The 144,179-nt window shown below is 31.4% G+C and overlaps 13 protein-coding genes and 1 non-coding gene across 18 annotated transcripts in view; 3 read left to right on the plus strand and 11 right to left on the minus strand.

Moving 5' to 3' along the window:
- Window positions 1-8,700: 8,700 nt before the first annotated feature.
- LOC121121935 (uncharacterized) lies at window positions 8,701-10,537 on the minus strand. The gene is made up of 3 exons (XM_040716927.2): window positions 10,136-10,537; window positions 9,834-10,074; window positions 8,701-9,764 (listed from the first exon to the last, which is right to left on the minus strand). Exons 1-3 carry the CDS (start codon window positions 10,304-10,306, stop codon window positions 9,430-9,432), a joined length of 747 nt encoding a protein of 248 aa, XP_040572861.1. The 5' UTR covers window positions 10,307-10,537; the 3' UTR covers window positions 8,701-9,429.
- A 3,664-nt stretch (window positions 10,538-14,201) lies between these two features.
- LOC121121604 (RUS family member 1) lies at window positions 14,202-16,623 on the minus strand. Its single transcript, XM_040716567.2, has 3 exons — window positions 16,208-16,623; window positions 15,111-15,320; window positions 14,202-15,037 (listed from the first exon to the last, which is right to left on the minus strand). The coding sequence occupies exons 1-3, from the start codon at window positions 16,476-16,478 to the stop codon at window positions 14,295-14,297; spliced, it is 1,224 nt and encodes a 407-aa protein (XP_040572501.1). The 5' UTR covers window positions 16,479-16,623; the 3' UTR covers window positions 14,202-14,294.
- A 5,772-nt stretch (window positions 16,624-22,395) lies between these two features.
- Window positions 22,396-30,998, minus strand: LOC121121662 (protocadherin-like wing polarity protein stan). Its single transcript, XM_071889987.1, is given in 3 exon segments — window positions 22,396-24,862; window positions 24,864-25,733; window positions 25,735-30,998. Coding segments are annotated over 3 exon segments (7,707 nt in total). The 5' UTR covers window positions 30,505-30,998; the 3' UTR covers window positions 22,396-22,795.
- Window positions 30,999-31,227: 229 nt separating this feature from the next.
- LOC121121230 (uncharacterized) lies at window positions 31,228-33,502 on the minus strand. 4 transcript variants are annotated; one of them, XM_040716112.2, is made up of 4 exons: window positions 33,484-33,502; window positions 33,294-33,432; window positions 32,814-32,971; window positions 31,228-32,532 (listed from the first exon to the last, which is right to left on the minus strand). In XM_040716112.2, exons 2-4 carry the CDS (start codon window positions 33,367-33,369, stop codon window positions 31,660-31,662), a joined length of 1,107 nt encoding a protein of 368 aa, XP_040572046.1. In that variant the 5' UTR covers window positions 33,370-33,432; window positions 33,484-33,502; the 3' UTR covers window positions 31,228-31,659. The 4 variants fall into 4 exon arrangements, with proteins under 4 accessions (XP_040572046.1, XP_040572047.1, XP_040572048.1 ...); XM_040716113.2 differs by lacking the exon at window positions 33,484-33,502 and having other exon boundaries at window positions 33,294-33,451; XM_040716114.2 differs by lacking the exon at window positions 33,484-33,502 and having other exon boundaries at window positions 32,814-33,200; window positions 33,294-33,409.
- Window positions 33,503-37,194: 3,692 nt separating this feature from the next.
- LOC121121226 (serine hydroxymethyltransferase, mitochondrial) lies at window positions 37,195-39,574 on the plus strand. Its single transcript, XM_040716109.2, has 2 exons — window positions 37,195-38,063; window positions 38,136-39,574. Exons 1-2 carry the CDS (start codon window positions 37,834-37,836, stop codon window positions 39,361-39,363), a joined length of 1,458 nt encoding a protein of 485 aa, XP_040572043.1. The 5' UTR covers window positions 37,195-37,833; the 3' UTR covers window positions 39,364-39,574.
- A 208-nt stretch (window positions 39,575-39,782) lies between these two features.
- Window positions 39,783-40,685, minus strand: LOC121121231 (peroxiredoxin). The gene is made up of 3 exons (XM_040716117.2): window positions 40,395-40,685; window positions 40,124-40,315; window positions 39,783-40,065 (listed from the first exon to the last, which is right to left on the minus strand). Exons 1-3 carry the CDS (start codon window positions 40,683-40,685, stop codon window positions 39,871-39,873), a joined length of 678 nt encoding a protein of 225 aa, XP_040572051.1. The 3' UTR covers window positions 39,783-39,870.
- Window positions 40,686-40,748: 63 nt separating this feature from the next.
- Window positions 40,749-42,361, plus strand: SmD1 (small ribonucleoprotein particle protein SmD1). The gene is made up of 3 exons (XM_040716118.2): window positions 40,749-41,560; window positions 41,643-41,825; window positions 41,900-42,361. Exons 1-3 carry the CDS (start codon window positions 41,547-41,549, stop codon window positions 42,105-42,107), a joined length of 405 nt encoding a protein of 134 aa, XP_040572052.1. The 5' UTR covers window positions 40,749-41,546; the 3' UTR covers window positions 42,108-42,361.
- A 1-nt stretch (window position 42,362) lies between these two features.
- LOC121121228 (innexin inx2) lies at window positions 42,363-46,698 on the minus strand. The gene is made up of 2 exons (XM_040716111.2): window positions 43,505-46,698; window positions 42,363-43,419 (listed from the first exon to the last, which is right to left on the minus strand). Exons 1-2 carry the CDS (start codon window positions 43,776-43,778, stop codon window positions 42,524-42,526), a joined length of 1,170 nt encoding a protein of 389 aa, XP_040572045.1. The 5' UTR covers window positions 43,779-46,698; the 3' UTR covers window positions 42,363-42,523.
- Window positions 46,699-46,959: 261 nt separating this feature from the next.
- On the minus strand, window positions 46,960-49,161 carry LOC121121227 (innexin inx2). Its single transcript, XM_040716110.2, has 2 exons — window positions 48,311-49,161; window positions 46,960-48,245 (listed from the first exon to the last, which is right to left on the minus strand). The coding sequence occupies exons 1-2, from the start codon at window positions 48,582-48,584 to the stop codon at window positions 47,317-47,319; spliced, it is 1,203 nt and encodes a 400-aa protein (XP_040572044.1). The 5' UTR covers window positions 48,585-49,161; the 3' UTR covers window positions 46,960-47,316.
- Window positions 49,162-58,785: 9,624 nt separating this feature from the next.
- TRNAW-CCA (transfer RNA tryptophan (anticodon CCA)) lies at window positions 58,786-58,857 on the minus strand. The gene has a single exon. It is a non-coding gene; the product is annotated as a tRNA-Trp (tRNA).
- Window positions 58,858-64,514: 5,657 nt separating this feature from the next.
- Window positions 64,515-64,946, minus strand: LOC139906016 (uncharacterized). Its single transcript, XM_071890105.1, has one exon. It carries the CDS (start codon window positions 64,944-64,946, stop codon window positions 64,515-64,517), a length of 432 nt encoding a protein of 143 aa, XP_071746206.1.
- A 3,054-nt stretch (window positions 64,947-68,000) lies between these two features.
- Window positions 68,001-74,843, minus strand: LOC121122143 (uncharacterized). The gene is made up of 6 exons (XM_040717150.2): window positions 74,353-74,843; window positions 73,756-73,871; window positions 73,581-73,688; window positions 69,808-70,009; window positions 69,636-69,732; window positions 68,001-69,358 (listed from the first exon to the last, which is right to left on the minus strand). The coding sequence occupies exons 1-6, from the start codon at window positions 74,528-74,530 to the stop codon at window positions 69,067-69,069; spliced, it is 993 nt and encodes a 330-aa protein (XP_040573084.1). The 5' UTR covers window positions 74,531-74,843; the 3' UTR covers window positions 68,001-69,066.
- Window positions 74,844-120,959: 46,116 nt separating this feature from the next.
- CCT3 (chaperonin containing TCP1 subunit 3) lies at window positions 120,960-122,823 on the plus strand. Its single transcript, XM_040716053.2, has one exon. The coding sequence runs from the start codon at window positions 120,960-120,962 to the stop codon at window positions 122,628-122,630; it is 1,671 nt and encodes a 556-aa protein (XP_040571987.1). The 3' UTR covers window positions 122,631-122,823.
- LOC121121187 (uncharacterized) overlaps window positions 122,709-144,179 on the minus strand; it is a 21,474-nt gene continuing 3 nt past the window's right edge. The window contains exons 1-9 of one of the 2 annotated variants that reach the window (XM_040716054.2): window positions 144,060-144,179; window positions 143,921-143,998; window positions 143,766-143,834; window positions 141,028-141,090; window positions 131,021-131,065; window positions 124,096-124,167; window positions 123,717-123,799; window positions 123,333-123,648; window positions 122,709-123,275 (exon numbers count right to left, since the gene is read on the minus strand). The exon at window positions 144,060-144,179 is cut by the window's right edge and continues 3 nt beyond it. In XM_040716054.2, the coding sequence (XP_040571988.2) occupies window positions 122,817-123,275; window positions 123,333-123,648; window positions 123,717-123,799; window positions 124,096-124,167; window positions 131,021-131,065; window positions 141,028-141,090; window positions 143,766-143,834; window positions 143,921-143,998; window positions 144,060-144,104 (1,230 nt within the window). In that variant the 5' untranslated portion in view covers window positions 144,105-144,179 and the 3' untranslated portion in view covers window positions 122,709-122,816. The remainder of the gene's footprint in view (window positions 123,276-123,332; window positions 123,649-123,716; window positions 123,800-124,095; window positions 124,168-131,020; window positions 131,066-141,027; window positions 141,091-143,765; window positions 143,835-143,920; window positions 143,999-144,059) is intronic. The other variant, XM_040716055.2, reaches the window with a different exon arrangement.

The raw sequence follows: 144,179 nt of genomic DNA on the forward strand, positions 1-144,179 counted from the left end.
CCTATGAAAATAAAGCTGCAAAAAAAAAAGACACGAAATCAACTGATATTTCACCTATTCTTCCCAACTATGGAATTATTATTCTATAGGTAGAAATTGTTCAGAGCTTAAAAATAGCTCATTCGAATGCAATCAATCAACATTCAAAACACTGATTAGGAGAAAAGTATTCGAAATATCGACAGCAGAAAACAAAATACACAGTATATTTTTGTGATAGCAAAGTAACGACATGTACATTGTACAAAATATTCAAAGATTATCATCCATAAGCAACTATCTATATAATTTTTAGAAAGCTTAATCAGGGAAATTTCTAAGACGATGTTTTAATAGGTAAAAGTTCCTTCCATTTAACATACTTATTTATTTTCATAGTTTTAGATCCATTTGCAATTATCTATAGGGTTTTTAAAAAGACAAAAAAATGGACTACAAAAATATTCGTAGAAGTGTGTTATTTGCTGAGAGATAGGCTTAAGAAACCTTTGCTTAATTAAATATCCTCTAGATATTGGCATATCCATGATTAGAAAATTATTCATATTATGATGTCTCATTTTCCAAGAAATTGTCTTTGATCCTGACTCCAAGAAAATATAGGGATCCCGTTAGCGAATAATAAATACAGCAAAATTAAAGTATTTCTTTTGATATTTTAAGAATAAGGAATAAGTTTTAAGCTAGGCATCGAGTGAGTGGAATGAAAAAGCAGGAGCGAGACATATGGTACTATTGATTAAAGTTACGGTTTCGGAGGATATAATATCCCGTGATGTGTGTATAAAAGTAAAAATCTTCTATATTTCAAATTACACTAGAAGAGTTATTATAAAAAGTAGTTCAAATTTTCAAATTCAGGAATACCCGATTTACTTCGTGAAAATCATGAAAAAAAGTCCAAATTTCTATATTATAGTTTTATTAAAGAATATTAATAAAAGTCGCTAATACGATATGTCATACAATGAGTAGTCAAAACCTTATTTTAAAATGTATTTATTTATTTCGACCAGCGACGATAATCAAAGCCTATAAAGGTCGACTTATTTTCAAAGCATAAAAATTAACATTTTTAATGAAAGTGAATCATTTAAAATACAAATATTAAATTTTTTTAAATAACGTGACAGTGCAATGAAAAAACAAACATAATAAAGTAAACCAAAAATGTAAAGAATATATATATATATATTATTTTTGTCACACAAAAAAAAAAGAATGAACTAAAATCACTTGAGGTCAGCCTCACTTCCCCGGTGAAAGCAAAAAGGTATTATATAGGGTGTCCACGATAAATTGGAACTATCATAAATTCAACCTGCTTGATAAAAATGGAATTTGGAGTGTATTTGTTAATATGAAAAAGTTAGACATGATATTAAACAATAAATTTATTCAACATGCCCTCCCTCAGCAGCCACCATCTTTTCCATCCTGCCCCTAAAGGATTTGCACTTTGCGCTGAGTCTTCTTGGAATATGAACTTCCTCCCAGCGGCCGTATCCTTCATACAGGGGATGACGAACTCCTCCATGACTTCGCAGTACCTCATTGCGTTAACTCATTCCTTGGGATTGAAGAAGAAAGGAGGCATCACCTCACCAGTGCTGCATATTACACCCAGGGTCATCACGGAGGCCGGGAACTTTGTGATGACCCCAGGGACCTCTTCTCTCTCCTTGGTAAGCCACATGTCATTCTGGACGTTGTAGCTTCTGCCGACAGTCCAGTTCTTCTCGTCGGAGAACAAGATGATTCTTCCTCCATGGTTCTTCAGGTCATTGAGGAGACGATTACCGTTGATGAGCCTGGTGGCCTTCATAATTGCCGTGAGGATGTGTTGTTTGGCCATTCGATATGACCTGTATCCGAGGTCCTCATTCACAGCCTTGGAGACCAGCTGCTTGCTCACTCCATGGTTCTTGGCTAACCTGGACAAGTAAGTCCCCGGCGAAGCCTTGATGGACTTCCGGAGGCCTTCAAGGAAGCGGGGAGTGCGGATTCGGTCACTTCTCATGTTGTGGGCCTTGCAGCAGACCTTCCCTTCAACCTCCCAGGCATTGAAGACCCGTTACACCGTGGTCTTGGGGTAGTTAAGAAGCTTGTAGATAGCAGAGGGTTTGTGTCCCGTGCGAGCCAAATCGATGATGGCGTCTCTCCTTGCTTTTCCATGATGACTATTGCTTGTTGTCAAAACAATTGTGGTGGAAGTTAGAGTGTATTGTTCACGCAACCTTTTATATTAGTATGATTTAACCCTGAATATCCACATTATGGATCTGGATGAAGTTTAAAGTAGTTCCAATTTATTGTGGACACCTTGTATTCCAAAGACTATTCGATCTGTAATAGGAGCTATGCTTAAAGATGTCAATCTTTGATTTTTGTAGGAAAATGGTATTATGAGGGGAGAGTCTCGTTTCGTAGAAGAAATAGCCTTTATTTAGTATCCAGGGTGGGGGATATAGGTTTACCTTTTTGTTTAAAATTCGATGTAGCTTCATTATATCTTTAATGGCACGTCTATGAGACAAAGTGATTAGGCCAAGTCTTTTGATTTTGCATTCATAGTTCTTTTTATCTCCTAATAAAGGAAAAAAAAACACAAACCGTGCCTGCACCTTTTCTAAGGATTTCATCAAGTAGATTCTTGAAAGATTCCAGATATCGATCCGTTCATTAAAATCGAGAGGACATAAAATTTATAAAGTTTTACCATAAACGAATGGTCACGAGTTTTGAAGCTTTTTTTTAATAATTCCCAAGTTTCGATTAGCATTCCTTATAATGTAGTGTATATACCTCTTAAATCTCAGATCACGAGATATAAATTCCAAGTCTAAGTAATTACCTACCACCTTAAGACTTGGGTGGATGAACTCTTTTTTGGAGAAAGAAAGCAGGGCACAAATACTAACATTTATAGGGATTCTCAAAATAACACTCCAGTTAATAAATTTGGCATAGACATTACTGACAGAGTTTAAATCAGAACAGATGATTTTCGTATCATCCGCGTATAAAAATGTATCTTCTGAAAAATTATCCACTAAGTCGTTAATGTAAATGTCAAAGAGCGTGGTTCCATGTACACTACTTTGCAGAATAGATGAAGTAACTTCACAAGGCTCAGAAACAGTGGAATTGATCACTACACTCTGTATCCTATTTCTCAGCCAGGAACTATCCCACTGTAACAACCGGGAATCTTTATACCGATGTTAGAAAATTTAAAGATTTATGATCATCACTTTAGCCGTAGAAGTAGATTACTAGTAAATTTATAAATCAAAGTATTATAGCGTATATTTGTGATATTAATTTAAAAAAGTATGGGTAAAATAAAAAACACAAATAAAAAACGATTAATTATAACGAAAAATATTAATTAGAAATTTTAATAGTAGCTATACCCAGAGAGTAAAACAAATTAATAATAACAAAAGACACTAAATGTTACAAATAGATTCAACAAATTATCGGGGACAAATGATTCAAAATTGAAGTTATGAATATAAAATATTACAAATGGATTCTACAAATAATTAGGGGCAAATATAATTATATTTGTATATAGAAAATATAATGAGACATTTTGATGGAGAAATAAATATACTAATTATGAGTAGAAATAAAATACTTTTTTTTCTATCATACTTCAAATTCCATATATATTCCTCATTTAAGTCATTTGTATGTAAAGCTAAGAAAGAAAAGTAAATTAATGTGTTCAGTATTTAAAACGACTTTTACTTATGTTAAATAAATTGCACTTTACAATTGTTCGAATCCATGGAGCATATCCAAGTCTTAACCCGAAGAAATTGATGTTAGAAAAACTACTTCCACCCTATTTGAAGCTAAAGCACCTTTGAGACTATTCAGGATGTTGGATAGATGAAATTTATTCTAAAAGAAGTTGTTTGATAAATAAGTACTCTTACAAATCTAATATTTCAATATTCCATTTTATAGTTAGTATGTTGCTGACACTATTTACTGATCAACACCAAGGCGACTATATATAAGCTGTGTCGATAAGAGATGTCTTTACTTTTTGTTTACAGTTGTACTGGTGACGTCTCAGAGGAGCCAATTTAAGAGGAAAATCGATAAAATATAGTATTTTATTTCATTATCAGGCAATACTATTATTGTAAATTTTTACCCTGTGCCGACTATAGTACTAAAAATTTTTTTTTCTAATAATTAAAAAGTTGTTTTTAATAAAAAATAAGTCAGAACAGAAATTTTCAAATAAATATACAAAAATAGTGGAGATCTGACGGATTTGTACAGGTTAACTCAGCACAAATACGCCTAATACCTCTAGAAGAAGACATAATTCTTGGAATAATATGAGTTAACACTGAACACTAAAATTGGTTCCGTTGTGACGTCATCAAAAAAGTTGTCTACTAAAGTCAACCAGACTGCATTGCAAGTATTTTATCGACACAGTTTATGTATAATCAATTGGATAAAAATGACCTTATTTTGGTATGAATGGCTCTCAACATGATGAAAATCCTCTCAGTCACAATTTACAATAGGTGTGTTTCTGTAAATTGTCTCCTCAGAATTTGCTAGGTTTTGCAAATCGTTGTGCGTTGGATTTTCATCTAAGAATGTATTTAATTTGATTTTGAATAGCTCCAACTTGATATCGACGATTAATATTCAGCAATAGTCAAGCTTATAAGTAAAGAAAGTCTTCCTTTTAAAACAATAATGACCTCGGTATTTAAGTTGAGATTATTATTAATCATTGACAATTCTTCATAAATAAACTCATCATTTATAATCTCCTTAGCTTTAACGACCGTTTGTGTTTTTTCATTAAGGTTGTTTAAATATTCCCGGATTACTTCTAAGAGTAATCAACTGTTTTCAACCAAGTTCCCTAGCGTGTGACGATAGGTGCTGGAGGTAAGGCAATTTGGTAAGAAGCAGTAAAGTTCTGGGTTTTTTTAGCCCGGCATTCAAAAATATTTCTTTTTTCTGAAACGAGCTCGTTTGTGTTTTGGGAATTATTTACGTGCAAGTTCAGCCACGTTACGGAGTCCATGAGCTACACAAATGATATATTTAAATTGGGGGTAGCTTCTTTTGAGGTCTTCCACCGCTTTTTTATAGTATGACGCTCCATCCCGATGAAAACTTTTAACTTATCTTCATCAAAGTCCAAACCAAGAGTTATTTGAATACTCTGAACGACAAAATTTGCAACATTAAAGGCATTACCAACTTTTATGTCTATCATGTTGATTAGATGAGGACGACCCAAGAAACGACAGTCTAAAGGACCCATCTAAATAGCTGTCATTGATCGTTCCCGGTTGTATTTAGGCTCATCAACAGCTATGAAAACATCCTTATCTCATTTAATTTTGGAGATTACTACCTTCCTGACAACCTTCATTAATCTAAGGAGACTAGGGATGGCCAGAGTTGGGAAAGTTAATGCAACTTAACTTAACTTAGATAAGTTAATTATTTAAACAGCGTTATTTTAACTTTAACTTAACTAGTTAATTTCTTTCTTTTTTTCCAAACTAACTTTGAACTTAACTAGTTAATTTTTTTATTTATCAAAATTAACTTTTAAATTAATTTTTTTAAATTACTTAAAAACTCAAAAATCTAAAATTTTAGCCTTGTGTGACCTCCATTTAAATTAGTTAATTTCTCTTGCATTGCTTTTTGCTTCGAAACAGCAATTGTTGGGAGTTTGAATCTGTACTTTTTTTGTCGTTCAATTGGAAGTAGAGAATTTCCCAGCCATAGAGACCGACAGATTAATCTTTATTATAAAGCCCTGATAAATTTCTCAATGAACTAACTTAAATAGTTATTTTTTAATATCGAAATTCATTTTAACTTAACCAAGGTTGGGTTAGTTAATTTAACTTAAACTACTATAAAGTTAATAATCTTAAACTTAACTAATTAAAAAAATTAAACTCCAAAATAACTTTAACTGAACTAGTTAATTTTCATTGAAATTGAAATTAACTGTAACTCAACTAGTTATTAAAAAATAAAATAATAATTAACTTTAACTTAACTAGTTAAAAAGATAAGTTAACCTGCCCATCACTAGGGATGGCTCATTCGGTATATTTTTCCATAAATTTCGAGAAATAGAGGTTCTCCGTGGTGAATAAAGGTATATTCCATGAAAGAAGCATCTTGAAGAGGTCAATGTTAAAGTTAGAGTTGTCAGTCATCATGAGTGAAATGTTGTTCGTTTGCGTTTATATTCTTGATGAGGTACGAGGACATTAATTGTCGTTTGACTTTGGATGAAGGGCTGTAAGAGTACTTACATCTATATATTCGACAAAAAAAAATTGTCATCCAGTAGGTACCTCCAAATTTCAAGGCCTCCATTAATTTCCATCCAGATATAAGGGTATTTTTTAGGCATTCCTTTTCACTAATTTTACTGTACAAAGGTACGCGGCAGACTATAGATTCTTTATAAGAGAAAATGTGAGCACAACATTTATTCGAGAAAGAATTAATAAATTAGAAAAAAGAGAAAATGCAACAACCGTTTTTACATTTCGAATCTCAAAACGGTAATTTATTTAGACCAAACATCTCCAGCCCTAGAAATACAAAGTTTTACCATAACGTGTGTACGACTGATGTTTGAACTCTGCCACGCTTATTAATATTGACGTCATAGTGTATGAGTGGTTACGTGTTTTGTCAAAATCTGTCTTTCTTGCCCAGCAGTAGGTACGATATATCAAATTGAAAATTCTAGGAATAGTGACACCATAGACTATGATTGTTTCCGTGTTTTATCTAATAAAATATGTCTGTCTTTCCCAGCAGTCAGTACGATACATCAAATTGAAAATTCTAGCAAGCCTGATTACATGATGGGATAATGTTGTATTTCTATTAATCTTGGACAAATGGAATTTTATGGTTGTCATTTTTTTCCACCAGAGTTATAGATTTTTATTTTATTATATATTTTATACACTTTAACACCAAAAAAATATGTTACAAGAACGTTTATTGGAGTCTTAAGAGCCTACATGAAAAATTTCACCAAAATGCATTCATTGGTTTGGGCGTGATTGCCAGACATACATTTGCATTATATGTAAATATTGAATAAAAACTGATTTTGAGGGATAAAAGTAATTTTTTATCGGAGTATTTTTCAATATAATCAATGTTTTTTGTTTTTGCAGTAGTAATCGAATCATTCGAATCATTGTTTATTTTTCTAACAATTGACATATTCTTATTAAAATTCAGAATTCATTCATAAAGGAGAAATTGAAAGGCTCAGTTACAACAATTGCTGAAATTTTCATCATATTCTCGGTTTGTTCTACATAAATCATATCAAAGTATACTGTGTGTGTTATTTTATATAAAACCCAAGTATTACTGTATAAAAAATGTATCTTTCTATATAGATTCCATGTGATAGGAAATTAAGGCCTTACATAACTTCTCTTTGGAGATAAATGTAATTTAATACAAAAAAAACAATGTGTTATTCTTGATCTACATATATTGTATATATAATACGTATAAGTAACTACTAAATATTACACCTCAGGTCTATAATCATTAATCACTCTATAATACACTGATATGTTATAGTTGATTTTTTTAAATTTCTTCTTTGACATGAAAGAACAATGCTCATTTGTATTTGCAGAATTTTAAAAAATTAGTCAGCATAAAACTTGATTCTTTGTTCATGTAATATTATTTAATTATGCCTAATTATGAACTTTATACATTTATTCCGTAGTGCTGAGTAATTAATAATATATTTACTCATCATATTTTTTTGACATTATTAATTTTTTTTTTATCTGGATAAAATGCGTAATTGTATTTTTAAAATGTATGTAAGAGTAGTGTTTCGTCAGTCCTGGTTCTAGGTAATTTCACCACCTAAATTTTTGCTCCTGTTAATTTTGCCTCGAGGAGATTTTACAACATCACATAAAATCCGCCATTGATAAATGACGGATTTTATAGTCAGTCCTAATCTTCTTTGATTTTTAATAATATGCATTCAATAATATTCATCATTTTTTGGGATTTCAAATACCATCCCAAAATGGAAGAGTTGATTATAATACCACGTGATGTTGATATAACAACTACGACAAATATTATAGCTTTATAATTGGTCAAAGTTCATATGAGTTGTCCAGCAGAAATTTCACATCAGAAAGGATGTTTTTCCCCCATCAACAGGTTTCATCATTGGAGCTTGTGCTCTTCCAGATAGTATTATAATTTATAACTCATTGAAATTCCTTTTTTTTATTATTATTTATTAATTGTTTCAAAATTCCGTCTATATTCTAGGTATCAAGAGTTCCATAGCCGATACAGTATAATGTGTTTTTCATTATTAATATATTTCAATAATACGATCTAATATAGTTTTAATTTATTAATACACATAGTTGATCAATAATATTGAAAGATTGAGAGTAAAATATTTGAATAAAAGTTCGACAGCCGTTGTACGTAAATATAACCTTTTTAATCATGACAAGTGATTGATAAATTTTTCTCTCTATAGAAACTCACTTTATCAAGATATTATGTAATATACCAAAAGCAAGAACTATTGATAATTTAGGCTCCTTATGTTTAACGAAAAGGAAAGACAAAATGAAATAACATGAAGATACACAGACATAATTAACAAAATATCCTTTTATTGGAATTAATTTAACAATATTTGATTAGCTTTTAAGTAATTATTAGAGTACTTATCATATTAAAATCAAAATATACAACAATAAAGACAAGAATCAATTTAAACCTAATGTAATTTGCTCAATAAAATATAAATGGAGAAAACTTGATGCAGGAAAAACTAAATAAGAGCCCTTTGAATGTTACAAAAAATGTTTTAAGGTACAATCAGGGAGATAAAATTAAAGAAAATAATCTTGAAAAATCATAAAAGAATATGTAAGAAAGGATCCATAGAATACAATGGGAATGAATAAAATTAAGTGCCAGATTAATTTGGCAGCTAGAAAAATTATTTTATTTAATATAAGACTCAAAGTAGAAGATTCCAAAAAAAATCAGATTTATATTTCATTTAAAAAAATATAAAGAACAATACAACTGATAACTAACAATTGAAGAGGGGAAAATTTAAAAAAAATATATAGTTAAAATCCGAAAGAAAAACCAAATTATGGTTATTCATTAATTATAACGACTTTGTTTCTCCTTAAATGTGTAAAAGACATGCGAATTGTATCAATTGAATAGCTTGATACGCAGGGAAAATATTTAGAGTATAATAAATTAGGTATCCTTTGAAAAGAATTGCAATGGTATAAATTAATAGTGTTAATGAAATAGCCTTAGGCTACGTAAAATGTGTAAAAATATTATTCTTCCCTTTTTTTAGAGATAAAAGGGATTAAAAGAACTCATTCTCGATTCATAGATTTTCGATTCAACTTTAGTAAAGTGATGATAGTCCATAATGATTCTTATACACATCAAACTCTCGTCAATGAGTTTGAGTATATCCTTATTCTCATATACAGACTCCACCAGCTTCCAATGACATTGTAGTGCGCTGATGTGACTTCTCAAAATCCCAAAAAAATCAATCAGTTCATCCACAAGTTCCAATCGACTCTCAGGAAGGTCAGAGTGTACTCTTCTTCCACCATTTAACAAAACATAGTCTCTACATACAGTCAAGTATTCGACACTTTTATAGAGCCTTTTACCTGTTATAAAAAAGATGAACAATCTATTAAATCTTATATTTTTAATATAAATAAAATTCAAATAATTACAGATCCATTGTTTATATCTTGTTATAAGCAAAGAGATATTGGATGCACCAAGTGTCTTTGCTAATTCGTGTGCGTTAACTCGTGTTTCGCAAAGACTTGCTTCCACATCCAAATTGGCCCCTGCACAAAGAAGTAATTTTACCATGGGTGCATCGTTACATAATATAGCCTCGTGTAACGCTGTGACGTGTCCTTTACTACCTGCATCCATATTAACATGATCAACATGTACCGCTCTCGACTGATTAATATAAATTAATCTCTATTAGGCTCATACAATCAACAAAGTAAACTTAACTCACCGCTAAAAAAGCTCTGACTGATCGAAGTTGTCCTCCTTGAACAGCAGAGTGAAAGTAAAATTGAAGTCTTGATTTCGGTAGAATGTTAGACCTGAGGATTCTATTCAGGATGGACACGTCTTCCGTCGTTACAGCTTGTTTTAAATGGCCTTCTAAACGATAATCGTACATATTTGTAGATTTGGTCTTTAAAAGACTTGAAACTAAATTAAAACGAAATAAAACACAAGAAATTTAAGCTCAGAGCTTATCTTCCAAGTTGATTGGTTATAATTATCCTTTTTAAGGGCAGGGGTACCCTTCCTTCCTATAGAGTGTGACTCGTTGGAATGATGAGGAATATACAAATTTCTTGAACATAGTATTTTGTACTTAGTACTTACATTAGTTTAACTTGAAGACACTCTCTTTGTCCTCTCATATCCATGGACTATGGTATGAAAAGAGGGATATTAGTATATTACTTTATGTATAAACTAATTATAATGAGCTATTGATACCATTGTCATAAATCATATGATAAAATTATATTTTAAGATTAGATAATTACTCAGGTTTTTTTTTTTTTTTTTTTTAATTAAATAGTATTCCACCTATCTACTCAAAATACAAGGTTTTGTACTTTCTATTAATCTTTATTAAGGATAATAGAATAACTTGTAAAATAGCACTGCTCATTACTTTTTTAAGTGAAGTTCACAATTAAGACTGATCATTGATGAATAAATTAAGCACTTGAGACATAATCAATTCAGCTTCTACTTTCTACTCGTAAAATCTGAACCAAAATTCTTCATTAAGATATGTTGGAGGAACATTTTTCTGTCGGTGGTTATTATTATAAAAATAGGATCAAGATGATATTGTTTAAATCTTATAAAACCAGATTATGTCTATATCTAGTCATGTAAATCATGTGTATTATTTTTTATTTTTTTTTGGAATTGGCAATCTGGAGAATGAATTTTCTTTTCCAAAGAAAAGTCCTAACTCCTGAGTAGTGAACTTCCTTTCCTACTACATTCAATTATATTCACAACCTGATTGAACATTCGTTTGTCCTCATAAAAGACGGAGAGTAACCTCAGGATTTGTTGCAGAGCTATAATTATAAGTCATTGTTGGACTCCAAGGAGAATTGGGGATCGACATCGGAGTAACTCTTGCCAATGTCCTTGTTTATTTCATTTTCCCCCTTCTCCCTTGTCAATTGTCACAGCATGTTCTAATGAAACTTCATGAGAGCTAAGCTGCTTTCCTCCAAAAATTCTTCTAATAGTGAAGGTTACCATATTAATTTTCGGTTTCTTTTTTTTAACATGCCCAAATTTTCCTCAATAACAATAATTTACAATCTATAAAAAAATCCTTCTACTTATTAACGTCTTCTCTTTAGTATTGTAGATCAGAGGTACGATTTGCGGATGGACGTCAAAATTTTGGAAGCAAATATTTACGTATTTATCAAGTCGGCATAAAACCCACTTATCTTTATATTTTATTGACTTTCAACTATATAGCTTCACAATATTTATGATGAACCTATTTTTTTCAGATTTGAAATTAGCAAAGTTAATAGAAATAAATGTATTTCTATTAACTTGGAAATTAGTACCTTTCTTTTAAGTGTATCATACTATGAAAGTTAAGAAATATTTTACGCTGCCACATAATAATGCGCAGAATCTCTAATTTTAGAAGCATCAAAAAATGACTAAATTTGTCTCTGATATATTCATGATAAAGACATACATTTGGGTTAGCAATTTGTCCATTAAAATTTGAAAAAAATATAACTTCTTAATTAACAAGAGCATTTCAAGGAGGGTCTGAGCGCTCTTAATCATCTCTTATTGTAGTCGCCCTAGCTGACACGATGATTTCCAGGTGTACATATCAGTTAGAAATAAAATCAGTGAACCTCAGCTAAGTTACTTCGTATTTATTTATATCAAATATGAAATTTTTTAGAAAAAAAAATCAAAAATCACCAGCTATTCACAAAAAATTAAATTTAAAAAAAAAAAATTATTATTATTATATAAAAAGTATTAATTTTTTTGGAATGAAATTTCAAGAATCCACAGTCTTTAACAATAAAATTAAATTTTTTGGGAAAAAATTTCAATTATAAAAAGTTTTTTGGAAAAAAAATTATAAAATACACAGTTCTTCCTATAAATTAAATTTTTTGAATTATTTTTCTTAGATATTACATTTTTTAGTAAAAAGCAAAAATCCTTAATTTGGGGGGCTACAGACCCTCCAGCCCACCCCCTGTGGACGCCTCTGACGATTCATTTTTTAAGAAATAAAATAGATAAAACATTCAATGTTACTGGTAATAAGTATGGTTGTGTTTTTTTAAGAATGATCATCTTTCCCCACAGCGGTAATCAACTTACTTTTGTCATCGGGCAAGTTGAGCATTTTTATATCAGTACGGAGATAGTGGAAGTATGTTTATGGTGATATTGATTTTAAAAGGCTAGACATATTTGGCAATTAATTTTTTAATGAATTAGGGAAAAAAATTATATATAATATGTATATATATATTAAGAACACTGTGAATATGCTTGCAAAACCCTGTTCAACATACCCAAGTATCCCCTACCTCCTAAAATATATTATAATTTAATAATAAAATATTTCATTATGACTTTTAAACTTTTTCTTGTTGTGATACATTTCTATTTTTCTGATAATAACTATAAATAATTTGTGCTTTTATGACAAATATACCTATCTATTTCCATTTCGTATCCAAATTTTGGTGAACAAATTAATTATTCTCTAGGAGCGACATACTTTCGACTCGTAATTTAATGTTTAAGAATTATGCCACTAAAAATGGACGTCACTGTTGATCATAAGGATTACAAAGGCTTATTACCTGCATTGAATACTACTATATGTCTATGATAAACAGTAATATTTTAATTATATCAATGTGATATCTACAAAAAAAAAAAAAACCCTAAAATTGGCTTGATTTGCACTTTTTTTTTTTTTTTTTTGAACGATTAGGGACGAGAAAAGTAGTAAAATTACATTAAAATATATTTGTATTCTCATTATAATAGTTATCCTCTTATCTACAAAATGGAAATAAGATTGTATAACGATTTAATACCACATTTTCAATACATTTTAAAAATAAAACAAGACAATTTAGCGATAAGTTTTTTATAGGCAGTGAGGTTTTGTTGGTTCCGTTTTGACATCCAATAGTTTACTATTTTGCTTAACATTAATGAAAAAGGGAATTATATTGACATTGTCTGATTATGATATTTATATTAATTATTATTATTTCTTTAGAGTATGACGTTATTATCGTTACATTGAAATGGTAAACATTACTAGAAATTTGCTTGTACACCTCCATAAAAACAGGATCACTGAAGAAAAACAAAATGGACCAAAAATCATTGGATTTGCATATTTTTTAATAGGTTTTTTTTAATAGCTAAAACATCGAATATTTTCCTATAATATATGCTATGATATTCCTTGTCACTATGAAAAATGAATAAGTAATAGTTGTCTAAATAAGAGTGTTGTTTTTCATCCGTTTTCGGTCAAAAACGGAAATATATCGAGTTCAGAACAAGATACAAAAACAATAAAAGCCTTTTTTAAAATCATGAAAAACTCTTTTACATCAATTTTATTCATCGTACTTTAATTTGGTGATTTCCTTAATGATGAAAAATGTCTCTGAACAATAATAGTCCCGAATAACTATAATCTCAAATATTTCTAAAACCTGACGATTCAGAAAAAAACTGAGATCAGTTTTGGATTTTGTGCTCAAAGATGACTTATATTATTATTTTTATTTCATTGGTAGAAATTTTGAGCCTCTAATTGTTCCCCTTAATAACAAACCTTTTTTCAGCTTTTTTTTTCTTTTGTAACATAGATAATTTGAAACTTATCTCACAACATTTAATTCGAGTCTAAAATTTTTATAAATGGATCATTTTGCACATCTGACACTATTTAACCAGTCAACTATAAGTATTTATTTTCACACAAATCTTCCCACGAGGGGTTGAAGTAAAATTCATAAAATTGTATTATCAAAAACCAACAATAAAGAAATGTCACACAAATAACAATAACTTGAAAGTTTAAATATAGTTGATATAAATTAATCTTTCTTCTCTTTATCAAACTCTATTCTATAAGGATATGTAAAAATCTGGGCTTTATCAAGAGACCACCCTGATGAAGTAGCATCCTCACAAAATTGTTCATATGTAATCCCATTGAACTTTTCATTACAAACAAGAATAAAAACTTCGAAGTAAACACGGATTAAGTCTGGATGATCATTGGATAAAATGACGTCAATTCTCTTGTTTGTACTATCTTGTATGATGATAAACCCATCCTCTTTTATCTTTCCTTGTTTTGATATGATGGTATCGGTATGATTTTGAGCAGAGCTTCCTAGGCAAATGGAATAGCCAAAACAATGTTTATATTCATGAGATGATAACACAGGCTCTTGTCTATTACAGATTTTCGGAGACAAAATAATTTGCCCCTCTAAATAGTGTTTTAATACATTCGAAAGTCTTTCTCTATTAAATGTATCGAAAATCAGGGACTTGACCCCATAAAAATTTGAGATTAAATGCAAGCAAGTTAAAATAATAAATAAAGTTATAACAATCAGAGGATTGTCTGGTATAATAGGCAGAATAGAGAGATTTAGAATGAGTCCGATAAGATTGACCAAAGTTTCTTGAGATCCATCTTTAGCTGCAACGTCAGATATATTATTAGACCGGGCTTGGTGCTGCGTAATGGAAGTCCGAGTTGCTCCACCTGCAACACCAACTAGACTACGGAATACATTCGCAATACAAGCCATAATGGAAAACGTAACTAAAAAAGAAATGATTTTGATATAATGCTTATTATTATCTGAAGCTAAGTTGAAAGCTAAGGAAGTCATTACGGGAAGGCAAATATGATGCAACGATTTCAATAGCCATAGCAGAGTCATTCAGAATATCTGCAATAATCCTCCATTTCTTAGGATCGCTATCTAATTCTTGACCTTTGAAATATACAAAAACGATTTGACCGAGCATACCGGCTCCACTCCGTGATAACCAAGTTAGTGTAGCAGCCAGAGGAGTAGCATTGTCATCACCAACACCCACACCTACAATAAAGTCGCGAAAGAAAAATAAGTGAAATTTGCCAAGTATTTCGCAGAGATGGGGACTCAAGACTTGAGATTAAAGACTCAAGCTACAGGTCTTTAAAATACCTCTAAACTCAATTCGAGTAATTAGCAAAACATTAACGATGAATAATACTTTCGATTTACTATAATTTATAACTAATATGTAATAAGTAATTTTAATAATACACTCAAGAAAAGACAAATAAATACTGTCAAATCCGGATATAATAAAAATACGTTTATAGTCAACGTTTTCTTTGATACCAATTTTTTACTACATAAAATATTTCGCATAGAAGAAACATGAATTAAAAAATCTGTATAGTTAACTTTTTCTTCCCTTATTGGATATCAACTAAGTTCAAAATTCAAAGTAATTCATGAGAATGCAGAATTCCTTTTTATAGGTAAAAATCGTAAGCTGGTGCAAACATTTTTGTTCTATGTGTTTCTTTTTAAATCCATTTCATTTGCTTTTTATCAATACGGACACATATCATGAATGTTCCGAGAAACACTTTCACTGAAAGATAAGCTAAAAATCCTGGATGATCTCTCAAGAAGAAAATCTAATCAAACACAGGTTTCCTCGAAATGGGGAGCTTCAAAATTACTTATTTACATAAGTATCGTAAAATTGTGGCTTTTTATATACTTTGGATATTTAAAAAAATCCAGAAATAATCAACTTTTCATCTGCAAAATAGCAATTTCCTTTAGCCGGATTTGACCGTAATTATAAACTTTAAATGAGTGAGAAAGAAATCTGATGACCCAAACTGGAGCTCGACTAGGAATATAGGAATTTTTCGCTAACCTCTAGTGTTTAGTAATAATAATGTATTATATGACACAATCAATACCTTTAAGAACGGCTCTAGTTGCAAGAGATCCACTCAAGCTCGAACAAAATGCTTGCAATGTATCCCAGGCTTGATATTCCGTATAGTCTGCACTTACCGAATCTGGGTATCCAGTAGGTAAGAATACAGACCGGAAAAATTGATTAAGGCCTTCTCCTCTTCTTCTTAGTGGATGTGAGGATCCATCCTCATAATAATGTCGACTTTCCTTCTTACCTCCACTAAATTCTCGAAATAAAGGTTTTTTATAGTGATGGGAAGTCAATTCCATTCTTTAAAGATGTCGGTTAATATAATATAATTATTATTGTCTATTGAAGTTTGAGTGATGATAATGAGGTGACGCCTGGGTCTCAGCTCAGCATTAGATTCATTTAATTTCATAGTTATACACCAATTTGACAGTTGTCATAAATGACAATAATGACGTCTGATATGACGTCACAAATTCATTCGTCTTCTGATACCAAGATGATTATTATTTATTATACTCTCTTCAATGTCATGGTCTGTTCAAGGGATCTCGGCTCTTAAAACATGATCCCTTGAAAAAGTGCTTCACTCAGTCAGTGGATCTTGTACCCTTTAATGGAAGGATCGTTAATCGTACAAGTACCTCTTTGTGTCAAGATCTGTGATAGTTACTTCTGATCTCGTTAATCATTGTCCTTATACATAAATTCCTCCAGATCTTCTACGGAATCATCGTATACTTCTACATGCAAAAACTAAGGAGTTCCATAAAACGATAGAAAGATCCGGTGAGGAACAGAGAGAGAGTTATCATCCTCCATCCACGGCTGCTTCTTAGAAATTCTTGAAAGTCAACTCTGCTTCGTCTTCTACTTTAAGAAAACTATTTCATTAATAAGAGTTGTTCAGTCCCAATTATGTATTCAGTATTGTATGTATATAATGCAGAAATCACTCAGCGCCATCAGATTTCTATCAATTCCATTTATTGGTTGGGCTTTGTGATACACGGTCTATACGGATAATTATACAACCTGGACACTTCAGTCTCGCACCTGATTTCTTTATTACTACTGAGTCTCTTTGGTCATTGGAAAGCAAGTGCAAGAGGATTCTAGACTCGTAAAGATAATGTGCTTCTCTTTTCTTGATATTTTGGTATACAAAGAATTTTCTATTGAATTACTCAGTGAGGAACAAAGAGTTATCATTTCTCATTCACAACTCCTTCGTTGAAACTCTTGAAAACTGTTCCTTCTAAAGTCGACTTTGTTCGTCTCTTAATCTGAGAAAAATATTTCATTGTTAAGAATCCTTCAGCCTTTTTTCTCAATACTTGTCTACAAAACATTATATTTTGTTTTTATCTGCATAAATAGATTTTGTGAACTGTTGAGTGCTAAGTGATTATGTGATAACAAATTATAAATGACTTCTTAACTTCTGTAGACTTACATTAGAAAACCTTAATATAATTGCAATTTCAAAACTTAGTTAGGATTAATCATGTTCTAAAAAGCTTAATTGTTTATCAACATATTTGAATATTACCTCCATGAAGATTTAGAATCTCCACACTAATAAAGGTTATTAATAAATGTTTCCCATAACAGTTCTTATATTTAATTATTAGTCATTTTAAAAATACTCATTAATGATATAGATACAGACGTTCATAATTAAAAGGTAACTATTCATATTTTATCCTGCTTCTCTTTGATTTATACCTATATATATATATATTATGAAAATGTATTATTATTTTTAAATTTGAATAAAACAGGTTTTTTATTAGAAAAATTATTTTTGTTTTTTACACTTCAACCCAATAGAAAAATAGGAATAAATTGACAAATAGCTTTGTAAAGCATCGTCTTGGATTTGTCGAGGCTAATAAATTTTTTCGAGCTTTGGTAGCTGATAATATCATATTGAAAAGCTGACTAGCATGTAAAATAGTTAAATATAATAAATCTGAAGCCCTTTTAAAACTACCCCTATTAACACTAGCTTGAAAAGTTTCGATGAGATCTCGATCTTCGCAAGAAAAATCAACACCAAAAAAGTTCGTGTATTTGCAATTTTTAAATTTGAAAAGCTTAATGATGGAAGAGGCTCATATCCGTATATATATAGCAATAGATTGGTCTGAGATTGTTCCATAGTAAAATTAGAAAAACTGAAGATAAATATTTGTATTTTATGAATTATTTTGTAAATTATATGATGTTTTGATTTACACATTCATGCTTATTACTTCATTTTCGTTTAATATTCCTAAGTTTCTAGTATAAATTCATTTCTTTATTTATTAAAAATATATACGTAGTATTAACATAATGATATGTTTTCTTAATTAAAACAAATGTATTGAAAAATGTTCATAAATGACTTAATATATCCCTTAAAATGCTTCGATATAACTACATAATACTATTGATACATCTTTCATCTTCTTCTTTTTCTCCTATACCTAATAACTTATTACTAATAAGGTAATAAGGTATGGTATGATAATAAAATATAAGTCCCCCTTTATATATATAGTCTCAGGTAATATCTATTAGTTCTATTAATAGATAGAAACAATGCTCAGTTACTAACCTCATAGGGAGAAGTGTATTTCTTAGGATTAAAATCCAAATATGCAATTTGTGAGTTTGTATTATTATCATTCTCTTGTCAATTCATCAACCAAATGCAGATATTATACGTTAAGTCATGAATCCCTTTTCCAAGTGAAAAATATTTTTCAAATTGCATGCAATTTTTTTGAATAAAATAACTTACTTAAAGGAAATATTTGGATTGGAAGTTTTAAACATTCCATTCAGCATTTTTCTATAATTCCATTACAAAAAGTTAGTAAAAGTAGAATTTGTACTCAAAATTTTCCAGCCAAAAGTTAGGGGTAATATTTTTGATAATATTACTCATAAGTCATAACTCTAGTCATTAGTCACTGGTAATATCTATCAGTCATGGAGAACTCAATGACAGTGCTATCAGTTATTACCAGACTATAACTAGTGTGGTGTCAGTCCTTATTTGTTCAGTCCAGTCCTAGAACTGGTCATATTAGTTCTTGGGTCCGGCCCTTGGAACTGCCAGTACTAGAACTGATTTTAAAAAAGAAAATAAATAAATTTTAGTCACGTCATGACATCCCGAACTTTACAAGTTTCTAGAACTGAACTGGACCAGACCGAGACTGAATTGCAGTTTTCAGTCCTAAATTAGGAACGAAACAACACTAGCTATCAGTTATCACCATTCATATCCGATATTAATTATTATTATTATATATGTATATACTAACAAGTAAAGATTGCTCAATTATTTGCCGGGTCTTTTCAAGTATTAGTTCAGTAACAACAAGCAATAGATCTTGAATAAGAGCAGAGATAATCATATTTTTTGAATTTGGATTTTGCTCATATTGATATTACTTAAGTTATCAGAACTGGAGGTGGATTTAAAATTTTATTTTTTAATCTAAGGTGTTATGTATTGTCTTTTATTTACTTTTAGATAATGACGTAGGGATTTGTTTTAAATAGATAGTAATGTAACTTGTGTTTTACGAGTTGGTATATTAAAATAGTTATATAGTATGTACATCCTTTTAAATGTAATCCCTTATTGAATATATGTTTTAGTGTATGATTTTACCCCCAATCCAAAGGTGTTCTTATTGACTTTACTCCGGTCCGTTGCTTCCGTCTGTTGGTGGTGTTCATAGAACATTACAAGTGGCGACGAAGATGGTGAAACTACTACCAAGGCTCACGCTTGTTCTTATCTTCTTGTATTTACTTTTATGTATTAAAGTACTGCATTTTACATAGTATAAATAGTCGTGTATTTTGTAAATAAATTAGAGTATGGTTTTGTATTATAAATAATACACATGATCTTATAATAAGTGTAGTCTTATTCCTCCACGCCATTTCTTCTTTTCATTTGTCTCTCGGTCATCCTGGATCTCTCCACCTATAAATAAGTTTGTGTCTCTCCCTCGTCAAGACACAACATAAGTTCATATTTAATTATATTGATAGAGATGTTGGCGGTTCCACATAATTAAATTTTATGTGGATTTACTATTTAGTCCGTAAAAATCAGTAGTTTTTATCAATGTAGTTGCATACTAATAAAAGATTTTTCTTTCAACATCAAATTCCTAATGATGGAAGCATTTCTCTTGGATGAACTGAATGGTGTTTTTTTTTTTGGCAGTCAGGAGAGAAAGGCCAGGTACAGAAATGATTTATAAAATATTTTACAACTTGAACTTTCCATCTAAACTAACTTATAGATAAATCGATGATAATTGATAGTTCTAAAAGTTACTCTTATCCCCAGAAAAAGTATTATTACATGGTTCGATATTTTATTGTGGGTTTATTTATTAGTATTTATGTATCTAAAACAGTGATTCTCGACCTTTTAGTACTCGAAATCCCTTTCCTTAAAGTTCGTAACCTACTTATTTTCAGAAATTTCATTTTCTGTAAAAGAAAATTATGTAATTATTTGAATTTAGAGTTGCAAAGGGGTGAAACGTTACCCCAAATTTCTTTTGAAACTTTGCGCTTTCGGAATTTTCAAATGAGTAGGTTACGTTATTTTGAAATGTTCTGTATACATTAGGGTGATACTTATTATTATTTTTTTAAATTTTGTGTTTTGAAGATCTCAGAATGTTTATTTTGGTCAAAAATTAAGAAATTGAAATTTTGAGGTAGTTTAAGTAAATTTGAGGTACCTCAACGAACTTAAAGTTTTTTAAATTTACTCTTTTTCAAAAAAAAAATTTGTTTTTGTTTGAATATTGTTTGAATCTATGTACTACACATTACAGCTGGTTTGGTCAAAATAACAAATGTATGTAAAACTAGGTTTGCAAAATTACTTTCGATGTCTTGTGAGGCCACGGGCAATGAAGGACTAAATAAAATAGGAGTAATTCATTTATGATGTCCGGGAAATAGTACAATTTTTGATATCCCCCTCCCTGTGTTTGTCCAAAACTTGATACCTCCCTGGATTGAACATCTTAAATTTTTAGCCCCCTACCTCCCCCCCATGCCTCCTAAAAACAATTTTACGAAATACATACTGAATATGTACGAGTATAACTATAAAAAATGTAACTTAAATCTATCTAAAATATAAGCAAATATTTGCAAAAAGTACTACATTTCAATACTATTCAATTCTAAAAATTTCTTGATTATTGATATCCAAAAATAAAACGAATTTGTTACCAAACGTACACATAAGTCATAACATACTTAAAACTATTGGTTAGAGATAATAAATGTAGAATTTTTCAAAATATAGTTAATATATTCAATACAGGACATTTTTATCTTGTTCTGATATAATTATATTTATCATAATCAGAGGATATGATGTTTAAGATATTTAAAGTAAAAAAATATAGCCGAGGGCTTCCATATTTTTTTATAACATAACATAAAAGAAGTTAATCAAGAATTGAGTTGCTTAGCTGATTATCTATCCAATAATGTGTTAAGTTAGTTAAGTGGTTTAAAAACTACAATCCCCTATGAAAATAACTTAAATTCGATTTGATCGATCAAATTCATTATAAAAATGACCTTCGTACTCAGAGGTGGATTGAGTTACAGATCCGAAATATCATTTTTAAGATTTCCCATAGTAGGTGATTTGAAATACCAAATTTTATTAAAATCAGACGAAAAAAAAAAAATTGGAGTTTAAATTTTCATGGAATGATTCATACTTAAATGTATATGCTCAAACAAATCCTTTTTTTATATATTCCTTTAATTGTTCAGATGGAGTTGCTCTGATTAAATATATGTAAACTCCATTTGTATTAGGAATTGTCTTTGAAGTCAATTTACATTAAGTAGAATGGCCGAGTATTAAATCTATGCACAGTCCTTCTTCCTCTCCAACCATTTCAGACTTGCTGACGGTGTGGACAGTGGTCCTGAAAGCACCCAAGTGCTTGGAGTGCGCGAATGGAAATATGTTGATCACGTTCATGTCTCATTTTCTCGACTTTTACATAATATTCACTAAACTCAACTACTGAATTAGTAAGTCTTCAGATTTCAATGGACCAACCAATATCAATAAGAGCTGTTAGATGAATACATAGTATTTGGATTAATGCAATTTGTTAAAATCCACAAATGAAAAGGAAGATACAATTTCAAAAACAGTATTAGGTATATTTAAAATAATGGAATAAAAAAACAATAATAACACAGTTGAATAGATAATAATTAATAACATATGATTGTATAATGATAAATATTACAATTAGTACGAGAGGAATCAATGAGAAAACTAACAAATTATTATTTAATATTCCATTACTATTTATAAAGGAGAGATAAATTGTATGTCATGAATCATGATAGGTAAAAGTTGTCGAACAGTGTTTATAGAGATATGCAAGATAGAGTAATTTTAATTAAATAATAATTAATTTAGAAAATATAATAGGAATAAAGAAAATAAATCTAGTCATTGGTACAAAGATTGTATGAACACAGTTAATTGAGAATCATTTTGATATGTTAAGATAAAAAATAAGGCTAAAATGATTATTCGTTAATATTGTTGAGGCGTAGTGGATGGATAATCGTTTACATAGAGAGTTTTTTTATAAATAGAGGAGGGAGCTTTGTCCTCGTCGTCAAGAGGATCATTATCCTCATCAGAGGAATGACTAGATGCCAAATCCAGACTACGTCTCTCTATATCAGAGTCACTCTCACTCAGATTAGAATGAAACATATTTGAGTAAAGTTTATCGTCATCAGTAGAATTAATGGATTCTTTGAACTGATTGGAAGAGCGGGAAGTTGTAGATGCAACAGAGTCTCCCTCCAGATAGTTTTTAGGGTGATGATGATGCCCTAATTGGTGATCATCATAACCGTAAGAATGGTGATAATTGAGAGCCGACTTTGAGAGAGTAGCTGTACGTGAAGCTGATTGGCGATGAGATCTTCTTTTCTTATCTTTGAGATTCATTGTGTCCATTGCTCCAGGTGAGGGGCCATGAACCTGTCTAACTTGATTATGCTGATGCTTTCCATTGAAGCATGAACAATTACGAAGTGGCTTACATACAAGAGGATCACAAAAAACAAATCCTAATAAGAGGTAAATCGAGGTCAATAAAGCACATCCGGAATATACAAAAATAAACATTGGTGTTCGGAAGTTCATAAGAATATATGCAGCAATATGAGTAGCGGATATAAGAGGTAGAAGACCAGCGTTGATGAAAAATACTCGCCGAAGTTTGGAAAAATCTTCTATATCACCACGAATATTAAAAACTGCGTTTAAACTCGCGAAAATAAATCCCACTTGAACCATTGTGCAAATGATTTCGGGGATAAACATACTCCAAGTAGTTAAATTTGCAAAAGATAGCCAACAAAATGATGCACTTCCGTAGTTATTCCCAGAAACGCCAACAGTTAATCCAATGATGACAGCAGGTAAGCCATATCCTGAAGTAGTATAGAAGCTCATTTTTCCATGATTAATATCTCTTAATTCCTTGAGCATACGATAAATATGCACAGAGTCAATGAGCATCCAAATGAAAATGGTAATACTAAAGTAATGAAGTGCCATGGTAACTAATTTACAGAGAATATCATAATCGATCATTGAGGCATTAAATGTCACACAAAGAACAATTAAAATTTGTTGGAAAAGAAATAGAAGCGTTATGTTTCGATGTATGGAAATTGAGTTTTTGTAACTGAAAGAAAATAGGATAATGACGACAATCACTGATATAAGAACCGCCACTAATGATAAACTAAGGAAAATAGCACTCATATATGCATTTTCTAAATAGTCATTCTGTTTCTCCACAAGTTCCTCAACTACTGTAAATATTCCTTCCGAAGAACAGGTACAATTAATCACTACCGAAAGTATGTCACCTTCCGCCTCATGTGGTTTTGAAATGGAGCTCTCGCAATCCAATGAAGTCCAAATCCTATTTTCATTATCTAGATATGCACAATATAGACGATCATGCTGATATAAAAGACTTCCTTCGTAAGAAATCGTTGGAATACTTTCGAGTGAGGATTTACTTTCTTCAACGTTTTCATATAAAATTTGAAGTGTAAAAATATTTGAAAAGTGTCTTATCCGTGTTCCCCATCTAAGATCGTGTATGGATACTTTGTTTCTATTTAGTTCAGGCAAGTCTGTAGTGTTGAATTCAGAATATTGAATGTACTTATCTTCAGACTCAATTCCATTGGGAAGGGACCTCTTGTTTCTTTGATAACTTTCTGTACTTAGGGATAAAGTAGCTTTGACCTTATTCCAAGCGTTAGGACGCTTCATATAATTATTATATTTTGGAATGTAAATGTATTTATCAGCTGTTGAATCAGTATCTAGTCCAAAAATGACATTTCTGGATATGATTTCAAGTGGATTAGTAAAAGTGGTTGCCATATTTTGAGCTATTTTTCTTCCGTATTGTCTCATTAATTCAATTACTTCAAGACGATCATTATATTGCCATGAAGGATTTTTAAAAAGCCACGAAATAACTCTTAATAGATTTGACAAAAAATTACGCTCCTTCATGTGAGCATACTCAAAATTTTCCTTTTCAATTTCTTTCTTAAGAGTTAATTGTATGAGTTTCGAAGTTATTTCGAGATCCTTTTTTATAGAGATCCTCGTTAGACGGAAATGTTTCTACAACCTTATATGCCATGAATATATTTTTCCACGGTTCATTATCAAAATCTGTTGTAGTAAATTTCAATTTCAAAAATTGATCGTGGATACATTGTGATGTATTAGGTTCTTCCCATCCATTTTTACCGCAAACTCTTATAGCAGCACCTTTTGAGTCATCTTTGGGGCATTCTGCAGTTGTGTTTGATCCAATAGGTGTCCTTCTCCAGCTAATTCCATTCCTTATTTCAGCAGGACAATTGCCGTATACTACATGACATCCAGACCTTCCCAATTCTGCAAACTGATGAGAACAAGAATCACATCTTCTTCCGATGATACCTGATTTACAGTTACATTGACCTGTTGAAAGATCACATGCTCGGCTCGTTGATCCTAGCGAATTACACAAACAGGGTTTACAGGAACCTTCTTGATCTCTGTAAAAAAATGTTTTGCAAGAACATTCGCCTGTATTCTTATTGCAGCTTTCTTTAAATCCTTTGACAGGATCACAATTACAGGGTCCACAAACTGGAGATCCCCACCAATGATGCGGGCAAATTTGTTCTTTTTCTTGAGTGCAGTATCGTCCATATTGTTTATTTGGATTTGAACATTCGCATTTATAATCCCCACTGTTCCCAGATATATGCTTACACTTACTTCTGTTTTCACACAAACCAAGTTTGCAAACATCCAAACAGACGTCGGTAGTAATATCCCTTAACTTACAGTTGTTTGAAGACTGGTAATCAAATATACCACTACTACATGGTTCTATACTTTTTTTGAAGAGCAACTGAGAGTTCTTCTCCATCCAAGTTACCAACTCGCACATTTCTTATACAACCTTCGAAATTTTTAGTAATAATTTGTGATACAATTTTACCATTGAGATAGTCATGGGAGTTTTTTGTGATTTCACGTTGTCCATAGTCTAAATTCAACCACACTTCAGAGTTCATCCATTTGACTTGAGCATTATGCCATTCGCCATCATCGACTCTTTTCGATTTGATGGTTACATTTGTCTTCATGTAAGAGTAAAACAGGAATCCGTTCAGGACTTTTAGTTCAGAAATTTCCTTTTTGCCAATTTTGACTCTTAATAGGTCCATATTTGATGAAGATGTTTTGAACGAGAGAAGGTTGAACCAGGGGATTTGGATTTGATGAACATCCTTTTTGTAAGTGATTTCAGAATTACGTTTTGAAGTAAATCCATATACTTTAGATACTCTATGGTTACAGTTTTTTCCATCCCAGTCAGAATGGCATTTACACTGATAGCTACCCCAACCTTCGGAACATATCCCACCATTTTTACAAGGATTTGACATGCAAAAGTTTCTTTTTTCAGGACATCCGGAGACACTACCATTATCATGTACATAAGAGTTCATATCCAATTCAAATTGATCAATGGCTACGTTTTTGATACAACCAGAAAATGATCTTGTTTTTATTCGTTTTTCATCTTTACCATCTGGAATACCACCAAGTAACAGGGGTCCCGAAAGATCAAAGCTTTTCCGACAATTACCCAAATAGGAATTACATTCACTATGTTGAAATATTGTACGATTAGCACATTTTAATTTGGAATCAAGGCGGCTTTGATGATTTAAGGAAAGCTTTTTATCACAAAAATCGTAGGATAGAGTAATGTGTTCATTCTCAATTATAAGCTCTACTTGATGGAAATGACCGTCTGAAAAACCTTCTTTAACTCTATTCACTATTAGCTCCTGATTTTTGTCACCCAATGAAAAAGAAAATTTGAGATATGCGTCTTCGTATGATATAGACATAAAATCATGCTCTCCGTTGAGACGACCATTATAGAATAAAAGACCTCTTCTGCTTTGAGAAGCAAATTCTAAAGTCAAATTGAGAGAGTTTCTCGCTTTAATGGAATTAAAGGCGATGTAGGTTCCAGGTGAAAAACTTCTGGATTTAAGCTGGCAAAATTGATCATGATAATAATTTCGAGAACAATTTTGACAGGTAACTCCACCTTTTTGAAGATCTACACATCTAGAAGGTAGCTTACATAAATCCTGGTTATCAGTACAAGAACTAGTCAAAAGCGATAATTCACAATTCTTTCCCACATAATTGGGAGCACAAATACAGGAGTAATCATTTTCTTTTGAAACACATTTGGCTCCATTAAGACAGGGGCTTGAGTAACACATATTGATAGGGACATCACAGGTATAACGAGTTGTCATTCCAGTATATCCTTTTGGGCAAACGCACTTGTAGGTTGTAATAGGCTCTATGGATCTAAACATTATGGAATCATCAGATATATAATCAAATTGTTTTCCAAATCGAGTTACTGTATGACACTCCTCATAATTAAGGCAAGGCTCTTGAACACACAAGTTCTCATCAAAAGGAGTTTGTTCCAAAATAAGTAATTTGGTTGCAAGATCAGATTGCAAAAATATTCGTTGTTTAATAAGGGATGGAGATAAATAGATTTCTTCATGTACACCAGCTACAGAAATACTGAAAGTCACGTTTAGAATATTATCAACATCCGATTTAATACTGAAAACATGAATTTGTTGAGTAGTACAGGGGACAATCACAGAGAGTGTTTCCAATAAGTAAGTGTAATAAGGAGTTAAAAATTTCAACTTTGAGATATTTTTGAGTCGAAGTGTAACTGAGTTCTCTAACATTTCAATTGAAACATAATTCACTTTGAGAAATAAATTTGCACGAACTTCATTGCGTCCATCACTCACCAAAACACCAATTTTGGCTCGTATAGGAACATTTGAATAGAAAGAGGGAGATAGCTTAATGTCGCCACTGGATTCATTTAATCTAACAATATTTGCACTGTTTCCATAGGTAAACTTATAGGATAATTGACTTGTTGGATCTTTGTCAGTAGCAGGAACTTTACCGATGACTCCAGAGAAAAATTCATTGGGATGATTGAATATGATTTTAAAGTCTTTTAAATCAGGTAAATTATCATTTTGATCCGTAATGAGTATGACAATGGATATCTCAGATTGTAAAGGACTCGATTCCGCTCGAAGAAGTAGTTTATAGCTTGTTTTATCTGTTTCATAATCAAACTCCTTTTGGCTAAGAATAACAACACTATCATCCAATGCATTTTCTTCCATACTAAAGTACTTCTTATCTGGAGAGTGTAAAAGATGGTACACAACATCAGAATTATCTCCAATATCAGGATCAATAGCCTTTACAATACCAACACGGCTTCCAATTGGCATATTTTCAGAGAGAGTGAAATATAACGTATCGTTTTTGAATTTTGGAGGGTTATCATTAACATCCAAAACTGTAACAATGATTGAAGAAGTACTTGACATTTCGGGTATGCCTGCATCGAAGGCTTCTACAATCAATTCAAACACTTCCTTAGTTTCTCTATCAAGCTTCTTTTTTGTTCTTAAAACACCAGAATATGGATCAATTGAAAAGGCTGAAGGATCATCTCCTGCGTAAACATCATTTAAAGGAAAACGATATTGAATTTTCGCATTATCCCCAAAATCCTTGTCGATGGCTACAACATCTAAAATACTCATACCAATAGCAGCATCTTCATAAATACTACCCCGATATTCAGAACTTGAGAATTGGGGAGCATTATCATTTATATCTAGAACGGATATTTCGATTTCAGTTCGATCAGAGAGAGGATCAGGGATTCCATGATCCTCGACTAAAACAGACAAAATATAAGTAGCAACTCTTTCTCTATCCAAATGTCGTTTGACAATGAGTGCACCGGACTCAGACTCCACATCAAAAGTATCTGAATACTCTTCTAAAGTGTATGAAACCTTTGCATTTTCTCCAAAATCTTGATCTGTGGCGAGTAGCATCAGAACCGTTGAGCCAACAGGCGTATCTTCAAATACATCTGCCATATAAGGAGTATTTTCAAACAAAGGAGCATGATTATTTGAATCTGTGACGTTAATTGTTACAACTGAAGAACCAAATCGTCCACCAGAGTCAATGGCATTTATATTTAAGTAAAAGTATTTTTCAAATTTAAAATCCAATGGTTGTGCCACAGTAATAATACCACGACCTTGTTGAGTTGAAATACTGAATCTATTTCTTGTGTTGCCTCCAACAACTTCGTATCTTAATTGTGAATCAGCATCATTGTCAATAGCTGATAGTGTGATGATTTCTGTACCTAATTTTGCTGATTCGCTAACACGAACTTCATATTTTTGTTGAGAAAACCGGGGATCATTGTCGTTTCTGTCTAAAACATTGATATTAACCGTTGCTGTTGACGATAAACGTGGTAGTCCATTGTCCTCTGCACGTGCAAATATTCTATATGAGTGGGATGTTTCTCTATCCAGAGAATTAGTTGTGGTTATCCAACCTGTTTCTCTATCAATAACAAAAGGAGGATATTTATTTTGATAATTGGAGGTTACATTAGCCAGAGAATAAGATATTCTAGAATTAATTGATAGATCAGGATCGAAAGCTGTCAACTGCATAACCGAATAACCCTTGGGAACATTTTCTGCCACACTTTGATAGTAATCGTTGGATGGAAATTTTGGAGGATTGTCGTTTACATCTAATAACTTTATAAGAACTTGAGTAGTATTTGACTTCGGCGGATTTCCTAAATCCTGGGCTCTAACAATGAGTTTGTAATGATCTTCAGACTCACGATCTAAATTCTTCTGAACACGAATGTTTCCATTTTCTGCATTAGCACTAAATATATTGTCATTATTACCTCCAATGATCGTGTACTTGATGGCCGCATTGTCTCTATCATCGGCATCATATGCAGTTATGTTTCCAATAATGGGATTACGCCTCCAATCCCAATCTTCTTTGAGATCAATGTAATAAATTTTCTTTTCAAACTGAGGGTGATTATCATTTTCGTCGACGACGGATATTAATAGATCCACTTCTGCACTTCTTCGAGAGCCAGGAGGAGAGCCATTGTCTTTGGCTAAAACAGTGAGTTTATGTTGAACGGCATGTTCACGGTCCAAAGGACGGCGTGTTGAAACAATCCCTTTATCAAGATCAATACGAAAATCTTCTGATTCTAAGAAATAGGATACCCGACCATTATCCCCTGCGTCTGCATCATTTGCCCTCACTGTAAGAACAGAGGAACCCACTTTGATCGATTCCTTCACAGAAGCATTATAGAAGGTTTGTTCAAATATAGGTCCATTATCATTGACATCCTCCACATTAATTTGGACCATTGTACTTGTTGTGAAGGAGGGTACTGAGGCTGTAGCACGTATTTTAAAATAATGAACACTCATGAATTCGCGGTCAATTTCAGCAATAGTTGAGAGTGAGCCAGTTTCTTTATTTAATTTGAAGAAATTGGAGGAGCGAGAGTCGATGTGTGCAGTCATGGAATAGGTTATGTTTGTGGATTTCAGGGCAACAGAGAAGAAATCTTGAGTCTTTTCATTTCCTTCTTGGACGGAGGTTACATAGAGAGGATATGCATAGTCGTCAAGAGAATGTGCGAATTTATCCCTCATGAGAATCAAGAGGAAAATGGGATATATTCCATACATTTTGATCCTCTTGCGTAGCAATAATAATGTATTTACTAATTTGTGGTCATGAAACAAAGAAACAAGTTGCTCTACACTGTCAAGGAAGGAGGGAACTGAGCAGTGTGAGTGAGAGAAGAGCCCTTGAAATGCTTCAAATCTTGGAACAATTAATATATGCTCTTATTAGTATCGATCTGTTCTTCCTTTCTCTCATCTTATAATAGTACATTTCCCATGAGTCAACACCACCGCTACAAATAATGAACTTGGAGCTCTGAAGTTCACCACCCACTTTTTCAATCAGGATTTTTCACTCACCCTTTCCTTTATTCCACTGCAAATGATGAACTTATAATAATCAATTAGGTAGTAATATTAATATTCGTTCATATAACCCAATTATATAAACTCCACTACACACCAACACTTTGTTCCTTATAGAGTGCACAACCATTGGTTGTTGGTTGGTTTTTTTCCTTTTATTTTTGTACCAAACAAAAAAAAAAAAAAAAGAGGACGCAGGAAAGAAAACTTTCTTTGTGGTAGCCTCCTGATCCCAGGTATAAAATTTAAAAATCCAAGGTGACTGACCCCGTTCAACACTTGACTATATTATTATAAGAATTCCTTCATTTCATCTCAGAAATGAACCATGATGCATCTTAGGGCTTGACTTGTAACTGTGTTATTTATATGATAATAGTACTTTTCCAACAATATGAATGATCCCTTAAATACAAATTTAAAAAAAAACAATGTTTTTTATTCAATTGTAATAAGACAACGAATACAATTTATATATTATATGTATATAATTTGTACAAAAATATAACCGGGTGTATAAAATTATAAAACTTTTTCTTTTTGAAACATAATTAATTACTACTTTAAAATTAATGTTATAAATTGAATGACTATTTATAATATGTATTGGTAATTAGCTTTACAGTCCAATGTAGGAAATATGAGAGGGTAAAAGAAATGCAAAATAATTACATTAAAAGAGATTGTTAGTACATCATAAATGAGTGAATTAAATAATAGGAAATGGCAGTTGATTGATGATATGTAATAAGTGAATAAAGAAATACTTTTTTTTTTTTGAAATAAATGTTAATCATGTCTTGTTAATTGAAATATTATTTGATTTTTCGTTGGAATAATAATAATTATTCAATCAAAAAAAACAATCCATATCTTTGTTATAATATCCGCTAACAAGTTTACTTTATCCTGTTTGAGACTTTGAAGTGTGATTGGCCTGAACATGGAGTTAGATCCAGTAGTTGTTGTAGTTGTCGTACCGTTATTTTTTCTATGGATGTTATTAATCTTTATTTTTCCATGGACCAGTAGATAGCCACTTCCAGACTCATTATCCATGTCATTGAATGAAGAGTCTTTATGTGGTATTTCTTTAAGTGGCTCAACTATTTCATGTGTAATGGGTGCAGAAGTTGGAAGAGGGGATTGAAATGGAAGAATATCCTCGACTTCAGGGGAAGATGTGGCTGCAAGAAGCATGTCTCTTTCCATTGAGGAAAAACCTCTGAGATTAGAAAAGGAATGACAGAGGGAAGCAAATTGATTCCTTAATTCATTTTCCAAAACTCGATTTTCATAGATTTTGACTGGAAGGTTTTTAAAGCTGTCTTCCTCAGTCTCTGTTTTCATGGTATTCACAGAGAGCTCCCGTAAATAGTCAACTTGATCCTTGAGAACATTGGTTTCCTCTGCCAGCCGGAGAAACTGGCTCTCTCCCTGTTTCATCTCTTCTAAAACGGATTCAAGATGGATAAGTCTACTCTCATAAAGTTGTTCTTGAGTATGAAGTTCTAGTTTGGTGGTTGCATCATAGCGACACTTGAGGAGATGCAACTCTTCTTTTACCATTGATGATTCTTCACGGATCTGACCAAGCAAAGACTTAAGAGGATACAGATCGTGAAGCTTATCATGAATAGAATGTATGGCCTCGGAGTTGGAGATGCACAAAGAGTCCAATCGTTGAATTTCGTCGTTCAATTTGAATAAATCCCTTTTCGTCTGAAAAAAATTAAAGGAAATGAGCTTCATTTGGATTCATTGATATTCAGTAAATAAGAATTCAGTTTCGTTCCATCATCGGATCATTTTTTTGGAATGTATGATTGGAATTATGACTAAAAAACTCATTCATTGAAATTGAAGCTTCATTCAAAGCTTGATAATCAAAGAAAATACCCCCCCCTCCCTTTTGCTCTATGACGTAACAAATTCAATCTTTTTAACAGTTTTATAAATCAAATCACGTGATAAATATACACTTTACAACAACAAAGATTTACTTCTAATAATTTGGATTCGCATTGGCCCTTGGACTCTCTTGCCGTGAAGAGAAGATTCTGAAGATCTTCATTCTCATTCACTACACTATTACGCTCCTCTTCTGTCCTTTTAAGTTTGATCTCCAAGTAATGTATCTTTTGCTCCAGACTCTCCATTTCTATTTGTTGTTGTCAAACAATGAAGAAGAAAAAGAGAAAGAATGTGCAGGCTGCTTTATTCAAACTTCGAACCGGGCTCAAGGCCTCCATTGTTATTAATAATACTATTTTTTTATTTTAGTAGTAGTATTTTATATTTAAAAACATTTGACTTGAGTTTAATTCACTGATCAAAGTATAAAAGTGCATATTTTATATTATAAAGATTATTAAGTTGATGTTGTAATTCTAAGGGAAAAGGTTAATTGAATAGGTTTAATAAGAAAAAACAAAAATCTTTAAAGAAATAATATTTAGTATTGCGGAAATGTAAGGACTTACGGAACTTATATTGCTCATTGTCTGACATGTCATAACTAAAAGTTGGGATCTTGTTCGAGAGCATTGATATATCCATACGTTAGTGTCTCTTCTCCTTAGTAAACTCTCAATGGTATTCCCATTCTTGCATTAAACTTACCTTGAGAATAATAAAAATATTAGTGTACACATGTAATAACAGGTTCTCTACTTTTTTTTCTGCCTTGCAATTGTGTACAATATATGAATGATACGCTATTGATACCGCACAGAGATCGTATTTATGCCCATATTTTGAAATTTTGTTTGCTCATGATCTATCACGACGGATTCTAGGTGTGTGGTAGTACATTGTTTATTGTTGATGAGTTGATTCGGATGGTAGTCCTAACATTCAAATAATTTGAGCGGGAAGAGTGAAAGTAGGTTAGATCTGCGAAAATTACTTAAGTAGTAATTAATAGAACTTGTTTTATTCAAAGAGTTTTCAAGGTAGATACATGAGACCAGAGAAGCAAGCAAGGCAAAAAAAGGACAAGAGATATGTAATATATATGTAGATCTCTATTGTGAAATATTGGTGCAACTAAAGTACTAATATAATATTATAGTTTATTGAAAGGATGGTTTTTTAATGGATGTTTGTACATTTCTAATAGACATGCGGAGGCGCCTCCAGGGTGTGGGCTCCCCCAAATTAAGGAATTTTTGCTTCTTACCAACATTTTTTTTTTTGAAAGTATTTCTCAATCTTTGAATGAAATTGCGATTTAAAACGAGTTTTTACTCTTTTATTAATATGTTTTATTTTTGTCATCCTACTAAACGATTTGAATGATCCTTTCGATAACCAAATAATATTTCTTGATTCTATTATTAAATACCTTAAATATAATGATTGTATTAGATATATATATATTACATTTTATGATGTTAAATTTTATTAAATAACTAAGTATGATAATACATAATAGGATTTATATTAATAAAAGAGGATCAGTCATCCATATTATAAATCGAAGAAATTCGATCTCAACAACCTCTTTAGGGGTCTACTCTGATTAAAATAGTAAACATTAAGTCTATTGTATTAATGTCATATTTTATTAAAAGTGTAGCTATACATTTTGATGTAATAAAATAATAATAAGACTTAGGATTTTTGAATGATATTTTTGGGCAAAATGAGCAAAAAATTAGCGCTAAAATTTTGAAAAATAAGTACCAACGTATCAAAATTGTGCAATTTATATTTAAAGAAAAATACAGTTTTATAAGGATAATTTAAAGTAATAAGTGTTTATTATTTTACATTTACCATAATTTATTGATAAATTTTGGTAAAGTATGTCACCAAATCAAGATTTTAGAAAGATTTTCTTCTGTTTATAGTTGCATTCAATCAGTATTGGTAGTTTTAAATATACCTAAAGACCATTCAGCGTACACTCTAGTTGTTCGAGCAAATTTGAAGTTGGTGAGATTATCACCACCTCGATTATAAGTCCAACTTTTTACATAAACGTAAGATCAGGATTTCTGGAACAAAGTAAGTTATTTTACTCTGAAGTATTTCCCTTTTTTTATAGAAATTGTTTTGATCTTTTATTCGGCTTCAGATAGTAGGTATATTTAGAAAATCATAATTAGGGATTCCTTCTGTTTTAAGTTTTTAAATAGTTTCTGGAAAAAAGTTTGAATCTTCAAGAGCTTACTCGCAATTTTCAATGACTAGTTCATTTTTTTGATTCAATTCATATGCAATTTTCTTTATTTCTTCAAAATAGTTTGTATAGTACATGCCAGCCTTCACCCATAACCTCTAGATTAAAGTTAAATTGTACAAAATTAAATTAGATTTAGGGAAAATTTGGTGCCAAAGTATTTCTCCTTTATTGCAAGATTTAAGGGGGGATTATTCAATAGCATTTTTTGGCCAAATTCCCCCTTCCTCTCATTGGCTGTTGTAAGAATCTGGCTCCCTCACAAATCTGATCATGTAATCATCACCCTGATTGCATCATATAGATAGTTTTCCCAGAAAATAAGATAAGGTTTTTTTCTAGTATTTTCCCTCCTAATGAAGGAGGGTTTTTGCAAATGGATTTTCCCCTCCAAAAATATTATCAGACTCGAAGCTGTTGTGTTATCTAATTAAAATCAAATTTTTCTCTATTTAATTCACACCATTCATTTTTTGAGTGATTCAGCGATCTTAAGTCTAATAATAAACAATGGGATGAAATTTGCAGCACCGGTTACATCTGTCTCCTATGTATTGAACGCTACAATATCTCAAATGTATCCTAACAGAGTGATACTTGAATTTTGATGTAATTATATCAACGGAGAGCTCAATAATCAATACTTCAAATTATATTAATTAAAGGATAAACAATGAAAAACTTACTGCATTATTTCAAAAATATTTATCCTTAAAATACACTACTTTTACTCTTCAAATACAGTTTTTATCGAATATCTAAAATAAAAGTTGACAAAAATTATGAATTTTATTTCACAATAATCTACGTTGTATTATACAATTGTCATGTTAATTTTTTGAGATGTAGCCTTTTTGATATTCGATAAAAAATGGATCACTATAACCGTCACGCGTTGCAACTGTTCTTTCTCTTTTTTCATATATATATAATTTGTGTACAAGTTACGATGTCTGTACAAGGTGTAACTTGTATAAGCAAGTAGCAATTTCTTTGTCTCAAAATGCATTATCGAATAACCGCATTGGTCATTCTAGTTACCAACTTTTCATTGATGCCATAAATTCATTTTGATCTATTAAAATTAGTAGGTTATTATTTATTTATAAGTAACGTAACTTTGGGCATTTGAACTTTAACATATTATGCCACAGAATACTTATCAATATTAAAATATTCCAAATTATCCTCTTTCCATGTACACTAAATCCTTCCTCTAATTTTTTTGGTTTCTACTTGTACAATATGCCTATACAATTAAAAACTTGACAAAATAGGCATTTGTACTCCAAATATATATATTTTACTTTGACAAAATATATTGTGTATTACTAAAATGATTATATTATTAATAAAATTTGTGTCCTAATCATGTTCGTCCAAAATGAAAACCGTTTAAAAAGATGAAATATCTTTATTGGGAGTAGGTATTTGGTGGATTTTATTCATTGAATTTAGATTTTATAGATCATAATATGTACAACAAATAATACAATATACATAAAACATTTAGGATAAGGATCGCGCAATATCAAATAGAGGACAAATGGTAGTATTACTGCTCATAAATATAATATATATTATTTTAAAATTATATATTATTGCTGTCGTAAACTTGTTGAAGGAATATTACAACTCCTACACTATCATTTGTCTAATTACCATATTATTATAAATAGACGTATATGTTTAAAAAATGTTGTAAATACGCCCCAACAGTTTATTATTTTTTTCATAATTATTTATAATAATTATTTGTATTTTTTATCCTTCCAGTAAAGTTATAATGCGAGGGAACATTATGACAAAATATATTATGGGTACGATCAGTTGCCTCGTTAGTCTCTTTGTGGAGGGGCTCAAGCTCTATATGTAATGAATCAATTTATATAAGTCATAGTATTACAGTGATGATAATTTTGGGGCTGAGCCTCCTCCCCCAAATGATGAAAGCAAGCAACAGGTATGCGCCTGGGTACGAGTATGTTTGAGGATACATAAAACTTTAGACAGATTCAGCACAAATATGAGAATCAGATCAAATACAAAAACCACGTAACCAATGCTTCTACTATATCAAACAAAATTGTATGTGAATAATCAATTTTATGCTGGATATAACGCTGAAACAATAGCTAATAAAGTTATAATTAACTTTGTAGAAATAAACAGCATTATTTTTGTATTTGGGCTAAAAATAGATTTTATGTCTTTCAAACAAAGAACCAGAGTAACAGTACAATCATAAATGTGAAATTCGATATGTTGTTCCATGTAGTTCTTAATTAACATACAACGTAGCATAACAATTATGTTGTGTATCAACATAGTATTATAATAGTCCATATATAGACTATAGAGTATTTAGGACTTTGTACTCTTGTCATGTGAACTTTTAATCATTTTTACTTAAGGTAGTAGACAGTATACTATATAACTTGATTTTGTAGAATGATCCAACAATGTTTTAAGTGTAAACGAAGAAAGCTGTGCAATATAAAAACATCAATTCGAGATTGTTGAATGATTTGATTTAAATTGCATAATAATATGTAGGAATAAATATAGAAGAAGAAGTCATGTCCTTGCTTTGTTGATAAAAATATATTGTTTACTTCTCTATAACATGTTACTTCAGAAGCCTCAACACCAAGAGGTGAATACTGGTTGTTCAGGTTTGAAATGAAGCTAAACCAAAAAAACAACTCTTGTTCATAAAATATGTTTATCACAAAATACGTTCCATGTTCTCTTTTTTAAAGAAGAAAATAGCAAGTATCATAGAAAGGAAATTATTTAGTAGTATCTCGTGACATTTATTAAGGAGAGGACAAAATATGTTGAGTTCAAATTATTCATCAAGACGTTGTTTTGGAATCTTTAAAAAAATAACACGTACTCTGTGGACGGGCAAAGAACCTCTTTCTGAGACGGATCCCCTATTATGGAACCTAATTTGCGATGAAAAAAAAAGACAAGAAGTGGGGATTGAGTTAATTGCTTCCGAGAACTTTGCTTCTCGAGGTGTTTTGGAGGCTCTCGGATCTTGTCTAAATAATAAATATAGGTAATTTTTGAAATAATATTGAGTATTGTTAAGGGAGTAAGATAATTATATATTTGCGGTTTTTTTTTATAGCGAGGGATATCCGGATCAACGTTACTATGGGGGAACGGAGGTTGTTGACAAGATCGAAAGACTATGTCAAGAAAGAGCGCTTCAAGCTTACAAGCTAGACCCTTCTAAATGGGGTGTAAATGTTCAGCCTTATTCAGGTTCACCTGCAGTATTTGCTACATACACAGCTCTTCTCAAGCCTCACGACAGAATCATGGGTTTAGATTTACCTCATGGTGGTCATTTAACACATGGGTTTATGACGGATAAGAAACGAGTATCTGCAACATCTGTTTATTTTGAATCCATGCCCTATACACTTAATGAAGACACAGAGCTTATAGACTATGACAATTTAGAAAAATTGGCAACTCAATTCCGACCAAAAATGATTATTGCAGGCTACTCAGCATACTCTCGATCCTTGGACTATGCTCGATTTCGTGATATATGCAACAAAGTTGGTGCTTATTTATTTGCAGATATGGCTCACATCTCTGGAGTGATCGCTGGAGGTCAGATTAATGGTCCATTTGATCACGCAGATGTTGTATCTACGACAACACATAAGACTTTGAGAGGGCCTCGCTCGGGCTTGATATATTTCAGACGTGGAGTGAAAGAAAATAATCCCAAGACTGGAGAAAATATTATGTATGATTATGAAGATAAGATTAACCAAGCTGTTTTTCCAGCTTTACAAGGCGGACCTCACAACCATGCAATTGCTGCCGTTGCTGCAGCTTTCAAACAAGCTATGGATCCGGAATTCATCGAGTATCAGAAACAAACAGTGAGTAATGCTCGTGCTTTAGCAGATGCTCTGATGAAGAAGGGGTATAAGATTGTCAGTGGCGGAACTGATAATCATTTATTGCTTGTAAACCTCAAGAGCTCCAAAGGAATCGATGGTGCTAGAGTTGAATCCGTTACAAACAAAGTGAATATTACTCTCAATAAAAACAGCGTTCCAAAAGATAAAAGTGCCCTTATTCCTGGTGGAATACGTTTGGGATCACCTGCCATGACCTCACGTGGTTTTAAGGAATCAGAATTTGCTCAAGTGGCAGACTTCTTGGATGAGGCTGTACAAATTGCTATTGATGTAAAATCCAAAACGAAAAAACTCAAGGACTTCAAAGGATTTCTGGAAGATGACGTGAAAACTGCTGAACTATTAAAAGATCTGAAGAAAAGAGTAAATGACTTTTCTTCTAGTTATTCAATGCCAGGTTTCAACGATCACTAATACATATAATATAAACTATGAATTTGTCTTCCTCCGTCCCTACAAACTGCATTTTGTTACATTTTGAATACATAAATAGATTGTCACAGTCCCTAATGAGTTTTTACATTGTCATAAATAATGGTTTCCATCTTCTTCTTTACTTATAAAATGTGCCACATATGTAATATAATTTTTTTAATACTACGAAACAAACATTTATAAAACTCTATTTTAGTTGTTCTTAATTGTGATGAATCATGACTCAAGTATGCATTGAAATCATATTCAATTTCTAAAGTTTTGTATAATTTGTAGAAAGTTACAATTTACTTTCTATAATCGAAAAAGAATATGTCGATCTACGTATAACATTTATTTAAGTAACCCAAGCATGTACCAATGCATTTGAAACGTAGATATTAGTTAACTAAATCAAATAAAATAGTAATTTTAATGACTAAATTGTTTCATATTAAGAAATGTGATAACAGTTTGAATGGTAAAAAGTGAAGGATCTGACAGGTTTTATTCGTTTACTTTCTCAAAATAGTCCTTGGAGCCATTAGGACTTGGCTTGATGGTTGGAGAGTCAGGAGTCCATCCTGCAGGACAAACTTCACCATGTTTCTCCACGAATTGGAATGCTTTAACAAGTCTTAAGGTTTCATCCACGGATCTACCCACAGGGAGATCATTCACAGTCATTTGCCGAATGACACCCTATGAATGATTATATTAGAGACAGTAAGTTAAGAGATTAGAAATTAATAATGGATACTTGGGGATCAATGATGAAAAGTCCACGAAGTGCAATGCCCGCTTGTTCAATGAGCACACCGTAGTCTGAAGCAATTTTCTTATTGAAATCTGCAAGAAGAGGATATTTGAGTTCACCAAGTCCTCCTTGCTTCCTGGGCATGTTGATCCATGCTAAATGAGAAAAATGAGAGTCCGTGGAGACTCCAACAACCTATATCGGAATAAAAAGCGATGAATGAGTAGTCCCAGGGAGAAGTATTTACTAAATAGCAATGCAGCTCAATACAAACCTCGCAGTTGATGTCCTTAAATTCCTGAATTCTGTCAGAAAAGGCAATTATCTCAGTTGGACAGACAAATGTAAAATCTAGAGGATAAAAGTAGAGAACGAGGTACTTTCCCTTAAAATCCTCTAATTTGATCTCCTTGAAACTTTTATCCACCACAGCTTGTCCAGCAAATGAAGGAGCAGGACATTGAACTCGAGCTCCAGAGAGCCTATGACTACTTAACTGCATCCATCTTTCGGATGAGCGTAAAATGTTTGCAGATCTGAGTAGTGAACGTCCGAGAGAGGCCATTTTTGCAAGTAGTATTGTCAAGTAGTCTGTTTTTAATTCAATAGACAATAAGTAATAACTTTAAGTTATAATAATACTATATGGAACACAAGCTACAATCACGCAACCTTTTCTGCAGAAAAACATCATTTTTGATGAGAAATTCAACTTGGTAAACTCATACAAGGATTTATAGAAGAGATAGTCATGGTCTCACATAAACATGATACAAAAAAGCTATAATACCGTATTTTAAACAATTCTTTCATTTTAGGGTAATATTCGAAGTCCCAAAAATTGTTCTTGAGGAAAAAATTGATGGATTGCCTGCATCTTCACAAATCAAAATAAAACAAAACCATAATATGTTAAATGGTATACTAACGTAATGCTCATAAAATTGTTGAATTTCAACTCAAAAATTTGTCCTTTAAAAAAATAGTATCAACTTATACAATATCATTAGGTAATAAGTTTCATTCAAATAACAGGAATTTATCATGGAAAATAGTAGACATTAACTAAGACTACTGTATTAATGGCATATTTTATTAAAAGCGTAGTTATACATTTTCATCACAACAGGTTGCGTGATTAAAGCTAGTGCTCCTCCAGAGAGTATTAGGAATCATGGTCTGTTTATTTAATATTTGTATAAAAATACAAACATAACTTGATCCAACAATGACGTCATTATTTATTTAGTTCTTTAGATCGTCACCAGGTAGTTGAATGCTGCAGCAGCTAGCTCCCAGCTAATAAGTAATAAGTTATTGCTAATAAGAGTTTTACCCATCGTTGATTGGTCCTTCACTTTGTTGATTCGTTCCTTTCTTTATAGCGGCGGCTTAGAGAGATCTCACATCGAAATCCGTGAAAATCATGAAGCTTGTTCGGTAATACTCAAATTAAAACATATAAACATAATCTTTGCATCAATGTTATCGCTTGTTCTAATCAATTTTATACAATCATTAGGTTTTTGATGAAGTTGAGCCACGAATCTGTGGTGATCGAGCTTAAGAATGGTACGCAAGTATCTGGAACCATCGTCGGTGTGGACGTCGCCATGAACACGCATTTGAAAAATGTCAAAATGACCATCAAAAATAGAGATCCTGTAAATTTGGACTCTCTGAGCATTCGTGGAAACAATATACGGTAAGAATATTGTCCTTATAATATGGGTTATTTCATTGAATATAATTGAAATTATGATTTAAATCCATTTCTAGGTACTACATTTTACCGGAAAATCTTCCACTTGAATCTCTTCTTATTGATGACGGGCCAAAGCGTAAAACAGACAAAGGTAGAGGACGAGGACGTTCAGGAGCAGGAAGACCAGGTGCTGGAGGTCGACCTGGAGCTAGAGGACGTGGTCGAGGGAGAGGAGGTCCTCGTGGACGCGGTAGAGGTGGGCCTGGCGGTCGCCCTCGCTAAAAAACACCATTTTAAGACTTTATTTTCTTTGTTTTTTTTAAATGTGAGTGTTTGTTTTCTGACTGATAATTAACATGAAATGGAAAATGGGCTCATCTATTTAAGCTATTCTCTCCTCATTGCGGTAGCAAACAAGTCTAATTTTCCACATAAAATATGTATGTAAGAACCATGAATATTGAACATGTATCTCGTAATCACTGTGTTTGTATTACCTTATAGTAATAATAATTTACATGAAGAATGTATCATCACTTTTTTTTGTATATTGCTATCACTTTATTCTGATAATAGTAAGTTAATACCATAGATATATATTTTATACATATAATCATTCTAATTATATATACAACTTATGAGACATTCAAAGTTTCATGCACTAATAATGTGGTGTCTTGGTTCCTGGAGGGTATGGGCTATAGTTCAGTGTTTGTGCTTTTTTTGTTCAAGTTTTTTTTATGAAATGGGTCTTTTGGTTTCTGTTTAAGTTCAATCATTAGCTCTTTTATCATTTCTCGAAAGAAGAAACGGTTCACATTCTTGCCCAATTGCTGAAGAACGAACCAATCTCCAATGTAGCACTTATTCAATACATAGTCCAATGCCATATTAGTCTCTGTATCATATCTTTGGTAAACTCTGCTTCTTATCAGGAACACTCTCAAGCCATCAAAACAAATGGTACATATTCTGAATAGAAAGTATATGATCGATAATAATGCTACAATGAACAACCAAAACCATAAGGCTAAATACACTTTTTCATTTATTATGTTTTGACTTAAAACACAGAGACCATTATAGTACTGTTCGCCTCCTCCAGCTCCAATGTTTGGTACCGTACAGCTCACCTCGGTTGGGAAGGTTTGACAAAAGGGATTGACGCTGTGTTCTCTCTCAGTTTTTGTCATCAAGTAGTAATAAAGTACATTTAATCCATAATTACGAAATTTCCCATGAAGGAATAGATCTGTAGCCCATAAATTGAAGATGAGAATGATATAATTCAAGAGTTCACAACAAAAGAACTGAAGGAAGTAGATGTTGTTATGATGAAAAATGGCTCGGAAGCACTTCACATATTTGTAAAGAGCTTTTTCCAATATCACCGGAGTGGTGTCTTCGTCCACTTTTTCCTCCTCACTTATCATCATCATTGACTTTCCATCGGTCCCAAAGGATGAAATTAAACCCCCTTCCAAGCAACACCAAATTTTGTATGGAAGAAGTGTAATTCCAGCTTGGAATAACATCATGAAAGTGACCCATTGATAGTATGAAGTGTCTGGAGCATCATCTTGGGAGTGAACACCTATATTTGAAAATTGGATATGGATTGATGAAATAATATTCTTATATAATTGGCATGCTATTCATCTGAGTATACAACTTCTTACCTTCTAAATCTATAATACACTTCATATGTACTTGATTCTCAGGCTTGATATAACTTGACCCATGGATCCAGCAGTAGTCACTCGCAAGATCCTTGTTAATACCTTTGAAATCGCAGCTAATGGGTTGACCAAAGTACTGCGTCAATACCCCAACCAAAGATCCAATGAAGAAAAAAAGTGCAGTTCCCTTATGAAATAGTTTAAAATTCCAATTATCGATATCAACATCATCAAATGTAAAGAATTTGACCAAATCCTGGAGTACGTGTGCCATCTTCAACCCTTTATTCTTTGACTAACTAAGTATTTTTATTTAAAAAAATATTGAATAATTGTTCATCAAACTACTCATGTTCCAATGATAAACGAGGGGGAAAAGTGAGCTGACTTTATATCTGGTAATTATTGCTTCCGTTTAGATGTAATACATTTTAACTTATATACATATACTATTTGAAGTTATTTTTAAATACGATTGAAACAAATTTGGAATATAATTATCATATAATGACTTAATAGATTTAAAATGTATTTATTATCTTAATAATTAAGTCAAAAAAGTTTTATGATTCTTCCCCTCATTCTATTTTATGTTCTAGATATGAGTATATATTAATAATTCATTCAACATTAGTTATTCAGAATCATCACCCCCTTCTGTAATTAGCTTAACAAAAATTATTAAACATTCATTTAGAATTAATTCAAGTTAATTAAAAATGTATGTTGGGAAAAAGTACGTGAAGAAAAGTAATAATGTTATTTTATATCGAATGGTTTTATAGTATGTCCATCTTATGAGCTGATGTTCCAATATTCAATTTGGTGAGCATCTAGGGGGGAAAATAATTTATTCTCAAGTCCAACTCTGTTTCACATTTTGTCATTTAGAGAATATATGATAAATATGCATTATTCCATTTCACGGAAGTAACTTTATGGTTGGAATTTTTGTAGCAATCATATCCATAGCATATCCCATATTGCCTGTTGATGTGACTCTTTGCTATAATAACGATGTGTTATGTTACATATACGTGCGAGTATAACGATGTATGTTTTCTGCAATAGGGATTGCAGGTAGGGAGTTTCAACCCCCTCGATCCTGGTTAAAAAAATTACTATATATGCATACAAAATATCTGCATTGAATGACTAATAGTATCAGATTTCATGTTAACGAAAAACAATAATATATAGTTGGGTGGGTCGGGTGTCTAGATTTTTAATCCTTCGTAATGTTATATATATAACACATTTATTAACTAGAATGGACACTCGGTAGAGCGCAAAGAATCCGCCTAAAATCAAATTGAGTTATGTATCTCAATTCAAGGACGTCCGCAGATGGTGGGCTGGAGAGGCTGTAGCTCCCTCCTCCCCTCAAAGAAAATAAGGAATTTTTACTAGAAAATGTACTCATTGAAATTTTGTTTTATTTTCTATAAAACTTAATTTTCTGCTAATAGCTATGGATTTTTGAAATTTTTCTCCAGAAAAAAATTATATTTGAAATTTTTTTCCAAAAAAAATAATTTTTTGTGAACAGCTGTGGAATTTTGAAATTTGTAGGCTTTTTAGAAAAAAAAAATCCAAATACCAAGCCTCCCTTAAAAAAAAAATATATATATAATCCTGCGGATTGCCCCTGCAATTTATTCCAAAGTTATGGCCGATTATGCCTTTTTTATGTTTTGTGATTTCTTGACTTCGACCGCTCATAATTAATTAATTCAATGGTATCTTACTGTGACAATATATAATCCTCGTACCAAATTTGATCAAAAACTTTTCCCTTAATCCTCGTGATAAACTTTCTTGGTGTAGGTAATATATTTGAGCTTTTTTTAAAGTGAGAAATTAAGATTGCATTTTTCCAAAGTCATGAATGATTCGGAGCAGAATACTCATATTTTACAATTAAGTTCTTAATTGATGACTTTTACTTGTTCAACTTCTTATACCTCATACATATTATACTAATTAAGTTTACACACCTATATATTATTTGAAATTAGGTCAAAATAATTGACAAAGTGAAGTCTATTATGCAGGTAACGGATTTTAATATATATATTTATCATATATGAGGTAGTTATTTCATATTCTCTAAAAGGATGTTAAAAATTAGAATGCCAATTGAGCTATACAATTTCCCAATAGGGATTGTTTGACATTTGAAATTAATATCTGTGATATACGCAATGCATTTGCTGCTTCTCTCACGTGTTTCATATTTGGATTTTAAATGGGGGTTACTTGTATCTACTCAAAAAAGAAAAACTACATCTTAATTAACTCTTTCAGTATTTCTTATATATTTATTATCTATCTAAATTTTCGCCTAATTTAGAAATTACAGTTTTTCTGTAAAAAACAAAAACAAAAAAGCATAGCAGATTGTAAAGAAAAGATAGATTTTCTTGAAAAAATATCAATAAAAAAGTTCTTTCGTTAACAGGGCCGAGCAACAAAGGTGGCTATTCCCAGTGGTAGAACGGCACAAGGGAAAACCAAGTGCAAATTTTTAGTGCCCCTACGCCACAAAGTAACAAAGGTCATGTTTTTAAAAAAATTGCTCTTCGTTTAGAGATTTTTGGATCTTGTGAAATTGCATTCACCTTCTTTCGATAAGATTCTATCAATTTAGAACATTTTTTGCCTGGATCCCGAGGCCCCCTCGCCACTCCACCAATGGCCAAGCCCTTACTTCTAAGAATTTTTAATGATCATATTGCAAGAAAAACAAATTACGTTATTATTGGCTCCTACTTTGAGAAACTGTGCGCGGACCCTGATTTTGAACATGAACTAATTTCGTAATTTTTGTGAATAGTTGTAAAATCCTAGTACATAGTATATGAAGGGCTCAACAGCCAGGCTAGCCCGTGGCTAGTAAAAACCAATCGGGCTGGTGTAGAGTGGCCTGTATCTAGCCCATTTTGATATATAATGCCACACCTTAAATACCACAGGCAATTTTGGGTTCAAAGCATAAATATTACCTTGTGGCAACGACTCATACGTCAAATAGACATTGAAAACAAATATTATGGGTGGTTTTTAAGTAAAAAAAATATTTTTAAAGACAAAATTAGCAATATTTCACTACCTGTGTAGTTTGAAAAGTTCCTGTGTAGTTTTGTACTCCCAAATATGATATATTTAGTAGGAAACAAAAGCACCTCTATACTAATCTAAAAATAATCAAAAATGTATAAGAGTAGTAATAACCAGGCTAGTTACTACATGGGACATGGAGGAGTGCATCATTGTCAAATTAAATTTGTAGAAATGACGTTGTTGGTTTTTTTGTCATAATTTAAAATTAACAATATTCATGGTTGTGATTTTTTTTTTAAATTTATTTTTTGTAAAAAAATGGATAAAATTCAGTAAGTCCTCCCAAAGAAAATAGTAACGGTCCTGGCTATGAAAATAATTAAGGCGTGTGATTAATACATAAAACAAACCTAACTTTTTATTGGAAGCATATAACTATAGTATTAATTATAATTCATAAATATGTATAAAACAAATACAAAAGACAAGGAGAGAGCACCGATAAAGAAACAAAAGGAAAATTTAATGAGCATTTGATATAATATGCTAAATCAATGGGTTCTTAGAACTCATTGGCTAAATACATAGAGCTAGCAGTAAATTAAATGGGTAAATAAATAAATTTTTTGTAGCAATTTTAGGAATAAATGACGTATAAAAGGAGGTAATCATTTTCTTTACATATTTTATGAATAGCAAATTTGTATGAGACTGAGGGAGAGAGGACTTGAGATTCAATGAGTAGTGCTTCAAGCATTGTTGAGTAATGAAGAGGACTCCACTTTTTTATCATCTTCTGTACTCTTACGTTTACGGAGTGTTTTGTCCAAACTAAGAGATCTCTTGGGCCTTGCCTTCAATTCCTTGCACAACTCTTTTATGAATTCTCTATAAAAAAATCGATTGACATTCTTTCCAAGCTGATGAAGGACAAACCAGTCTCCAATATATGATTTAGCCATCACATAATCCAGAGCAACAAGAATTTCGGGATCATATCGATGGTATACACGACTCCTTAGAAGAAGTACTCTAAGGCCATCGAAGCAAATAGTACAGATGCGGAAGAGAAAGTACATAATGGATAAAATCATAACAAAGACGAGCCAAAACCATAGAGCCAAATATACTTTTTCATTGATGATGTTTTGACTTAAAACACAAAGTCCATTATGAAACTGTTCTCCACCAGCTGCTCCAATATTCGGCACAGTACAACTTACTTCTGTAGGAAAAGTCTGGCAAAAGGGATTGATACTGTTTTCCCTTTCAGCCTTTGTCATCAAGTAATATTGGAGAACATTCCATCCGTAGTAACGAAATTTACCTTGGAGAAACAAGTCCGTAGCCCAAAAGTTAAATAGTAGAATTAAGTAATTGAGTAGTTCACAGCAAAAGAATTGGAAAAAATATAAGTTATTGTGATGAAATATAGCCCGGAAATAGTTTACAAATTTTTGAACAACTTTTTCCATAACAACAGACTCCTCTTCCATTTTTGAATGATCATAGAGCATTATGGACGCCTTTCCTTCAGAACCAAATGATGCAATGAGACCTCCTTCGATTAAGTTCCAAATTTTGTGAGGGAGAAGCGTAATCCCAGCTTGAAAAAGCATCATGAACGTGACCCATTGATAGTAGGAGGTATCTGGAGCATCATCTTCTGAATCAATACCTGCAAAATATAATATTTGAGTTTCATAATGGAACATAAGACGTCCAGATAATCATTTTGCATACCTTCTAAGTCAACAATGCATTTCATGTGAGTTTGGTACTCTGGTTTGATGAAACTCGAGCCGTGAATCCAACAATAATCACTTGCTAGTTCACCTTCGAGTCCCTTAAAATCACAATTAATGGGTTCTCCAAAATATTGTGACATGACTCCGACAAGAGATCCACCAAAGAAGAAGAGAGCATTCCCTTTGTGAAACAACTTAAAGTTCCAATTATCAATATTGATATCATCCCAGGTAAAGAACTTGGCTAAATCATTGATCATATGCGCCATATTGATGATAGTATAGGGAGACTTTTTAATTAATATTGAACTTTATGGAGATTTAGTAATAAAATATTCCCACAATACTCATGTCACTCACTGCCACCACTTTTTTTCAGGGCTCAAAACACAACAACTTTGAACTCAGTCTTTATTTTATTTTGTTTGCTTCAAATCTTTTTCATTCATCAACGACGGGCTGTTTATGTACTTAAGCATAAAACCCACTCATTCAAGGCAGACTCACACCTATGTAGACCAACTTAATGGGATTTTACCGAGTATAAAAAGTATAAATACAACTCCCTTGTGGCTTAAACAGTGTACACACTATACATGCACACTCCACCACTACATAAAAACTTGTGTGTAGAATCTAGTTTTAATTATTTATAACTAACAATAAGTAATATAATAAGACGTATTTTAGGGCGAGCGAGGAGTGTGTCGTAAGAAATTGAATCAAATCCACTCCATACAACTGTCCCTCAAGATAATATGTCGTTACTTCTAGGAATTAAATATTATATCTTAAGCAAATGTAGTGTGGACAAATGTTCACAATACTTTAAAAATACCCTCAGACGGTGAAATATGCAGAAAGGAAATTTGATGAGGTAGTATGAATAGAAGGAGTGGAAGTTCCGGAAATGTTCATATATTTTATGGATGCAAAATAAGAGTAATTTTGCCTCTAATCTTATTTTAAATCTAGCAATAACGTTATGTGCTGCTAGCTATTTAATATATATCTAATTGTAAATGAAAACATACAAAGTACATTTATCAATCAGGGGCGTCAGAAGTGGGCTTCAGGGCTGTACCCCTCTCAAATAATTTTTATAGCGTCAACACCAAATGAAATTATGGTCTTTTTTTTTTATAAAAAACCTTTTCGAAAAAATTTGAAGTCTCAATTTTTACTAAATGTTTTTCGTCTCTTTTAAACAAAATACAATCCTGCAGACAACCTTGTTAATGTTTGTGAGATTAACTTGCAATGATTATATATTGATAATTAATATCTGTATATTGGCTAAAATGCGGTGAGTGTTAATCTAAAAAAAAAGTATATGTATAAATGGCCAAGATGTGAAATTGTCTAAATCCTCGTGAGTGTAGATCAAAAAAAAAGTATAGATGGATAAGTTTGATAGACGACATATCTGCTGACAAGAGATCAACGATCACTATAAAAACTACATATAGTTCTCCTTGCTCACTGACAAGTTTGAATTTTCGAAATAGTGAGAAATGATTAATACAAGCACTACTATCTTGCAGGTTATCAACACACTTTTTTAAAATACATTTTCATCAGGATGTCGACAATTTTTACATCCCTAGATCTGATTAAATGTCGTTTATCAAAGCTATCAATTTTTTATAATATTCCTTCAGGCGAGATTTTAACACTCACCTCAATTTACCCAAAATTCACATCCCTAATTGAAAGCATTGATAGATAAGGCGTGCTCATTTAATAATCTGCAATTGTTGCAGCCGTTATTTCTATTATTGTAATAATTTTTTTAGTAGAGTTTGAATGATATCTGATTTATCATTAATTATGAAACATAATATGTACATACAAATCCATGATAAAATCAAATTAATATAAATACCAAGATATGTCTGAGTTAAATCATGGCATGAAACTAGTATGCATACATATGTATATTATGAGTTAATCATTTTACATTGCTGGATTGTATTTTATGATTTTATTATTTAATGAGATGGAAAATTAAGAATTGGCAAAAGACTATGTATAATCAAATAATTAAAGACTGCTCATCCACACCATTTCCTTTTGAAAAGAGGTCCAATTAATTATAGAAGATGTGAGTATTGAGTAAATCATATTTCAGGAAGATTGTGTACGTATTTATAAATAGTATGTAATATAATGTAGAAAGTAAGATATTTTTGTATTGAGAGTTTAACCCATCGGTCATCACCGTATTTAGAGGTACATGTGAATATTATTACAAAAAAGAAAGTAACTCATTAGTTCAGAACGTGTTTTAAAAAAATTCATTTCAACATTGACTAACAAAGGGGTCAGGAGGAGTAAAGCTATCCGTGATGATGATCTCATCGGAGAGAATTACGTAATTGACGTATATATATATAGTAATTTTTTTGTTTATCAATGATTCCTTTAGAAACAAAGATACGCATTAAAAGAAAACTCAAATAATTTGAATGACATCTTTATGGGAATTTGACTTTTGAGTGGCTAACAAATATAATGGATTTAAATCATCACTTGTTGTACAATGAAAATTTAAAAAAAATGAATATTTTATGATATACCCCTCTAATAAAAAACATTGAGCTAACAACAGGGTATTATTGCTCTTTCATTTAACAGAAGTTAACATTTATTTTCATAAAAATACTGATAAATACATTATATAAAATAAGATCAATAGATCGTTTTCACTGACGTCATTAATTGAAAGAGTCGCCATTTTGATGGGTAAAAGTTGATTTTTATTTCTACATAAAATTGACAAATTTCCAATAAATCTCCATGAAACTTCCTCAAATGGCGTTATGAATAAAAAAAGACTTAAACCCTATATTGAATACTACTTGATGCCAATGATAAACACTAAGATTTCAATTACATCAAAGTAATATCTACTAAAAATGGTTAGTGCTGTATAATTTTTTTTTCAATTAGGGACGAGAAAAGTAGTATAATCAGAGAAAAATATTCTCTCCATTACAATAGTTAATTTGTATTTAAAGTATAGACATAAGATTGTACCGGGTGGTCCATTGAAATCTGAATACTTACTAATTCAATAATTCATGAAGGTTGAGTGCTTGAAATTAAACAATAAACAATTAGTTACAAAACGAAAGAACTTGAGCTCTTTCGCTCATGTACAAGTCGAGAAAATGACACTTAAACGTGATGGATGAATTTCCATTCTCTCACTCCAAGCATTTGGGTGTCTCCAGGACCACCGTCTACGCCGTCAAGAAGTCCGAAACGTTGGAGAGGAAGAAGGGATTTTTCAAAAAGGCCATATCAGACCCGGAGGAGTTAAAAAACCTGCCCAGACTAATTTTCTCAAGTCCATGAGGGCCAATGCAAGACATGTCGGTGTTTCACAACAGAATGCCCAGCAATGAAAAAAACCATCTCCTTCGTTGCAAGACTGTTGTGAATTAGTCTTTTGATTTCTTTTGAACCCTTTTTTTACCCTTATGATCCCATTACAGCTCTAATGCTGAGCTCCTCGACTATATATTTTGGGTGCATGTCGAAGGAAGGCATGCAGTGTCTGTCATCCAAACACTGATGACCTCAAAGCCACTTTCGGCAATCACTGGTACGCTATGACGAAGGAATATACACACAGCCGGTGCCAAGCCTTCCACTGCCGCCTGAAACCCATGATTACTGCTAAGAGCGGCTACTTTAATGATTAAGAAAGCTCAGACACACATCTATTTATAGTATTAAATTTGTTGAAATTGTATTGTTAATTAATAAATTGTATCTTGTTGAACTTTAAAATTCTAAATGCTCAGATTTTATTAGACCACTCAGTATAACGATCTAATAATATAGTTTTGATCAAAGTTAATAGAAATACAATGTTAGACCATCATGTAATCGGGCTTTCTAGAATTTTCAATTTGATGTATCGTACCGACTGCTGGGCAAGATAGACAGATTGTGACAAAACACGCAACCAATCATCTAACAAACCAAAGTCTAACATCAGTCGTACATCCCATTTGGTTAACCTTGTTTTTCTATTAACCTTGATTTGGATACATTTTAGGGGCATATATATAATTTCTCAAAAATTTAATTATTTATGAATAGCTATGTATTTTTGATGTAAATTAAATGTAAAATCCTCCGGGCTCGTGATCATCCAGGATTGGATGAAGGTACACAGAGAGAAATAGTTGTTTCTCCCAGGGTGCTCGTGTCCTTTTGATAGAGGTTAAAACCTCTATGAGGAGTGATCTATTCTTTTCTTTGGTGCAAGACATTTTTCTCAATATTTTTGTATGTTCTAAAACTGCTATAATTATTCTTTCATTCTTAAGGAGAGAACATTAAAGTAGAAAGTTTAAACATGAGTGTGGATCTACTTATAGATCAAGCATCATCCAGTAAAATGTTCTCTGTATTGCAATAAATTTTGTAAGAGAGAAAAGGGATCATATTCAGCAAATATAAGTCTAATAATAGGTGAGGTAAAAAGTTCTGAGCGTTTTTTCGTTTTTTTTTTTTTACAATAAAATTAATATAGATATGATTATCCGATTTAGATGGTTCCAAACGATTTTCTGGCTAATCTTCAGTTCCTCGGCAATAGAACTGATAAGGTTGATAAGACACAAACTATTAATAACAAGGAATCCAGGAACGACCGAGAGAAACAAGGAGAAGGCGTGGAGGAATACTACAACGTTAGAATTAATAAGAACACATTAAATATATTATCTTAGTACATAATATAAACTAATACTCTAATAACGATATAAGGTGACTGGCTTTTTATACTCTTAAGATCAAACATAGTACTTCAAGCATGATAATGAAAATAATAAGACGAGGGGAGAAGAGGAGAGTATTTTTGACGTGCATTTTACTAGAACGGAATAGTTGGAACATCCACTTTGCTGTTGGATATGATACTGTATTGGGTCTATATTATGGACCCAATACAAAAAAAAAGAGTGCTATTTATAGACTCTATAAACAGCACAATTTATTTAGCAGCTAGTCCCAACTTTTTACCATAGTTGTAGTCAGACCAACGGATGTATAGAAGTTTCTCTTTTTTTTACTTCCATTTTGGACCGCTTTAACACACAACTGGCTTCACCAAACACAAGAATGTAAATGAACTTTTTAAGGGTACGCCTAACTTTTAATTATACCTTATGTTTCTTTTTTTATATGCTATGTATATTGATCGAGAGATGTGGCTCACTAAAGAAATCTAGCGACAAACGCTCAGAACTTTTTACTTAAGCTGTGCTATTTAATAAAATCGTTTCTATTAATATTGTTTTCCCAATTTTTTTCAGTCATTTATATTCGTTTATTTGTTACAAATCATTATCGACCTTATTATTGATCTCAATTCTTGAAAAACCTTCAAAAAATAATAGGATTTATTTAGTGCTATCTGTGTTATGAAGACTAATGTAGTTGTTTATTTTGGAGGTGCCATCCCTTGTTAGTGTACCCCGTGTTATTACGAGTATACATGAGATAAATTCAGTCTCGAAACCTATTTCAAAGACCTGGTCAATAAATAAACTTTCTGTGAAGTTTAAATATATAAAATAAGGAAGGAGCGGGAAATCACATAAACAATGGTAAATGTTATTTCTTCTTAATATTTGATCCCCTCGGTGCAAGCGAGCATTATAATATAGTGCCTGTATAATATATGTATTTTATGAATGTAAAAAATAGTGTTATAAACTTCAAATAACGTACCATGATATATGCATGAAAAAAATTGTCTAGATGAGAAATATATCTTGTTTTTTGTCAAATTCTATTCACTACTTATTTTTACAAAATTATTGCAAAACAGTTAGTTTCAATTTTCGTCGAAAATTTCAATTTATTGTCATTGTAAAGATAAATACAAACCTACGAATATTTTTTTTCGTATTTGAAAAAATAAAAATAATGTTGTCAATAAAATAACCCTAGATAACTGCTTCATTTATGCAAATATTGCAAAAATTATAAAATAAAATGTTACGGAAATTGAAAATAACTCATAAATGTAAAGTTTCAGTTTATAATTTCCGGTTCAAAATGCATCGTTTTCTATCATTTCTTCCTAAAAATTGAAAATTAACGTTTGATCAAAAAATAGAGAAAAAAAATTAATTATTTAAAAAATGACAGATATTTTAGTTAAACATGTCAAATCTATATGCAAACGAATCTTCAGACAAATTTCTACAAACTTTATTTTGTCTACAAATCCGATATTCTCTGGTAATCTGGCATTTTTTTGTACCTGAAAAAAAAAACGAAGTGCGATTTCTTATTTTGCCAATAACTTTTTTCGAATTTGAATAAATTTAGAAAATGTCCTTATTTGCATAGTTGTTTTTTGAGACCCCAGTCACTTTTTGATTTATAATTTAACCCCCTATCTAGTCTCCTTGAGCTAAAAAAAGAGCCCCCTGTGTATGTCCCCCCCCCACACACACAAAAGAAGTATCCATGTAAAGTTTCAGCCTCTTTGGCCCAACGGTATGGGTACCCATAGAGGGCACACATACACGTTATTACGAGGGTTGTTGAAAAGTCAGTGCAAAGTCTGAGAGATACCATTACTGGTGCATATCGAGTTTATGCTTTGTTAGTTGCATCTCTTGGAAAAACATTCCCCAACCTTCAGTCAAGTAGGTATATTTCTTTCTGTTTGGCATTCGTTTGAACCGAGGGAGGGGAATGGTTTTCAAAAAATAAATGAAAAATAATTTCGTTGTTGATTAAACATTACTTTATGAAAGGCAAAACGCTTCAGGAGAGTAAAAAGAAGCTTGATAAACATTATGAGGACTCTGTTCCTTCGATTAGAGAAGTTTATTAGTGGTTTCAAAATGACGTTGAACGTTTTGGATACCCTATTGAGATTACCACTCCATACATCATTAATAAAATCCATATGCTGATGGATGAAAAACAAGAAAACATGCTTGGGATTGCTAGTGCTCTGGGCATTTCGAGTTGAAATCCTATTTCTATTAATTTTGCGAGCACAGCTGCTGAGGTGTGAGTTAGTGCATTGCCTTTTCTTGTAGCTCGGTTTTCAAATGGTCCAATAATGATGAATAATATGCACATGTAATAGTTTTAACCTTTTACAAATGGTCAATGAGGATTATTTTGATAAATCCAAAATACAGTCGACATAATCTTTCTGGCCGATTCCTCTATTCAAACGAATGCCAAACAGAAAGGAAAAGACCGATCTGGCAGAAAGTTGGTGTGTGTTCTTCCAAGAGATGCTACTAACTAAACATAACCTAGATACGCGCACGTAGTGCCATAAGTACTTAAGTACTTTCCAAATGACCCTCGTATAACGTGTAATACATAAATGAAAATTGAAAAATTGACTGCTTAATGCAAGTAATTTCTTAAACTAGGCTTCATTTTTTGTAACAGTCGAGGATCAAATGGACGTCTAGGCAGTAATAAGGGGATAATATTCATTCTCTGATAGAGAGAGAGGAAAGAAAAAATGTAGAGGAAATATTCATTTATGTGCAATGAGCATTGTGCAGGCATACAAATTTCATTTATTGATTCGTCAAGAAAAATCTAAGTGATATAGACTTAGTTACTTATAGTCTATAACTTATAGAATATAACTAAGGCGGTCACTCCTTGTTTGTTATGTACTCAACAGTCTATGTAATTTAAAAAAAGTTATTGATAAAAAGAACCTTTGTTAGTAGTAATAATTTGTGTAATGTAACAGCTGGACGGGGAATGCAAGGACACGCTTAATACTGTTTTTTATGTCATGACATTCCTGCGTGGGAACTGAACATGACCATAGATGAAAATAATATTATCTGTCACGGAATGTTTACAAAAGCCCCAAAATTAATGTGGGCGCCCTAAATATTTAAAGAATAGATGGAAGGAGAGCAGCTAAGCTGTCATGAATCATGGGCGTCTGCAGGATCATATTTTGGGGAGGTCTTGGTTTTTGGCTTTTTTGAAAAAAAGCAAAAAAATAAATTTTTTTGAAACAAATTTCAAAAATCCATAGTTATTTACAAACATTTAAATTTTTGGGAAAAAATTTCCAAATATAAAAATTTTTGGAAAAAAAATTCAAATATTAAATTTAAAAAATTCAAATATTAAATTTTTGGAAAATTTTTAAAAATCCCCAGCTACTCAAAGAGAATAAAATTATAATATTACAAGTTTTTTAATATTAAATTTTTTGGAAAAGAGCTCGCCTCCTTCCCTAGATAGGCAAATGGCTCTTGATCGTCCAAAGTTGGATAATGGTGTACCATTGCAGCATATTTGGTTCCTCCCATGGACGGGCCGAAGAATATTGATCCTCCAGAGTTAGATGAGGGTGCACCGAGGGAGAGTGTCATTTCCCACAGAAACGGGGAGGGTGATCCTGTTCCTAAAAACTCATTGATATGTTTTATTCTATTTTCTCCGGTGTGCGTGCTAGACCAGACTAGACTGCAGTTCTTAAAGCAGAAAAAAAATATGAAAAGTGAGAACATTTTTTAGGAAATATTTATTTTTAAAGAACTTTTACTCACCTAAATCCCGTTTTTTTCCAATATCTGAAATTAAAATTATTGATTTTTTTTTCTCAGAATAATTGATAATTACGATTTACATTTCGGAGCTATATTGATGTTCAAGGAAAAGTGTTTTTTTTCTCCGGGGCGCCCGCAGAAGGTAGGAGGTTATGGTTGTATTTAATATTTGAAATTTAATTAAGTTTTTAAATTTTTTTCCAAAGAATTTAATTTTTCAAAAATTTAATTTTCTATGAATAGCTTTGGATTTTTGAAATTTGTCACCCAAAAATTTAATATTTGAAATTTTTAATGTGACAAAATTTTATATTTGAAATTTAATTTTTGAAATTTTTTCGAAACATTTAATTTTTTTATAAACAACTGTTGATTTTTGAAACTTCTTTTCAAAAAGTTCAATTTTATGTGAATAGCTTTTGATTTTTTAAATATTTTCCCAAAAATGTTATATTTGAAATTTTTTCTTAATATATATATGGGAAATGCCTTTGAAAAATTGCATTAGCTACAATTTTACTGGTGATTGTATATTGGAAGTACCCGCAGATTTAAAAGAGTTAATAGGTTATCTTGTAAATCGGAAATCAGGCTTAAGACATTTTTTACGAGTACAGCCACCAACATTTCCTTTCAGAATCAAGTTCAGTATTTTCTCCACCTGGTACCTGAGTATATGCTTAACACAGCCTACATTTACTCCTTTCATCCCAAGAACTCCACAGGAATGCATCGAATCCATTAAAAATAAGTATCTAACTGCTCTTGAGAAATGGTTTAAGTACAGAGTACTTTCGGGTACTCTTGAATCAGCCGGGAAATACTACAAAGACGGGCGAGCAGATTGTTTTTATGCTGTTTTACAAGAGAAACAACTGACCACAACATACTCTGAGAATGCAGCAGATTAACAGAAATCTACAGCAGCGTACAAATCATCATTGAAAAGGGATTTACCCTCAAACTTTCGAAAAAAAGCGACGAGAACTTTGATGGCATTTTACATACATTAAGATTGTATTTTAGGATATTGAATGGGACTATTTGTTAATTATTATTTTATTGTTATGCAGCTATTGACGCTTTTTAATGATTGAAAGGTAAATTTGTATTGTAGTACACGATTATCAATGGTGATTAGAATGAGCGTGTAGTTTTTTTTTCTCTAAATTATATATTTTATTTGATAAATTATTATATCAATATAATCCGAATTATAGAATTGTTGAATAAAACTGAATGCCTTAGTGGGCAACAACAACAAAAAAATTTTGTTAATATACTTTAATTTTTGAAATCTTTTAGAAAAAAATTCCAAAAATTAAATTAAATTTTTCAAATTTTTTAATTTATTTTCACAAAAAAAAAATATATATATATATTATATAATCTTGCGGACGAACTTGGTCTCTTATAAGTAATTATTTATTTCAGGTTGTACAAATGACAACTTCTAAACAATGGTATTATAACTACAATAATAATTGGGAGTGGAAATGGTAGAATGGTAATAACTAATAATCACAGTCTTCCTTTAGTTTTATAAGTTCTATATAAAAAAACATATTACATTTCTACACTATTCAAAGCCTTAAAACTCAGAATGACTCAAATATCAAAGACTCCGAAAAAAAAAAATATATTATAAGGGCGTTGACAGTGATAAAAAATATCCTATCTAGGAAATTATTTATTAATACAATGAGAGCGATGTTTGTATGTACAGTTTAATATATGTTTATCAATCACTTGTATACGCATGTTATGTAGTATATAACTATTAACATTCATTACTATATAGATAAGGGATTAGTTTTTACAGCATTGATTAGAAATAAATGTAGGTGGTAAAGGATGATTTGGACAAGGAAAAAAAAAGGAAAAAATTTGACCCCGACGTGATTCGAACACGCAGCCTTCTGATCTGGAGTCAGACGCGCTACCGTTGCGCCACGGAGTCTATATACCAATCAATTTGTTTTAATGTATTAAAACCTAAGGTTTCTAAGTCTCTTGTCTCAGTTCAATGCTTAAAATGTACTACATTATATAATGGGATATCAAAATAACAATAATAAAATAAAAATGAATTTATTTTCAAATTAAAGATTTGGGTTGATTACCTTTAAATAAATGAGAATATATATTTTATACAAAACAAAATAAATTTGAAGGAGATCAAAGTAATATGAAACATAAATAGAATCCCTGAGGCACTATCAATTTATTCTCAAATAATAATTTCTTACAAAAAAAGAATGAAATGAAACTCGATTTAAAAGAGATGGGAAAAATCAATTCTTTAGTTCACTTTAAAAAGTATAATATTTAAGAATCCTTAAATAAGGGAATACAGAAGGCGCAGTTGCAAAAGTCCCTTTTCCAACTTAAAAAAGGCTATTGCCATAAAATTTACTTGACAATGTTGTAATATAGTGCAGATTATTGACGTACAAAAAGTTTATTATATTAGGTTAAGTAAAAAGTTATGAGTGCTTTCCGCTAGATGTCCTTAGTGAGCTATATCTCACAATTGATACATTGAATCAAAATGTATTTAAAGTAATCTGATAGGTTAAATTTTGAAATCCTTTATAAACTGTTCTAATTGAAGGAGCATCATAGTCCCCATAATGTTTATTAAGCTTCTTTTTATTCTCTTGAGGCGTTTTGCCTTTCATAAAGTAATGTTTAGTCAACACACAAAATTCTTTTTTATCCATTATTTTATAGGTCTACTTGCTAAATTTCAGACTGATCTGTTCGAACTTTTTGTATTATTCCATATATGATAACATCAAAAACAGACTCATAAATATATATAACATATGGATATACATAATTATTTTCATGCTCCATGATATCAAAATACGAATTTTATTCATCAGTTTAAGTAAATCCTTTGTCTTGCGATATTATAACAACAATTGAAATATTTAAACAAAATTGAATGTAGGAATTACTTAATACATAAAACCGGATTTCACCCCTTCTCCCCCCTCTATTAACATAAATTTGCAAATGGGAGTGGAAATCTTCGGCATGGGAGGTGTTGCTCTTATGAAGCTCTCATAAATGAATTATTCCATGTTCTTGCAGGTTTCTTTCATATTTAGTGTTGTACACACTAAGCATTTTTAAGCATGTGAGTTTTGTGGGTGTTGGCAACCGGAATAGTGTTTTTATTTTGTAAAGCTGTTATCATTCTTCTTTTACTCTTAAGGAGAGAATCTCTACATAGATGACAATAATATTATCTGTCGATATATTAAAAGAAAGAAAACGGACTCAATTGTCACCCTGACAATTTGAAGAATGCTTTGGATGAGAGCAGCTTAGCTGTCACGACGTTTCATTTCATAGCTGGGAGCAGCTATGAAATGAAGGAAATAAACACAAACCCCCCCAAGTAGCAATGATATAGATAGGAATGCCTCCTATGTCAACTGTCCAGTCCAATAAATACTTACACTCATATCTCTGCTACAAATCCTCAGTGTTACTTTCTGTTTCAAGCAATAGTGATTACTTTAGACTTATATATATTTGCCAACGGTTCATTATATTAATTATTTTCATATTATCATAGATTAATAAATATTACTTTATCTGTGAATATCATTTTTATCCATAAAGCAAATTTTGTCTGCCTGTCTTTCTATCTATGATTCTGTAATAGAGTCATTTTGATTCAAGAAATAACAATGTAATCATATTTTGCAATCTCGCGGGTTTATTTTATTCATGTAGCATCAAGCGTGAATATCATGTTATAAAATAGATTGTCTATATGTTATCAGAAAATCAAATAATATTGAATGCCGTTATGCTAAAAAAAAGAACCCGAAAATCATGATAGTCACTTCGACAATTTTGAAGATACATATAGCTAGGAGCTTCATTGACCCTCATACTGAATAAGTAGATGTTAATTGATATTAACTGGGAGCAGCTATGAGATAATGGATATAGGCCGGAATTACTAACATATTACTCACTGTTATGTATTCTCGCCTTTTATTTACTTTGAGTATGAATGACGTAGGGATTAGTTCTTACAATAACCCTTGCTTGTACCTTCTATCAAGAAGAGTTAAACTTGTATACATGTATTTTATTAGCAATCTATGTACATTCTTTTAAATAAGTAATCCCTTATAAATATAGTCCCGTTTATGAGTGTACCCCCAATCTAGTCGTCACCTTAATTAGCTTTGCCTCCGGTCCGTTACTTCCGCCTTTTAAATAGAGTTCGTGGAACACTACACACATCAATTCTACTCATCGTGCAACAAAGACTTACACTCATAACAATGCAACAAATCCGCAGAGTTACTTTCCGTCTTTCCTGTACTTGTGATTACTTTCTCCTTCTATGCTCAACCCTTCAAAAATGTAATAATCATGACAATAGCTTTGGGAAATATTAAACATATATTCAGATAACAACTATAAAATACTATAATTTTAGGTATGAGAAAAAGTTATTTCGTAATTCCCGCCCTTTTTTTAAATAAGTATATGTTGTTTACATCAGATCATACTATAAGAAGTTGTAGAGGTGTAAGTGTATTCTACAAACGCTTTTTGGGACAGTATTGAACTTGGCCCATTCAGTCGTGAATTATCGTCATCGAGTATGTAGGTCTCAAAGGTAAAAACCCCCATATTTTACATTTTTACTGCCAGAAAGGAACAAAGTGTCGAAAGCAACCAAGAAAATTAGCGATGTTTACAAGGCCGGTACTCTATTGGTTCGAGCCTGTTAAGGCCTGTGAAAATTGGTTGTCTGATTTTTTTGCCAATAGGGACAAGAAATTCTACGTAAAGGGTATTATGAAGTTGGATTCTCGTTGGCAACAAGCTATCAAACAGAATGGGGCATATTTGGCTTAAATCGGATTATTATAACACTTCTTATAAAGAATTAAAATAAAGCGAAAAATACGAAATTTATTTTTCTAAGATTATTTTCATCTATGAAAATTTAAGTATATAATGTAGCCAGAAATGTTTGTCCTGATGAATGACGGGGAGTACCGCTCATGATTTTCTGGCGTGTAATAATTGTAAGTACCTAATAGACTCAGGGTATAATTGATTATCGACATGGGAGTAATTCCTTGCTTCATAAAGAGTCGGACTTATATTTATTTCCTCTCTATTATAACTGATTTCATTCTAATTTAATGTAACGTCATGAAAGCTAAGCCGCTGTCTTCAAATTCCAAAAATCCATAGCTATTAAAAAAAAAAATATTATATAAAAATTTCAAATATTGAACTTTTTGCTCTGCTTTACAATTTGCCAGAATGATCTTATTTCTTAAGAAAATAAATCTTTCGAAAAAAAACATTCCCTCTATTTTTAGGGTAAAATTTTTACATCCCTACCAAATTAATTTCTAGTAAAAAAGTGAAAATTCCTTATTTTTTTCTTTTTTTGTGGGGAGGGCGGAGGGAGCCTCTCTAGTCCACCTCTTGTGGACCCCACAATATATTCAATTGGTAAACAAGGCTGGCCTTAAGTTACTGCAACCTATGCAGTCACTAGTGGATCACTAGCTTGATTAAAAAAAATTATATATCCCCAAAAATCATCATTTCGGACAAAAAAGAAATTTTTTTATTTAAAAAAAAAGAATTTTTAAAAATAAAGTATATTTTGACAGACTTAGTTCACTAAATTTTATTATAAAAATACTCCTTTCAACTTGAATGAATGTGTTGCTTTCAAAATACATTCAAACATACATATTCTCACGCATTCAAGCAAACTTTTTTTTTTCCTTTTTATTATTCAAGATGAAGTAAAAGTTTATTTTCTTTGGTTCTAATAAATGTCTTCAAATATATTACTAATTTAATAATTATACGACAGGTTTGTTAAGTCATAGTAATTACTTGTTGTTTTTGAATTAAATCTTATGATTAAGGTATTATTTATAAAATGCAATTGATTGAGTCTTATCAAGTATGGCATGAAATAGACAGAAGGAAACATTTTTGGAGACACTCAGCGTTCTTTTTATATTATATTTATCATATTTCTATATCTATGTATAAAACATGTCCTAGAAAGCGGGAAAGCTTTTTCTAGTTGAAAATCTGAATAGGACTTATTATTTTCTAAAAATACAGGAATACCTCAAACAACGTAGTTTCGATATACGCGGGTTTTGTCATACCACGGTTTTTAATTTCAATACTCTTTTAATAAAATTAACATGGAAAAAATGATAATATTATCTTTGTAGGCCTGTTCAAAGTCGTTCAGTTCTCCTCACGATAATTCCCATGCACTTCACCTGCACAATGCACCTCAATATTTAACAAAATGAGTGAAGCACATCATCAGCTTTTCAAATTATAAACACCCATTTTATAAACATGAGCACAAAAAAGAAAACGAGTCAAAGTGCTTGTATACATAAGAAAATGAAGGGACTAACATTAGAAGATAAGCTTCATGAAGATGGTGCATCACATTCTTCAAATTCTACCTCATTTAGTATGTATTACATGCTCTCAAACAACGTGGATTCACGCAGCGTGGCATGTCCGTGAAACCAATTACCTTCGTAGTGTGAGAAACTACTGTATTGTCAGTGTTACTGAATTCTTGAAGACAGACCATTTACAGGGGCGTCAGAAGCAGTTTTGGATGGTACAGGAAGGGGCAAAGACATGAGGGGACTCATGAGATGTTTTGGCATAGGCTCAAACCTAAACGCACTCACCACAAGCTCAAGTTACACGATATGCATTCAGATAAAAGGCTACTTACACACGTGCGCGTCCAAAGTTATTAATGTTTGTTACATTGAATATGTACCCAATAGAAGTGTTGTTGGCAATTCTATAATAAATCATTTTCCCACCTGTAACAAAATACCAACAGTATGGTTATTTTATAATAAACACTGAATGGAAATTTTAAAGTACATAACTATCTGTATTTCTTACATATTTGTTTTATAATATATTTATCATAATTAAAATTGTTTTCTAAAACATCACTTTCTGTAAAGATTGAGAAAAAAAACAACAAAACAAAAACACGATAGCCTTTTAAACTTTTGATCGACTCTAGAATACTCAAAAACATTTAAACTTTCTTCATGAGAGCAAATGTGTGTCACCGTGTGAAATAAACCCATTGACCAGATCTTCATTGTCAATAAAGTATACCCCATCCTTGTACATATTGATAATGAATAGTGAGTTCAACCTAGATTGTGACATTGCCCCTCTCAGATAGCATTTGAGGCATCTGAGTGCACTGAAAGAGCGTTCGCTGTCGCTGTTATAGTCGAATGTACATTATAGAGTCTCCAAAGTTTAACAACCTCCGAGATTATGCTCTTCATGTTGGTCTCTGAGATCGAGTCAATGATGTGATACACTGTTATTTTTTGGCCCGGAGCATTTCTACCAGTGATATCACTAATATTCTAAAGAACCTGTAGGTGAGCTTCAAGCTGAGATTCATTCAGATTGTCTCCAATGTGTTTGGCTACACGCTCGAGTGACTTTGATGTTGCTCAGAGTATTCTGTTTCATAGTGAAATGTGTGGGGAAGAGAGGCAAAATATGGGTCTGTGACAAGCCAAGAGTTTATGTCACATTCTTAACAATCTCAAAACTCTTTGGCGAATTTCTCAAGAAGTTTACCAGATCAGTCACTGTTGTTAGGAAGTTTCTAAGCTTGGGAGCATGATTGACCATGTCTTGCGCAGCAAGATTGACTGAATACATATAGCCGTATGTTGTTATGATTCTTGGTTCTTCTTCCTGCAGCCTAGTTGCAACACCAGTGTGATTGTCTTGAAACGAAGCGGCTGCACGACAAAGGCTCAGCGGAAGATTGTACCTCGTCAGGGGATCCTTTATTGTATTGAAAATAGATGCCGAATTGCATTGGTCTACGGAGTATAGTCCTTGAAAGTTTTCCTCAAGGACCAATTTATCTGATGTGGTCCAAACACAGATGTAGAGCTGCTCTATACTTGATACATCCACAGCTTCAACTGCATCTAGCTGACACATTACGATTAAATAATAGTGATGGGACGATTAATCAGGAATCGGGAACCGGAAAATCCGGTTTTTTTTTCTGGAATCGGCTTTGGGAAAATAATGTTTAATTTGCGATTCCAATTCTGATGTATTATACTTCATTACTGTTATTTAACTATTTATTACTTTTCTAAGGTATTAAAAAAATTATTAAATATATCTGTCAAGATATAAAAAACGACCAAGTCTATAAATATTGTAATAAAATAATTTATAATGATAAATACTCGAAAACTGAGAAGAAACAAATTGAACACAAACTAAACGTGAACAAATTTGTTCTGAAGACATGCAGTCGATGCAAATATTGTTACTTTAGGGGAATACGTTTTGTAAAGGGATCTAGGAAAGCCCGCCTTTGCAAAATTGACCAAAACTTGGGTTCTCTATTTTTCATTTTCGAGCCCATTATAACATGAAAATTTTCCAATACTGACTTCCTTTCTCTGTGAAATTTAGAATTGAACCTTTCCAATTTCTTTTAATGTAGAAACTTGTTGACTTTATTGCAATATGTATTCTTAATCCCAGTTTATTTGAAAAGTAATTTTTGTAGGATTTTTTAAGACTAGCGGGAATTACGCATTTAACTAAGCTAACACTAAAAAGTCCTCTTCAGACCAACAGACATACAACACACTTATCTGCATTAATATAGATGAAGGATAATTAATAAATGAATATTTCTAAATGCATGAGGGAGGGGCTGCTTTTATAGATTAATTTGAATGGTCACAATTGGTTTTCAATCTACTAATTCATTTGGCATATCCTTTGAGATTGAAGTTTAAACATAATCCCCATTCCTCTATCACTTGCAACATTTCAGTACTAGAATATTATCTTAGTAACTATCATTATCGTCGTCACAGCTGATTGTAGTTGATTTAATGAAATCTCATGACAGCTAAGCTGCTTTCCTCCTAAACATTCTTTGAATATTCAGGGTTACCATACCAAAATGCTCCGGATATGTATCACTAGTTATAAGTATAAGTCTTTGTTGTCTTATGCATCTCCGTGTTTATACAATCTATCACTATTCTTATTTAGCCTAATAACATAGTCACAAAAATAGCAGAGTTTGAATATTTAGAAATGAGTATAGGGCGGTGGTTCTTCAGCTGGATTCTACTGAATCCCAAGTGTTCAGTAGAAATCAAGACACACTTTTAATTAATATAACATCAGGGTCATTACAGGTGTGTATGGAGGAGTACACCTCCCCATGGAGTATTCGAGTCGTAAATAACGGGATGTCAGTCCGAAAACTTCATTATGAAATGAATTAAAAACATCAAAACATTTTGTAATTGCTACCTCAACAGATTTTTTTATATCAAGCAGTCATCACTATTTTTTTCTTCTTGAAGAGAGAAAAATAACTAATATATATGAAACAATCATTAGGGCGTGAAATACGAAGATTAACTCTGATAATTTTTTGTGGAGTCCTTGTTGGACTCGTTGTAGAATTAAAGCTCAAGATTGGAGTAATTCCTGCTTACATTATTGCTATGTACGGAGTTGGGGTTTCTGCTCATTTGCTTCATCTCATAGCTGTTCTTCTCCCAAATATTCTCCAAATTGTCATTTCAAATTCAATTGTTTTTTAACACACTGGCATATTTGAATAACTAATAACGTATATATTAACTTGTATTTTTAACATGATGTTCACCCTTGATGCTATATGTATAAAACACGTGCGATATTTGACTAATATGAACATATTATTTTTTTAGATAAAAATGACCGTATACATAAATATATTCATCGATATAAAAAGAAAGAAAGACAGACAAACTTTGCTTTAATAGTATATTGATTCCGATGGGATTTTAGTAAAAATTCCCGATGTCAATTTTTTTTATATTCTAAGTAATAGTTAAAAAATACAATTTTGCTATTAATTTCAAAGAATTACAATTGATAGAATAAATCGTCTTTCTTTATTTAATATTTACATTAAATAAAGGAAGAGGATTCTTCTCCCCGGTGAGCTTTTTCCAAGGCAAATTTTCCCAGGTCAAGTAATCCCGCGGCCAACTTTCAAAGTGCGGGCTTTACTAATCCCCATTGCAAAACTTATTCCTCTAAAATAACAATATCTGTGTATTGAACACTTTTGTTCACATTTAGTTTGTGCACAATTTGTTTCTTCTCAGTTTTCAAGCATTTTTTATCATAAATTATTTTATTACTCTATTTGTAAATTCTTAAGACTCGAGTAACAAATTCACAATATCGTTTTTTGTTTTTTTTGAGATACTCATCGTTCTTTTTATATTATATTTATCATATTCATATATAAAACATGTCCTAGAATGCGGGAGAAGCTAGAATGGATTAAGTTATATTTATTCCTCTTTGATAATATCTAAATAATTGATATAATTAACAGTTGATAATAAGAACATGCTTTTTTTTTTAAATTTCATTTCCCCCTGTTGTCTATCGAGGTTACGACTGGATAAAAAAGCTAGACGTGATTATGAATCAATGTTCCTGTTATGATATCTATATTGATGAAACTTCAACATCTGAAATGACGTAGTAACACATGGGCTGAAAAGTCCGGGCATAAGGAAGAAAACACGTTTCTTATAAATTATTATTATATTATTGATATTTTTATTGCTTTCTAGAGCGGAGTCCCCATCAAGGATAAGGATCGTGTCCTAGGACTGATAAAATTAATCAAGATTAAACTGAGAGTACTCCAGTCTATAAAGTTTTTTTTTTTAGACCGATACAACACTACGGGACTGAATGGGTAATAGTTATTTTATAATATCTTCCAAGGAACAAAAAACTTTTTAAAACCCATCCCTTGGGACTATGAATTGATGGGGAGGGTTAGCAAGGAGATGTGGGGTTTTTTTAACATGTAGGCTCTAGATTATTCATTTTGTATCAAGTTCTTTTACTTCCATCTCCTTTTGTAAGGAGTTAAAAAGATACTTTTACACATAAAATGAGTGTTGCGCAAGACAAGGAGGGGAACAAAATCGATGAAGAGAATTGCTTAACATACATTTATTTTGTGAAACAGACATATAACGTAAATATAAATTTATATATTTTTTTATTTGTTAAAAGTTGGATTTTTGATATAAATCAATAGGGAATTGCATTTAGTATTAAATGGAGAGGAATCAAAAATATCAATTGATAATATCAAAAAATAAATTTAAAAAATCGGAAAGACATAAGTGTGCTTATTAATAGTATAGTAATAATAATGATAATACAGAAACGATAATGAATTAATTAATTTGCCATGATGGAAAAGATCCTCTATCTATAATTTTGATAATATCCATAGAGAGGCGCCTGCAGGGGGTAGATTGGAGGGGCGGTACCCTCTCCCAAACTAAGAATTTTTTGCTCTTTACTAGAAAATTAAAAATTTGATTTTTTTTTTCAAAAAATTTAACTTTTTATGAATTGCTGTAGATTTTTGAAGTTTTTTATAAATTACTGTAGATTTTAGTAATTTTTTAAAATTATTGTCGATTTTAGAAAAAATTTTGACAAAAAAAAAATATTTGAAGTTTAATTTTTGAAATTTTTATATGAGCAGCTGTTGATTTTTGAAATTTTTTGACACCAAAAAAATATATTTGAAGTTTAATTTTTGAAATTTTTGTATGACCAGCTGTTGATTTTTGAAATTTTTAAGAATAGTTATGGATTTTTGATTTTTTTTTCCAAAAAATTTAATTTTCCATTTTTTCTACCGAAAATTTTTTAATCATACAATTTCGTAAATAAAAATTTCACCCCCCCAAAAAAAAAAAAAAAGGAAAAGCAAGTATTTATAAATCCTGCGGACGCCCTTGCCATATGTGTGTATACCCTTTTAACTAATACATAAATAATTGCTTTAATATAATTAATTTGTATACTGTATAGCCAATCAAAACAAATAACATTGTACAAACATTTAATAAATAAAGAAGGTCTGAAGACCTAACCAAAAAAAAGGCTAACAAAATGATACGTAGGGATTCCAGCATCCGGAACAAGTTTTAATACAAAAAAAAAATCAAAAAAGAATTCGTCTATTTCCAATCTGATGATACTCCTAGTTGGCCTCAGCCTTTTCATCGACAATCGGTGGTTTCTGACAGTCATTGTTTGAATAGGATGAGAAAGAGAAGGGTGTCGTTGGTGAGCAGAAGGAAGAGGATGAAGAGGGATCATCTCCAGCATTCGAAGAGTTCCCTGAGGATTTTTGTAAGGATGGATACACGACGATTTGTGAGGGAATCATGTCAGGAGAGACGACGGGTGAGGATGCATATGAATTTGTACCCTTGTTGCTCCCAACTTCATCTGCATTAAAGTCTTGCACGATCCGTCGATAGCTTTCCTCACTACATAGGAATAGACAGATAGAATATTGAATATGTATATCTAATTTTCTATGATGTTTAACTTCTGAAATGCATAGCATCTTTCTTTTTCGTGTTTGCTGCTTCTATGAGTATGAGTGTATCTCTTTTGAAATTCTATACAAAGAGACGGAATCCCAAGTGAGTTATACACACAGACATGTACAAAAAGTATATATATATATATATATGTATCCTCGTAGCATCAAACGGAATAATAACTTCATTTACTCGCTGGAATATGAAAGAATACACTCACCTATAGGATCGATTTGAGCCTTCTCTGTCATACTGGTGGTAGGCATAGGCTCCATAGAAGAGAGCAGAGTCATAACCAGGGAGAAAATGGCGCTCATCTAGTAATGGAGAAAGACTCGGTATGAATGAAGGGATTATCTACTACATATAGACCCATGGACTCCAATACTTACCAACTTGTGGGGGATAGCGCGAAGGAGTACTAGGATGGGAGTAATGCGTGTAGTTCCGAGGTTGCTGAGACGTTGAGTTATGATGATATAAATTCCGCATGATACTATTGTTGCATTGTGGAAGAGATGGGGAGGCAGTGAGGGCCTTCTGTAGTTGCTTCTCCTGTTTACGGTATTTGGCTCGTCGGTTTTGAAACCAGACCTGCGCAATGGGTTTTATTCATTAGACATTATTATGAACATGAATTAATTATAATGGGTAATATTCTATTTAGGTACGAAACTCACTTGAGATAAGGTTTGTTATTTTTGTTAAATTTGAAAAGTTCTCATTTTTCAATTTACTAATTTTTTTTCACTTTCTACAATAAAATACTCAAATAACCTCAACAGATATATCCAAACGTTGCTTTGATTTCTTTAGTACCGTAGTGGATTTAAAGCTTTTAAAAGGTTAATAATCAAATTATTTCTCAAGGCAATGTAAGTTATGCTTACATCAAACCTCTATAACTCTTCAAATCTATATCTAATATATTATATGCCGCCTAAAAAGGTAAATGTCCGTACGTTATACGATAAGTATTACGTGCAGGAAGTGGGCCAATTGCCCTACTATTTTTGAGAAACCAAAAAAGATTCAGGTAATCAAATTATTTTCAAAGGCCTCTGACTATATGGGCTATTGACCTCAATTTTATCGTCAAGTTTTGATTTATATTATTGAAAAATAGAGTAATTCTTTTGAATTCAAATGAATTAGTATTTAACAAAATAATTATAATTCAAAATTAATCTGTAAAAGAGTCATAGATAAAATAAATATTTTGGAAAATAGAAATATATAGCTATTATAACAATAAGAATGTTCAATTCCTACTTATAAATTACGTCAGACTACTAAGGATATATAATTTATTTTAAAGTTATTTTATTACTGTACTGTAATGATAAAATTTGTAAACAAAATTTTTATTTCCCTAAATTATTCATTTTTTAACCTTTCATTGGCTGAAGGTTATTTAAATAATTATCAAGGAATTGACTAGGACTAAGGTTGTAGAAGGTTGTATTTTATAGCTCACATCTCAGTACGGTTTTGATAAACATTCAGTTGCATAGATAGATTACTGTGAATCATTCATTATTTATTTCCCCACAGATTTTAAAATTAATTATTCGTGTAGGCCACTGAAAGTAAATGATCCATCGAATTCTTGTAAACTAAAAAATAGCAAAAGAATATGTTCACTATTATTAGTCTTTTTCCTTGAGACAAAAAAAGAAAAAAAAAGTTTTTACATCATCTAACAATTCTTTCCCCCATTCATTAACTCACAGTACATCCAGTGTTGGATCGACCTTATGGATAGCATGTTTTTGAGTGTGCCTTTTCTGAAGCCATCATCCCCTAATTGAGAAATTTTAGCATTATCATATAATTTAATAAAAATCCATTTGTCTTTTCTAAAAACAAAAAAAAAAATATTCGTCAAAATCTAGTCTCTTCCAGGGAATGTAACTCTAAAATTTGACAAAAAAAAATTTGTACCCATACTTTAAAAAAAATAAAAAAAGACTGTGGATGGCAATGTACTTTCAAGAACATTGGGTTAGGAAGTATTTTTTTCTTTTATGGACACCCTAACTGATTTTTCAATATTATTAAGCAAAAAATAAACAGCCTTTTCTTTGCTCCGAATTTTTGAAAAATGATACATTAAGGATGCCTAAAAATTAAACCACTAAAGCCATAAACCCTAAAATATATTCACCTGAATTTTTAGGTGTTTGTCGTTGAAACGAGTCGATTTTTAGCCTATTTTACTTAAACCCCCCGGCAACACTTATTGGGATTCGGTCTTGAAGTTCAAGTTGGACTCGGGACTTGGTTTTGAAGTTCAAATCGAACTCAGGACTCACCCCGACATTTTACCGAGTCCCCAGCCCTGATTTTTACCTCCCTAATGAAAACAGCTCCGGAAAATAAAAACACTGCTCAGATTTGCAACTACCAAAAGTATCGCACCGCCTCCAATGTCATATTTTTTTAAATTATATCCATAATTTAATTCATTGCATTTACAATGTTATTATTATATCCCCTAGCTTCCTTTTTCTCTTTTAGTAATAAATTATGTACCTACTTACTCTATATGTACTTATAGGTATACAATTTTATTCTATAAAGCTTTATAATCATATTTGAAATTCATCATGACCGAATTTCATATAATTGGATAGATAACACGGTTTTTTGTTATCTTCTTTTCATAGCAAAAAGAAGAAAAAAGGAAAAATATTCTTGGAAATGAAGAAGGGGAAAAAAGCCTCTTAAGTAATACACCATCAACGGAAAAAAATAATAACAAAAAACTTTCTTAACTCCACCTCCATTCCCCCTTCCCCCTCCCCCCTCACTGTAGTAGCTATTGTACATATGTATAGAAACTGCATTCCTTCAGATAAAAAGAAAAAAAAAGGATTTCCCCCTTCTTTTTCACGAGAAACTAATGGTTTTTTTCTTATTTTCTTATTTTTCGTAATCCTTCTCTTTTACTTTTTGTACTAAAAAGTTACTTGGCTTTTTATTTTCATTTTATATACCTATTTTATTTTTTGATGTGTGTCTTATTTATTAGTTACATACCTACATATGTGGTCCGTCAGCATTCAAACACTCTTGAATAAACATGATGGAAATATTAAAAAAAATTTACTTCTTATATACGGTACAATATTTCATGCACATATTTAAGTAACTTATAGGCTTATTATTCAAATTTTCGGGATGAGGTAAGATCCTTTAAAGTTGCAACTATATTTTAAAATGATGAAAGAAACCTAATTCTCCCCGATATCGCCCATTTCAGCCATAAAATCCATCAATTTATCATTATTATTTTACTGTGACGATCAATTTTGGGCTACTTTAAATGCAGTTTGCGACTCAGCCAATGCGCTCATAAGAATAATTTGTTCATAGAAATTGACAAATATTCGTCGAAGAATACCACCCCAGACTCAAACACATATACAAATCGTAGTTTAATTTTGAGAAAAATCATTTTACTTTGTTTTTGTTGACGGGCCACATATATGTTGCATCAACATAAAACAATCTTGAATTATTGATATTTGTGTCAATTATAGGCCTTGTATTCAAATTTATGGGATGAATTAAGATAACCAAAAATTATATCTATAGTTTAAAACCCTTATATGAATTAAAATACGTACATTGACCCCGAACTGGCTTTTTAAATGAAATGAAATTTGCGACTCACCCAAAGGTCTAATATGAATAATTTGTTGATAGAAATAGATTTTTTTTTGTTCACGGGCCACAAATATGGGTCATCAACATAAAAAAATCTTAAATTATTGATTTTTGTGTCCATTATCGGCATTGTATTCAAATTTATGGAATGAATTAAGATACCCAAGAATTTTAGCTATAGTTTAAAACCCTCATTTGGTTCAAGAGACTTATATTGGCCCCGATATGGAGTTTTAAAAAATATATATATTCGTTTCTCATTATTTTATTGTGAGAGTCAACTTTTTGCCACTAAAAGTAGAATTTGGGGCTCACTCAAAGGTTTCTTAATAGTAATAATTTGTTGATAGAAATTGCCGAATATTTGTCGAAGAATACAAAGGTAATCCCGACTCAATTTTGAGAAAAGTTCTTCTAGCTTACTTTTGTGCTGAGTGGCTTAATAATGAGTTACATACCTACACAGATATATCTGTAAAAGTAATATACTTACTTGGATTCGAGCTTCATTTAATTTAGTACTGCGAGCTAGTTCCTCTCTACAGTAGATATCAGGATAATGGGATTTGGAAAAGGCTGTTTCCAACTCCTGTAATTGTTCCTATAAAAGTAAGAAATACGGCTTGTATGCGTATCTACAAAGAAGGAAGAGATAAATGTGTACTTACTTGAGTAAAAGTGGTTCGATGCCTTCTTCGAGCAGGGGTTGGACAGGTAACGGCTGTGGAGCTATGATGATTGATGAGACCATCTTGAACTATCTTTAATTTCTTAAAAGCGCTATCTGTTAGGTGTTATACATTAATTAGTAATTATAATAATTTGTCTATATATATTGATTTAAAATTGCTGATTATTATTATTGTCCTTCCTATTTTTTTTACTTTTTTTTACGGGGAAAAAAAAGTATTTTGAGGGATTTTTAATTGAATTATGAATATGTACGTCTAAAAATTAGTAATAAAGTCCCTAACATTTGGGCATAAATAGACTCCCCAATGAGGCAAATAGAAGTGAATGTTCTTTCCCTCCGTCGGTCTTTCATTCTATTTTTCTCGCTTTATGATAAAAGCCGCTAGTTGTCCGCTACATAACCCTACACTTTAAAGATATGTCGCTTACTTCCAAAAGTTTATTGCTCGTGCCTGCTATATCTGACTTTAGAGACAATTTACTTTAATAATTACTACGTAAATATATTAAAATAATGATTTAAATTAAATCAAATAAATGAATAAAATCATTCGATTGAAATTCGTTCTTACCTTCGGAGTTCAGATCGTGATGATGACCGTTGGGTGGTGAAAATGAGGATCCGAGGTACTTACTACTACTCTCAACCTTCCGTTTTCCTAGGGATGTGGGTATGAGATTGGCATTGATCTCCATGTTGGAAGGACCCCCACCAGTCCCGGATAGCCCTCCACTCACATTCATCATCATTACGGATTTTTAAAGGTGTATTAGGAAGAAGGGATTGCTCCTGGTCTTTCTCTCTGTAAGTTCGGAATGAGTCCGCAATGCGTTTGAGGGGAGAAAAAACAACTAAACAAAACAAAGGTTCCTCAATGGCACATGATTGGTTCACTGTTGTGCAGATGTAGAGAATCCGTATTGGGACAGGGAACTAATATGTACTGAGGCTGGAGACTCTTGGTGATGATGTGATGATTAGGTACGTAAAAAAAAATATCTCAACTACTACAATTCACTGGATGGTTGTAGCAAATACTCAGAATATAATAATAATAATAATATTAATCCCTTACGAAAAAAAAGAGAACTTTAAATCTCTCTCCGCTCTCAGACTCCAAATAACTCCTCCTTCTTTCGGATATTCAATGGTGTTTGGCGGCTTTCTATAAAGGAAGGAAGAGAGAGAGATAAGAGGGGGGGAGAGCTGTTCTTCGTTGTTCTTTCCTTTCAAACCATTGCTGAAGGAAGCAAGCAACTATGAAGCAACCAACCAACAGACTTCTTTTTTTTTTCACTCGTTAAATTGCAAGCTATTTAAATCCAACTCGAAAATCTACCATTTAAATATATGCATGTGGCCCGTCATCAGAAAAGCAAGCTAAATAAACTCTGTGGGTTACTATTGTATAGTTTGGCGAATTATCGTCAATGTATATGCTGATTTACCCCTTACTTGGATCCCCAAATTGCACTCTTAAAATAGCCAAAATCGTCACAATAAGAGAACAATAAATAGATAGATTTTATTTGAAATGCTATATCGGACCCAATATAAGTCTATTAACCCAAATAAAGATTCTAAACTATAGATAAAACTCCTGGGTATCTTACATCCTCCCAGAAATTTGAATAATAAGCCTATAATTTACTCAAATATGTCTATAAAATATTGAGTTGTATGTATATATGACGAAAAGGAGAAAATAATTTCTCCTTTTCTTGATTTTTGTTCAAGATTCTTTTAAAGTTGACGTAGCACATATATTTATAGTATCATGTGTAAAGAAAAAAATAATGGAATATCCCTCATTTTCAAGGGCTCAAATTAATATACCTTAGCTAAGTCCATCTAATGAATGCATTTGGTTTTTTTTCCCCTCTTTTTTTTCTAAAATAATACACAAAGATGCCTTTGGAGACATTTGGACTCACGGTTTAATTTATGCAAAAAGTTTTTAATGATATAATTTCCTTCGCAGCGTACTTTATGGTAGTTATATAAATAGGTATATTATACATTATACATACAGGATACAGGAGAGTGCCTTGAATTGATTAGAGCGTATGTACTTTTACATATAAGTATATTTATATATTAAAAAGTAAGCACTTAATTTCCTATTGTTTGAGCCCTTCCTAGAAATAGAAAGGAGTGAGGGTCTATAGACTATATACATGTATTTTTAATACATGTAAAAAATGTATTATGAAATAATCATCAATGGTATTGAATGAGAAGTCAGAACAAAAAGCATGGAACAAGTTAAAATAATTGGTTCAATTAGAGGGCTTCTTTACTTACAAAATAGCACATCGTTTGTACATAAGGAAAAATTTAATAAATAATGTTATTTATATACTCACCATAATTTAGCAGAGATTTCTTCTCTTGAGTTCCTAATTATTGTAGGGCTCCATGGTCTAAAATATTATCCTCTATTATTATTATTTTGATAGGGGTAAATTTCAATAATTTCATGGAGGATTGGCAAAAAATCCAAAGGTGTGTATGGGTGTACCAGTCAACTTTGCCAAATACAAAGATGTCCATAGGGTTGAGGTCCGGTGAGCTTGGAGGTTAAACACTTGGTCGTACAAAGTCAAAAAAAATATGACCTCATTTTGTGATCAGCAGATTGCTGTTGATTCATAATGACCTCCAGACTCTTTCAGTTATTTCCTGACTCTCCTGTCAAAGTACTTGTCCAGGTTAAAGAAGTTTGTATTTTCAACAATTTCTCCGTCCATTGCGGATCGCAACTAGGGTACTCTGCCATTTCCGTGATTGGGGGAGAAATATTTCGTTGATCGATGGCATTTTTTTAAAATTACGCCAAACACTTCTGGCTACAAGCCGAAGCAGCCAATAACATCCCCCCTGAGCATCTGCGGCTGTCGGAGGCACTCAAAGTTCGTTGTTAAACAACGACTGCACGCTGTTTATATAGCTAACCTATTTATATTATTAAGTTGTTTGATATTTTTTGGGGCTACCCCCACCCTCCCCGCAATGATAAAACCTAGCAACACCCCTGGTTACCACATCCATCATGCATGTACAAATAATTGGTTAATTGAGTTCCATGAACTTTACAATTTGTAATCTTCAAATATCAAAAATTATCTTTTTCAAAATAAAGAGGTTCTGTAATTTAATATTTGTCTTATTTTTGGGAGAGAAAATACTGGGTTAATCATTTTTGTGTATTCAAAATTTAAATTTATTCATAACATTTTCACTTTCCCAAACAAGACATATTTTAGGTTACAACAGGACTTCAATTAATTAAGAGTTAGTTGCTGAATTTTGCAGATTGTAATATGCATAATGTATGTTTGAATACACATGATAGATGTGGTAACCCATCTTCATAATAAAGTAAGCCAATAAATATATTTCCGTGTAAATAAATTAAATATTCATGACTATCAAGTATTATGAAAGGTTATAAATTAATTTGAAATTAACTACTTTTTCTAAATATACAAATAACAAAAGGAATCTTATATTTCATAAGTAGCCTTTTAAATTATACATAATTAATATGGTTGTAATTCTTTCTTGATGGTGTAATACAAGGGTTTTCAAGCTATAGGAAAGTACGCCCCTAAAAAAGACCCTCCTTCCTGTATATAATACATATATATAGGTATTTAAATATGTAGAAAACGGAAAATAATTAATTAATTAGTTTAATTTTTGTCTTTATCAAAGAAGAATAAATATTTTTACACTTCCCCTAGTTTGAAAATCCCTTGTCTCAAAGACAGTGGAGCAGGTAAAATCCCACTTGAAATTTTGTGCCCATAATATTAATATATCGCTAAACAATGGAATGAGTCTTATCCAATTATCTTATGTAGTTGTTGGATATCTTTCGATTAATTATCCTCCTTCATTTGATCCTTCACGTAGGGTAGAACACGTTGGAGTAGGGTTGAAATAGGATAGAGTATGATTCTTAATTGACAAACTATCGTGGTGAGATTGGCGGGTTGACAATATTATAATGACTTTGGTGTTGATCCTACCGACTCCGCCATGTGAAGTTTTCGGTATTAGTGAATTAATAAAGACACATAATCACGAAATGACGAGGATTATACATACTGATATACTCAAGAAGGAAGAGAGCATTATATCAAGTTTATGACCATTACAAAGGGGCATGGTGCTGCCACCTTATGATAGACCACACGTACCTACCTTTATCATACCCTATAAAAAAGATAGAGTGATAAAATCCAAACAGGAGGGGGAAAAAAAATCAAAATGGTTTTTATTCTTTAACAAAAACAAATTTCACTTCTTTTTCAATAAAATTTCAAATCTTTTCTTTTGAATAGTAACGAATATTAAATTTGAAGTACACACTTTTGGGATTGTAAATTGAATCATATTTTAGTCCTGCGATTTCGAGAACAATTGTTGTTTTTCTAATATTATTAAATAAATATATGGATTTGTGATGAGAAGAATTGTACTGTTAATTAATCATCAAGTTTTACATAATTGTATTAAAGTAAGATCTACTTGTGTATATATTTACCTATAATCAATATTTATTAATTATTTGAAATCCCCTAACTAATGAATAAGAAGAAACATATAGATTTTCGAAAAAAAATTCAATAAATCAAAGACTAACAAATTAAGTGTATGAAACATTTTATTCTTACTACGATTATGATGGTATACTATACATAGAATAATGTGTAAAACTATTTCTTATACATAAATTGGGTTACCAAAATGAATTATTGCAGATAACCTTTTGTTGTCATATGGCAACCATGTGTAATCTCAAATAATAAAAAAAAACCCAGAAAGGGGTTTCACTGATAGTAATAGCTAGGCATTGAAAATATTTCTTTAATATTGTCCAAAATACAAATTTATGTAGTTAATGACACAAATGTCCATGATGAAAGCTTGAAAAAGCTTCACTTGAGTATTGTTAGAACTGTCCATGAGTATTTTTTAGGAGTCTAAGTCCAATCTCGAGGCCTAGAAATTCAAGTCAGCTTTAAAGTTGGAGTTAAAACATAAGACTTAGGTAAGTGCAACTTGAATAATAGACCCTAGTAATGCCATAAATGAATTGACGAAACAAAGACCACGTGCCATATGTTTGTTTAAAGTAGTGTTATTAGTTACACTTTTTAAATTATTTATTTAGTCTACTAAAACTGTTGATTTCTGACCACATTCTAAATTTTTATGTTTCATATTGAGCGGCTAGGCGGCACTTTTTTGTGTCATATATATATTTAAAAAAAAAACCTTATTTATATACCATGTTGCTAATTTTTGAGGCTAAGCCCCCTCCCCCCCCAAAAAAAAAAAAATATATTGAAAACTAGTAGCTTCCTCCTGATGCTTAACGATAATTCATTATGCCCTTAGCCCTGTGACTAATAAGGGTTATAATAAAATACATAAATGTTAAATTTCCAACAATTTGGATGAGATAACTTCAAATTTTGAGTTTTAATATATATATATTATGTAAGATCATTAAAAAATTTCAAGAGTGGGCTCAAGTTAGTCAATCTACAAGGAATTCTACTAACGGCTCCTCCATTTGAATTCAATTCCATGATTACGGGATTGTTAAATCCTCTGTACTAAAATCTTGTTGTAAAATTTGGCCAAAATACAGCGTTATTATCAAAAAAAAAAAGCCTTTTTCATAAAAAGAAAGGTAATTCCCAAAAATTGTACTTTTTAAGAGAAAAGGTATTTCCAAGAATATGGCCTTTAAAATTTGTTATCAAAAATAAAATATATATACATCCTAGTAACGGTACCGTTGGGAGTGCCTTACCTTGGATATAAGTACTAGTAGTTCTGGGTTATGACGATTCTAGTAAAAAATCTTTAAGTACTTAATAGTCGATAGCTGTTCATGGAAAATTAACTCTTAATAGAGGATTTAAATACTGGGCCTAGGATTATGATTATTTCATTGTTTGAGGGGGGGGAGAAACAATTTTTTGAGAGACATGCCATTTTTTCGGACACTGATATGAATTAACTTTACAAAAGAACAAAAAATCGTGTTTTTTTTTTATTTAGGTACTTTTATTAAAAACAAAGAAAGTTAGCATAACTAAATTCATGGTTGAGAAAACGATAACAAAAATGGGAGTCAAAGCTTATTCATATGTTTTCGGATGGAATTAAAGCTTCTTTTTTAAGAATGTTAAATTAGCTCTCGAGACCATGTTTAGCAATAAGTCCCTTAGCTAAAGTGATATACTTTTCTTTAGTTTCATCCATACCCTCACCCCTCTTGGCGGACCATGAATCCCATTTGGCTTTTCCCTTCAAATCCATTCCGAAACGGGTAACATTGTCGTCTCCTTCATCTCATCCTGACTGAGGTTTGGGTTCATTTTGGTGCTTACTTCAACGGCAAAAGCTTGAAATCTTTCGTCATGAGACATGGCGAATGAATATTATTATTAATATAAAATCTAATGAGGTGTTGTTGATGGATGTCAAGTTGCAAGGAAAAATAAATTGGGCTTCTTTCGTTCATATTTAATCAAATGTTTTTTGTTTTTTTATACCTTGTTGCCCCCTCCCCCACGCAACCAACTCCATTGCAACGGCCCTGATTACATAAATACATACATAGGAACTAACAAATAAAAAAGTAGGGACTGATGTACTAGTAAAGAAAGCTCTATTCTCATCACCAAAAGTATCTCCAAATTCTCTCTCCTTCTAGTTCTACATCATCATGGCTGGAAGCACTATTTATAGTTGAATGGTTTCTTGATTGCACCATAAAGAAAGAAGAGGAGGAGAGGAAGGGGGAAGGAAGAAGACGTGTAGAGGGGCTGCTGTCCTGTATGTATTTTATTTTAGATTATATACCATCATATATGTGTGTACTACATAATATCTATCCCTATGAAGACAAGGAAGAAAAAAAAAAAAGAAATCTGAGTGTAATTTATTATTGTTATTTTTGTTTTTATTATTTATCAAAGTCTCATTTGTCTCTTGATGATGTGTGATAGGAATGAATGTATGCTGTACAAGTTGGAACTTGTACAAGCTGCAAACAAAAAAATGAGATGAATCCTATTAAATGAAGGATTAATAGTAGCAATGGGACGATCTCAAAAAAAAAAAAAAATCAAATCAGGATACCGATTCTTTGATATTTTAAATAGTAGTGAAAAAAACCAATTTTCCTATCAGAGGCATCCACAGGATTATATTTTAGGGTCTTGGCTTAAAAAAAAAAGCAGTCAAATATTAATTTTTTCGAAGGGGAATTTAAAATATAGATAGTTATTCAATTAAAGATAAATTTAATTAATTTTTTTTCTAAAAAGCAATAATTTCTTAATTTTGGGAAGGGACTATTTTTTCATAGTTTCAAATTAAACGTTATTTTCCCGATCCCGATTCCCGATTAATCGTCACTAATGACTAATTTACAGTACTTGGGATTCGTGTTGTGTCGGTCCAGTACGGTCCTACCAATTGTTTCTTAAAAAATTTAAAGCAGTCCCTCGTGATGTCATTGAGGGTGTTATTTCTTTTTTAAATAATTAATTTATATAATAGAATAAATATTATAATTAAGTCAAAATAATATATTTGTTGAAATTCATTTTTCGCTAGATTTCTTTACTGGACTATATCTCACGATTAATAAATTGCATCAAAAAAGCTTCAAATATGCTTTAAAATTAAGCGTACACTTAAAAAAAAAAAGTACATTTACAGTTTTGTGTTTGGTGAATCCAGTTGTGTATTACAGCGTTCCAAAATGTCAGTAAAAAATAGAAAATTTGTTGCATTCATCATGACGAACAAGGTGAAAAGGCCATATATATATGTGCAGAATAGGATTTTATGCAACAGCAAAACGGTTGTTCCCATGATTCCATTCTGGTAACATAAACTTAAATGAAAGTGACGATAACAAAAAGAAATCGTCGAGTTGGACCAGAACAAATATGTGCAATTATTTCATTACCCAGATCTGAAGATTAGCCAGAAAACTGTATGGAACCATCTAAATCGGATAATCCTAACTATGTTAATTTCATTGTCGAACTAAAGTTTAAAAACGTATAAGGATAGTTGCAATAACCTTAATATATATCTTTTATATTTATTTTATTTAATAAACCATCGACATTTTTATACAAAATTACAAGGACCGACAGTTGAGGATCAGTCCCAATGATTGGAATTCCTTAGGACTGTTAGCAGCGATCCTAAGAATGGACTGGACCGAATACATAAGAACCGACACAATGAGGATAATGCAATAATTGAATTACTCTAATTAGTCATGGGGCAATTAATTGAAATTGGGAATTGAAGAATTGGTTGCTTTTTCTGGAATCAGCATTGGGAAAATATGTTGTAATTTCCTATTTTAATATATTATTACATACTAGTGGTAGTAATTAGTTTACAGGCGTCCACGAACATAGAAACTTTGCTTTAGCAATATAGAAGATAATTCTACGACAAATCCAAGGTATTATTTTCCGTTTTTCTTGAGCACACTCTCACAAAGCTACTCACTGAATACTTGGACGTTCTCTCCTCAAGAATAAAAAAATAATAATAACTGTTTGATATTTTTTTTAAATGATTTGATGAGCCTGGGAGTACTTTAACTTGTTGGTAAACCTCATTTAAAGTCATATTTTTTCAATTATATATAAATTATTTCCTTTTCTTTCTTTTTTAATACAAGTTAAACTAAACGCCTGTGACATTTCGAAAAATGACTTTTTTCTTATGGAAAAGACAACAAAAATATTTTTCAATAATGAAACGACTTTTTTCCTATACAAAAGAGAAAAAAAAAATTCTCCATAAATAAATGACTTTATTCATAAATTAATACTAATTAATTTTTTTTCAAAGGAACTTTTTTTTGAGAAAAAAACAGTACTTTTTATTATTTTTATGACATTAAAAAAGAAAAAATCTTATCAGTGTATTTCATTATTTTTTTTAAATCTATCCATAGCGGGGCTCCCACTCAAAAGTGGGGCTTAGGCCAAATGTTCCTATATTAAAACCAAATGATCTATAATCTAACTACCTGTTACTTACTATCAACTAGTTTTGGAATCGATTCAAAATTTCGGTCTAATTTTGAACTTTGGTTCGAGTTGAATTGGTTTTAGGACAATATACCAATGATCGAGTTTGACTTTTGAGAATTTTAACATATTATGATTGTGGTTTCTCTTTTTTAATACACTATCAATATCGAATGGTTCGATTAATGGTTATAATTCATGTTCAAATAAAGGCAAATTGAATCCACCCCAATCCACAAAAAAAAAAAAAAAAAAAATTAAATACGAACAGCGAGTCGGTAACTTTTAGAAAATTATTGGCTTAATTTTAAAGTTGAGCTGTTTCTTTTTTTTTTCTAATTCGAGTAACACTTGAATCTAACTCTAAAATTCCCTCATCATTTTCATGACTTTTAATCATCCTGAACATTAGTTCATATAAAATTAATATCTACCTTTGAATATTATATGTAGTCAAAATTTACATACACACCTAAGTGTTAAAACTTTTCATTTTCCATCTTCTTCGTTTCTTTTATATTCTTAAGGGGGATATGCTATATTATATAGTATACACTGTACACTAAATACGTGTTGTCACGGTAACAACATTTTAGTACCGGTTCCGGTACAAAAATCAGTATCAATAATTGATACTTTTCTGTTCATTTTGTTGTATGTTATTTAGGGAGAATCTCATGCACTTACAGGGAAGGCTGCAGGATATTTGTCTGTTTGAAGTAGACAAAGGAAGGGTTTAAGGCATTAGCGCCAAAACCATAAGTGGCCATCACCTCTCACTTGTGAATAATTTTTATAGTTATTACAATAAAAAAGATGGTCTTGTCAAAAATTCCTAAATGTAATAGTTTTGAAAATTGTCAAAAAAGTCCAAGGGCCTACTTGACCTGATGACGTCACCTTCATATAATTTGCCCCCCTCCCCAACATCGAAATATATTCTGTGGCATGTAATATACACCAAGGGTGTGAAACACGTGGCTTGTGGGCTGCATTGCTGCCCACTCAATGTTTAATTACAGCCCCTCTCACTTCATGTAGTATTTTTTTGCAAAATTAGCGCGCTGGGGAATTTTTCTATATTTATAAGAATACGGAGAAAATAATTTTTTTAAGGATTTATTTTCTAAAAAAGAAGGTGATTTTATAAAATCATACAAAAAAAGGAATTTAAAAAAAAATCGAAAAAAAAAACAAAATCCAGCGGACGCCCCCTGAAAGTATCGGTCTTTTAAAAAATTAGATTTGTCCTAAATTTGAAATAAATATATATTTAATAGTTTTATTTTAAAATGAAATTTAATTTATTAGATTCTGTGAGCCATGCAACCCATTATATTAAAATGTTCGACATCCCTGGTCTACATAGTGGAGCTTGAATTCCTCTTTTGCAAAATTTTTAACGTCATTTAAAATTATCTCTTGACCTAAATTTAAAAATATAAAAAAACCATCTGTGAAATTGTCAGAAAAGCCCTACACTCTTACCACTCAAGAAAAATCCTAGTCACGATTGCCCTGCCTTTACTTCCCAAAAATAAAACCCTTTGAATACCCCTCATGATGTCACCAATATATAACTTGACCCATACTTGCAAATTTCCATCTGGCGATGTTTGTTCTAGAATCTAGAACAGATGAAGTTTATTCAATATAATAGGGAATCTACAGATTATTATTTTTTTTTTTTTTTGGGGGGAGGAAGAGGGGTCTAGCTTAGAGCTAGCTTTGGAAGGTTACATTCATAGGTGGAGTTTGAAGACTATATTAAGGGGAGTGGGGAGTAAGAGAATGATATTTGTCCCAGAGTGGGAACAAATTGTATTTATTTCAAATATAAGTGTTCAAATAATAAATCTAAAGGATAAGAAAATAATTCTTTGATTTAAAGGGGAGGGGCTTAAGCCTCTCCAACCCATTTCTTGCAGAATCCCCTGCTTCACCTATGGTTACGTCATCCGTGGTCTAATATGCGTATTTATATTCGAATGCCACTGTAAATAATGACTTTAATAAGAATCAGCGGAATGTATTTGCAAGTGGGGAGGGAGGGGGTATAACACATTATACCATGCTGACGTCATAGTCACGAAGCTTAACGTTTTATTAGATGAATATTTTACTTTTTCTCTAAAGGTGTTGCAGCACCACTGACAACTATCGCATAGTAGCAGGGGGTCCGCAGGATTTTTTTTTATCGGGGGGGGTATCCAAATTAAAATTTTCATATTAAGTGTCATATATGAAATTTTTTGTAACAATCTCAAAAACCCACATCTATTTACATCGAATTAAATTTCTTGAAATTTGAGAAATTAAATTCTTCGGAAAAGATATAAAAAATTAAGTTTCTTTCCAAAAATCCATAGCTATTCATAAAAAAATTAATTTTTTTGGAAAAAAATTCCATAGCTACTCACAAACTATTACATTATTTAAAAAAAAATTGAAATATTCACAGCTATTCACAAAAATTTATAATTGTCTTGTAAAAAGCAAAAGTTCCCAAATTTTGGGAGGGCTAGAGCCGACCCCCTGACGACGGACCTGAGTAGCGTATAATAATGTTTGAGTATCCCGGTATGACTAACGTACCGGGATAAAGAACAACACAACATTATACATACATTGCGAGTTATTAAGAGGAAAATGTAAGAAAGTAAGTTTTCTTTATATTTTTCTTTTCTTAACAAATGTGTTAAAACAGGATAAGTAATGCATTTAATGTGACTTACTTACTTTCAAAGATAAAGATATGGATAAAACAAGTTAGTTTTTCCCTTTGATGAAAATATATATGTATATGTAGATATAATTTTTAGTTTCTCATATTTTAATACTCTTGATGTTTCATTCAAACACAACAACAACAGCAGCAGCAGCAGCAACAGCAAGAATCAGTGAAACGAAACGAGAAAAAAATTCTAAATTCTTCATCTCCTCTGACTTGTTGTTTGATTATTATTATTATTATTTAGTACATTATTTATTAGAACTTAACTTTTACGTATTGATTTTGATCAAAGGGAACTATGAAATAAAAATGGTTTTTGTTTCTCTTTGTACATTATACTTTGAGTTACGAGTAACCTTTGTGATAAGAAAACGTACTTAAACAGGGGCGTCCGCAGCTTTATAGATATATTTTTTTGTATAAGGGGCTAGATTTATAGAGTTTGCAGGGAAAAAATACAAAAAATAATTCCGATTTGGAAAAAAATGGAAAAAAACCCACAGCGGTTGACCAAAATTTATTATTATTTTTGGAAAAAATAATAAAAATCCACAGCTGTTAACAAAAAATTTAATTTTTTGGAAAAAAATAACAAAAAATCCACAGTTCACAAATAAATAAATTTTTTGGAAAAAAATTTCAAAAATTAAATTTACAACATAAAATTTTTGAAATAAATTTCAAAAATCCACAGCTATTAAAAGAAATCAGAAACTCACAGTTCTTCACAAAAAATTTAATTTATTGGAAAAAAAATAAAAATAAATCAAAATCCATAGCTGCTAACAAAAAATTTAATTTTTTGGAAAAAAATTTCAAACATCCACAGTTCACAAAAAAAATTTTTTGGAAAAAAATTACAAAAATTAAATTTACAACATAAAATTTTTGAATAAATTTCAAAAATCCACAGCAATTAAAAAAAAATAAAAAAATTTAATTTTTTGGGAAAAAAATAAAAAACCCCACACCTGTTAACAAAATTAAATTTTTTTTTGGGGAAAAAAATAAATAACCCACACCTGTTAACAAAATTAAATTTTTTCGGAATAAAGTTTCAAAAATGTATAGTTCACAAAAGAATAATTTAAAAAAAAAAAAAACAAAAATTAAATTTCAAATAAAAAACTTTGGAAAAAAGTTTCAAAAATCCACAGCTATTCATAAAAAATTATTTATTTAGGAAAAAAAAAAAAATCAGATGTTCACAAAAAAATTACATTTTTTTGAAAAAAAGTCATAAATCCAAAATATCCAACAAGATACAATTTTTGATTATTTTTGTTGAAATATTATAATTTTATTTACGATATAAACTTCTATCAAATTTTAATTAATTTAAACGAACTTTTAGTACTAAAATGTACTTATTAACTTTGATGAGATTGTCTGATATATATGGATATACAGCTGATATTACATTTGTAGAAACGCAAATACCTTAAATTGAATAAAAGAGAAATAAAGAAAGCTAAAGAACGACTTAAAAGTAAGCAAATTAATCAAATTCAACAAAGTTTGAGGAAAATAAGCAAAATTAGCGAATAGTTCCAAGAAAATACATTCAACAAAGACATTCTAAAAGATGTTTCAGGAGCATCTGAAAAGACCTCAAATCTGAAAAAAAAAATCTATTTTAAACCGATTTGAAGCAATTTTATCAAATTTGGCGTAGAGAAAATCCCAGTTCACTTACGAAGGATTGAGGTGATATTTTATACACTGTTAACCATAGTATTCCCGAGTATACCATTATTATTATTTATTTTTGTTCTGTTACGCCCTTGCAGACACTGTTATAAATTTCTGACCAAACTAATTTGATTTATAGGATGAATTTCAGTCAAAAACTTTTCACATACATCAAAAAAATTAGGTCCTGACCAGGTTTCGCCCACTTTTTACATTCAATTAGCCATTTTGACCCGTTTACGATGAGAGAAAAATAAATACGAGCCGTAAAAAATTATTGACATCTAAAATGAAGCTCACCATCTATACATTGTTTCAATAGTTTTACAATTTACTCTCAAAACTCTTAAAAAACTAATAAAAACGCCAAACTAATAAAAAGTTGAAAAATTAAGCCTCTTAATTCACACTCTTGTTTTAAGGAGTCAAATGATGTTGACTTTTAAACTAAGCAATATGTATGTATTTCAACAAATTATACATTTTTTACCGGTGGATTCTCATCACCTGTTGCCGCCTCCCTTCCACATAGATAATATATAATAAAGCAGCATATAATTTAATCCACAAAATACACACAGAGACATCAAACTATCACAAAAAGTAAAATGAATATATATTATATTGATATATCTATCTACCTACTCTATTTTTTTTGTTTCGTCTTGTTTGTAGGTATATACGTATATGTTTATTTTGGTGTATAAGCAATCATTTTTTTTTTTTTTTTAGCTAGAAAGAAAGAAGTCAAAATCCCCTTTGATCATATATACTTTTATAAACATGAAAGAATGCATTTGCCATTTAATATATATATACTAATACTAGATATAAACTTGATTTCAAAGGCAAGAACGGTGATACATAAGCACATTCAAGCACAAAAATAAATAAAAACAACAAGACATCTACCTACTTTTACATAGGTACATTTAATTTTGTCATCAACGAAGTCTATATATTTGATTGTACAAAAGTGGATCGAGAATATAAACTTTCGAAATCAATTATGATCTATAACTCTAATCTAAAGAATCTGTCACAATTGATCGACTTAGCTCAATGGACAACGAGCAAGTTAGAAGTTATTATTGTAAATAAATTTGCGTAGGTTCGATTCTCCTAAAGCAGGAAATACAGGATGGCTAGACAAAAAAGTGATGTTTCAGAAATTAGATTTACGCCTAAAATACCGAGTGGTCCATTTAAATCTGAACACTTTGAATTTTAAGCTTCAAGAAGGTATAATTTATTCATTAACAATAGAATTTTAACAAATTTGATACCATAAAAAGATGATTCTCTTAATCATTAATGTAGCCACCCTTAGCAGCAATTATGGCTTCAAGGCGGGGTGGAAGGCCTGGCACTCGCTGCGGATGTATTCATCTACCATTACAGCCCAGTGCTGGCTGACAATGGCTTTGAGGACCTCGGTGTTTGGACGAAGGACAATGCAGACATTCTCCTCTACATGCGTCAAAAAAGTGTAGTTGAGGGGTTGCATCAGGGCTGTAGGGGAGAGCCAAAAGTGTCAAAAAATAACTCAAAAGACTCATTCAAAACTCAATTAAAAGAGACTTGCAGCTGCAATGAATCCTCACAAGGCTCTTTCTAACCACTTTTTGATAGCTCTCTGGACAATCTGGTATAAAATCCCGATATGTCTTACATGGGCCCTCAAGGACTTGAGGGTTGGGCCTGGGCTGTTTCCTTTAACTCATCAATGTCCAGTTTGGCCATTTTAACAGAGCCCTTCTTCTTCTCCAACGTTTTGGACTTGCTGACGGCATAAAAAGTGGGCATGGAGACACCTAAATGCTTGGAGTGTGCGAATGGAAATTCGTCGATCACGATCAAGTCTGATTGTTTACACTTGTACATAAGTTAGAGAGCTATGATTTGTTTTGTTTTGTAACTAATTGTTTATGTATTAATATATCGAAATATGAATGAATTCCAATCCCTCAAACTTAATCAATTATAGAATTAGTAAGCGTTCATATTTCAATGGACTGCCCGGTAGTTGAAATTTTTTAAATCCATTGGAATTCTTAGATATAAAGCTTTGAATAGGGTCTGCCAAGGTGCAGTTGCTCAAAAGATGTAAAAGTAAAAACACCATTGGCAGCGAACTATTTATTTTTTATGTTTGGAAGTCCTCGAGAGGAAGGATTAAAAGTATTCAAGTGTCAATGTACTTAAATCCTGGGTCGAAATATACCTGAAAGATATCCGTCGGGCTTGTCTGAGTTTTTGCCTATGTTGGAAAAGTACAACGCAGCTGAGGGATCAAATTTTAAGCTTTAAATTTAAGATGGATATACTTCCAACTTTATTATTGAAATTAATCCATATTTATATATATTATTAGTTATGCGAACTTATTTATTAAATTTTAAAAACCGAATATTTTTCTGGCCACCCGTTGTACATTAGGTTATGGAATTCTAGAAACAGCTTATTTTATTTTCCCTCTCGAAGGAATGAAGTTGACTCTTTTTTTGCTTTATTTCAACCAATCACTCCTTTTTTATTCCCCTCATGTGGGAAAACAAATTATGTGTGATTATTCATGAGCACATGCAGTATCCACTACTTTATCCTTAGATGCTCAGAGCTTTGGAAAATAAAGCTTGTTAGACTGCCAACTAGAAAAAGGGGCTTCCGCTTTCTATGGCATATTTTATACATCTCTTAATATACACATAAAACATGTTTTCCTTCTAGAATGGATTAGGAGGTAAATACAAAAGAAAATGAATGCCATTTTCAATGAAAGTATAAGGGGGAGATGATAACGGAAAAGACAAGAGATATAGGGGGGGGGAGGGTAACACGTGTCACTCATTAAATATCAATGATATGTGGCGTGGTGGTTATAGGGATTAAAGATCAACTTTTGAGTCTCTGAGGGTTGTTTTTTTATGTATAATGGTCTGTAAAATATTTTAGTGATGGATTTATTGACAGATTATTTTATAAAAAAGTGGGATTTTTGATGAACTTCTAAATTACAGTCTAATTATTATATACATTAATCCCAGACATTTGATTGTATGAATGTCGTTTTCAATTTGAATAACGAGTAGATTATTTGCGGAGTTTTCTGTACTGGCTTTGAGTGGGGGGGGGGGGCATTTTGGCACCACTCTTGATTATGAAAAAAAAAACTCTTCCGTTTTCCATAAAATAATAACAATCGGTTATCTAAAAAAAAAAAATTAAAGTAACAGCAATCTGGTAAAAATCCCAAATTTAAAAAAATAAACAAATTTGACGCCCTGTCAACGCAAAACCAAGCAAGAATGATTTTTTCTCCAAACTTATTACAATTGTATTCTTTGACAAATATTTGTCAATTTATATGATTAAACTAAGTTGAAAACCTCTTTCCAGGTGCTGCAATATGCACTTGAATTAGCCAAAATTATTTTTATTTGGAAAGCCATATCGGGGAGAATATAAGTATCTTAAATCAAATAGAGGCTCTAAAATTTAGGTTAATTTCTAGAGTATTTTAACTCATCCCACAAATTTGATTACAGATATGTCTATGAAATATTGATTTGTATCTACAAATGAAGAAAAAAAGAAGGGGAGTTTTCTCCTTCTTTCGATTGTTGTTGTTCAAAATTGTTATTATGATATTAAAATTTGCTCTAGTAGTTCACTTGCCTAACTCATTATTCCTGAAAGGCAAATAACTCCTTTCATCTTATAGGACACTGAGTTAATAAACATTCAACTTCTTTTCACTTAACAAATTGACAATCATAATAGTGGAGAGGCCAAATTTGACACTAGCAATGAAAGAAACTCATCTCCTCCGTTGCGAGGCTCTTTTGAGTTCTTTCAAACTCTTTTTTGACACTTTTGGCCCCCTTGAGCTCTGATACCTAATACCATCGATATGCACCTTTTCAAATTTTTTGCAAATTCAAATTTTGATGTACTCAAAAAGTTCTCTGGAATGAGTAGTTAATTATGTTCTTGTATTGATAATTCATTGCATGAAATAAATAATAATATATGAAAATTATATATTTATTTTCTAATGATAATATTTTTCTTTTCTTACTGCAGATTTCCCCCAAATTATCTAGATAAGAAATTGAACTTATATTTCCTATCACTCATCATAGAGAGAGAGAAAAAGAAAAAAAAAATAGTTTTCTCTCATGGGGGTTCGATTCTTTTAACCACAAAAAAAGGAATTTAATGAAATATCAAACATTATATACATAAATATATTTTATATATACAGTAATACCTCGAGATACGAGTGCCATAACAGAATATTTTAGTAAGTGAAAACACCTGGAATCTATTAAAAAATCCCAATAAGATACTTAGGGCTGGTACTAAGTTTGTCCTTTGGGTGGTGGTGGTGGGGGGGGGGTGTTCGAGAAAAACTGTGACATAATGTTTTTTTAATGACTATTTTTAACAAATATAATTTTTATTGATGATGAAAGATAAATAAAAATTTTGACGAAATATTCATTTTTGACAAAAAACGTAGTACTTTCTACAAATTTGACACCAAGATTTTCAGTCAAAGGATGATATCCTCCCCCCCTAGTTACAGGCTGTAAAGAATAAAATTTATTCTTTAGAACGAGCTGGTCCTCATATTATAAAGACTCTAAGGAAAGAGGCGACAGACATATCCTAAATACGAACATAATACTATTCACCGCTAGGTTAAAAATTGAAAATAATAACAATGAATAACTTGGTCCCCCTGAAAATATGAAGAAAATTTTGATGGAGAGCATCTTAGCTGTCATGGCGTTTCATTAGATCAGCTATAAGTGGAGGAGATATTACAGAAAAAATGGAATTGCAAAATCACGAAGGGTGATTGGCTAGTCTCAACGGTGTAAAGTCACCCAGAAAAATTCAAAATAGAAGCATTGATAGCAAAAATACAGTCAAGTAATTTGTGTATTGATCCTTTTTTATTTATTTCGTTATAGCTTTTAAAATACTGATCCAATAGACGTATTGTTGAAGTATTATTGGATGATATAAGTATTACTTTTAATTTATAATGTGTATTTTACGTGAATAAATTTAGGTTTAAAAAAATATTACGAGCAGCTCTGAGATGAAGGAAATAAACACTCCTTATAAATTAAGGGCAGATAGGCTGGAATCACTTGGATGTCGATCCTCAATTCTACTCTGAGTCCAACAAAGACTTCCACTTATAACTCATCAGCGTTACTCTCCGACATTCTCCTGCAAACATAGGAACCGAAAGGTTTTAAGCAAGATTACTTATGGTTCTTTCTTCCGTATAGAATAAATTACTTGTCAGGGGGAAAGTGCAGGATTTAATTACTACGAAATTGCAAGATGGACAAATCTAATGAAGCACCTTACTGGCCATCTAAATTTATGGAGATGGTGAATAGTGGAATGTTCCCAAAACTCAAGAATTTGATTTGAATAGGTTCAGTAAAGATCGACATAATTTAATAGACACATGATTTTATTAAATATTTACTTAACAAATAAATAAATGAGTATATGGATAAGGTTAAAAAATGAATCTTCTCAGATAAATTATGATCAGACATTCCAGTAGCCTTCGTAAAAAAGTGTAAGCACGATTTCAGAAAGGAAGTATACCGAGAGAATAGGACTATACAAAGTGGCCCGGTACTTTTGCTTTAAACTATTTTACCATTGGAGAATTTGCCTTAAAGCCCTTTTTCCTAAAAATATTTCGCCTATATATATATATGTAATAATGAGATTCTTAAAGTTGTTTCAGTTTATTTTTGATTGAAATTATATTTCCTATGAATTTTGATAAGTCAAAATATGTAATGTTTATCACTACTAAACACATGAAATGGTTATTTCCATTTGAAATAATGATGTAATTAGGCTTTTTGTCTCAGATTATACTTCTTTGTCAATCCACAGGTCCTTTCTGATATGAATAATCCATCATGTCTAATAGTAATTAATTGAAAACGGAGAAGTCATTAACACATCTTCCATTCAAATCGTTGTTGTGTTTGTTATTATACTAATTAAATTAAATATTTCGTCTCTAGTTCGAACTCGTTATATAGTGAAATTTTGATAGTAAGTATAGTTTGAAATATTGAGCACAACTTTTCCTACAGAAAACAACTATTAAATGCATTTTATAGTCATGCTTTATAAACATTACATATTCGTATTAAAAAAAGTCAAATGGAAGATCATTTTCAACCAAAAAGAAACAATAACAACGAATAAACATTATTTATTTATATATCAAGACGAAATTACCTAGAACAAAAAGTCCTTAGGCAAAATAGTTTAAAGTAAAAATTACCCAGAGCCTAAAAATATTCAAGGGTACATAAATCTTTTATCTAAGTATTTAAAAAACCATGATGGGAATCTTGGTTATTGGAAGAATATTAAACACTGATGTTTTGTTTGACTAAGTGGTCTCGGTTCAGAAAAGGAATACAACCCATATATTAAGGGATTATACTATATTATAACTATAGGGCCAAATATCACTAATAACCCCTTCAAAAAAAATTATGAAATTAGCGAAAATAAATTAGATATATGAAAAGCGTACAGAAAAAAAAAAACTTATTTAGAGATGGATAGACTTTTTTTAGTTTATCCTTGAATGTAACACAAAAAAAAAGTATATGTATAAAAAGCGAAGAAAAAAAAATAATAAAAGGGCATGTAGCTTGAATGCACAAGGGAATGAAGTTAAGTCTCAGGAGAAGAAGAGTTCATATATTCGGCATACATATATATAATAAGAATTTGTAAGAGTATGTATTATAAACACACATATATCATGTATTATTTACAGTATACATATCTACTGACGGGGGGATATATAGGCTATCTAAAAGTCATTCTACGACTAGACCCTTCATTTGGTTCAAAGGAAAGTGGAAACCCCTTCCTTTGAATATAAATTAAGGCCTATCAACAAAGAAGTAAGCTCGTGCCTTAAAAAAGAGTATCGATTAAATTTGTAGAGGTAGGGGAAGAGCTCCAGAAAATATGAAATGCCAGTATGTAAACAAATAAACGAAAATCAACATAGTAATACTGATAATTTCAAGAAGGATTTGGAGGAGAGCAGCTTAGCTGTCATGACATTTAATAGAGTTCCTACGAGCAGCTTTACGAAGAAGTAAATAAATACTAAACTCTTTCGTATCTAGCAATGATATTTGCAGGAATAACCACGATGTTGATCCTCAATTCTACTCCGAGTCCAACAGAGACTTTCACTTATAATTCATCAATAAATCCTCAGAGTTTATTTTTGTCTTTCACAAACTAGTGATTAATTTACACTTAGTGCTCTCTCTTCAAGAAAGGCTTAGGAAAATAAAAAAGACCTTGTCACGTGGCAACTACAAAAACAACTCTTGCGTTGTCATATATTTTTCATCTCAAACTCTCAGTCTAAATAAACTTATGTACGTATATACATATGTATATGTGATATGAAGGAAATAAACACAAGCCCGACTCAGTAACTTGCAAAGGCGTTTAGGCAGGAATTTCCCCGATTTCGATCCTAAATTCTACTGAGTAGAAAAATGACTTCCACTTATATCTCTGCAACAAATTATCCTTGGTTTTATAATACGTCTTTCACGTAATAGAGATTATTTCATACTTAGATGTTCTATCTTTAAGAGTTAAATAATACTGATAACAGCTTTGGGAAATAAAATACACCGTTCAAGTTGTAAATACAAAAAGTGTAGCCTGGTCAAAAGTCATATTTTTTCCAAACATAAGCGAGGTTAGGTGGGACTTTTTTACTTTTTTACTTCAAACAATAATATTTCAGATATTTATCTCTGAAATAAACTACATATGATTGTATTGTAGTTAAACAATAACGATTTGAATTACATAAAAAAAATATTCCAAAAGTGAAATTTAGAAAATGATTAATAGCTCAGGATTGAGTTTACCTCCTCTCAAAGAACCGCAGCTTATGCAACACTAATAGGTAGTTATTCCATAAAACTCCATATTGTAGTTTAAATTGTAGAATTTTGCCAATAATTGAAGAACATCAACATACTCCATGGGTCAACTGGCCCCATTCTCCCCTTTGTACTTTTTTGTTAATATTTCTTCAATTTATATTAATAATAAATTATTCTGAGTAATTCTTGAGAGGCACAAAGTGCAAATTACACTTAAGGATCCCTTCTCTGGATATAAGTAATATACACATATATATGATATTGAATTGTATCAGTCTAAAAAAAACTAAAAATACTACAGTCCTATAAGTTCAGTATATATACAATTTGTCAGTCCTAGGACCCGTGATTATCAGTTTTATATGGTAAATACAACAGCTGACTATATAAGCTCTTTCAAAGAGACAAAACACCAATAGTTTAAAGCAGAAGGTGTTTGGATATAAGATATAATAATCAATTATTATATCTTATATCTATCATTCATTATTTTCTTCCTTGTTTTTATTTTTTTTTACAATACTATCTAAGAGTGAAGAAAATAAAAAGATAGTTAGTACCATAGGGCTGATGGATCAAGTAATCGCTACTTAGGAATGATGAATAGTGAAAAAGACTGCATCAATAAATTTAAAAAAATACTGAATCGGGAAGGAGTACTAGGAGATATCTAACTATAACGTGATATATTCTATTTAAAAGGCCATAATATTGACATAAGTAAAGGTTATAGATCAAATAGAGCCGTAGATTAGGTTTTCTCAATAAACGGACTCAGACTAATAAAATAAAACCAAATTTAATTAATTTTTTTTGCATTCAATCATGACTTTTGACTTTCTCTAATAATTTTTTTGGGCTTTTTTAAATTTATGATTTCCCCATACAAATTTAGAAAAAAATGACGCCAATATTTTTCATTCACAAGACCCTGCATATTCTAAAACTTGTAGATAGGGGTATATATCTTCTTTAACCCAAAAATTTGAACAGAAAGTACACAGTTGACTTAAATACTAATATGTTTATTAATTTTTAATTCGGTTATAAAAAGAAACTGTGAATTGCCATTTTATCAATTATCTTGTACAATATTGCTTATATGTTGTCTCTCAAAGTCAATACCTGCACTACATATGACAAAAACATCATTTGATCAACTTAGCACCATTTTTTATAGGTATTTCAAACAAATTAAAAGTTGTCAAAATGAGAAGTACAAATGCACTATTAAAAAGTATCCGACATTTATTTATCTTGACTAATAAAAAAACAATTTGTAAATTGTCAAAATGTGGAAAACTGAGTCAGAAATTTACGTGTCATCTTTTTTCATATCCTATAAACAAAAAAGAAGAACAAGGAATTCATCCACTCGAATAAAAAAGAAAAGAAGTAAATTAATAGTTATTTAAAAATCACTTATCAAAGGGATGAATTAAGAGAATATAAAAAGAGATGAATAGATTATTATTATTATTATCGTTTTATATCGTATGACGACATCTGGTTGCATCTCAATTTATCACCACATGGGAATATCCTTTTTCCAGGGTGTATCCCTACTCATATTCATTTTAAGTCTCTTTTTATATAAATGCTTTCACGAAAATTGAGACACTCTGTGGGAGGGTACTAGAGGAATTCCTCTTGACAGATGTACTTATAATAAAGGTGACAACTGTCTATCTCCTTTTCTTCTCTCCTTTTTCTTTTCTGTTCTCTCCTTTTCTTTTCCTTTCTCCTTCTTTCTTCTTCTTCTTTTAGAGTGTGGTGCACAGATGTTATCATCAAAAAAGAAAGAGAGAGAGAGAGAAACAGGTTTTATATTGGTGGCGGTGGTACAATGCTGATGAAGTAGATTCCGTCCTCCATTTTCTTTTCTCTTTTTTTCCACTCTTTTATTTAAGAAAGCAACAACATTTGGTGAGTGAATATTTTGTGGATTCCTCACGAAGAGGAAGAAGACAATAATAATAAGAACAATAATCCCCCCTCCCTCTTCTACCTTCTTGTTCTTCTTACATGTTTTTCATAATGATGTACAAATTGGCGTTCTTAATGTATGTATATATCAATATATAGGAATGGGGTGAAGGCACAGTCGAGTATGTGTAGGGATGGATACGTGTTTGTAAAAAAATTTGGGTCGCGACTCGAAAGCTTTTCTATATCCATTTGGTTTTGTGACTTAAAAAAACAATAAATAATTTACTTTACTTTTATATTGTTTTAATATATTGCAGGCATACTCTAGTCTAAGAAAGTTTTCTTCGGGGAAAATGTTCACGTGATACACAGTGAACTCACAGTAAATGTTATACAGTTATATTTTAGGGCATTCTTAATATGAGTACTACGGCACACTGAGGTGCCCTTTGACCGATTCAGTGACCCCACCAAAAACACTTCTTTTAGCATCTATTTTTCTGTTACAATATATCCCAGTTTTCGTACAAGCGACAGAAAGATCCCCCCCAGTACTTTTATTGAATATTTATATAAAAAAAGAGCCCCAATAGTGGAGAGGTGAAAATGACATATATTTAGAATTGTCCTTCCAGGTTTCAGATTTAAAAGCAACATAATAACTTTAATTTTGTTGATTTTTATTTATTGAATTTAGACAGATTTATAACTAGAGTTTCAACAATTTTAAATGTACGGTTCTTAATTTAATATTTACATACAAATTCAAATTTTATAAAGTGAAAGCAGGTATTTTCGTTCCTTATGAATAATTTTTTCTGCAAACCTGTTGTGAAGAAAGATACTTTAGTTTAGTGATATGTTTAGATTAAGAAGTAAGATATTTTACAAAAACATAAAGCCATGCGCATATGTATTGACACACCATATATTTTTGTGTTTTTCCTATAATATTTAGATATTTTAATATTCCAACTTAATTTGAGCTTATCAAAAATACTAAATGATGTTTTTTATATAGCTTTTCCACAAAGTTTATTTGCTTATTTAGATACTAGCATGTGCATAAATATAGGTACCCTCAAAAGTTTTGGGTATTTTCATGATCAAATCTTGATATTTGATGTATATTTTTTCTTCATCTGAGTCTAGAATATCATTTTTAATATCATTTTACTCATACAGGAAGATTATTAGAGCCGAGAGCTTCTTTACTATGAGTACTTTAAATCATTTCTTTAGAATCTTTTTAGATGTGTTGAACTACCTCAGTATGGTCTAGTATGACCAAGACCAAATAAAATGGTGTTCAAGTTAGAGAGAAGATTGTTCCATTTTTTAAGCAAGGTAGTGGATAAAAATCGATTTTCAAGAAGTTACATGTTCCAAGATCAACTGTTTGCAATAGAATCAAGAAAAATGGAGAATTTGTAATCGTAAAAGAACTGGTCGGCGATTAAAAATATCTCCTCCCTTGGAAAGAAAAGTTGTTAAGGAAGTCAAAATTAACCCCAAAGCAAATACCAAGGTGATTTTAGATGCTTTTGAGAAGAATGGGATTCCGGGTTCATGAAAAACGATATCTAAAATGCTTTATTACTCAAAATTCGATACCTTAGATCAAGATTAAATTTTGCCAAACAACACTTGGAGAGGATATGGTCAACAGAATTGTGGTCGGATGAAACAAAAATCGAGCTTTTTGGTCAAAGCTCTATCCAGTTTGTTTTTTTTTTTTTTTTGGGAATCTGGAGAGGCTTTCTTTACTCGTAACACAATACTCACAGTGAAACAATCATGAAAATGAAAGCATAACATTTTTTTTTGTGTTTTTTATCAGCTGCTTTTATGTTTTCTACTTTTGCCACTTATAAGTGTTCCCAACATAGAATGGTTCAACTCAAGTAATTTATCTTAAAGTTGTTTGCAACTTCTTATATATTGTTAGTCAGTAATAGTACCCCACCTGTGAATAACTGACTAACTACCTCCTGATTTTTTTTCTTGATATTTTAGGAAGAAAGGATGCATGATACGATAGAGTAATATTAATACAACAGTCTTAACAGAAAAAGTTATAACAGTTGTTTAAAAAAGACATAACATTTATATTTTATCCCTGTACAAATGAGGAATTTCTCAGATAGATTCATGTCTTGAGGCACAACTAATCCTATATGAAAGCCAGATACTTAAAAGAACGTCAGCAAAGGATACAATGTCTAGGTATAGAAGGCACGGAAATATCGAATGTATAATTGAAATTTTTTATCGAGGCTGATTGTATACGGTCTTCATATTCTTAGTTACACCACTGAGTACATTATTAATGGTTATCAATACATTATTATGTTCATGATAAGTAGACATTATCTAATGAATAAGTATTCGCGGTCAAAGTCAACAACTACTAATTGAATTGTATCTTATACATAATAAACACAACTTAAAACGGATAAATAGCTAAAACCAGAAATAGAAATAAAGACTGATAAAGTCTTGAAGCAGGGGGGTCTCAACCTTTTTTAACTACAGGCACAATTTTGACTGTCAAAATACTTCCAGGACAGTATTGGGGAATCTTTTTACTAGCTATGGACAAAATATGAACAAATATCGAAGGGCTACCTCCTCATTCCACACAAACAAATCAGCGATGTAAAATAAATACTGCACTTTCTGTACCTTGCCGCAAGAAAATTCCGAACACATCTTCCTCCTATGTCCGTCTGTTTGGAAATTAATTGACAGAATGGAGGAGATGGTACAACAACAATAGAACTTCATAATCACGTAGTGTTAAAGGATAATGGAAACATCCTTAAGTCGCCAAGAAAAGTTCAAAATAGAATCCCTGATAGCAAAAATACAGTCAGTCATGCACGCGGCAAGAACTAATAAAAAGACGTTACATCAAGGGATGGAGAAGGTGATCGATATCAACGATGGAGAGTTTTAATGATAATAGAATACTGAGTTGTTAAATAATAATAAAAAATAAGCAAACGTCAGCCGTTTGCCGTTTGTGAGGTATGGTCACTTTTTTTACTTGTTGTATGCCCATATTTCATTTTTAAATGTTGACTTCAATTTATTATTTATCATTGAACTTTTCTACAATTGAGGACGAAAGGGTGACATCTATAAAAAAAAAAAAAATACTGACGAGATAAATTACATATTGACTGGAGAATGGTTTTAGAGTTCAATGTATTAATCAAGTAAAAAAAAATAGTTTTTGTGTCAAAAATAAAACAAAAAATTATGATATTTCCGAGACACGCGTTCTCAAATAAATGAATAACAAATTTAATATGTTTATACTACATATAATTAACTGGCCTATAGATATTTATTGCGCCACTATCAGCTGAAATGATCAAAATACATATTATGCTTACCCCTAATAATTAATTTGGGCTTGACTCTAAGAAATAATTATATCAAGTCATGGTGAGATGACACACATAATCATGTACAACTCTTCTCTATCCCGATATAACGTATTTTTCCCTAGGAGATTTCGTTCAATTCGCATTCCTAGTTACTAAATATTTTTGGTTATAAACAACTTTCGTTTTAGAAAAAAATATTAAAGCTAAAAAACCCTGTGCAGGGAAAAGCGTCAATAACCATTTTTCTTCAATAATATAATTTATCCATAGAACAGATTAAATTCTCTACGAGAGTCAGCTCTTATCCTTTAATAATTTTACTTTAAGGAATATGGAAAGGATAAATAAAAGAACTAATTAATTAATAACTGTATTACATTACATTACTAGGAAAACATAAATATTTTTGCAAGATATGTCTTAGTTAGGGGTGTACCGATGCATTAGAATTGCTATCAGAATCAACAAGAATCTGCCTTTTTTGAAGCATCATCGGCCCAATAATCCCGATTGGAACGAGTCCTGTGCTTACTTATATTGTACATTAATAGTTTTATTATTTCAAATGGTCAACCAATAAAAAGAAGTGAGGATCATAGTATAGACTAATCTAGGTTTAAGACAAGGGGCTTCTACCTGTAGGGACCTGTGTAAAATTATTATTTCTTTAATTTGAACATATCATAAATGTATTAATAATAGACATACATAACAAAATTCAGGTCCATCCATTGAAAATGAAAGTCTATTCTGTAGTGATGGCAATATCTTTTTATGAGATAACCAGGAATAAATTTATTATTGAGCACAGAGACGAACAAAAGAGCTGTGGATAATTGAAGTTTTTATTTAAAAAATGTAATATTTGAAATTTTTTCCAAAAAATTAATATTTTTGCGAACATAATTGATTAATCACTGTCTTTTCTCGTTAAGCCATAATTAATAAAAAGTAAGAGATTAAAAAAGTAAATCATTTTGTCACTTTTTAATGCAATTCCTTTAATATTAATGAGGAATTGGAATTGTTCCGAAAGATGGTATCGGAATATGTTGAAACTTTGGTATCGGGACATTTTTAATACATGTATGATATATATCTTATTAGACTCAATAAACCAAAACCATCCGTTAGGTAAAATCATTTTTTTACGTAGTTTTTGAAGTAGAAAGAAACGTTAACCCAAATATTTAAAAAAATTTATTAGATGATGCATATTCGACTTGTACTCAAAATGACACTATTTAAATTTGATATATTGTCCTAACTTTTTCATCCCTTTTGCATTAGTAAATATCAATTTTGAAGGCTTAAAAACATGGTATATTTTGATTGATCTAATTTATATGATTAAATCTAATGTTGTTATGGTTAAAACATTATAATTACTAAAAAAATTATTCTTTATAAAAACTTGTATGAAATATTAAGGATTTTTAACAAATTTAGGTGCCAAAAATGTACTCATTAATTTTGATGAAGTGGAGTGTGATATTAAGAATAGCAACTGATATTACATATACCTTAAATTGAAATAGAAAAAAACAAAAAGAAAAACTTGTAAGCTAGTAAATTAATCAAATTTACCCAAACTTTATTGGAAATTGCTAAATTTACAAACAATTCCAAGGATAAATATTTTTATAACAACAAAAAGTTCTGGCTATATATATATATATTTTTTAAACGGATTCGAATTTGGTGTACAGTAAATAATCTCAGTTCACTAACAAAGGGTTAACAAAAAATGAAGGATCGATAAGGCCAGTCCTTAGACTGGTCGGACCGAATAAATAATAGAGGGGTCCACTAGATTATATTGTATGTAGAGGGAGTCCAGGTTTTTGGAATTTTTTTGAAAAAATATCAAAAAAATATTCCAGAAATGAAATTTCAAATATTAAATATTTTGGAAAAAAATTCAAAAATCCTTAGCCGGTCGTAAAAATATTAATTTATTGGGAAAAAATTTCAAATATTAAATTTTTTAAACTAAAACTTCAATTATCCACAGCTCTTCAAAAAAATTGGGAAAAAAGTAATTGAGAAATGAAATTTCCAATATTACATTTTTTTTTGTAAAAAATTTCAATTTTCCACAGTTGATCGCAAAAAATGGAAAAATTAAATTTACAAAATTATATGTCCGGGGGAGCTACAGCCCTTTCAGCCCATCCCCTACAGACATGCTAGAATAATTACCAACACAACGTACTAATCCGCCTTTAGTTTAATATACTATTTAAGTCAATTCAACCCCTAAAATAAACAGATTTGGGGGGATTTTGGATTCATGAATACATATGTTATCTTTCCTCATTATCCTTAGTATCCAGCAACAAACAATCACAATAACAATTCCTGCTAGGCCATATCTTTTCAACACTTTTAAAGCTTTTTATTACCCCCAAATGTATGTACATCGTATGAATATGTTTATTTAAGAGGATTTATCCTTTACTTATCCCTTTTTGTTTACTAGTATGGAAATCCTAGAGCTCTTCATTATTACTAACATTTGCATCATCCTTATGGTGTCACTCAGCGGGTGAAGAGAATATTATATCCCTAATGAATGAATTGATTATGATGATAATTAACCATGTCTCTTTAGATAGAGTTGATGTGAGGTCCAGGCAGGGTAGTACTAGGATTTTTCCAACTTTCCAACTAACATCTCCTTTTTTTCCAACTCTACAGAGTCGGGACACAAAACTAACTACGAAAAATGGGATTTGTATACAATCAAGAAAAGACAACTCAAAACCAATTCGTGATTTGTTTAAATACTAGTTTTAGCTATACTATTAATTCGATATGTCCTTCTTCATATATAATAATAGCCTCGACCTGGTGGCGAACAGATTCTATGACCAGGGCTGTTTCCTTGGTTCGGTTCGTTTCGGTATTTAAATTAAATACATTTTCGTTTTTGGCAGCTCTTGATGATGAAGGCCACATCTATTCCGTAGTGCGGGTAATATATTTGAGCCAATAAGGAACTCATGAGCACAGTGAGTAACTAAGTTTTAAAATAATTTTAATTTCAAACAACAAGATCCAGGTGGTTGAGGTCAGGGCAGGAGGGCCATAAGGAGAGAGGCCAGAAGACAATCATAATTTGGTTCTTCTTGGCTGTAAGGGGCTGTAATTTGCTTCTTGGTGTTGTAGGCAGTCTGAATGGAGATGGCAACAGTCTCTGCTCTCTTATTGGCACTGACACCGACGTTGATGTTCCTCCGACATTTTATAATTAGAGACATGCAGTAAACAAAAAACATGAAATATTGTAGATATTGTTTGGTTGCATCATGAAACCTCGTAATTCAAAATAGGATAAAATCGTAATGGAGACCTATTACAAGCGTAATTAATAGGCATTGTAAGCTTTGGGGTCCACACTCTGTAACATGAGGTTGCTTTTTTGGGTCACTTTTGCATCATTCCATGTCAAATCAACCAGGTTATGTAAGCGGACCCTCTCAGATCTGGATGATTTTTCACAAACAATTTCAAATTCTCTGCGATCAAGTATGCTAAATTTCAGCACATAATTCTTAGTCGTTCATGATTTATAAATCAAGGATACCAAATCTAAGTACATAATTTTGAGATGAGTCGTTCATGAGATTTAAACAATCGTCCAAGTCCGTTTTTGGAATTTAATGTACTATTTACGAACGATACAGTTTCTTCTATATTTTTTTATCCAAAAGAGTTTACCTTTTTTTTTGGTTTATTAGACATGGAATTACCCTTTTCCTACACTGTGTATATATTTAATTTAATTACGATTTTTTACAAAATAATATCTTTATTTATTTTTAGAAAGTCCTTCTTATGGAAAAATGTATATTTTATCTTTTTAAGTTACTCCATTTTTGTAAGTGGATGCGTACCATTTTTTCAAATTCCAATACTACATGGTGGTTTCAGACCCTCTATGGTACACGCCGTTGGTGCAGATATGAACTGGGGGCATGAATTGATTCAGCAGAAGAATTAAGAATTTGCAATTGGGGGCCAATTTAGATCATGGTGACGTCATAGCAACGCAAACTTATTATTTTATTATAGAAATATTACCCTTAGTCTAAAAAAGATGGGGACAATGGACCCCTGGGCCCTTTGGTACCAGATTTTTTGGATCTTAAAAAGCTTATGTTATTCCTTAAAGTTGGTCTTAATTGAAAGTTATTGCTTATATAAGTGTAAATATGTATATATGAGCTGGTGAAACTAAGTGATTGCTTAAAAAATCAAGTCTTTCTTAGATTAAACTTTGATACTTTGTAACTTCATGTTTCCACATTACTTATTCTCAATTTAAAATGACGTCCTCCTACTCCTTGAAGAAATAAAGCGATTATCACCAAAAGTGACTTAGGTATGGGTGGCCAACAACCTTACTTTTTACCGAAATTTGAGAGCGAGTACAGTTTATTCTCTAAGAAGTAGACGGAAACATCATATCCTATTTATTAATTTTGCCAAATGGTTGTACCCATGTTGAGAGGACATAGTATGGCGTCACTGCAGAGTGAGACTCACTCAACTGGATTGCCTGATCGTCACATCTCCCTCATATGATGAGTGTCTCAAAATAGAGAACATTTTTTCCAAGGTCCATGATGTGTTTTACGCGTCAAAGCATACACACAGAATTATTCCACCCGGAATCCAAAGCTGCGTGTCCACTTTCATTAATATCATGGACTCCTTCTCCAATGGAGTTACACAATTAATCATAGAATAGTCAATAATCACACAGTTGACAAATAACATCCAACTAAGGAGCGTTGTTTGTCAGTTTTGACCTGCTTCTCTATCTCTGTTAATTTTTAATTGAAAATTTGCTTGTTTAAAAAATCTAAATTCAAACAATCAATGTTTTTTTATACTTTTAGTAGAAAACATATAAATTCTTATTTTTTTTAACCTTAAAAAGATCAATCGGTAGAAGAATCTCCTTTTAAAATATAATATAATTTTTTTCTTTCTTCCTGAATGAGAACTTATCATAATTATACTATAATTACAACATTATATGTTTATATTAAACAAACATTAGAAAGAAATAAAGAAATTAAAAAAAAAGCTTTATGATACTTAAACTAATTTGCATTTACTTATTTCTTGGATGAATTAGCGCGAGGAGACGTCGGGAGCGAGACATGTGGAACTATTGATTAAAGTATATTTTTTTAAATTAGCTGTATAATATGTTATGATTTTGGAGGATCGAATATGAGGTATATCTGCTCTAGAAATGACAATCTTCCATATTTCAAATTACACTAAGAGATAATTAATATAAGAAAAGTTTCATTTGTTTAAGTATTTCCCTACAATTATATTTTTAAAGAAATAGGCGGCAAACTATAAATATATTATTTATTACATCAGCACTTTGAGTAAAATACTTATGAAATTATCCCGACTAATTTTGCTTTGTGATCTGGATCCGAAAAGTAGGGGGCTCGAAATAAAATCGAATATCTATAGATCTGAACTGATCTGGATCCGAAAAAAGGTGGATCTGTCCTATTTTCTCCCGGAAGGGATTTAATTATGATCATTTAAACCTGGTAGGGAAGGGAACCTTAGAACGGCATTTTCTCATTGATTACTCGTAAAAAAAATGTCAGCTGGCAATTTGTATGTTTTTCCTATCCTCTCAGTCTTTTGAACGATAGTTTGTTAAATTCTACTTAGGTCTTGCTATCCTATAAACGACTCCCATCTATTGTTGAATAAAAATTCCATAGTTGGGAGGAATTGTATAGCAAATGATCTTGGAGGTTTTTTTTTTTTTTTTTTTCTGGGAGTGAAAGCTCGTAATATACAATATAGGTAACTAGATATTAGAGGGATTATAAAACTTTGAACTTTGATGCTTGAACAATCCGAGCTGATTAAGTAAAGTTTTGCACGTTAGGCATCTAATGGTGCATGATCGTGGTTTACTTGTATTAGTTTGTATCTGTTCTCTTTGACTCTATTTTAAAGAATCCTCGGACAAAAAAGTTTTAGTCCTCCAGAGGTAAAAAAGAAGGTTTACACTAGAATACGATCGATATGGATTATTTGGAGCTGATATAGATTTTTTAATACCATAAATTTTTACTCTTTTAAACAATTTAAGTAACATAATATTTGTTAAAGAACTTACTAACCGGGGACTGTATTAGAAATTCATAAAATGTCTGGGTTTTTAAGTATTAAGGTATTATTAAGCTTTATAGTAATAACAAAAACATGATGGAAAAATATATTTTTTTTAAAATAAATCACAAGATTCAATTATTCATTTCAACATTTATCCCCTCGTTCTTTAAAACTGATTATTTTCTTCTATTTCTTAAATGAATATAAGTCTTTTAGAAAATAGGAAGTTGCCTGATTAAGACCTCAACTCAATGTAGGAAACGTTGACATTTTAGGAGTTATTAATACTCGCAAGGAAAAATAAAATAGGATCTATTGAATGAGTTGTTGTAATGAACTTTTAGAATGAAATCCCGGATGTGTATCGGATTATTATTCATATCCCAATACTCACTAAGAGGCTAAGAGGCTTAAGGACTAAAAAAAAGTTTGATCAAATTTCACACTCATCGATACGATGTATTAAAGAGAGTTTTCATATTATATGAGTATGTCACGTCGCCTAGATTACACAAGAGATGGATAGGAACAAGACAAAATATTTTTTTTTTTTGCTCTACATTTGTCGTCATAACATTATCTTCTTATTTTCTATATAAGGCTATTGGATAATATACTTACTCCCATGAATGGATAAGTTAACATACATAATGCTTAAAACTTAAGATTTTAATTTCTGTGAGAATACCAGATCGTTGTATTGACCGGTATATAAAAAAAGTCATCGGGATTATGAAAAAACAGTGCATATATTATGTACACATAAGTTCCCATCGAATCTCAAGGAGAGGTAAATCGATAAAGACCCTCAAATAAGTTCGGGCCGAGTAGACTTATACTTCAAATAAAATACCAAGAAAACTCTAGAGTGGAATTCTTTAAAATATGTAATAGAGATGAGTGGCTTCTCAGCATTATAATAAATAATTAGTTTTGAATCAGTTCTAGGACTGATTTCCTTATGAGTTCCTCCTCTCTTTTTCAGTCTTTTTTTTTTATCGGTCTGACCTTTTTTACCATTTGACAGGCCTAAAAACCAATTAGTTACTCTTTCAGTCTAACGATCCCTATCTATTTTTGTATTTTATTCACTCCTAGCTAGGATTGAATAATTTAAAACAACACTAATAATGAATTATAGCTCGAGGATATCATACTTTAGTATTATATATTCTAGCCACACACTTCTTATTTTAAACTTCAGGCCTCTTTGAAAGAGGTTATCCTGAACAGTTTAGAGGACGTTGTAAATACATACTAATGTTATTATAATATTGGCATCATTTATTGATGTTATAGTTACCATAAGTGACTGATAAGGACCGGTCTCAGGACATGAAATTTTTATTAGACCTGGACTGATACAAATACAGATTTTTAGACCGATCCAACCCTTGAACTTATATTCAAGAGAGTAAGTATGTTAGCAACAGTAGTAACAGGCATTGTCCAACGTCGACAAACATGATTTTATAGTATACAAGATAACTCCCCAAGAAATTTTCAGTGTTACACTTTATTTTTGTTTTTTTATGAGCACACTCGCAGTTACTCAATATTTAGATAGTTTCTTCTCAAGAATAAAAGAATAGTTATAAAAGCTTAAGATTTTTTTTTAATATGACATAATGAGCGAGCCAAGGAGTACCTTAGTGTAGAGACTAAAGTACCCCCTGGTGGAGTCATCAACTCATATTTTATAGTAGAACATTGTAAGTATGAGTTGATCTAAACATCTAGGATATTGTATTGATTTTTATATAACGTTTCCAGTCAACTCTATACACTATATTCTTTGGCTCTCAGAGGTTTAAAAAAATCGAATTTGAAGATTGGCGCTCTTTTTGTAATTACTACCTTAAAAAAAATATTTATCAAAGCTTTCATCATTATTCTTTTATTCTTGAAGAGAGAACAATATGTATAAAGCAATTACTGGTACACTAAAGACGAAGAGTAACTCTGAGGATTTCTTGTGGAGTTATCAGTATAGATGGAATTTTAATAAAAATGGAAGAGGACCTCGCAATTTGTAGTTGCTACCTGAATATATGTTTAGTTTTTTTTTCCTTAACTTTTTTTCCTTACTCTCGACTACAGATACTCAAAGGAGAGAGATGACATTTCAGTTAAAAAACAATGAATTTAAAGACATGTACTTACATTATGTTCACTAATTCATACTCCCTCTATCATAAAAAAAGTATTAGGCATGGGACAATGGGACATGTTTGCGAAATACGAAGAGAATAAAACTAATATTTATCTACAAAAATATCATTGCTAAAAAGAACTTGAGTCAAAAGTAGACAATTTTATGCACTGAATATTGAAGCTGATATCCATTGATATACAGTACGTACAAAAATTGATGGTGATATAAAAAAAAAAAAATCATGAAATAACCAAACAAGGGATTTTTTTTGGCGAAAACTTTATTTACTTCCCAATATGACAAACTTTAAGCTTAATACTTTGTTTTATGCGTTTTGGCATCCCTTCATACAGATTATTCAAAGTATCTGGAGAAATTTTTTCCCAAGCTTTTGTCAGTTTTTTTTTTTTTTAATTCATCCTCCGAAGTTGCTGGCGTATTTTCTTTGAGTTCCCTCTGGACCAAGACTCACAAATATTCAATGAGAGACAAAACAGGATTGTTGGCAATCCATGTGCCTTTGCCCCAGAAAAAATCCAAGTTGTATGAATACCCCTTTTGTGCCTTTTTGGAGTGGTGAGCAGGGGCTCCATCCTGCTGGAAAATGGCTCTTGATGTGTCTAACAACATTTTCCTCTTCAAAGGAGGTCCAGTTTCTTCAGTAGGAGACAAAGCTGATATCAGAGACTTGCTGAGGATCTCTGTTACGTATCGGTCATCACAGTTTGGTTTCGTGGAATCAGGTGTAGATCTGCCATTGCCTGGTGGCTGATAACGGCCCAAACCCGAATTTTCAGAGAATATTTCACATTTGGAGTGAGTTCTTCTCCCTTATCTCTTGCCAAACCCTATTTGGGGGTTTGGGGCATAAAATAGCTCAAATGGACTTTCATCACTGAAGAAGATACATTTCCAGTCCTCTACAGTCCAGTGGTTCCGCTCACGACAGAGTTGAAGCCGGGCCTTCCTTTGGTTTTCTGAATATTTAGAGTGCAGATGAGGTTTGAATGGCAAAGCATTCAATGAGTGCCTCAAATTGTTGTGGATAGATGACTTTGATATTGGATAGCCCTTTAAAATCAATCTTGTTGCAAGTTTCCTTGTGGATTTCCTCTTTTTGGACAAAGATTTTGAAATATCCAGTTTGGGATCTTTGCTAATTTTTTTCTTCCTTCCTCGACCCTTCTGATTTGCAAGGGTTTGTCGATCCTTCCTTTTCTTACACCAATTCTCAATGGTCCTGAAAAGAATCTGTAATCTTTGAGCAACGTCTGTCTGGCTTGATCCGCCCTCTATCAAGTCAACAACCTTGGCACTGGTCTCCAAGGAGTGCTCTCTCACTATTTCGGATATTAAATTTACACTAACATCCTGAGGTGTTTTCTGAGCCTTTTTATACCGATGCATGATGCAATCATCAAAAATTATTTCATCAGAAAAATTCAAAATTGTCTAATGATTGCATCAGCCAAATTTCATTTTATTCCCACCAAAAATATATTTTTTGAAAACTATAAAACGGATATTTTTAATGCAACCATCAATTCTTGAACATACTGTATAGATAAATTTAAATAGTACTATAGTGATTTTTGTAGTTGCTACCTGAATATTTGTTTTTTAATAAACAAAACAATTGAAATTATTCTAATATTCTTGAGTAGATAACATATACTTATAAACTATAAAGTGTAACAACGAACGTGTTTGCTCATGAATGACAGAGAGTAACACTGTGGATTTAAAGGTGTAAGTCCTTGTTGGACTCGCAGTAGAATTGAGTATCGACATCAGAGTGATTCCAGTCTATATGCCCTTTATAAAGAGTGGGGGTTTGTGTTAATTTCCTTCATGTCATAGCTGTTTTCCTAGAAATCATTCGTCAAATGGTCAGGGTGACCACGTTCATTTTTGGTTTCTTTTATTTTTAACATATCGGCACGGAATCCTTGGTGCTCCTTTTATACTTATATACATTTTTTTGAATATTACGTGCACGCTCGATTGTATTGTTACTTCTTAGATCGAGTATTTACACTAAAAAATGTCTCACATGTAGCATAGACACATACGAAAATACACACAGACTTTGTTTTATTAATTAAGTTATTGAAAATAAAAGAGAATGTCATAACGACTAATATATAGGACGCAAAAAAATATTTTCTTTTTTACTTATCCTTCTCTTGTACCTGTAAATAGTGTTGTGTTCGTGCTTATTTAGAACCGAGGATTGCATTCTAGTCCAACCCCAAGGTTAATAGAAATACAAGGTTATACATTAACGCGTGTACGACTGATGTTTGACTTCCACCATGCTTTTTAATATTTGTGCCATAGACTATGAGTGGTTGCGTGTTTCGTCAAAATCTGCCTGTCCTGCCCAGCAGTCGGTTCGATACATCTAATTGAAAATACTAGCAAGCCCGATTACATGATGTTTGTATTGTTATTAACCTTGATCCAAACCCACTTTTTGGTCTTTCAGTAATGTAAAATTGATCCATTGTGCGTCATTGAGTAGGCTTTTTTTCAAAAATATTAATGTTTTTATCATAATGTAATGAAAGACGAACATATATTATATAAATATCCTTATTCAATTTATTATATTATAAAACATAATAATTAAATAAAGAAAAAACCGATCGATTTAACCTTCTTTAAGGACTTACAAGTAGGACTGGATCAGGGTACTTGGTTCTAAATAAGGGCCAACACGACACTATCAATTACTACAAAAGATAGAAATGATCCACATTTTCACTGTTCCGGGTCGGATAAAATCTTAAAATATAAATATTCGAAGTAATTGAGGGTACCCACACTTTCGGATCCAGATACAAAAACAAAATTAGACGGATATATGGTTCGAATTGTATGAACATTTTACCAGAAGTTCGGACCGTTTTCCGTAAATTCCAGTATTTTTTCCTTTTTCAAATTATTCCATTATATAATAGAATAATTTATATTTCTAAGTAAAAATATAAAATAGTAGTATTATATTGTATTATAATAAATGTACTTTTTAACCCATCGACATTTTTAGGAAAAATTCCAAGGACCAGTGCCAAGACTTGCCATTCCTGTGGACCCATAGAACTGGTCCTAAGAGTAGACTGAAGCAAATGAATTAGGACCAACACAATACTACATGTAATCTATGATTCTATGTTTAGTTGATACCTTTTTCTATCTCGAAACTTTCTTCTGCAAAGGAACCAAAAAAAGTCCCGAAAACAATTGGTAATTAATCAATTCTTCCCAACTATGGAATTATTATTCAATAATTGTTGATAATTGCTCACAGCTTAACAAGAGATAGTTGAATTTCTATCAAGCATCGTTTAGAGCACTGATAAGGGGACAATGGATAGACAAACGAAAGCTGACAACAGAATAAAGTGTAGGGTCGAGATGTATCATAGAGATAGAGTTGAAATTGGTGTAAGGAAAAAATGAGGGAGAGAAAAAGACGGTAGCGAAACATATGGTACTACTGACCCTTGTTAATAATAGCTGCTTGTTATATGATTTTGGGGGAGAAAATTGATTTACTGCTATAAAGATGTTAACCTTCTACATTTAAAATGAATTAGTACAGGGAAAATATTGTAATTTTCATAAATGTTTATTTTATTATCCGACATAGTAATAAAATAATTTATGTCGGTATGTGATGTTCTTCCCGCTTAGAAAAACAATGATAAAAATTCAAAAAAGGAGACAGAAACAGACTTTAAGTAACAAAATAAAAGATTTTTTAGAATTCTGAGTTACGTACGTCAGGCTATGTTTTATTTTGATCAGACCAGATTCCTGGGGTCTGGAGGGCAAGTTTGTTTTTTTCACAAATAAGTTGATTTTTTCCACAAAACAAGATCGATTCCCTGTGTCACAAAGTTTTTTAAGGCATAGGTTGTCGATTCCAAAATGCACCAAAACAAATAAAAATTCCAAAAACGAATTATTCAACAAACGGATAAAGGGAGAACATTTATTAAATACGAATTAAAAAAGGGAATTATGCAAATAAAGGAAGAATATGATTAGCGATTAAGTTTTAGTATGTATCCTCAAACTTCACTATGGTAGAAAAAGAAACATGGCAAGTTGGCAATAACAATGACAATAAATAAATCACAAAGCCAAGCATTTGAAAAAACTTGCTTTATATTCACCAAAATCAGTATTTTCACATTTCTTATTTATATGCTGTTTTTTCAAGAGGTTCAAAAGAGGGTGCTGGTTTGATTACATTTACATCAAATGGACAGAAAATAACAAAAATGTTGTACATATTGAACTTTTATTTTAGAAATTTACCTATTATATGTATTTATAGTATAGAATAGATCGCTGGAGTTTAGAATTTTAACATAAACAAACGAAATAAAACCTTTTTAGTTTTTCATTGGCTATCTTTAAGACAGCGTTCACTCTAGTACATTTTAAACAATTTACAGCAAAGACAGGAGAGAATGCTTACTTCAGAGGGAAAAGTTAACACCACAACGACCAATAAATTAATTAGGAAAAAAGAAGAAAGAGCACACGCAAAAACCATTTTCCTTTTCTCAGTAGTTTTTCATTACAAACCACTCAACTCTACATGTGGTAGATGTGATTCCCCCATTCATTTCGAAAAGAAAAGTTATTTTTAAATATAAACTTGCAAATATTTTAGTATATCCTCAAGACATCTATAAAAGCCAATAACTTTAAATCGGATTATGTTTTGGTTGTGAGGAAAAAGAAAGAAAGAAACTTGGAATGGATGTTTTTCTTCTTTTTTTCTCTTTTGGCATTTGATCTAATTAGTAGTAAATACTACATATATATACAATATACAGTTTACATACACATGGAACATATTTTCATTTGTATAGTACCTAATAAGAATATACATTAATACTTAATTGTCCTTTTCTTTGTCTACAAACTTAGTAATTATTTCATTATTTTATGCATGAATGCTGAAGAATTTTAATTATACATTAATTACAAATAATTAGTGATGGGACGATTAATCGGAAATTCGGGAGATTCTTCAGGAATCGGGATTGGGATCGGGAAAATAATGTTTAATTTCCGATTCCCATTCTTATTTATTACTGATATTTAACTATTGATCACTCTTCTAAGTTATGGAAAAAAATAGCCACCCAACCCCCCAAATTCAGGAATTTTAGCTTTTTACTAGAAAATTTAATATTTTAAATTTTTTTTCTATAATTAAATATTTGATTTTTTTTTTTTTTTATATGAAAAATTTAATTTTCGATTTTTTTTCCAAAAATTTCATACTTTGAAATTATTTCCACAAAATTTAATTTTCTGCCAACAGCTGTAGATTTAAAAAAAAAAAAAAATTCTGGAATACTTTTTAAATACCAAATTATTTAAATAAATTTTATTATACAAAACAAAAATTCCTTAATTTTGATAGGGCTATTTTTTTATAACCTAGAAAAGTAGTAAATAGTTGAATACCAGTAATAAATAAGAATCGGAATTGCGAATTAAACATTATTTTCCGGATGATGATCCCAATTTTTATTCCAAAATTATCCTCAAAATTTAATATTTAATTTTTTTTTCCCAAAAAAGATGTCGATCTTCAATTCCATTCCGATTCCAACAAGGATTTATTCTTATAACTCCACTGCAAATACTCAGAGTGACTCTTTGTTTTTTACCTCTAGTAATTATTTTACCTGCACGGAAAATTGCCATCGAGAAAATTGCTCTAGTGAAAATTGTCGGGTTGGAAAATTGGTATCGTGAAAATTCCCTGTCAGTTACTAACCAAATCATATTAGCTCGGGCCATGAGTTTATTGAGGATACCAAGAATATTAAAGAGCACTGCCGTAGCTCTCCAAAGCATTTAGGTCCTCTACAAATACTTCAAAATGAAGCCCCAGTCCATGGGGCATTTAAGAATATGGCAGGAACACCATGCAGGTTAAGCTCCTGGTGCCACATCACAAATTATTTAGGGTCCTCCAAATACTCTAAAATGGACTTCAGGCACATTGGCTAATATGTTTAAGTTACTTTTTACATGAGCTCAAAAAGATAATTTAATAACATACAGGGTGCCTTAAAGATGTAAATCAATGTAATAATATTCAATTCATTAACTTTATAAAATAAATAGTTAAAGGGATATAAATTTTTAGCACTTACAATTTTTATTATTGTTTCAATTACAAATTTATGAAGCCCTTAACTTGTCTGATATTTGCCACTTGCAAAATAAATGCAGTCAAAACAGAATCGCTCAAATTAGGATTCGCTCAAATGACACACAACAAAAAGAGACAACGCCGCTCAAAAATACTGCAAACTTCATTAATTAAATTTTTGTCCACCTTAGAAACAAATGAAAATGTCCACGTAAAAAGTAAGACTGGATCAAATAAATGCTTAAATTGTAACACAAATGAGAATTTGACACAATATTCAAATTGAATTCTCAGTTACATTATCTATGCAGCTAAAACAGAAAAACAATTCTGTATATATCTTTCAAATGAGGCAGTCATGTTAAAAGCGGAACGTCTGGTCAATCTACTATAAACCATATCAAAATTAACTTGGCAGTGTTAGGAGAGGGCATATATGCTTTGTGAAGTGATGGCAGTGATTTTTAACATTCTTGGTGTCTTTTTTGTACCCTCAATCAAAACATAGTCCCAGAGTTTGTTTTGGAACATTCAAAAGGGGCATATATGCCTTGTGAAGCCGTGGTGGTGTTTTTTTACCAACCTTGTGTAAGTGCGATAGCCTCAATTAATCCTTGGGCCAGATGTTATTTTGAAGTATACAGAGGGGGCTTATATGGTTTGTAAAGCGGAGGCTGTGGGTTCTAACTTGCTTGGTGGGCTTGCCATTGCATTAAACAAGTTTTGGGTCGAGGTATTCTGATTTTGTTGGTGAATGACGGGAAATTTTCATAATAATAATTTTCTCTAGGGTTATTTTACCTAAAGGCAAATATTCTATAGGGCCATTTTCCATTGCCAATTTTCTCAAGAGCAATTTTCATAGAACTATTATTCTATACTTATTTTTTTCACTTAAAGAATAAAAGATTAATGATTACAGCCTTGTTAAATAAAAAGTTGTGTTCAGATTCCAATTGGACAAAAAGAGTGCGATCTTCACATTTCATATTTTTATATATTATCTATTGGTACAATACATATGATATGTTTGTAAATATGAAACAGACATAATTTCAAGAAATATTTCAAATGATATAGTTTATAAAGAGAGCGACAAAATATTTCTTGAGGAGGTTTTTATCGCATAATTTCACGTCAGTTGTTGCTGGGGGTTTTATACAATATTTATATACCAGCGATAATACCCAACATTACCCCGGGGTAATTAGGTATTGACGAACAGGCAAAATGTTTTATTAATATAAGAAATAAACTATAGATCAAAATAATATGGACATGGAAGAGGGATCGGATCTTTTGTAGTTGCAACCAGAATAAATATTTTTTTTTATTTTCCAACATTGCTATCTTAATAATTTCGTTTTTGAAGAGATAACATCTAAGTATAAAGTAATCACTAGTGTATGAAAGATGAGAACTCGCACACCAAAAAAATGATTATAATTTATAGCCTGAATTTTTTAATAAATGACGGGCAATTTTCCTGGAGGTCAATGTTCTACATGGATATTTTACACGGTCAATTTTCCCAATGGCAATTTTCTTAGAATGGATTATTATATCAAATTGATAAGAAAAATATACTAGAGTCTCCAAAGTTCTTTTTTCAGTACCCAGTTTTTTTAGATCGAATCCCTCCCTAGTATGTGACGTCAATTGTGGAGTGGCAGGAGGATATTGGGTCCATGTGTCCTACCTCCATCATCTAAAAAATATTTTATTGGCCAGTATAAGTTAGAAGGCAGGAAATTAGGAAACAAATTAAGAAAAATTCAATAAATTTAAGTTGATAAGATGATTTATGAAAAAGTGGGAAATTTCTTTTGTTAAAGAAAAGTAATTTTTTTAAAAATAGACTCCTTTTTAAAATTAAAAAAAAGACCATAAAAAAGATGGTTGACCTGAACTGAAAAAAAAGTCATTTTAAAAAGTAAAAAAAATATCTTTTCTAATAATATACAAACGTAATTAAATATAATATGTATGCCAATTATTGTAAGTGGGTGTTTAAGAAAAGAGTCAATATGTGAAATTATTAAATAATTTTAATTAATTAAAAAGGAAAAAAAGAAAAATCACAAAATATCCTGAAGAAATCGAAAGAAAATCTTATTAAAACAAACTCAAGATCGGAAATCCTTAACAAAAAGTGAATATTTTAAAATAAACTGTTGAAAATTTGTAAGGAAATTTACTTATAGTTAATTTACTAAAATTTACTCATAATTAGATATTCAAATAATTTGAAATGCCGGTATGTTAAAAAGCAAGAAGCCGAAAATGAACGTGCTTACCCTGACAATTTAAAGAATATTTGGGAGGAGAGACGCTTAGCTCTTATGAAGTTTCATAAAATTAGCTGCAATCAGCTATGAGACGAAGGCAATAAACACAAACCTCACCCTGCAATACAATGATATAATTAGGAATGGCATCTATGTCTATCCTCAATTCTACTCCGAGTTCAACAAGACCTTACACTAATAACTCCAGAATAAATCCACAGACTTATTTTTTGTCTTTCACCCAAGTGAGTATTTTATACTTATTGTTTTCTCTTTAAGAATAAAAAAATAATGATGACACTTTTGGTAAATCTATTGAAAAAGTCCATTTGATTGCAATGTATTTTGTTTAACAAAAATTACTTTTTAATAAAACTAAAGAAAATTCACATTCCTGAATATTTTTATTGAAATGTTTTGATTATTTAGTAATATGGCAGAACTAAAATTTTAATAAATATTACAAACATTTCGCAAACAATACAAAAATGAAAAATTGAACTTAAAATATCAATTTTTTCAAAAACGACACAATAAATTTTCTTTAAACTAACAAAATCGTGTAATATAGACATTGGGGTGCTAAGGACTTGTGTCTGCCAACACAGCAGTAACTAATGGAGATCAGAGAAGATATATTTCGTTGAAAATTTGACTTGGAGACACGGAACTTGTTAAGTATTGAATATCAATGGAAAAGAAGTTCCTAGTGGCTTCAAATATCGCTGTTGTTATACTACTATGAATATCATTTTCCCAGATTATAAGATAATTAATAATCTGTGCAAACTGAGCATTTCAAAAGACTTAATTTGGTATAGCGTATTCAATATTTGAAGAAAGCCAGAAGCCATGTCACAAAGTATTAAACGTCAAAAATTATATTTTGTTAATTTACTCCGAAAAATGAATAAATTAAACAAAGAGTAGATATTTATTGACTAAGGATATTCTAAAGTAGCTTGTAGATCCAAGATGAACATCTAATTATATTTTCCTGGTATTTTTGTGAGCGTACGAATAGGGTCAACTATACATTGTCATTTTTCATTATTATTTATACAGGGGTGCTTTGAGATTTATTACAAATTTTAAAAAAAGCCCTAAATGAAAAAAAAAGGGAAACTCTGGCCTGGACCCATAAATATTGTATACACTAAAGAACTCATCATTGAAAAGTTACGCAATGTGGGAAAAGGAAATCAACAGAGTAGGAAAATAAATACGAAATAAATGAAAAGATAAACACATTTGAATGCAGTCTCTTTTCTTAAATTGATTTTTATTCATGAACCATGATTACAAAAATTATCTTTATTTATATTGTTTGAATCTCTATATTAATAAAAACCTTCTATGTTTGTGTATGTCATAGTTTGTTCTTCAGAGTAAACATATGTTTGAACCGATCAGTCCAAAATTTGCCAAGTGAATGCATTTAAATCTGATAATCTGGTACAATAAATTTTGATATATATATATTTTTTTTTTTTGTAAAAAACACTTAAGACAATACTATATATTTTTTTCCCCGCAACATCGACACTTGACATCAAAGTACATTGATAACTTTGGTTTAGTGAGGTAACGCTGTGTTAAAAATCTACAGCTGTTCATAAACATTTTTTTTTTAAATTTCAAAAATCCACTTAAATATTGGACCCCATTGATCACTCTATTGACACCCATGGACCATAGCTATGAACCAATGACTAATATCTAGGGTATCCACAGGAGGTGGACTGAAGCCTTGGGGAGCCTTCCCCTCCCAAATTAATGAATTTTTAATAAATGAAATTTAATTTAATTTAATTTATCTTTTTTTTTCCAAAAAATTTAGTAATATAATTCTTATTTTGTTAAAATTTAATGTTAGAAATTTTCTTGAAAATTATTAATTTTTTTATGGAAAGCTGTAGATTTATGAAAAAATTTCCCAAAAAATTAAAACAGTCATTATTATGGGAAAAAAATTAGCTCTAGCAAAAATAAAATCAATTAAGGATTTATTTTCCAAAAAAAAAGAAGGTTATTAGAGGGAAAAAAATATGATTTATAAAAAAAGGTCATTGAATGAGAGTTTGAGAATTTTTTCTTTAAAAAAAAATCAAGGCCCCCCAAAGAAAAAAATAATATATATATATAAAATCCTACGGACGCCCCTGAATTTATAAAGTAGTAATTGTTTAATGAAAAACACAAAATTTCTAATATTAAATTCGAAAAAAAATTTCAAGTACTAAATTGAAAAAATTAAATTAAATTAAGAGTGTTTCTCTCCTCTATTTTAAGATCTCAAATATTGTAGGGATATTATTCATCTGTATTTTGAAAAAATGAACAAAAAATACATTGTAACAAACGATATAAACTGTAATATAGCTTTTGATATCCAATACGAATAGTGTATTCAATTACAAGCGAGTATAGAAAGGGGGAAATACTATAATTATATTATGTATAAAATTCACTGTACTATTAACAGTATACCTATCATATCCGTCTTATCAGGATTAATTTACATCAAATTAATTTAAATGAAATGAATATATATTAGTGGAATGTCTCCTCTTTGGATTAACTACAATAGCTACATGATATAAACTTTACAAAATCCAAGAAAAATATTTTTTGAATTTTAAGGATTTAGAATAATCATTCAGATTTATGATGCCTCAACATAAAAACAATCTTGCACAAAAATAACAAAAAGGAGAAAATCCCAATGGATTTTTTATTTATGATTTATATACATAAAAATCAATGATTGATGTGTATACTTAAATCAGTTATAGACTTTGTATTCAAATTTGTGGAATTAGTTAATATGACCAAGGATTTTAGATGTAGTTTAGAAACTTTATTTGATTTAAGAGACTCATATTGTCTCCGATGTGGCCATTTGAGAATACAATATCAATTTCGCATTCTCTTATTGATATCCATAAATTTTTGCTACTATAATAAGTACAATTTGCAGCGCTTCCAAAGGACAAATAAAATTTATTTGTATTTAGAAATTGACAATAATTCGTCAAAAAATACAGATGTAATCCAGACTCAAAATTGAGAAAAATTATTCCAGCTTACTATTGTGATAACGGACTACCTACATTAGTCAATCAATGAATAAATTTGAATTAATTTGTTGTACAATAACGTTATTATTAATATCATTATGTGATGATAATTTTATAGGAACTTCTTTTAATTAAATAAGAAATGCTTCAATAGCCCATGTCCATGCCTAAAATAATATATATATGGTGAGTGATTTTAAATATATTCGTTGGTTCCGTACAATTATCTATAAATAAAGCGCCCTCTGTTTTGTCGGCTTTTACTAAAAAGAAAATAGGGATGTATTCCAGGGTTTGAGTTTGAATTATGAAATAATAAATGTAGGCGGATCCGAATATTCAATGCAACACGCTTTTACTCTTCTCGAATATTCTGGGATCTTCTCAACAAACTCCTCAGCACTTTTATTTTGTTTATCCGTGAATATCAAGTGAATCAAACCAATTCGTTGAAAATGATGTTAGGAGGTGGACCAAGAGGGCCTGGACCCGTCCTTGTTCTTAGTAACAATACAAAGAGAGATAATGGGCGCAAAGTTCAAAGAGAAAATATCGGCGCCGGTAAAACGATTGGAGATGTTGTGAGAACTTGCCTTGGGCCCAAGGCCATGCTGAAAATGTTGATGGATCCTATGGGAGGAATCGTGATGACGAATGATGGAAATGCAATTCTTCGCGAGATCACGGTTCAGCATCCTGCTGCTAAAACCCTGATCGAGATTGCTCGTACTCAAGATCAAGAAGTGGGAGATGGAACGACGTCCGTCATCGTTCTGACGGCCGAGATTCTCAACAGCTCCATGAAGTTCATTGAGGACAACATGCATCCCACCATCATTATTCAAGCCTATCGTCAAGCCCTCGAGGACACGATTGATATCCTTAAAAACAAGGTTGCCACACCTGTGAATGTAACGGACGAAAAAGCGATGATTGAGGTTATTCGATCCTGCATTGGTACTAAATTTGTGTCTAAATGGGGAGACATGGCCTGTCAAATTGCACTGAGAGCCGTTAAGTTAGTTTCCATTAAGGAGGGTGGAGACACCAAGGAAATTGACATCAAGCGCTATGCCAAAATTGAAAAGATTCCTGGTGGAGCCATTGAGGACTCCTGCGTTTTGGAGGGTGTTATGTTCAATAAAGACGTAACCCATGCCAAAATGAAGCGTCGTATTGAAAATCCTCGTATTCTTCTTTTGGACTGTAACTTGGAATACAAGAAAGGAGAGTCTCAAACCAACATTGAAATGATGAAGGAAGAAGACTTTTCCAAGATTTTGGAAATGGAGGAAACCTACATCAAGAAAGTCTGTGATGATATTATTCAATTCAAACCTGATATCGTTATTACAGAAAAGGGAGTCTCTGATCTTGCTCAACATTATCTTTTGAAGGCTGGTATCACAGCACTCCGTCGTCTCAGAAAAACGGATAATTTGAGGGTTGCTAGAGCCTGTGGAGCCACTATTGTAAATCGCACGGATGAAATTACTGAAAAAGATATTGGTACCGGGGCTGGTCTCTTTGAAGTTCGCAAGATCGGAGATGAATACTTCAGTTTCATCGAGAAATGTAAGGATCCCAAGGCTTGTACCATTCTTTTGAGAGGTGCAAGTAAGGACATTTTGAATGAAATTGAAAGGAACCTACAAGATGCCCTAAATGTTGCTAGAAATATTGTCTTTGATCCTTATCTGGTTCCCGGAGGAGGAGCTGTAGAGATGGAAGTTAGTAGATACATGACTGAAAAGTCTAAGGATTATAAGGGTGTTTTACAATGGCCTTATCTATCCCTTGCTTCTTCCTTCGAAATAATTCCTCAAACATTAATTCAAAATTGTGGTGCAAGTACCATTCGATCTCTTACTGCCTTGCGTGCTAAGCACTCTGATAAGGAAAATAAAAATTGGGGCATAAATGGTATCACAGGAGAATTAGCAGACATGAGCAAACTTGGTATTTGGGAACCCTTGGCCGTTAAATTACAAACCTACAAGACCGCCATTGAAACGGCCATTCTCCTCCTCCGTATTGATGACATCGTTTCTGGGTCCAAAAAGAATAGCGAACCCGCCAGTGGAGGAGGGGCAGCTATGCCCACTGATGAAAGTATGAGGGAATAAAATCTGGATCCTTGAACCACTTATCCATTCTAATATACACTCACTTTTTTAAAATTACGTTAAGATCCTCCTTGTCAATAATACTTCATTAAAAAAACTGTGTTTATTCGCTTACTATTTGTGATATACACGATTAAGTAACAAAAATCTTAATAAAATTATATTAAAAATACATTTCATAAATAACTAGAAATTGTAATAATCTCTATCGTCTTTTCGTCTTGCTAAAACATATGTTGGGCTAGTATCAGATTCTTCTTTGTCAACTGATATTACATAGAATTTTTTTGAAATTGGCTCCTCTTGATACATATAATCACTCGATGTATATTCATCATAATCATAATCTCTCTCTTTACCACTGTATAAGTAGTCAGGATGGTATACACCAATCGGATGCCGATTCTCTGCCGTCAACTCATAGCTTTTATAGGGAGGAGGATCCGAAAACCTTAAAGAAGGCCTTTTTCTGATCGTTGAACTACCATATTTAGACACGGTGCGCTCAATTTTAGGCTTCAAATGATCATTCTCCCCGAAAGTAACATGTTGATTCGTTTGATAATTGGTTAATTTATCAACAATGTCGTATACAGTCGATTGAAGGTGGTCATCGTGTTCCCCCTTTTTATATGACTCTGGAAGCTAAATTAGAATAGGAACTCAATAATGTCTGGGTGAATGTATTTATAAGCTACGTACCTGAATGACAATTATATTTTGATTTCTTTTTTTCTCATTTTTGTACTTGGATATGATTGAGGGAATGGTCGTACTAATGGTGGTTGTGGAGGGAACTACTGTCGTTACAGTTGTGGTGATGGGTCTCTTGGTTGTAGTTGTTTGGACCACATTTTGAAAAACTGTTTGAATTTGTTTGGGAGGAGCATGTTCTTTATATCCTTTGGGTTTGATAAATCTGACAATGGGTCTAAAGCCATAAGCATCCGCCTCATAGGAGACTACTTGCAATCGACCATCTGGTAGTAGGATTTTATATTGTCCCACTTTCTTCCCCCTGAGTGTGTGTAAATAAAATAATATTATATATTATACAAGAATGATTAAAATCATTCATGGGATCACCCTTTTTCGAATTCCATATGCCCATGAGATAAATTTTTCTCGTTATTCACCTGAAAGCCGAATTGGTAGTATTCCGTACTTTCCTATTTAATAATAATATATAAAGTTGTATATAAGTTAATATTAATTTACTAATTAAGTACATATGATATGAAAATAACGTAAATATATAAACTTCCTACTCACTCAACCTACCATTAAAAACCTTCATATAGTTTTATTTTTAGACAATAATATTTAGATATGCATAGTAAATATGACGCTTCCGACTTTACTTTGACTCCATAAATAAATGCAATCGTCCATAAATAAAACTATGTATATGCATGTAGAAAGACACATTTAGTTTCAGTTTAACATTATCGAGATTTATCCTTACTTTTGTAGTATACTTATCCTGATGGGACGAGGATGTATGATGGGACGAAGATGAATGATGTTGAGGATTGCTCTATGAAGAGATAGAGAAAAAAATACATATTATGCTGTCTTCAAGTTGGTAAAGTTGTAACTTGTAAAAACAGATTGAATAAGTTGTAATTTACACCATTGTATTGTAATTATTATCGACTTTGAAGCAATCAATGCATTTTGACCTATTTATGTACATATGTATCATATTTGATAATTTAATTTCAACCATTGCACTGTTCTCTTCACAAATACCTACACTCCACAGTTAAACCTATGCTAATAGTCACCTGATTTAAGCATGTCACTGCACTAGGCGGCCATGTTCAGTTCCTTTGCAGGAATTTCATACTATAAAACTGTATTTAGTGTGTCTTTGCAATCCTCGGTCATACATTACATATGTTCATAGCTGAAGCTGCCTTAAATGGTCACTTTTTAAAGCTTATATAGACTGTTGTGTACAAAAACAAAAAAAAAGAGTGAGCTGCTATAAACTTAGTCAGAGTTTTATAAAATATGAATTGCCATTTTGTGAAAATTAAAAAACCTGAAAATTAACGTGGTAATTATAGCAATTTGAAGTATGTTTGGGAGAATAACAGCTTAGCTGTCGTGATGTTTTATAATATCAGCAGCGAGTATCCGTGAGAAGAAGATAATTAAACACAAATCTCAATCAGTGTCTAGCATTGATGTAGGCAGGCATAGCATTAGCCAGCTCAAGAAATCCTGAGCGCGTTCCCGCTCAATTACTAATTTTATGAGTGTGCTTCCACTCAATCAAAAATAAGTTACTTTTTCGCTCGTATAGGTAAATTTGAATTTGACAACTCTTTATGATAGCAATTAAATTATATATATTACGCCGTACTATTTGCAACAACCATTGATTTTTTGCAATAGCTTATAATAATTATAATAATTCAAATGATAGGTTTAATTAAAATAGGTGTGTCAAGAAATTTTTAATTGGGGCAAAAAAAGTTTGGGATGTATTTACGAGGTTTCTTGCAATATCATCCATTTAAACTTGATAATTAGCTTTAGCTTGTATAAAGGTTTCTCAAGTTTTTGAACTTATGTTTGCGTGAGATTTAAATACATAAAAATATAAGAAAATCGTATTTTAGTTGGAAAATTCGTTAACAAATAATAAAGATTTAGCTTCCAGCGGAATCTTCACACAGGAAGAGGTTTTTGGTGTCTCTGAGGAACTACATGAGAGTCAAACTCGTCAACCAAAAATAACAGAGAGTCATAGATACAGCTTGGAAAATAGATTCTAGCTTATCTTGAGATATAACTTCAACAGACTATTCTTACAATCTTTAAAGTTATTCTTTATCCCTCAAATTTTTTGATTATATCCTATAAGAAGAAGAAACAGAAAAAGTAATACAAACTTAGGTAAATGAGTGAAAATTGAGCGATTTTATAGCTCTTCTAAAATGATGAGCATGCTCCCGCTCAAGAATTTTGAGGGCCGCTCAGTAATGCATTGTAGGCAGGAATTACTGCAATGTTGATCTTCAATTCTACTCTTAGCCACTGAGGACTTGCTTTATTTATAAGTCCCAAACATAACTTTATTGTTACTCTCCGTCATTAATGAGCACATGCACTCCTGATTAATTAAACCTTAGATGTTTTCTCGTCAATTCTCTTCACTATTTTACTCCTGAGAAGAGAATTTCCTTACCTTCTACATTATATTATATTCAAAACCTGATTGAACATAAAAGGGCTCATAAAAGACGAAGAATAACCTAGATGATTTGTTGCAAAATTATAATTGTAAGTCCTTATTGGACTCAGAGTAGAATTGAGGATCGACATTATAGTAATTCTTGCCTATGACCTTGTTAATTTATTCTCCTCTTTATCACAGCTGACAGTAGCTTATCTAATGAAACGTCGTTAGAGCTAAGGGGCTCTCTTTCAGAACATTCTTCAAATTGTCAGGATTACCATGTTGATTTTCGAGTTATTATTTTTAAATACCGAATATGCAACCGATTATCAAGAACAGTTATAACCTTGTTAATATATTCAAAAAATGATTTCATAACATATCTTCTCCGAAAGTGGATATTTGTAGCAAATTTTAAAGAGACAAAGTTACTATATAGAAGGATGTCTGCAAAACTGAAAGGTCGCGCTTATTCAAACAATATCTTGCTCTCGCCAGACATTGCATTTCTCACGCATTTGTATCTCCAATCAAAAAAGTTCAAAATGGCTGAGGTGCAACAACAATGTTTTCAGAAGGAGCTATCCATTTCCATCTTAAATGCCTCAAAACAAGCTACGATTAATTTTTTATCTTGCGTCAAAAAATATTTGTTATTGTTTGCGATATACTTCATTTATCAGAACGTATTTAATAACATGAGGACACTGTTAAAGGACGTCATTACACTCATGACTAAATAAAGGACTCTTGCTAAATAGTGGCCACTCAAGGCATGGAAGATAGGATTTATTAGTTTCCAATTCTGATCAGCTTAAAATTAGAAGCTGCTATATGCTCCTCCAGACCGTCTCCCTCTCTAGTGGAAAGAGAAGAATAAGGGTGACTACGTCACACCAATAACACGATATTATAGGTCTTAGAAACATTGTCTTCCTTATCTTTTGATTGAACTTTGTATTTTTCCCTTAACGGCTCTTTCCCTAAAGTATTTTATGACGTACTAACTTCAAAATTGGACACGCTAACACAAAAATATATAGTGCATTTCATTGCCAATTATCGATTTTTCTGCTTCATTTCTCCGTATCAGTGTTATAGTAAGCTGTTAGCAATTATTGAATAATAATTATATAGTGGGGAAGAAGTGGGCCGGAATTGGTGGACTACCATTTTAACTATTTCTGTATGTCATTCTGACTCGGAGAAAAAAAAGTACAATAAAATGACGAAATATTAACCTTCTCTTTCAAAATCTAATAAATTCCACATTTTTAATCATAATCATACAAACAATTGTTTGTTCATAAATGAAGACATAATAATGGGAAAAAAAAAATTATTTATTCAGCAATGAAGGCTTATTGATAGTATATGAAATGTAACCCTCTAAAAATGAAATTTGGGACTATAAAGTTTGTTTTCATGTTACTCTAGATAAAAACAATCAGGAAACACATCATCTTTATCTAAGGGCAAAAAATTGTTGACTAGTGTTATTGCAATTGCAATGTTCCGACAACATGGGAATGCCAGTAGGGAAAAAATGGAATATCAATCTAAATATTTCATGTGATGCAAGCAATATTTGTTATATTTTGTGCAAAAGACAGGATGGTTGTAATACAAAATTTAAAATATTTAATACGAGAAAAAAACAATTATCTTTTATTAAAAAATGTCATCCATTTTTTTTTGCATAACATACGTTTTAAAAGTTGTCTTAAAAAGTACTGCCCTCACGTTGTTACCTTTATGGTACATACCATGCAAATTTTTTGCAAAAAGAAACAGAAAAAAGGCTCAAAATCATCTGGTAGTTAGCCAAATAATTCAATCATACCAACTGTCATGTAACTCTTAAATACTCCCACACTATAACTGTCATATTATTTCTTCACCATTTTTTTCAAAAATTTCTTCATAGACATAATAAAATGGTCAATATATATATTAATAATATACACACAGACATTCACATTTAATTTATGGATACAATGTATTATAGCGAATATTTAAGAGCAGGTCATTTTGACCCGTAAGTTTCTAAAAAGTAAATACCCCACAAGGGTTAATGCACAGAGTATTTACACATACACGAATTAATAAATTGATTGGTTATAGCTTATGTACTTTTTAAAAAGTATGTAACACAAAGTTTGTCTCTTTGGTCATTACATTAGGTAAAAATACAAATATTTACTAATTACTGTATCTGAATCTAAAACAGATATTTAAAAAATAATAATAATATACCCATTAAAAATCCAAAAACGTAATTTTTAGAGTTTCCTATTACTTTTTTTGCAGTTTGATCGGGTTTCTACTCAATAAAAGTAAAAAAATCAGGACATGACTCCGATTTTTTAATATTTTAAATGATATTTAAAAAATATCATTTTGCTATAAATTTCTAAGAATTACAATTAATGAAATTAATCGCCTTCTTTTAATTAATGTAAATAATATTTTTAGCGATGTGCTGCGAGCTGAATTTTTCGGTATGCTTAATTAACTGCGTAATTCCAAACAATATCGATTACTCCCGCTAGTCTAAAAAAATCTAACAAAGATTAATTTTCAAACGAAGTGGTTTAAGAGTATATATTGAAGAAAAGTCAATAAGTTTCTACATAGTGTTGCCTGTGGAAAGGTTAATTCTAAACTTCTCTGAGAAAGGAAGTCAGTATTGGAAGATTTACATGTTATAATGGGCTGGAAAAGTTTTGACAAGTTTTTTAATGGAGAAAAAGAATAAAGAGCTGTAAAGGGGAGAGCATATGAAATAGTATTTGTGCAGGGAAAATAGTATAAATATATTTTAATTCATGTAAATGAATTTTATTATGCAATTTTAAAACAATTTACACCAAAAATGGTAGATTATTTTTACTTCGAGTGGAGAGGTTAACACCATTCCGACAAATTACTAGTGATGAAAATCATGTGCATTTTTTTATATTTATGTAAAAATATAATTTAATGGAGTAGGAAATGAAGTTATCTACTCAGGAGTTAAATAATAATGACAACAACTAAGGAAAAGAAAATGAATTCTTCAGATTATAAATTTCAAAAAAACGGGGCCGCTCAAAAAATACACCTGATTTACATCACTAACTATTAAATGAACAAAAAAGAAAGAGAAATAAATGGAGTAGTCTCTAACTATTTGGTTCTTGAAGTTCTATCATAATCCCTTTCAAAGAGACAAGATAACTGACGTTTAAAGTAGAAGGTGTGTGGCTCATTTAGTGTTATACGTTCTAGCTATAATTCATTCCTTTCCTCGGTTTTATATTCTTCAATCCTAGCTAGAAGTGAAGAAAATAAAAAGACAGCATGGATTGTAGGACTGAAGGATCCACCAATCAGTCCTTAGGATCTTTGAGAAGTAAAAAAAATGGACCGATAAAAAAAGACTGATTAGAAAATCAGTAATAGGACCCATCCAAAACTAGGATTGACACATCTTTGTTTCGTTAAATGTCGCGAAATATGTACAATGTAGGGAAGGATGCCATTTCGGTAAAGAAAAAAGAGTCTGAGGGGAAGGCGGGAGTGAGACTATTGGTGTTACTGAATTAAGACACTTGTTAATATCAGCTGCCTGTTGTATGAAAATGAATTACTGCTATAAAGAGGAGAACTCTCAAAATTTAAAATATCATTAGAGTCCAACGAATTTTATACTAAGGAATTAAAGACCTTAAGAATGCTTCTCCTTCACCATATAAAAATATCATAATTATATTTAAATTCCTATAAATTTATTTTGTTATACATTTTAAAACGATTTACACCAGAGATAAGTGAGAATGCTTATGTCAGAGAGAGAAGTTCATACCACTCCTACCTGTGAAATAATGAACAAAAAAAGAATAAAGAGTACAAACAACAATCTGTTGTCTTTTTATAATTTCTTTACAAAAATGGCATCTCCAATTATAGGGTACTCGTACATTGGTAGAAAACACAAAAAACACACGTAAATAAGTAACCGTTATTTTCTAATTCTGAATTAAATTCTCATTCGATTTTGAAATTTATAAACATGTCCACAACGTATGTTGACAATATCAATTAGGTGGTTTCTGAGAGATAAAAAGATCAGACGTTTTTCGGCGTGCTCCAAAAATTTGTATTCTTAAAAATTATGGAAAGAATAAATCCATTTAGGAAAAAATTATTTAAACACTTTTTGACTATTCTACTAAAATAGTTATTTTTAAAAAAAAGGCTAAATTTGGAAGAATAGCCAGTCTTTCTAAAGTTTTAAAGAATGTTTCCCTAATTTTTTTTTAATAGTAGAAAAGTAAGGATCACACAAAAAGAAAGTCAAATCTACATATCTGTGAAAAAGAAACTAACAATAGAAATGTTGTGACTGAATAACAAAAGTAATTTTGAAAATCGAATAAGAATTCCATTCGAAATTATAAAATAACGGTTTCATTTTGATCATAAAAAGTATAAATGACATGACAATCATCTATAATATATTTATATGTATATGTTGTGTACAAGTTACAATTTTGTACAAGTTCTAACTTGTATATTCAAATTGTACAAGTTGGAACTAAAAAGGAGATGAATAATTTTGAATAAAGGATGATTTACATTACATAGGATGATGATAATTTTTCATTATTTTAATACAAATGACTCAAATATAAGTATTCTGTGGCACATTAATAAGTTCAATTGCCCACAGTTATATAATTCGTATATACATAACAAATTCGTAGTTTTAATAGATCAAAGTAAAACGAGAGTATAAATTAGTAGTCGATAATAAGAATAACCCCTGTAATATGTTGTAATTAAATAATGCATTTTAAGACGAATAAATTGCAACTTGTACAACTTTTGTATACAAGTTGCAACTTGTATAAAAACATATTTATGCTTAATAAAATAGCATGCAGAAAAAAAAATGATATGTAGCCTTAAATACACATTTCGGAGTTCTTTTAAATGTTACAGAATGAAATTCTTCAAAACATGGGAGCACCTACAACTGGATACCCTCCAAAATTTGAAACTTATGTATGTATATTGTTTTATCCCCTCGTCGTCATCTTATAAAGTGAGTATTAATACACCCATACTAATATTATCTATGTTCATATGTATTTGAAATAATGCTTTCTAAATGGTGAACTCTATATATTATGTAGTACATATTAAACATACTTACAGGATAGTCATCATAGTAAATGTCATCATCATAGTCTTCATGGATCTAGGCAGGATATGAAAAGAAAAATAATGAAAATAGTTATGTATTGAAGTGCAACAATCAATTTCTAAGATAGGATTATATTTTAAATCCCGACAATTTAAACTTTGAACAAATGATGTCACTATTCTGCAGCCATCTTAAACTTTATGGTGCAACTGGGCCTGATTTGTCCCATTTCAGTGTTACAGCTACACCAAGAATGAACGAGTCTTCAATCTTACAAATTGTAATTAATTAAAATGTCCTGTATCAAATCTCTCATCTTCATAGGAAGAATGACGTAACATATAACACCATTCTTATTGGTTCATTTGAGGTAAAAGTGATCAACCAATTAGTAACATACCATATTTCAAAACCCGGTAAATTTAAAATTTGAAGATATGACGTCATTATATTGTAGCCATCTTAAATTTAAGGCTGGCTAGGTATCGAGTCTCTCTTTTAAATAGAAACAATGACGTCCGATATAACATAATTGGTATTGGCTCATTTGAATGAAACATGAAAACATATATGTACAGAAGTGCTACAACCAATCAGTAACATATTATATTTTCAATCCTACCCAAGAACTTATGATTTTACTACATTGCACCCTTCTTAAACTTAAGGTGCAACCGAGCCTGAAATTCCCCAACTTAGTGTTATAGCTACACCAAGACTGAATAAGTATTCAATCATACTGAGAGGCTTGAGTCATTAATTAAAATGTCATACGTATCGAATCTCTCTTTTAAATAGCAAGAATGACGTCACAGGTAAAACAATTTTCATTGGCTCATTTGAATGAAATATAAAAATGGAACACTTATGCTTTTTGTAGCTCATAACTAGGTTTGTAATGTAGCGAGGCTTAAAGGTAACTGAACTTTTCTTGATTATAAACATGACGTCAGTTATCTTATTTGTATTATTTCGTCAACTTTTGCTGTTGAGCTCTTTTTATATGTATACTTAATTATTTAGTATGTTTTTCACACAATTTTTGACAAGATAGTATAGTATTATCCCTTTTTAAATCTATCTTTCTATATAGGTGAATTCGTGCACACAACTAAATCAGGAATGCCTGAATAGTTAAACATTTACTATTGACATAAGTTACCTAGCTATATCCTAATTTCATGCTTATAATTGTATTACATACTTTTTTAATATGGATGATTTAAACGGAGATTAACAAATTTTAAATATGGACAATACATTATTTTGGTAAATATACTACAAATATATACAACTTTGAAAACTTTTTTTTACGGACAAGTAACCCAATTTATCAAGACTTGAGTTGATATTTTTGTATTTAGATGAAAGGAATATGATTATAATCAAAAATGGATTAATTTCAATCTAGTTTTTGATTATAAGAACATCAATCTGTTTGAAATGCCATAAAAGAAATATTAAATCATATAACAATATATTCTAAAATGCACTCCCAGGTACCCCATTTTAAAATTATTTACCTCAAATTGAAGTAAAAACTAACAACAAAAGGAAAAATTTGCAAATTAAGGATTTCTTTTGGCTCATTAATACATTGCAAATTTGTGTGCTATTAATGATCTTCCTTTCTCACAAGGAGAACATAGTTATGTGTGTTTAGTAAACTGTTCTGTTTTCTGTTAAATATGTTTCTCTTCCTACAAAAAAAAATACTTCTGGGGTGAATCAATAACTGACATTGGCAAAATTTGAAACTTCTCAAGCCAATTTTGTCGTTAGTACAGCCCATTTTAGTTTTGAAATTATGGTATTTTTGGTTCAAAATTGGCCATTATTAGCTCATGGGTACCGTCCCAAAAATGAGACTATGAGTAAAAAATTGCACTTTTTATAGTTTGTAGTATTCAGTTTATCAGTCAAAAATATCGCGGACCTTGTTTTGAATAAAAATCTAAAATGTTCTCAATTATGTGTCATATGATACTACTGAACTTTGTTAATATGAGGTGCTGGTTTTATGATTTTGGGCAAAGAAAAGTGTTCGTGGTCTTGGTAGGCCAATTGGAAGGTGCTGAAATAGATTAAGAGCTCCAGTCATCATTGATAAGGATTTGATGGGTGCTACGGTACAGTCTAGTGTTTATACATATACGAAAATGCTTAAAAACGCTCTTATAGATTAACACTACAAGTGACATGAACTTTTTTTTAAATGTTCCTTTAATTGGTTAGAAGGAGTTGCTCTGATTAAGTATAAGTAAATATTATAGTGTTACATTTACTCTATCTAAACAAGGAATCTTTTGGCGAAATCCATATAAATAAAGTATATTTCTTTCTCTAGGAATCACGGTAGACACTTCTCCGAGCAGGTTGTTTACGAGTTGAATCAAGTAACATGACGTTTAACATCAATCCATTCTTGCAAAATTGGAAAACTCATTAGTAAGGCGTTACAATCCTTCTAGAAAAGTTATTTTAAGTTTTAATATATATAATACAAAAAAGTGTTTGTCATTATAACGACCTGAGTTTCTTGAGGAGAGAAGTTGATCCCATTGAGAGTGACATTTCTCTCTCAATGTCAATAAGGGAACACAAATAATTTGAACAAAATAACTATGACGTAATTCTGTGCAAATCCTGTTATTCATGCAAATAGATACATTTTCATAAATCTATTATATCTTGAATGTTATGAAGTATTTTGATATATAAAAATCCGAGCTGGGTCGAGTTCGTGTTAGGACAACATACTAATTTTCGAGCTTTGTGGAATTCGAGTTAATGAAAATTTCCCACAAAATATTTCAGGAAAAATGGAGTCATTTTAAGAAAATTGACGAGTTAAGTTGAGTTTTATTTCGAGTTCGAGTGATACCCAAATCCAACAATACTATTTAGTAATAAGATTGTACATAATATAGTGGTCAAGATCACTCTTGAGGTAAATGCAAGACTTTCAGAGATTGAGTCCAGACCATGGGGGAAAATGATCTTGCTTTTTTTTCATAGAAAATAAAACTATATTCGAGTTTATTTGGTCTAAATATTGACCAAAGGCGGTTTGAGACTGTTCTCTGTAGAGTTGAATATTTCAAAGGGTGGTAAATTTTGTTGATAGCAGAGGAGGAAATTATATAATGATGACCACCGTAAGTGGGGCCATATTATATAATGGTGATGTTATCAGTAGCTTCCACATTATCATTTTTTTTTTTTTTTTTTGGGGAAGGGCTGTTGTGACTTGGAACTTTACTTTGAAAGGCCCACCTCTCCCAAACAAAAGTTCCAGCTTAGATCAAAGACTCCACAATTGGCTCCAGAAGTCCAAAAATATTTGGTCTATTATCTTCTTTGACCTGAATCTGATGGATTATTTTGTCTAGAGCTATCATAAGTCAAAAGTAAATGGAGGTAATCACACAACCAAGAAGTCCCTGATCGACTTCATTGTCCTGGGATGCCAGAATTAGATCAGGCTCTAGTTTCTAAAGCCTGAAAGTGCCTCAAGACCCGGATCGAGACCGTTATTGAGACCAACACATGGTAAATTAAGTGAAATATATTCTCAATGATTGTATATGATGCTCAGTATTTTTTTTAAATGAGCATTTTATGTTAATTTAATGTGAATGGATCAAAAGTGCTGGATTTGGTTGTTATTCACTTGATATATATGAAGCGTTAGGATCAAATCGGCACTTGTGTGTACCAAAGATTTTGTTATGATGCTGCTGTATGATGGCTTACTTTTTTTTTTTGCCGGCCGAAACGTTATTGTATCAACAAACTTTATTGAAGTTTGAATATCAAGTTGAGAGCTACTCCAAATATATAGCAGCTTAGATTTACTTAAGATGAACGGCGTTGGGCCATGACAATGATATTTGTACACAACAACATGAAAATTTCAAATAGAGAGGTCTCAAAGTTGACTGGCGTCCCAATCTGGACCTTGCAACAGCACTTAGCACCTTCTCATGTCTCAGGCAGGCTCTTGAAGTAGCCGAGTGAGCACTGCTATGGCTTTATTGTGAAGGAAATAATGTCCCCCAATAGTCCAAATCTTTATGTAACAGATTATTTTGTCTGGGGGTTCGTTGAAACTAGAACAAATCTAACATATCATGCCATAAATGAGACAATGCCCAATATGCCAAGAAACTACCTCATCCACCCCTACTCCTACTCCCAGTCCTGTATCCAAGCCATGTTTGATGTTGGAGGGAGATTCATGAAATGTGCACTTTTTCAACATTCATATCAAGCCAATTTTTAAGTAGATTTGCTTAAAAATGAGGCTTCATTGACAATCCATTTATTTTTATTTTTTTACTTTTTTTTGAAAAAATGTGCCGATTTGATCTGAACACCTTCTATGTATGTTATGAAATAAATCAAAAGGGTCAAGCTCCACCCGTAATTTAGACTGGAACGAGAGGAAGACCTTCAGGAAGTTATCCACTTATGAAATGCTTTCAACATAATATTTCATTCTGATGTACATCAAAATGACGTTATCTATGTATTACACATTAGATGCACACGTAAAGGATGAAAATAATTCAGTATATGTCAGTCCAGTCCCTATTTCAAAATCTGTCAACTTATTTCCTCTTTATATTTTTAGAAAGGTTAAATAAGTTGAAAGGCATTCATGTATAATAAAAATCCTTACAACGCCTGTGAAATGAACTCCGATCTTTCTGACATGTTAATATAAATTTTAAATACACAAGGTGATTAATGACGAAGGTGATATTTATATATATATATGTATCCATTTAACATGATGCAACCTATTTCTTAAAAAATCGTTGAAATAACAAAAATAAAAAAAACCTCTCTCTCTCCATCATCAAAAATATGATAGTTTAAAACTTGTTCTAAACGATAACACCTACCATTTATTGTTGTCTAGTTTATTTCATACAATCCTTTGAAAATTTATCATTCCTGCTATAAATCTACAGGGTGTAACAACAACATAAAGGCTCTTCAGATTTCCGGATTTGTCCGGCATATATAATGACCAAAATTCATAATGCAGTTTTTGTGGTATAATATACAAATAAACGGTTCAGTTAGTAACCAAAAGACCGCTATGGAGTCAATAACAGAAGATTTCAAGCCTATTACATTTGAGAGGCAGAACGTAGGTCCACTGTTGGATGATTTAAGTGAACAATGATTTGAATATTAGTAATGCTGTGGTCTCAATGAGGATAGGTACCAACAAAAAAAGGGTTGCGGATTTGAAAAGCTCCCTGGTGGAGACCAATAAGGCTCCAGGAGCACTTCTACAACTGGGTGTTCAAATATATTTGGCTTTCTAGCTCACCCAACCTGAATTATTTTGTCTGCTCCAAGGTCAACATAGGTCTCAACACCACCATAAAGTCCCTAATTGACTCCATCATCCTGGACTGCAAGAACTTATATAGGGCTCTTCTTTCCAAGCCCAAGTTTGTAGCTTCTCCAACCATTTTTGCCGTGGTATAGTTTTATTTTTTTGTACATTTGTACAAATAGTGGTCGTGACTCATTGTGATACTTTTTTTTTGTCCGTTAGGAGCTTTGAATATTACTCCAATATTACACTATGAATACCTCTATGAATTCCCCCTTTTAACTGAATGAGCTAGGTAAAAAGTGTGAAGGGAAGAAAAAGTAGCAAAGAGCAAAGGGAGAAAAAAAACGATAATGTGTCACCATTTGTGATACATAAAAAGCAACACCTTACATGGAACAAAGATTTATCTACGACCATGTATCTCCTCAAGCTAACAAGCCTGTAAAGCAACTTTTTTTTTTCTTTTTTGGACAGACTGATGGTCCGGGTGATCGAAAGTCTTGGAATGTTATTAAAATGAAAATTTAAGAGGTTACTAGATATTTTTTTAATCATTCGATTTGAACGTTTGGTGTGATAATTTTAGAAGTGAGGTCAGTTGTTTAGGTCAGATTGAATACTCTAAAGTAAAAAATGGATACCAAAAGAAAGGAGGTTACCGCTCAAGTCTGTGCCGGTCACGCCAACATAATTAACATGCTCTCCTTCAGCAACCAGACTATTTATAGGGCCAGGAAACGGGTTACTCTCTCGTTATTCCACTTTTCCTGGGGTTATCAAGGGCTGTATATTTATAATTTTGACTTTTTGAACCCCCAGTACATTATAGATATAAGCTGGGTATTATGTAATACCATTTGGGAAAAAAATGTAATTACTTACTCAGTCACACTTATTATGGTTCTATTTAAAAAGAAAAAAAAACATAATTAAATTCGATGCACTTATTAGACGTTTGATATAGTGATGTGTCTTTAAGCACGTATTTTTAAGAAGTGTTAAGCATGATGCAAATATTACTATTAAACTAAGAGTACGTGTAATGTCAAATAATGAATTGAATTAGTAGACTAATTATACTTATAATTGTAGCCGTTATCGTTGTTAATTCGACTAATTAGACATTGATTTTTATATTTTTAAATTGTTTTATTTGATTTATACACGTAGGTATATATTTAAATTCAATGTAGGTGCACCTAGAAGGTCTAATCTGCAATTATTTTGCAACGACTTACACAAATATGATGTAAAATTATAAAAATAATATTTAATGGCCTTAGGCTGAGTAGGCCGATAAAGTGTCAAAGAAAGCTATACTAATAAAAATAATTTGAATTTTTGTCGGACATGGTTAGTGAGAAAAATAACTAATGGTCAATTTTCCCTTAGTTATCATATAAAACAAACAAAATCTATCCTATGGGATGTTATGCTGTTCAGTAGTGATGTGCCGTGAGCTGAATTTTGCTGCTTGAGGATTTTGAGTTCTAAAAAAACCACTCAAGGAATTACAAGCTTTACTCGTTACTCGTTTGAATACTCATTACTTTCATGGGTTTGAAACTTATAATTTTTGTGTAACTGATAATTTTGGGTGCCATTCATTCTTTTAGCTGAACTACAGACTGATCCCCTGCATGACGCTCCTGACACTACCTATCACTTTTTTTATATCTATTAAAACTATGTTAGTATAAACAAGTACATTGTTTTAAAATCTTATTTCCATATTGTAAATACAAATTAACTATGAGAATGAAAAGAATAATATGTTTTTCTTTAATTATCCTAATTTTCTTGTGTCTAATCCATCAAAGAATACTAATAGTTATACTACTCTAGCCTTTTTTAGTGCATATTACTTTGATTTATTTATAACAACACTTTTTATTATTGGGATCAGGTGGTATTCAATGCAAATGTTAAGTCTGTTTTTAAAACCATTTGATGAAGTTTCTTCAATATTTATCGGAAATTTATCAATATGGCGTACTTTCGCTTTAAAATATTGCATTAATCCATTTAGCAATAGTAAATTTTTATTTCAAGCCATTTTGCCTGAAGTATATTTTTGGTTGAAATAAATGTGTTTTTTTTTAATGAATTATTCAAAATAATTATTACTATAAAAAACATTAAATGGTTTTTTTCTGCCGGAAAAATGATAGAGTTAGTCCCCAAAATTTCAATGCATACATACTATCAAAATTTCATAATACAATGAATTCGAATCAGAGACAAAATAAGTAATAAGATTACTATAATATTTTAATAAAAACACAACAACGATTTGAATGGAAGAAGTGCTAGTCACTACTCCATTTTTAATTAATTATCGTTAACCATGATGGAATATTCATATTGGAAAGGACTTCTAGATTGACGAACAAGTATAATATGAGGCAAAAGCATAATTCCATCATTATTTCCAAAGAAAACAACTATTTAATGCCTTTTTTAGAAACAAACATTACACAATTTGATTTATAGAATTCCAAAGGAAACATCAATTTCAACCAAAAATAAACAATAACGACAAAAAAACCTCATATATTTTGAAATTGCTTTAAGGCAAAATGTCCCATGGCCAAATGGTTTAAGTCAAAATGTCCAAACGAAAAATAGTTTAAAGTGAAAGTAAAGAATACCATAATGTCCAACCAACAAGTAATTCTAGGTAGCAGAACTGAACATCCGTTCCTAGTATAAGATTTTTTCCCTTAAAAAATATTTGATGGATAATGAACATTCATGGTATGAAAATATTAAAATGAAAAACTTCATCATTTTATATGTGTTTTATAACGTGCGTTGAAAGCTACCCTGGATAAAATTGCCCGTGGAAGATTGCACTGGAGAAAATTACAACGGAAGAAAATTGCCAATTAGGAAAATTTGCATGGGAGGAAATTGCAAATACTTTGTTCAAACATCATGATGAACAATAACACATTATAAATTCGCTTGATTTGCATCTATTTTAGGTCTTTAAGAATTATTATAAGAAATTTACAATTTGCTTAAAAAAAATTATAATTATTAAAATTTTATTTAATTTACCATTTAATCAGAGGATTAGATAAATTATTTCCAACAGAAATCAGAAAGAAAAACAAAAAAGTAATTTAAAATTGAGTGAGCCCATTACAAAATTAAAGAAAAAACGATTATTGATATGACTATCGAGATACAAATAATATTATTTGTTTTTTGAATGTAGAATGCATAAGAAAAAATAGTTAAATGGTGTAAAAATACAGAAAAAATGCATTTTTCAATTTGCAAACCAAGGGCTTAAACTATTATTTTGGCATTAATAATATTAAGCGAATTTATAGTCTGTATTATTCATCATGAAGTTTGAACAAACTATGAGCAATTTTTCTCAAAGGGCAATCTTCCGCGGGAAATTTTCCCCGGGGCAGTTTTCCTAGTACCTATTCAAAAAAATTTAACCTTAATCTGGATCCTATTTTTCTAAGGTCCGAATTTCGGGTAAAAGGCTCAAAAACTTCGAGACAAGTATGTGTCTATTTTTGGTTTTGGATCTGGATCTGAAATATACTCAAATATTTCTGTCTAAAGATCCGAACCGACCGACTAACTAATAGTTTGTTTATTGTCTACACTATGGAAATAAGGTTATATAACGATCTAGAAACATATTACCAGGGGCATCGGCATGATAATAATTTGTGGGGGCCTCGGTTTCTGTTTTCTTTTTTGTAAAAGAATAGCCAAAATTGAAATTTTTTTTGGAATAAAATTTGATAAATCTACAGCTATTCACAAAAACAAAAAATTCAAATATCAAATTTTTTGGAAAAAAAAATCAAAAATCTACAATCATTCACAAAAACTATTTTTTTTTCAAAAATTCACAGCTATTCAGAAAAAATAAAAGTTTTGAAATTTTTTTTCAAAAATCTACAGGCATTAAAAAAATAAAACTTATCTTTGGAAAAAAATTTCAAAAATTATATTTGAAATATTAAATTTTTAAGTAAAAAAAATAATTCTTAATTTGGGAAGAGCTACAGCCCTTCCAGACTACCCCCTGCGGACGCCCCTGATTATGGTCTGATATATAATAAAACTAGGCACTAGAGAGATAGATTTTTATTAAAAGCTAAGAGTTAAGTCCTCTTATTCGTGTTTTTGATTTGAACACACAGCAATAGTTCACTATTATCCTAAATATTGATGAACGTAGGGATGTATGCCTATTCTTAGAGAAACTTGATTATTTAAGCTCTCAAAATAACCGATGTCTACAATGCTAACGTTACGTATGTATGTACTAGATGTTAGTAATTTCCTCCATGTTCATTGCGACGTTACGTGAAAATTCCATATTTATTACACGTTTATAAAATAATTATCTTTTGTTAATCAAGTTCATTTTCAGTGTTGGTTTACGAGGATTCGTAATTCGTGTTCTGTTATATTTCTGTATTTTTTAAAAAGAAAATTATTTATTTATTGATGCCTTTATTCTTTATATTACCTAAATGGTCATTAATTAAGGATCAGAAGTGTCCTTATTTTTTAGTCATAAATGAAAAAAATACTCAGATCTAGGATGAGAAGACTCTTTCACACAAAGTATAATTATTTAGTAAATACACATAATTAATTCGACATTTTTACTTACTGGAGTATGATGATGCTTTGAACTCTTGTATTGATTTCCAGATTCATATTCATGCTGGTAGCTCTGTGGGTCACACGAGAAAAAGAGAAAAATATTATTGCCTGTGAAACATCATATATTTGAAAATAGTGGGGGACTTAGTATCGTTATACATAATTATTTATCATTGATTGTCAGGGATAAATATCAATCATAGTATGTGGTAAGGGAATTTGATAGTATGTACAATGTACAAATGGACGTAGAGAGTCAGATGAATAACATGTAGAGTTAATCAACATTTCAACACAAATTAGATCTTTTTTGTTGGATCACTCAACTTTTCCTTCAAAAAAGGGCCTAAATGGATATTATGGATGGAGTCGACATTTTTGTAATGAAAGAAAGAGTCCGAGGAGATGCAGAAGTGGGACATATGGAATTAAGACCCTTGTTAATATCAGCTGCCTGTTATATGATTGGGGTGTGGGAGGAGAAAATGAATAACTACTTTAAAGAGTAGAGCCTTCTACTCTTTAAAAGTGCTTTAAGTATATTAGGTTCTTCCAAAATAAGTGAGACTGCCCCATGATGAAAAGAAATTACATTCAAAAGTTTAAAAAAGTACTTAATCATGTCACATATTTCTCCAACACCCCAAACTCTCTGGAGAGCTCATCTTCGTTCACTACTTTCCTTAACCACTGAACGCTAGTGTGAGGTGTTCATGGCTATCAAAATCGCGTCCCTGTCCCAGAACACCCTGGACTCATCCTATACAAACAGTTGGGACTCCAACAACTGCTTTCCGTGGTCCTACATCACTTCACTCGCTCATTCTTGTCGGCCTGAGAGAGAGGATACAAACAGATCAACTCTTAATTTAAACATTGTCAGTGGTCTTTAAAAATTTCCACGCCATACCAATTGAGAATATATCTGGATCTCCGAGTACCACCATTATTTAAAGCTCTTAAAATTTGACAAGTTTTGACTAATGGGCAAAATAAGACATATTTGTTGGCCTTTTTTATATAAAAGCTTTCCTTCCTCCCTACTTAAGCCTCTACATAGCTACCACTAGAAGAGAGTTTTCATACGCCTACTACAGTTTTGAGAGCCACTGGACTCGGATATTTTGACGTAAATTGTCAATCCACCTTCTATAGGATATTCCCAATCTAAAATACATCTTATAATTTAGTTTTACAGTTAAACGTTCAATACAATAATAATTAATTAGAAGCAAGAGTAAAACAATTAAACAAATCAAAACAGCTCACATTAATATTGAGTACATTTTCCTGCCTGTGGGATAATGTCGTGGGTGTCAAATATATCATTAGAAGAAAAACTCCTGTCAAAAACTATCTTAATACCGTGGATTAAAAATATAACGCTTAATATTCATCACGTTGTAACATTTGTTGCATCAAGCAACCTTTCATTCGAAAATAAACCGAAAAAGGCCAAAAATCAGTCGGTAGTTGGTCAATTCTGGATCAATTCTTCCCAACTATACAAATATTATTCAATAATTGTTGAAAAGTGTGCACAGCTTAATAAGAGTTGATTCTAATTAAACCAATCATCGTTCAGTACACTGATTAGGGGAAAATAAGGAGACACAGGTGAGGTAATGCCGTGTCATGGCTAAAATAAACTTTTGAAGTAAGATAGACTCGTATTTTTTTATTATTACTAGGACATATCATTTTAAACTAAATGTTAGAATATTCTAAAAGTACTTTATTCTTAATTTACGGTACTAGTATAGTTTTTGATGGATAACGGTAATTGAATGATGTCCCTAATAATTGATATACTAATGATATCTATCGATATTAAAGTACACCAAATGTATTTTATAAACAGTACGACACTTTTGGAAATTAAATCCCTTTCCTTTCAGTCTTCTCAAGTCAAAGCAAGAGCTCAAGTTCAAGTAGAAGATCAAGTCATTTGACTTGATAATACATTTATGTCATATAGGTATACGGGCTGTAACAAAGAATTCCGGCACTTCAGATATCCGGATTTATCTGGCATATATGATTACCAAATTACAGAAGGCCAATCACATTCTCAGAGGAAGAACGTAGAAGAGCTGTTGTGATTATTTTGGTGAAAAAAGATCTGGGTATTAGCAATGCTGAGGTCTTAAAGATAACAGTTATGGCAAAATGCCTCTGCATCCTGTTACACCTCCAAAACGACTCAGAATGGGCTTCAGGAGCACTGCTACGACTGAATGTCCAAGAATATTTAGCCTCCTAGCTTCTTCGACTGAATCCAATGGATTATTTTGTCTTAAGTTACCTTGAGTCAAAGGTCAACAGAGGTTCTCACACAATGAAGAAGATTTCACGTCCTAAAGTGTAAGAATTTAGACCGGACTCTAGTTTGCAGGCCCTGTGCGCAGTTCAGTGTCCGAATCGAAGGCGTTATTGAGGCCAACGAAGGCTACATTGAGTGAGATATATTCTCAATGATTGTATCTGCTTTTTAGTTGTCGTTTTTTTAAATCAACCTTAAAAAATAATCATTTTAGGTATAGTAGAAAGATCAAAAGCAGTGTTATTATACCTTGTATATGGAGAGGAATAATAGAAAGGGGTCACACAACAGGAGGCAATGGCCACCCCACTTTTTTGAGAATTTACAGTTATCCAGCAAAAAAAAAAAAAAAACTTCAGCCCTCCCATTTCAAAAAGGATGCACAAAGCCTGAAAAATGACAAAATACATACATATACTTACAGTGGAGTCCACTTGGTGAACAGGTTCGTAGATTTCCCTGGGATCTAGGGGGTGTTGAGTGTAAGAGTGCTAGACAAAAAGAAATAAATAAAAAATCATGGCTTGCTCTTAGATCCCCTGCAATGTCAAGAGATTACAACATGTATTGTACATACCTTTTTGTGAGGGATGTGATGGCTCCCTTTGTGTGAAAATGGATGATGATCTTGTTTGTAATGGCTCGTATACGAATCCTATAGTTTGGCGAAAGATAGACAACAAAATTGGAGGCTTCTTTTTAAAGCATTCCTATACCTTTTTACTCCTATGATGATGTGAAGTAGCATCATTATTGAACATATTATAAATCTAAAAATAAAATAAAAATGATATAATTTTTAAGGCGTATTATTAGAAATATGAAGCATTTTTAAT

Source organism: Lepeophtheirus salmonis, chromosome 7, assembly GCF_016086655.4.
Source record: "Lepeophtheirus salmonis chromosome 7, UVic_Lsal_1.4, whole genome shotgun sequence".
NCBI classification, from domain to species: Eukaryota; Metazoa; Arthropoda; class Copepoda; order Siphonostomatoida; family Caligidae; genus Lepeophtheirus; species Lepeophtheirus salmonis.

What these genes read in the sequence shown, in the direction of transcription:
- LOC121121935 (XM_040716927.2), bottom strand. Translation starts at nt 10,306, where the DNA reads ATGTACGATTATCGTTTAGAAGGCCATTTAAAACAAGCTGTAACGACG. An exon ending in CAGTCAGAGCTTTTTTAGCG is followed by an intron (nt 10,075 to 10,135) that starts GTGAGTTAAGTT and finishes TATATTAATCAG; the next exon opens with TCGAGAGCGGTACATGTTGA. An exon ending in AAGATATAAACAATGGATCT is followed by an intron (nt 9,765 to 9,833) that starts GTAATTATTTGA and finishes TTTTTATAACAG; the next exon opens with GTAAAAGGCTCTATAAAAGT.
- LOC121121604 (XM_040716567.2), bottom strand. Translation starts at nt 16,478, where the DNA reads ATGGAATTGACTTCCCATCACTATAAAAAACCTTTATTTCGAGAATTT. An exon ending in AACTAGAGCCGTTCTTAAAG is followed by an intron (nt 15,321 to 16,207) that starts GTATTGATTGTG and finishes ACTTTATTGTAG; the next exon opens with GTGTGGGTGTTGGTGATGAC. An exon ending in TGCATCATATTTGCCTTCCC is followed by an intron (nt 15,038 to 15,110) that starts GTAATGACTTCC and finishes TTTCTTTTTTAG; the next exon opens with TTACGTTTTCCATTATGGCT.
- LOC121121230 (XM_040716112.2), bottom strand. Translation starts at nt 33,369, where the DNA reads ATGGATATATCAATGCTCTCGAACAAGATCCCAACTTTTAGTTATGAC. An exon ending in CAATGAGCAATATAAGTTCC is followed by an intron (nt 32,972 to 33,293) that starts GTAAGTCCTTAC and finishes AACAACAAATAG; the next exon opens with AAATGGAGAGTCTGGAGCAA. An exon ending in GCGAATCCAAATTATTAGAA is followed by an intron (nt 32,533 to 32,813) that starts GTAAATCTTTGT and finishes AATTTTTTTCAG; the next exon opens with ACGAAAAGGGATTTATTCAA.
- LOC121121226 (XM_040716109.2), top strand. Translation starts at nt 37,834, where the DNA reads ATGTTGAGTTCAAATTATTCATCAAGACGTTGTTTTGGAATCTTTAAA. An exon ending in TGTCTAAATAATAAATATAG is followed by an intron (nt 38,064 to 38,135) that starts GTAATTTTTGAA and finishes TTTTTTTTATAG; the next exon opens with CGAGGGATATCCGGATCAAC.
- LOC121121231 (XM_040716117.2), bottom strand. Translation starts at nt 40,685, where the DNA reads ATGGCCTCTCTCGGACGTTCACTACTCAGATCTGCAAACATTTTACGC. An exon ending in TTAAGGACATCAACTGCGAG is followed by an intron (nt 40,316 to 40,394) that starts GTTTGTATTGAG and finishes ATTCCGATATAG; the next exon opens with GTTGTTGGAGTCTCCACGGA. An exon ending in TTTTCATCATTGATCCCCAA is followed by an intron (nt 40,066 to 40,123) that starts GTATCCATTATT and finishes AATCATTCATAG; the next exon opens with GGTGTCATTCGGCAAATGAC.
- SmD1 (XM_040716118.2), top strand. An exon ending in ATTCGTGGAAACAATATACG is followed by an intron (nt 41,826 to 41,899) that starts GTAAGAATATTG and finishes ATCCATTTCTAG; the next exon opens with GTACTACATTTTACCGGAAA.
- LOC121121228 (XM_040716111.2), bottom strand. Translation starts at nt 43,778, where the DNA reads ATGGCACACGTACTCCAGGATTTGGTCAAATTCTTTACATTTGATGAT. An exon ending in GTGTATTATAGATTTAGAAG is followed by an intron (nt 43,420 to 43,504) that starts GTAAGAAGTTGT and finishes TTTCAAATATAG; the next exon opens with GTGTTCACTCCCAAGATGAT.
- LOC121121227 (XM_040716110.2), bottom strand. Translation starts at nt 48,584, where the DNA reads ATGGCGCATATGATCAATGATTTAGCCAAGTTCTTTACCTGGGATGAT. An exon ending in ATGCATTGTTGACTTAGAAG is followed by an intron (nt 48,246 to 48,310) that starts GTATGCAAAATG and finishes TATATTTTGCAG; the next exon opens with GTATTGATTCAGAAGATGAT.
- LOC139906016 (XM_071890105.1), bottom strand. Translation starts at nt 64,946, where the DNA reads ATGTGTCAGCTAGATGCAGTTGAAGCTGTGGATGTATCAAGTATAGAG.
- LOC121122143 (XM_040717150.2), bottom strand. Translation starts at nt 74,530, where the DNA reads ATGATGATGAATGTGAGTGGAGGGCTATCCGGGACTGGTGGGGGTCCT. An exon ending in ATCGAACCACTTTTACTCAA is followed by an intron (nt 73,689 to 73,755) that starts GTAAGTACACAT and finishes TTACTTTTATAG; the next exon opens with GAACAATTACAGGAGTTGGA. An exon ending in GCGCTATCCCCCACAAGTTG is followed by an intron (nt 69,733 to 69,807) that starts GTAAGTATTGGA and finishes CTCCATTACTAG; the next exon opens with ATGAGCGCCATTTTCTCCCT.
- CCT3 (XM_040716053.2), top strand. Translation starts at nt 120,960, where the DNA reads ATGATGTTAGGAGGTGGACCAAGAGGGCCTGGACCCGTCCTTGTTCTT.